The sequence below is a fragment of the Lottia gigantea genome (genome assembly GCF_000327385.1).
Source record: "Lottia gigantea unplaced genomic scaffold LOTGIsca_6, whole genome shotgun sequence".
In the NCBI taxonomy this organism is placed as follows: Eukaryota; Metazoa; Mollusca; class Gastropoda; family Lottiidae; genus Lottia; species Lottia gigantea.
In genome coordinates this window covers 2,551,314-2,695,492 of record NW_008710049.1, presented here as the reverse complement: position 1 = coordinate 2,695,492, position 144,179 = coordinate 2,551,314, and the positions used below count along the sequence as shown (strand labels likewise).

General features: G+C 33.8%; 14 protein-coding genes across 14 annotated transcripts; 7 read left to right on the top strand and 7 right to left on the bottom strand.

Moving 5' to 3' along the window:
* Window positions 1-9,279: 9,279 nt before the first annotated feature.
* Window positions 9,280-11,810, top strand: LOTGIDRAFT_106924 (hypothetical protein; the record flags this gene model as incomplete). Its single annotated transcript, XM_009063899.1, has 6 exons — window positions 9,280-9,327; window positions 9,647-9,729; window positions 10,148-10,413; window positions 10,828-10,976; window positions 11,326-11,380; window positions 11,668-11,810. Coding segments are annotated over 6 exons (744 nt in total), but the record flags the coding sequence as incomplete, so codon positions are not given.
* Window positions 11,811-13,776: 1,966 nt separating this feature from the next.
* LOTGIDRAFT_183637 (hypothetical protein) lies at window positions 13,777-17,898 on the bottom strand. The gene is made up of 8 exons (XM_009063898.1): window positions 17,766-17,898; window positions 17,032-17,096; window positions 16,535-16,615; window positions 16,096-16,223; window positions 15,405-15,555; window positions 15,065-15,165; window positions 14,304-14,385; window positions 13,777-14,053 (listed from the first exon to the last, which is right to left on the bottom strand). The coding sequence occupies exons 1-8, from the start codon at window positions 17,786-17,788 to the stop codon at window positions 13,956-13,958; spliced, it is 729 nt and encodes a 242-aa protein (XP_009062146.1). The 5' UTR covers window positions 17,789-17,898; the 3' UTR covers window positions 13,777-13,955.
* Window positions 17,899-19,061: 1,163 nt separating this feature from the next.
* Window positions 19,062-26,661, top strand: LOTGIDRAFT_229335 (hypothetical protein; the record flags this gene model as incomplete). Its single annotated transcript, XM_009063897.1, has 14 exons — window positions 19,062-19,151; window positions 19,472-19,663; window positions 20,182-20,363; window positions 20,905-21,031; window positions 21,434-21,533; window positions 21,772-21,930; window positions 22,217-22,308; window positions 23,267-23,307; window positions 23,549-23,687; window positions 24,024-24,121; window positions 24,430-24,518; window positions 24,824-24,988; window positions 25,464-25,654; window positions 26,052-26,661. 14 exons carry the CDS (start codon window positions 19,062-19,064, stop codon window positions 26,190-26,192), a joined length of 1,806 nt encoding a protein of 601 aa, XP_009062145.1. The 3' UTR covers window positions 26,193-26,661.
* A 3,405-nt stretch (window positions 26,662-30,066) lies between these two features.
* On the bottom strand, window positions 30,067-32,801 carry LOTGIDRAFT_210596 (hypothetical protein; the record flags this gene model as incomplete). The annotated part of the gene is made up of 5 exons (XM_009063896.1): window positions 32,571-32,801; window positions 32,199-32,328; window positions 31,755-31,851; window positions 30,612-30,887; window positions 30,067-30,269 (listed from the first exon to the last, which is right to left on the bottom strand). The coding sequence occupies exons 1-5, from the start codon at window positions 32,678-32,680 to the stop codon at window positions 30,067-30,069; spliced, it is 816 nt and encodes a 271-aa protein (XP_009062144.1). The 5' UTR covers window positions 32,681-32,801.
* Window positions 32,802-33,980: 1,179 nt separating this feature from the next.
* On the top strand, window positions 33,981-38,599 carry LOTGIDRAFT_229333 (hypothetical protein; the record flags this gene model as incomplete). The annotated part of the gene is made up of 8 exons (XM_009063895.1): window positions 33,981-34,074; window positions 34,698-34,834; window positions 35,120-35,257; window positions 35,776-35,899; window positions 36,850-36,947; window positions 37,442-37,591; window positions 37,775-37,823; window positions 38,135-38,599. The coding sequence occupies 8 exons, from the start codon at window positions 33,981-33,983 to the stop codon at window positions 38,218-38,220; spliced, it is 876 nt and encodes a 291-aa protein (XP_009062143.1). The 3' UTR covers window positions 38,221-38,599.
* On the bottom strand, window positions 38,453-42,414 carry LOTGIDRAFT_154698 (hypothetical protein). Its single transcript, XM_009063894.1, has 7 exons — window positions 42,328-42,414; window positions 41,709-41,908; window positions 41,142-41,351; window positions 40,495-40,663; window positions 39,604-40,098; window positions 39,173-39,224; window positions 38,453-38,565 (listed from the first exon to the last, which is right to left on the bottom strand). Exons 2-7 carry the CDS (start codon window positions 41,895-41,897, stop codon window positions 38,484-38,486), a joined length of 1,197 nt encoding a protein of 398 aa, XP_009062142.1. The 5' UTR covers window positions 41,898-41,908; window positions 42,328-42,414; the 3' UTR covers window positions 38,453-38,483.
* A 3,442-nt stretch (window positions 42,415-45,856) lies between these two features.
* LOTGIDRAFT_229331 (hypothetical protein) lies at window positions 45,857-55,151 on the bottom strand (the record flags this gene model as incomplete). Its single annotated transcript, XM_009063893.1, has 16 exons — window positions 45,857-46,351; window positions 46,986-47,169; window positions 47,502-47,584; window positions 47,937-48,132; window positions 48,664-48,880; window positions 49,143-49,318; window positions 49,731-49,934; window positions 50,320-50,466; window positions 50,764-50,975; window positions 51,232-51,460; window positions 51,720-51,881; window positions 52,184-52,416; window positions 52,898-53,012; window positions 53,366-53,543; window positions 53,925-54,139; window positions 54,840-55,151. The coding sequence occupies 16 exons, from the start codon at window positions 55,149-55,151 to the stop codon at window positions 46,026-46,028; spliced, it is 3,189 nt and encodes a 1,062-aa protein (XP_009062141.1). The 3' UTR covers window positions 45,857-46,025.
* A 2,167-nt stretch (window positions 55,152-57,318) lies between these two features.
* Window positions 57,319-58,554, top strand: LOTGIDRAFT_154696 (hypothetical protein; the record flags this gene model as incomplete). Its single annotated transcript, XM_009063892.1, has 1 exon — window positions 57,319-58,554. One exon carries the CDS (start codon window positions 57,319-57,321, stop codon window positions 58,552-58,554), a length of 1,236 nt encoding a protein of 411 aa, XP_009062140.1.
* Window positions 58,555-62,997: 4,443 nt separating this feature from the next.
* LOTGIDRAFT_95070 (hypothetical protein) lies at window positions 62,998-77,250 on the bottom strand (the record flags this gene model as incomplete). The annotated part of the gene is made up of 4 exons (XM_009063891.1): window positions 62,998-63,164; window positions 65,632-65,756; window positions 66,562-66,696; window positions 77,138-77,250. Coding segments are annotated over 4 exons (540 nt in total), but the record flags the coding sequence as incomplete, so codon positions are not given.
* Window positions 77,251-86,010: 8,760 nt separating this feature from the next.
* On the top strand, window positions 86,011-97,779 carry LOTGIDRAFT_229329 (hypothetical protein; the record flags this gene model as incomplete). Its single annotated transcript, XM_009063890.1, has 10 exons — window positions 86,011-86,091; window positions 89,040-89,188; window positions 89,439-91,113; window positions 93,546-93,679; window positions 94,356-94,487; window positions 94,715-94,908; window positions 95,970-96,155; window positions 96,465-96,584; window positions 97,207-97,380; window positions 97,697-97,779. 10 exons carry the CDS (start codon window positions 86,011-86,013, stop codon window positions 97,777-97,779), a joined length of 2,928 nt encoding a protein of 975 aa, XP_009062138.1.
* Window positions 97,780-100,711: 2,932 nt separating this feature from the next.
* On the bottom strand, window positions 100,712-105,746 carry LOTGIDRAFT_154693 (hypothetical protein; the record flags this gene model as incomplete). Its single annotated transcript, XM_009063889.1, has 2 exons — window positions 100,712-102,372; window positions 105,548-105,746. The coding sequence occupies 2 exons, from the start codon at window positions 105,744-105,746 to the stop codon at window positions 100,712-100,714; spliced, it is 1,860 nt and encodes a 619-aa protein (XP_009062137.1).
* Window positions 105,747-106,455: 709 nt separating this feature from the next.
* On the bottom strand, window positions 106,456-108,312 carry LOTGIDRAFT_154692 (hypothetical protein; the record flags this gene model as incomplete). Its single annotated transcript, XM_009063888.1, has 2 exons — window positions 106,456-106,496; window positions 107,757-108,312. 2 exons carry the CDS (start codon window positions 108,310-108,312, stop codon window positions 106,456-106,458), a joined length of 597 nt encoding a protein of 198 aa, XP_009062136.1.
* A 19,618-nt stretch (window positions 108,313-127,930) lies between these two features.
* Window positions 127,931-128,521, top strand: LOTGIDRAFT_106929 (hypothetical protein; the record flags this gene model as incomplete). The annotated part of the gene is made up of 2 exons (XM_009063887.1): window positions 127,931-128,267; window positions 128,310-128,521. The coding sequence occupies 2 exons, from the start codon at window positions 127,931-127,933 to the stop codon at window positions 128,519-128,521; spliced, it is 549 nt and encodes a 182-aa protein (XP_009062135.1).
* Window positions 128,522-134,039: 5,518 nt separating this feature from the next.
* Window positions 134,040-134,432, top strand: LOTGIDRAFT_99568 (hypothetical protein; the record flags this gene model as incomplete). Its single annotated transcript, XM_009063886.1, has 2 exons — window positions 134,040-134,132; window positions 134,307-134,432. Coding segments are annotated over 2 exons (219 nt in total), but the record flags the coding sequence as incomplete, so codon positions are not given.
* Window positions 134,433-144,179: the final 9,747 nt, after the last annotated feature.

Below are 144,179 nucleotides of genomic sequence, written 5' to 3'. Positions count from 1 at the left end.
TGCTGATTCTGTAGAATGGTGTCCATTTGAACCATATCAATCCACCTTGCTCTGTGGTACCTACCAGTTACAGGAGTCACAGGTAATCGCTTCTCTCTCACAGATTTCACACAACACAAATAACAATTTTTCAAACAAACGAAAACATATTGTAATTTAGACTTCTTGCTTGATCAGATTCAGATCAGATCGACAAGAAAACAATTCTTCCGACTAGGTTACTAGTAATCTTCCCTTTGACGAAGGTTATGTCAGTCGTTTATGGCCATTTCCCATTTTACACGATTTTTGCTTTTAGAAAGAAACCTCACTCGAAACGACAAAAGAAACACAAAATGCTCCTCAAGTGAGAAAAGGCCATTTAAGACAATATAAATTAGATTTGTCAAGTTCAGAACCCAGGTTAAAACTAGTAAATCAACAATATATGGACGGTATATTGGATATCAAATGGTGTCCCAATAATCACAATGATGAGATGCACTTCGGACTGGTGAATTCCACTGGGCAGCTTCAAATCTGGAAGTTTCTCGATGGTGATAGTGAGCCACAGAAATTCAGCGAGGTTGATTTAGATGACACTTGCCTGGGTCTGTCATTAGACTGGTCAAATAAAGAAGAAAGGTTTGTTATACTTCAGAATTTGTCTCTAAAAGTGGACTGGACTGAAATCGTCGAACGATTTCTATCATCTCATCAGATATCTCGGAACTCCCGTACATGAGCTAAACGCTATCAACGGTCGTGGTAAATCTAATTGTTTTCAGATTTTTCCCGTTGCAAGGTCGACCTATAAGGGCCCAAAGTTTCTGGACTTTTGGATGGTAGATCTGTAAAATTGTTTCAGTTATAGATATTTTCTGTAAAGCTAAACCAAATCTGCATATTTTCGTATTTATTTTTATACGCCCACATGAAATGGGGGGCGTATATTGCCGTCACCCATGTCAGTCCGTCGGTCCGTCCACAATTGCTCGTAAACACTCTACAAGACACAATTCTTGATGGATTTTGACAAAACTTGGTATGAGTGTTCGTAATCACCCTAGGATGAACCCGATTGAAAATCAGAAGAATCGAAAAATATTTAGTATATGAGTTATTGCCCTTGTTCTTGAAAACGCGTTCAATTTTTAGCTCGTAAACACTCTAGAAGGCACAATTCTTGATGGATTTTGACGAAACTTGACATAAGTGTTTGCTATCAACCAAGGATAAACCCTATTGAAAATCAGAAAAATCGAAAAATATTTAGTATGAGTTATTGCCGTTGTTCTTGAACACTCTAGAAGTCACAATTCTTGATGGATTTTGATGAAACCTGGTGTGAATGTTCGTAATCACCCAAGAAGGAACCCTATTGAGAATCAGAAGAATTGAAAAATATTTAGTATGAGTTATTGCCAATGTTCTTGAAAATGCTTTCAAATTTAGCTCGTAAACACTAAAATGCATGATTCTTGATGAATATTCAGTCACGAGCTGAAGATTGAATATTTGCCTTCTAGAGTGTTCACGAGCTAAAAATTTAACACGTTTTCAAGAACAAGGGCAATAACATGGAAAAAGGGTGTAGTCGTTTGGATGGGACAATAAATCGAGGCCCCGTGTGCAAGAGGATATGCATGTTAAAGATCCCTCGACGATTGGAAATCGATAAAAAGTCAGGCAAATCTGGTGTCCTCGCAAAATTTCCCTCATTGCACCCTGCATTGGACTCTGCATTTATTAGCCAACGTGCAGAAAAGTAGGATGTAAAACTCAATTCATTTCATTTCAGTTGTTTTTGACAAACCTTTGATGTTTTCGGTTTGGGTCATGAAACCACTATATCACGACTCTTTCGTTTATAACCTTCGTATCCCTTGAGTGCAACAGTCAACGATTTCATGACAATTCCGAAATTCCGTAAATTGTTTCGATTTATAGTGAATATCTGATCACTGATGGTCATATTTTTTGGGTAATGTTTCTCGTTCTTTTTTGTACATTATGGTGTATTTATTTACAGGTGGAGATGACTGTAAGTTTAAATGTTGGGATACAAGAGTAGGATTTGATTGTTCAGTTTTCTCTAAAAGGTATATTTTCAAAAACAATTGTTCTGCTGGGAAACATTTTCATGAACGAAACAACGATTTGGATAATATATAGCTAATGCGTTAATTTTTGTTCATCGCAGATTTGATATGGGTGTTTGTAGTTTACAGTGTAATAAAATACAAACAGAACAGAATATGATCGCCATTGGTGGGTAAGTAAAAACAATTTTTCAGAAGAGGGGCCCCACTCATCTTGTTGAGCCAATTTTGTTTGTTATTTCTAGGTCCACTTCAGGATGAGGTTTCACAAAGTGTGCAGGTGTATCAGGTGTAGAATTCCTTGATATCAAGTCGTAAACGTCAAATGAGAAAAAATACTCATCTGGTATAGGCCTTCTCTATCAGCCCTCATGGTGCAGAAAAGTAGGACGTAAAACTCCATTCATTTCCTCTGTTATAGAACCATACCGTTCTTACATATAAATATTCTGCGTAGTTTCATATGGTTTAGTACTGATTCGGTTCAAACTTTTAAGTTTTTTTTCTAGATATGATGAACACCTGCGACTATATGATGTTCGGAACTGGAAGAGATCACTGAGTGATACAAAATTAGATGGTGGTATTTGGAGAATAAAGTGGCATCCTTACACAGGGAAACAGATTCTTACAGCTACTATGTATAATGGTTTTCATGTTCTTGATGCTTCAAATATAGGTACGTCTTCACTGTTTGGCAGTTTACGTATTCCTAGCTTTTTATGTTTTAATATTTCAAATGTATCTTCACCACATTTATATCACCTTGAAGGTCGGAATACAGTAGTGCAAATACAAACTAGTGTCCGTGATACACATTCAAGGCTAAAAGCCTTTCTTATATTTTATTATTTTATCTCAAATTTCGATTACAGACGAAGAACTGGATATAACTTTAAACTATAAAGATGGCGACCATGGTGGTTTAGGGTATGGTGCTGATTGGTGTTATTTAGATACTACAGAATCTCTGATAGCCACTGGATCTTTTTATGATCATTCTTTACACTTGTGGTCTTCACAAATAAAATAGCATTCAACCAAATGTTTTTATTTTTTAACATTTAACACATCTTTCATTTCAATTCATGCATAATTATTTTTATAGTCACTCTGTCGATGGTTCAGACTGGCTGTATTCACCAGCGTACAATCCAGTCAAAGTGGGCCATTGCATATAAAAAAATGTGTCATTAGAATGAGACACAGTATTCTAGACGATGTACTGTGATTTCCAGAGTAAATTGCCCACACGCCAGAAGTTTAAAAAGCTTTCTATGAGAGGTGGTTTAGCAGGATACGATGCACATGTAGTCGCTTGTCTGAGATAGCAGTCTGAAAATTCTGTTGACGCTCTGAACTCCGTCGTCAGCAAAAACTAACAAGAACATAAAATGTATCCACATTAATTTTGAGAAAGAAATTGCGACACCTAGCTTGGAACTCAAACACCGAAATTCTTACATTCCTTCAGCAGATTCTGAAACAAAGGAAATTATATTCCGAAATATATAAATAAACAGGTAAGAACAGAAATCTGCTTTTGTTGTTGTTATTACTTTTTGATATCTATATGTGTAATTTTTTTTTTTTTGTCATAAATATAAATTGGACTTGAAAAGTATTTATTATTGCGAGATAACGGCTATAAATTATTTTATTTAAAAAAAAAAACAGTTATAAAAAGTATATGGAAATATACTTGATATCGGGGTTATATTCCTCACTTGTTGACCTCTGGTAGATCAAGAAAGTGTCAAGCTTTGAAATAGTTAAAGAGACAACTGCGCCAATCTAACCTTAGTCTCAAAAACGGGAATTTTGTTTGGCTAAGCCAATCATTAATAGTGTTCACAGCCCACCGTCGAAATTGAGCTATATGTGTCCAAAATTATCTCTTAATATGACTAAGACATTTGAATCATGGCCCAAATGAGTTTATTCATCAGTGGACGTACCTGGTGCCATAACTATACATAACTATACAACAGAGTTCCGTATAATCCGATAAATCCATGAAACTTAGTGATTATCCATAAATGACAAGTAATTATTGAAAAAGATTGATGATTTTAGGTGTTTTTCAATAAATACTTAGGATAATGGATTGATACATGGGTTGTGTTGTTTAGTTATGACACCAGGTAAGTCCATTGATAAATATACTCATATTGGTCAAGTTTGAGACTTTCATTTACATGTTCATTCTAAGAGATGGTATTCCTTTAAAAATATTATCAGTAGGTAAACTTTACAACTTGTGTTGGGTCAAAGTCTGATGGGCTTTGACGTAACCAAAACACAAATATTTTGTGTTACTGACCGGCAAGGACGTTCAAAAGTACACATAAATCATTCTTTATCGCATTTTTTCTTCTTTCAATTAATTATTTATAGCTATAGAGGTTTCAATTAATTATTTCATCATAGCTATAGAGGTTTCTCTCAACTAATTCTTTATAGCTATAGAGGTTTCTCTCAACTAATTCCTTTTAGCTATAGAGGTTTCTCTCAACTAATTCTTTATAGCTATAGAGGTTTCTATCAACTAGTTCCTTATAGCTATAGAGGTTTCTCTCAACTAATTCTTTATAGCTATAGAGGTTTCTATCAACTAGTTCCTTATAGCTATAGAGGTTTCTCTCAACTAATTCTTTATAGCTATAGAGGTTTCTATCAACTAATTCTTTATAGCTATAGAGGTTTCCATCAATTAATTCCTTATAGCTATAGAGCTTTCTCTCAATTGATGATTTGTTTATAGCTATATATTATTAATTATATCATTATAGCTATATTGTCAATTATACCATGATAGCTATAAATTACTTCTTTATATCTATAGATGTTTCTATCAATTATTTCTTTATAGCCATGGAGGTTAGTAAACTATAGATGTTTCTATCAATTAATTCCTTATAGCTATAGAGGTTTCTATCAATTAATTCCTTATAGCCATGGAGGTTTCTATCAATTAATTCTTTATAGCTATAGAAGTTTCTATCAATTAATTCTTTATATCTATAGAGGTTTCTATCAATTAATTCCTTATAGCCATGGAGGTTTCTATCAATTGATTCTTTATAGCTATAGAGGTTTCTATCAATTAATTCTTTATAGCCATAGAGGTTTCTATCAATTAATTCTACAAGCCATGGAGGTTTCTATCAATTATTTCTTTATAGCCATGGAGGTTTCTATCAATTAATTCTTAATAGCTATAGAGGTTTCTATCAATTAATTCTTTATAGCCATAGAGGTTTCTATCAATTAATTCTACAAGCCATGGAGGTTTCTATCAATTATTTCTTTATAGCCATAGAGATTTCTATCAATCAATTCTTTATATCTATAGAGGTTTCTATCAATTAATTCTTTATAGCCATAGAGGTTTCTATCAATCAATTCTTTATAGCTATAGAGGTTTCTATCATTTATTTCTGTATAACCATAGAGGTTTCTATCAATTGATTCTTTATAGCCATGGAGGTTTCTATCAATTATTTCTTTATAGCCATGGAGGTTTCTATCAATTAATTCTTTATAACTGTGGAGGTTTCTATCAATTAATTCTTTATAGCTATAGAGGTTTCTAGAGGTTTCTATCAATTAATTCTTTACAGCTATATTGTCAAATATTTCTTTATAGCCATAGAGGTTTCTATCAATTAATTCTTTATAGCTATAGAGGTTTCTATCAATTATTTCTTTATATCCATAGAGGTTTCTATTAATTAATTCTTTATATCTATAGAGGTTTCTATTAATTATTCTTTATAGCCATGGAGGTTTCTATCAATTATTTCTTTATATCTATAGAGGTTTCTATTAATTATTTCTTTATATCTATATAGGTTTCTATTAATTATTTCTTTATATCTATAGAGGTTTCTATCAATTAATTCTTTATAGCCATGGAGGTTTCTATCAATTATTTCTTTATATCTATAGAGGTTTCTATTAATTATTTCTTTATATCTATAGAGGTTTCTATTAATTATTTCTTTATGGCCATGGAGGTTTCTATCAATTATTTCTTTATATCTATAGAGGTTTCTATCAATTATTTCTATATAACCATAGAAGTTTCTATCAATTATTTCTATATAACCATTGAGGTTTCTATCAATTAATTCTTTATATCTATAGAGGTTTCTATCAACTATTTCTGTATAACCATAGAGGTTTCTATTAATTATTTCTTTATAGCCATGGAGGTTTCTATCAATTATTTCTTTATAGCCATGGAGGTTTCTATCAATTATCTCTTTATATAGCCATTGAGGTTTCTATCAATTATTTCTTTATAGCCATGGATGTTTCTATCAATTATTTCTTTATATAGCCATTGAGGTTTCTATCAATTATTTCTTTATAGCCATTGAGGTTTCTATTAATTATTTCTTTATAGCCATGGAGGTTTCTATCAATTATTTCTTTATAGCCATGGAGGTTTCTATTAATTATTTCTTTATAGGCATGGAGGTTTCTATCAATTATTTCTTTATAGCTATGGAGGTTTCTATCAATTATTTCTTTATATAGCCATTGAGGTTTCTATCAATTATTTCTTTATAGCCATGGAGGTTAGTAAACTATAGATGTTTCTATCAATTAATTCTATATAGCTATAATATAGAGGTTTCTATCACATTTTACTTCAATTAATAAGTTTTCCTATATTTGTAGTATCAAATTCAATGAATATTCTAATTCCGTTTGATAATTCGATTATGAAGTTTTTCTACTGTGAAATGTGAATACTACAAAATATTTGTACAATTTGAATATTTATGAAAAACAATATTTCTTCTGTTAGATATTGCTCCTATTAAATATTTCTTATATTTATATTACTTCTTTTGAATATTTATGAAAAAAAAACAATATTTCTTTTGTGATATTTATTCAAGATGAGATAAAGAATTATTATTATTAGGCTTAAGTGTTGTCATTTTTGTTCTGCTAAATTCTGATATAGTCTGGATAATGTATAGTAGTTAGTATTTATTATATTGTAGCCCTGGGGTTTTCATCCGAGGGTTGAAATTTTGGGGGGTTAATGAAGTTCTTTGTAGTCTTTTTGTCAATTGTAATTGATGTCGTTCTTTTGACTATATTCTTTATGTAGACTAATATTTTGTGAATGTGATCCCTTGAATTTCACATATTTCGTCAGCCCTTCAAAATGGGCGTAATGGTAAAGGTGTGTCAACCTTATCAGACGGTTCAAATATCGTGTCTTTTTTTAGGCGGTAATGCCTTCCATTAAAATTACACCCAGTTTCTGACCATTGGCAAATAAATTTATTTTAGACGATTTGTCAGTTTAAAGGGATACTGGCTAAGAATTCCATATATATTTCCTTATTGAATGATTAGCAAAACATAAAAATTCTTCAAGTTTTCAAGTTACGATCATTCGTATTTGTTAGATAGTGATGAGAACATAGTCCCAAAAAGCACTGGCTTAGGTCACAATTGACAAGTATAGATTTATGCTTAAACAAGATGCCTGAACTAATCATTGATCATATCATCTAGTACCAAATCCAGGTGTTGTGAAATGGTTGAATTGTCAAATTAGAAATAAAAGAAAACAAGAATAGGGGATATGGAATAAAATATCAATCTCAAAATTGGCACATAATTAAATCCCTAAAAGATCAGAAATAACATCAAATCGAATGGACAGCCCTTTAAAAACAGAAGTTAAAAGTTACTTTGATTAAATTGTGGTTGACAACGTACTGATGTTAGGAATTTGGACATCAGACTTTTCATATAAATATCAATACAACCATAGATCATTATAATCTTCATAAATCATAGCAGATATCTTTTCCAGTATATTTACGACGTAAATCTTTCAATTTTTTTATGCTCAACTTATATAAGGATGCATTTTAATTGGATATTCTGTGCTACTGTTGTATTGTGTTTTGAACTAGTCGGTAAGCGGTTTAACTTATTCTTTTAAAATTGTAATTTAAGTGTTCGTAAATTAAGTGTGCTGATAAATTCTTTGATGTTTTTTATATAATGTGTAAGATTCTATTTTGTCTGATTACAAAAAATCGTAATTTTATTTATTGTTTTCAAACAGTCATCAAGAATAGAATTGCAGACATATGCAATATGCAAATATGTATGCATAATAGAATATCTTTATGATTAAAGATGTTAGCTAGCTATGATAGTTAGTTTTCAACCTTAAATATGTTAACAGTGATTACTATTATATTGCTTAACAAATCTTTTATTATGATTTCTGCAGGAACTGCGGTGCTTCAGAATTCCAGATCAAAAGAGAAACATCACAGTAAGTTCATTTAAGGAATAATTTGCTTTACTAGTCGATGGAACCAAATTTGAGAACATCATTTATAATAATATTCTGATGTATAGTTGTATGCCACAATTGATTAAAATGATCTGATATACACAAATGTATCCCAGTATAATAAAGACTACAATTTTGAGTAGTGTAGCTAGAAATTACAGACAACTTTATCTCTTGGTCCCCATTGTTAGATCTTCACAATCTAGTAATTTTATCTCCAGTTTCAACAAGAGTAAGAATTACCTTCATTCTTGAGAATTAGGTGCATTTTTTCATAATAACTATCATAATCATTAAGGGTTAAAAGAAATTGAATGATTACTATCATTTTTCACAAAATTTCTATAAAAAGAATAACTTTTTTAGTTTAAGAATACTATAATGTTTCGGAATATTTCAATATCGGTAATTTTTCTGATTTTGCTATGTTCGTAGCTTAATCAAAAAATAAAATCAAAGGTTAAAACGTTAACTTCAGATCCTTCCAAAAAGCCGGACGCAAGAGAAAAAACATCAGAAAATAGAGATACAAAGTCACAGGAAGACTTCAGGTGGTACTATTACCCGAGACATAGCTCCGGGAGAAGTTACGAGGAAGTCCGTAATTATTTCAACAAATACAGAAAAATACAAGAGTATCTGAGACGATGGCAGCACGCACAACCTTTTAATTCCTGGAATTCGAGGTTTTGGACGCCAAGACCAACAATCAGAGAAGTGACAGCATCAACAGCCAGACCAACGACAACTCGAATACCAAAACTCTCCTTTGAAGAGTGGTTGGACGGATGGGAAGAGGAGCAAGAGCAATTAGAATGTGGTTTACAAGAAATTGAACCTAGACTTATCGATCTAAGGATTGTTGGCGGTACGACTGCCATCAGAGGCAGCTGGCCATGGATGGTAAGTAAATAGTATATTGACGTGTGGTGTTATTAAATAGTATCATTATGTAATGGTAATATTATTATGAGTGGCTCACATATAATCATATAATATAATATATGGCCCAATGCAATATAATTTTGTGGGTTATCAATGTTTATATGTGTAAAAATGAAGGCTGTCCTATTATAGGACTCTTATACTCACAATACAGGGGAAAAGGCAATTGAATTGAATGTACTAGGGCGAGCTCACTGGGTACCATCCACATAAAAAATATTTTGTTGAAGTCGTTGTACGATCTTTCTGTTGACCATTATCCCTTGATCTGCTTTAGGTTTCCATGAAACTAGCTGGACAACATTGGTGTGGTGGAGTTCTCATATCCAAACAATGGATAGTCTCATCAGCTCATTGTATGTTGTAAGTATTAAAACTGTCTATGTGCAGGTTTACTGGTGTTCAATATGTGACTCTTTCCAAATCTTTCTAGTGGTCACGAAAAAACAAGGTTGTTTTCTGTCCAGTTCCCTATATTCTCCTTCACCCTATTAATTGTAAATGAACTGGATCGCATAGGACTCACAAAATAAAAAAATAGCTTTCGGGGGTCATTAATTTCAAAGCGTGCGATGAAATGATATAATTTCGTGTATATTAAATCACAAACATTCCTGTAAAGGTTTAATGTTTTATTCATTCAAACCAATGCATCTACCATGTCATAATGGCGTCTTTAGCCAAAAAGCAGTAGGAAGGACTGACTCTTTGATTTAATTTATCATTTTCTTTTCAGATTTATGCCAGGATATGATAATCCACAGTTGTGGGAGATCAGATTGGGTAGATTTAATCCTGGATTCAATATAACAGAACCTGAAAGTGAACAGAGATTCAATATATCTGGTGCACCGATATTTTATGACAATATTAATATCAAACAAATTTATTCTGGAAAACCGTTTGACAATGATTTAGTTCTCTTAAAACTGGACAAACCAGTTGAAATCACCAAATATGTGAAACCGATCTGTTTACCCAAGAAGAGAGAAGATTCAGAGAGTGGCACTCGATGTGTTATCACGGGGTATGGACAAATTGCTCGTAAGTTTCTTTTCCCTAAGAATTAATGCTGCACTGGCTTCTTGGGGAGATATTATTCAGCTTCCAAGCTAGCGACATATCTATTAACCATACAAGATAATTTTTTGTTTTGCTGATCAGGATATTAATCTGTGGAGTGTGGACTCTCGCGGTCATAGTTTCCCATACTATCATGCAGAACCAGTCCTCCTGTAACTGACACAATATTTGCCTCTGAGGATTGATGCTCGAGTTTGGACGAATCTCACAATGGTGAAACGAGATTCCACCTTTTGGCATTGCCTTTTCGTGCGATTGTTTCTTGAAATTTTAGAAGCGAACTTCAAAATATTAACCATGTCCATTGCAAGATTTTTGACGCTGGAATTCTCTTATAAATCTTATCACACATGTTTAATCTTTATACCATGACAGCTAATGTTGGGATACCAGTGAAGCTGAAACAAGCTATAGTACCTATAGTGGACTATGATAAATGCCATAAGTTACAAGGTTATGATGAGTTTTTAACACCCAGAATGCTCTGTGCTGGATATGAATATGGTGGAGTTGATGCCTGTAAGGTACGTAGTTTAAAAGACCCCTAGATTCCTAGACTATAATGTTAGAACTGGAAGCAGTTTATCAGTTTCTCCGATCTCTGGTATCTAAACCAATGCAGGGTTGGTACACCTGTCTTCCTACCTGAGTCATCGCTGCAGGCAACGTATGGTGATCGGAGGAATTGCGAAGTGCGAATACACGAGATACACGTCCGGACCAGCTGCGGACATCAACGATTTCGTCAATTTTCTATTGTAATCCCACGACGGACTTCACCTCGTCTATTCTGAAAACATTATTGTAAATTGTTACTGTAGTGTAGATGGCGACGTTGATGTAAATCTTGATGATTAATGTTTTATTTTACAGCTGGACAGTGGTGGTCCATTACAATGTTTCAGTAGAGATCGGTGGATATTAACTGGTAAGGTCTATTTTGTTCTTTGAAAATGCTGATCTATTCGTGACTGCGAAAGCTGCAGCGCTCTTTAATTTGACCTACTTGTGAAGAATAGTCAAATAAAACAATAACAAAAATGCGTATTTAACAGATAAACAAAATAAACATATTTTGGGCAGGATCCAAAAAATACATGTGTTTGCTTCCACTAAAGACTAAAAACGTACGAATATGACTCTTCCATATTTAATAAACCTTCAAGAATAATTAGAATCGAAGCTGTTGAAGTGACACTGTCATTATTTTTTCAGGAATAACATCTTGGGGTGATGGAGGTGGAGAAAGCTGTGCTGAACCTTTAAAACCAGGTGTATATACAAGAATTACCAGCTATGTACACTGGATACAAACTATGTTATATAAAGACTATGTTCACTACAATAGAATACCCTGAACATTTTAATAACGTGAATAAATATTTCCCGGTTTGAGATCCAACAATATTTCTGTTGGTTGATAAGCTAAGAAAAAGTACAACAAATTTTCTCAAAAAATAGATATTTTAATATTTTACTTTCGATATAAAACATTTAAGGATTGTTTACGATGTATTATTCTCAAATGTTAGCAGATTGAGAACTCCACACTATAAGTCATCTTGAGCATATAATTTCCACCTTGAGACAGTTGCAAATCTATAATCCTCAAATCTACTTTGTGCCAGAAATGTCATTATTCGGTAACAGAACGTGTGATATACTGATTCAGTATGTAGGGTTCAGAATGCAGAATCATTTTCCTACAATATTTGTTCCTCCAAGTGTAGTGACTAGCTATTGTTTTACATTAAAGGCAAGATAACCGGATTGACTCATGACCCTTGTGATCTCAAGATGGCTCTCACTATTTGGGCATTTAGCTTTATTATCATGGCTCAAAATAGTTCGCTTTATAAGTCTTAAATATAAGTTACTTTACCCATAGAATGATACGACATTATCTTTCTTCAAAACAACTTGTGGTGTAATAAATTAGTAAACCCAACAACACAATTTAAAATGCTCAATAATTAGAATACAGATGTTTGTGAATTTGAAACCACATCTTCCTAATAACCGTTCAGAGCATCGTATTTGTGGGGTTACTTACAGCAAATATATATAACACTAAAAATTAAGAACTATATAGTGTACATTTACAAATTTGATCAAGAATGTGAATCTGTTTTGCCTTTTTTACTCTGTACCTGAATATGTGGATGTGGATGAATGTAAAAACACTTGTATATTTAATCTGAAAGGAATCTCTATCGTAAATTCACACAAATGTACTTTTCTCTATATATCTTTGCTTATCAAGCTGATGATAAGCGTTGATTTCAGTTAACCATAGCAATTTTACTTATGGTAGTAAGGATCTGATAACATACCATCATGAAAATCATATGTTAGGTCAATTTACGGCGATATCATATGGTACATGTCTATTGAAACATTCAGTGTCAAATTCGTCCCTTATGAATATTCAATGAAGTTGACAGTTTACTAGAGTTCTGATTTTCCCATTGGAAAAAGCTACAGTCTGGTCTGGTGCCACAGGAAAAGAAAAATCTTCCTATATTTGGACCAGGTTTTTGAACCATTCTACGCTTAGATCGTTTTCCACAGTTACACAATGGTGCTGTAGCCTTCAGCTCTGGCAAGCTTCGACTTCTAGAATGACCTGAAGAACCAAACTTTAATGTTGATTGATGACTTGTGGTACTAGAGTTGAATTTAGCACACGTGACACTTGAGTTAGTCTTATAATCTACAGATTTCGATTTTTGTAAATAGGCATTGCACTTAAAATTTCGTTTCTGGAATGATGCAGTATTAGATTTCAATTCAGGATTACTAGTTTGTTTTTGTAATATGACACTTTTGGAAGTTGATAGTTCATAAGGAAAACCTTGTGTAAGTGGTTTGTTTGACAATTGATTAGAGTTTATTAATCTTGCTGGATTAACTGTTTTGGTTTCAGCTCTTGTGCTATGAATTTTTGAAGTAGATTTATTTGTCGTTCCATTTCTTACACTATTAGTCATTGGAAATATATTTTCAATATCAATCTTGCCTAAGTTACTTCCTTTGTTCACACTGGATAAAGCATTGAAAGTTTGGGGATTATTCAATGAAGTAAATGATTGTCCTTTGCTTTTTAGATTCATATTCATCACATTTGACATATTTGTGTGACTAGTCAAAGACTTCTGAAAGTTTGATATGTCTTGGAGCTTTGCTGACTTTTCTGGAATATCAGACAAATTTGGCATTTGTTCATGTTTCCTCTTAACTGTCTCTGTGCACACTTGGAAATATCTATTAAGGTTTGTATTGCTAGATCCATCATTCTGTAATATAAATAACAACAATAAATTTAAAACTTGAAAATAATTTTATCATATCAAAAAATTTGGTTTTTAATATACATATTATTATCACAATTTTAGCAGCACTTTAATCACAATTATTTTACAGTACTTTTGACAATTTGAAAGACATGTAGGACCACAAAACCAGGTGCACCAGCTCCACTCCTGATAAGAACTCTAGTTAAATCATCTCACCGGATTTAAAGATCTAGTAATATTCATTATACAACCATCTTGTACCATTCTCCAAGCCAGATGAGCAGTATTTCTTGAGTCATGCAAACCTGAAATAATATTGTAAGCACATGACACATGCCAACATTTAGATGGACTTTGTTCCCATTACTTATCAAAGTTTATGGTTCTTTATGCAAGGCGTTAAATAACAAAAAAAGTTTTTAATTGAAAATAAGTCAAATTTCAAGAAATGTTGAAAAACAAAGAATTTTATAGGTAGATGTATTCAAATTATGTTGGTGTTTTCTGAACACAAATAAAATAGCTATAAATAGCAAGCACATGAAAAAAACAAACCTGAATGTTCTCTGCCTTCAAATTGAATTCCAACATCTTGTAAGGCTCCATTTAATCCATTTGGTTTTCTCTTGTAAAATTTCTAAAAAAAAAACAATTCTTATAAAAAAAAATAGCATATATAAAAAATATGACCCTCTTGTATTAATAACATATTCAATAATTTTTAAAGGCACACAGAGAGAATTTGGTGCACGCTAATAGCGCATGCTGCTTTCTCACCACACTACTCCCCGTACACTACGAGCCTTTCCCTCAGCTATATCTGATCAATCAAAATGGCGGACTACCACAGTGATAGTTCAAGCGATGACGAAGAGGAGGGAATGCAGTTGTTATTATTGTTATTATTATGTTGTAGAAGATCCGATATTATAAAGACAAGAGGTAATCTTGCCATAATTCAACAAATTTATCCTCAAGGATTGCTTCTGTCACTACTTCACTTGGCGCTGCCATCTTTGATTACCAATAACGCATGCACATTGTGTCCTTCGTCTAAGAAAGTTGCTCACGGTTACCCGCAGTCCACACAAGGTGTGCCATCGGCCACGAGTGGTCAAAAAAATAAAACACGATAGATATTTCCCACATGACCTACAGTGGCCAAATGCACACTAAAAATTTCCCGCGCACGAAGCGCACGAAGCGCACGAAGCGCTACTAGTCGAGCGTAATTGGCGCTGCGCCATTTTCTCTCTATGTGCGGGCGCTTTTAATAACATTATAAGTTCTACAATAATTATAGAAATAAAACCTACCCTGTATGTAGATCTAAGATCAATCCAATTATTCAATTGATAAGGTGTTCGAATCTGTTTCCTTCTGGCTTCGTATAGTAAACATACACTCAAATCCCAATCTACAATATCATTACCACTTAATTCAATTACATTTATTTTGAATTTTATTATCTACTTAATCGTTAAAGCAATTTGGATTGGTGATGAATTTTTTTGGGGGATTAAGTGAACCAGTGTCCCATCTATTTAGGGGGTATGGTTTTATGGATGATAAGCAAAGACCATGGAACAGACAAAACCATGTGTACCAAGTGGATGAAATGGCACTGAACAAAATTGTACTACCTATATTGCATACCTGACCAAGTGACTACAGTAGCAGCTTTGACTCCTGGTGGTACAAAATCAGCATTATTAAACATAATATTCTTCTCTCTTTCTATCTTCTCTAACCAATGGTTGAACTTCTTAATACATAGAGCTAGAGGTATTCCTTCATCTACTTGTTGCTAAAAATAACAATATTACAATCACTCAAAACTACAAGTACATGTTATTGAAGAGCCTACAAACCATCAATCTGGGTACTCATAATCATGATAAATTATGCGTTGTTATAAATCAGAATATTTTAACAACATTTAATATTCTTTGTATTTAATATTATAGAACAATAGAATACAAATCCATATTTCATTTCATTCAGTCTTTGACTAAATAAATAAGGTGAAATAAAGTAATGCCATTTATTTTCAACCATTAAAGTGTGAATATCAACAATTATTTCATTATCTTCAACTGGCTTGTATGAATCGAGGGAAGCTTTTGAGTATAGATGTTGCAGAGGAAATCCAATATTGTTCCAAACAGAATGATCTTTGCCATGGTAAGATTATATTGTTTTCAAGATTTCTGGATCTAAAAGTCTGAATAGGGTAAATACAATATATAGGAAACCCTACACCTACAAAGGTTAAATCAATCCCTTTCTAATTTGTTAATTTTCAGATCACTATTCATATGACTTAGTCAAAACTTAAATAACAAACCTGAGAAATACCAGTGAGCTCCTTACAAAACATACTCAATACAGGTTCTTCTTGTGGCTGTATATAAAACTGAAATTCATCTTCTATTTCACCATTAGACAGATTTAATAATACTGCAGGAAATTCAACTAAAAATAGGAAATTGGTTGTCGATTCTTAGAGAAGAGAAAATCCCTTCAAAGATTTTTCACAGTTATTTTGTTTTTTGTAGGGTTCAAATTACAGTAAAATGTTTCATACGTCCTAGTAGCTGACACTGTTAAATGTTGGATCTAGTACTAGTTTACTTGTGAAATCTATTATATTAAAATACAATCCTTATCTTTCATTATAAACTCATAAAAAATGAGACATTCATTTTAATAGCAATACATCAACATTATCTGAAACATGTCTAGTACCAGTACTAGCTAAGGGATATAAGCTTATATAAACTTACTGATTTCTTGTGTTCTATACTTATCATTTTGCCAACAAGTTGATTCAAAATCCATGATCAATAAATAACTATACTTCTGATCTAGAACAGATGAAAAATACAAATTTATTAATAACCATGAACAAATTCTATGGCTGTTTACATCAAGATTCAATAATTTATTTTAAGCTTTCACAGTGGCACAACTAGATGAGTGGGGCCTGTCCCCCAGGAAATTATTTTTATATATGATCTGCATTCTAAGACCCATCTGTAAGTCAATTTAATGCCTGTTAATGGAAGTTTAAAGTTTTTTATTCTGTAGCTAATGCTATTTCACTCCTTAGATATTTTTTTTCTCCTGGTTGGGGTCTCCTTAGAGGTGGGGACCAGTGGACTTTAATTTGTTCAACCAGTCCCAAACGTAGTTGAGCCACTGAGTTTTCAGCATGGGCCCTACTTAGAAAATTCAAATTAGTAAAGAAGGTTATAAAATATTCTACAATTTGTTGGTTTACCTTCTTTTGGAGATCTCTTTGCAAAATTGTTAACAACTGCCCTGCGCTTAATCAAACCCATTTTTCTAAGGAAAGGAATAAGTAGACATTGTGATATAGTGATGAGAGAATTACATTTTAATAGTTGTATAGTCTTAGTCTATCTCTGTATAAGCATAGTCCAATATCATACTCTAAAAGCTCAAGCTTTTATATCATTTTTTATGTGTCAATAATAAGTAGACACAGGCACATATTTTCTCAATAGTAAGTAAAGATTAATAGAGGCTTACACATGAGCAAAGCGCCATTACACTGCAGTCCAGCACAAAAAATTTGCATAAGTGTAATGGCGTTTTGCTCATGAAAGTTGACTATTTTCCAAAACAAGACAAAAGTGGTTTTTGTCAAGTACTAATTGATTGATTTCTAAAAAAAGTACACCAGAGTCATAAGTAAGCTGTCCTTCATATACACAACTGGTCTGATATCACAGGGATGACAGCAATTTACATACACAACACATTTTTATGTGGATTTGTAACATTCACTTTGTTACTAACAATCAATCTTGATGGTACCCAAGAAGGCCTCTGCTACTGTAGACAAAAATGAAATGTCCTACTTATCTACTCTTTCAGTTTCAATTCAAGCTAGGTAAGTCAAAAGAATCAAGATGAGAGACGGACCAGTCAGAAGAATGAAGAATAACAATAAGCTGATCAGTGCTATACTATATAAAGAGTAAGGATTACTTTGCTAATTGTTTGGTTGCCATTTTGTGTCATTTCACTTTGACGTAGTAAGTTTCAGATATGTTCTTTGTATTTGCTTCTTGAATCTCCGTCTTTATTTTGAAATTCTTAATTTTCCCTCACCGGAAGTAACGCGAGTAGTTTGATTAAAAACAATTTTGAGCCAAGTAACTTGGTCCAATAGACTCTGAAACATTTTGTTATCAGATAACATAATGGCCCACACAGCCTTTTTCTACAAAGACCACTCCTCTGTTACTGAGAGAGCTTGATAGAAAATTACTTCAGAATTGAAGTTTTTTTCGGCTGTTTAAAGACGTCTTACTCGCCACACTTCCGTTTTACTTTTCTACTTCCAATTTATCACAACAACAACACGTGAGTGCACTGTAAATATTCATTATCAAACCACACACATATATTTTAGCATTTTTGACCCATTGTTTTTTTCACCACAATTTCATTTCAGATGCACTACGTTGATATTCATTTTTTGGGGGTTTACCTGCGGATCGGGATAGTTTATTATTCATCTTTCCAGAATTTACTTCGACAGGTTCATCTCATCACGTGTAAGGACATTATCGTATCCAGGTCATTTATGTCATAATGCACAAATATTACTAGCAGTTCTCTTGAAGTACAGTTTAATCTTTGACAATCGTTAGGGACTACTAATGGACATTTGAATTGCAAGGGAATTGGACAATATATATGAAAAGTACAAGTGTAACAATTAGCTGAAACGATTCTTTAAGTTGCGATTCGATACACTATACGATACTCATCCAACGATACGATTTATTGCGATTATTATCGCGATGCATTTATTAGAGAAGGAAAGTTAAAAAAATAGTAGAAATTTGTAAAATTACTAACAAGTTTGTCACTATTAAGCACTTGAGAACATTTAGAAGTAAGGAATTGTGAAAAAAATCTCATGTTTTAAAGTCAGAAATGAATTTTTGCAAATTTTGATGTGAAAATCATACTTGGAAAATGAAAACATGACACACAGGATTCTGTGTCATTTGTTATTAAAGGGGACTAGGAATTAATCGTGCCGATACATCACGATTATTTTTATCCAACGCAATGCATCGATAAGAAGGGAAGAATTAGGATTCATCTGTGAATCGTTGCAGCCCTAGCTGAAATCAATGCCTACCAGCTGGCTCTGATAATCAAGTCTGTGACTTGGTTCAAAAATTATATTTATAACTATTTTCAGAGAAATTATTAAACAAGCCTTATTAAACATATTGAAAAATATGATTCAGTTAAACTAATTGAAGCATGTCCACAAATAAAGAAAAAAGAATATTATCTAAAGTGAAGAAGGTCAGAGCATTTTTGAATGTGGCCAGGTTGAATGAAGAAGATAAGGTATGCTCTCAAGACAAACTATTATGGTAGATGAATGAATTTCCTGTTAAACACTATCATAGAAAAACCATTCATTTGTGTACATCTTTTTGAACAATAATTTGCTTAATGTATTAAACTTATAACGAGTAAAAGTAACGACTGTCAGATATCTGCAAGTTTCCTTAATGTTTAAAGTTGAAGTATGGAATTTTTATTAATGGAAACATTGCTAATTATATGAGATTTCTGATATATGCTTTCTACTTCTTTGTATCTACTTGAATAACCTTTAAGGATGCCATTTAAAAACTATTTAGGTTTGATTTTTTTCCTTTTAGAAAATGAATCTTACAACAAAGAAAAGACCTGCTGATGGAGATGTATTTGAAGAATCACCAAAGAAACAGAAAAACAGTGAAAATGTAATAGACATGAAGAGAGATATAACTGAATTACCATTTCAAATGTTGACTGATGAAGAAAGAATTCAATTGATTGAACTGAAGAAAGCATCTAAAATGGCAGCCATGGTATAAATTTTTTAAAAACATCTTGTAAAATTTGTTATAAATCTTGTTAATTTGCACTTGTGATTTTTGGGTAATGGACAAATTGAATTGTCTGAGGCATTCCACCAGAAACCTTGTTTGTAACAGATATGATTCGTTTTTCAAGCAGTATCAAAAGGTTATTTCATAATAATTGTCATTGATGTCTGCATAACTATCAACAAACTGATTTTAATATAGAGCAGGAAACATCAACTCTTCAACAATGTTTGAAATTTGTTTCTACCGTTCTAGTATGTTAACCTTGTAGTGGGTCCTGAGGTAATAGATATTGCCAATCAACTTGCTACTGCATGTGGTTTGTTTTGTAAACATGAACACATGCCAAAAACTATATGAACAACCCATATTAAAATTTATTGCTTCATACAAATCTATTTAGATAAAGTGAATCATGATCCAATCTATTTATTGATAAGGGGGCATGGTTTAAATGACCATGAGTATGAGAAAGTAACGATTGATTGTTCTATTTGTAGGAAAGATCCAAGATTTATTTAACATTGAAAGAATTAGGTGATGAACTGAAGAAGAGATTATCTAAAATGTCTGCTAACCCTGATGAATGTGAAGTAGAGAAGTTACCAACATTGTATGCTCAGGATCTTCAGTCTCTGATATTATATGCTATAGAGGGAGCTAACTCTAGCTATTACCCAAGGTAACTATATTTCATGTTTATCCTGTTTGCAATGGGTACATGCTTTGCACCCTAGAAATTGAGTAAATCCCAATTTCAAGCAATTATTTTAAAAGTGTTGAATTGTATTACTGGGCTGATGTAAATGTATGATATTCAAATGTCATTATTGATTTGCAAAAGAAAAGAAAGATGCATATTTAAAGTTCTTTTAATTCATGCTCTTTCTGCTATTATTATTTCTGGAGGTGACTCCTGTCGCATCCATGATCTGACAAAATGTTTGTGGATCTCCTGTTCTTGGTTGTGCTCTGTTTAATGAAAGAATTCCTTACTATAATTGAGCAATACTAGGGTATGCATTTTTGAAATTGATTTATATTGTCTAACCACTTTTTACAGAGTTTTTGAATGCCAAAATTATGACAACTCTGAGTAAAAATTCAGCATGAGTGATTCATGAACGATTTTGTCAGATTATTGTAGTAACCCTTAGAAACACAAAATGTTACAGATCTTGAATTCTAATCAGATAAATAATTACATGTTTGTTTCTTATAAGATGGTGTAGGCTACTACGACCTAATAAAATATCTAGTATTGTTGTCATGGTGATAGATGGTGTATCGTTATCAGATGTAAATAAAAATACAGATTGCTTCGATTATTTAACATCTCATATACCACAGGTAAATACATATATCAATACTTTGTAAGAATAACAAATTACTGTTGTTGAAATGGATACAGACAAGTTGCTACAATTGGTGTAAAAAACTGCGCATTATATTCGGAAATATACGGTATTTGACTTATTTGTAATAATTAGTTAGGTTTCAAGGTTTTTGTCACATTTTGACTGTGATTTATCAAATTTACAAACATATTGAAAAAAAATCAAAACATTAGGTTATATTGTGCCTATGAAAGCATTTTCTCTTGGCCCTTTTCAACGAATTGTCATAACAATATACAATGTATTACACTCTTCATGAAAGTATAAAGAAACTAATTACATGTATTTTTATGTCTTTCTTCATTTGTGTCCAATATACTTCTAATTTATTCCAATCTTTTTCCATCTCTTTCAGTATGTTGAAATGAAAAGTCCCTGTAGTTATAATAGTACTGTAGAAAATGAAGTATTTAAAGTTAGACTATCAGAATCTCAGTGGCATCATAAAGTTAGATGTAAGGGTTTAGTCATAACAAGTCATATATACAGTATTGTCAAAATTTCATATCCCACTCATTACATGGCCATTTAGCAGTGAATGTATTGGACACATTTTTGTTAGTGAAAATTTAAAATTGGCTGGACTCTTAGAAGATAGTCCAGATGATTGAAAAGTAACATCTCAAAAGCAGCAACATGTATGACGATTTTTCAAAAGAAATGTTTGTATTTCAATCTGTATCCATATTTTAGCTGGTAGTGTAAATGAAATTCAAACTAATGGTGAACAAGAAAGGTTATTATCTGATGTTGTACCAACTGATACTACTGATAAATTTGATAGAAGATTATTATTGTTAAATCTTAAAGATATGTTACATGATGGCTTCCCCCTACCTATCGTTAAAAATGGTAAATATTTAATTTCCTATTAATTCATACTTTGAACAGCCAACAAGCTGAGAAAAATCAAGATAGCAATCATGAAATTAATCCAAAAGCTGAAAATTAAGGGATGCGCACTATATGCTAATCCTCAAATATTATATTTTAAATATTATGCTCATCAAAACAAATTGATATAGAGGAAATTTTAATAATTTGTTAAATTGGAACAAAGGAATTTAACCAATTAAAAAGAAGGTCCTTTCAAAGTTGTTCTATAATATCATGTTCATTAATTATAGTTTAATTTTAGGTCAGTGTGTTTATCCCAATTTTAAATTTACTAAAGAAAGATATACACCTGTTACAGCTAATAGCCCCATATTTTCTGTTGACTGTGAAATGGTAGGTTTTTATCTGATTAAAATGCTTAACTGGATAAATTGTTTAGTGATTTTTCTGCAGATCCATGATCTAACAAGATTCTTTTTTACATCATGTTCTGTGGAATTTTGACTAGCTTCAAAAGTTGTCATGATTTATGCCAGTAAATTAGACACTGTAGAAAATACGTTATATTTGATGATGCTTAAACATTTAATGTTTCTTATCATATAGTAAGGATATCATTAGTTGATCAGAGCATTTGATTGGTTGAATATTATTAATAAACCCAGAACAGGAGATGGTTAACAATTATTGATTGCAAGTGGAGTTACATACTGGAAAAGCTTGTAACAAAACATTGTATTTTTATCAGTTTGTATTTTTATGGCACCAAATAATATCCCCCTTTTGTAATTGTTTTAGGATATTAATTGATAACTGCGAAGAACAAAAATTGTTTTAATCTACCAAAATAAATATATTTGTTTGTTTAAAAACTTTATGCACCTTTTAAAGTTTTTGATTGTATTGATTATGAAAGAGTAATTTGTAATTTGTAATTTGTAATCATTGAATTCAGCATCTTATTTACTGCCTTTCATTGTTAAATAACATGTTTTCAGTGTAGAAGTAAAGTTGGTAGAGAGTTATCTAGGATATCTGTAGTCAATGAAAAATGTGAAGTACTAATGGATAGATTAGTTAAACCAGCATATGCTGTCATAGACTATGCTACAAGGTAATGCTATAAAAGACTATGCTACAAGATAATGCTATTATAGACTATGCTACAGGGTAATGTTAATATAGACTATGCTACAAGGTAATGCTATTGTAGACTGTGTTACAAGGTAATGCTATTGTAGACTGTGCTACAAGGTAATGTTATTATAGACTGTGCTACAGGGTAATGCTATAATAGACTGTGCTACAAGGTAATGCTATAATAGACTGCTAAAAAGTAATGTTATAATAGACTATACTACAAGGTAATGCTATAATAGACTATGCTACAAGGTAATGTTATTGTAGACTATGCTACAAGGTAATGCTATTATAGACTATGCTACAAGGTAATGCTATTGTAGACTGTGCTACAAGGTAATGCTGTAATAGACTTGCTACAAGGTAATGCTATTATAGACTATGCTACAAGGTAATACTATAATAGACTATGCTACAAGGTATAGTTATTATAGACTATGCTACAAGGTAATGCTATTATTGATTATGCTTATTTCCCAAATGTTTATGTCAGATTTAGTGGTATAACAGAGGAAATGTTACGGAATGTAAAAACAAGACTAGTTGATGTACAACGTGAATTTAGTAACCTTCTCCCTCCAGATGCTATATTAGTTGGTCATTCTCTAGATAATGATTTAATTGTATTAAAGGTAGGTGCAATTCCTGAACTTAAGGTGCTATATAATAGCCTTCATCCTTGTCTTTTAGACCACATTTCTTGAACACAATTTTTGTCCTTGTAATTCATTCTAGAAAAGAGGTAAAACATCGCACAAATATCAAATGCTCCATTTTGTTTTTATTTGAGATCCCAGTTATTTGATGTTGGAATAACCATTAAAACTGGGTTGTGATTGATTTGTCAGATACTCACTTTTAAACTACTGTAAAATTTTAATAATATAGACACATGGCCCAGAAAGCAGTATGTCTGGTTAGGCTCTTTTAATCTTTCCTTTTATTCTATGTCTGATTTCTATTTTCAGATGTTTCATCCCTACTGTATAGATACTAGTGTTATATATAATCTGGGTAAAAAAGATTATAAATCAGGATTAAGTACATTAACAAGATGTTTTCTCAAGTAAGTTTCACTTTGTTTATACAAGGCTGATAATCATAATGGAATGGAAAATTGTCTTTATAGAGCTTTATCTAACTCTTTGATTGATGCCTTATAGGAGAAGGATAATATTTGATTATACAGTCATAAACTGCACTAAAATATTGTGATGTCTCATGAAAAGACAACTAGTCAATGTAACCTTAATTCTGTATGACTATGGATACAAATGGATATCATGAGTGTGTGTCAATGAAATGATCAATGATGATCTATAAAGAACTGGGCACTTTGGATTCATTTAAACTTAATAATCCTGATAATTTTAGGAAGAATATACAGTTAGATGTATCTGGTCATTCACCTATAGAAGATTCTATAGCTACCATGGAGTTAACACTTTTAAAACTCAGAACAGGTAAGTATTCATTACTTATAGTATAAACTTTCTTAATATTCATTAATAATTTTACAATGTTTTTCAAGAAATATACAACCACATCTATATATTCAAATTCTCTATCCATTTGATGTTCATTCTTCTCACATCTAAATAAACGTTCTAAAAACAGTTTGTATCTGATTTTGATTGCATTTTGATTATTGATCCCTTCATCTGATAATATGTAAGATTGTACATGACTTTGCAATGTTAGTTAAAGCAGTAAGAAAAATCTCCTGACATTGTAAAAACTGTAATTGGTGTTACTTTATTTCATATAGGTGTAGAATTTGGTGATATGTTATCAGGCTGTGCCATGACAACCAATAATATAACTCAACCTTCTTTACCTCCAAACTCTTCATCATCATCAGCATCACTACCATCTACAGATACAACACACTTTCAGTCCTTATTTCAGATATCAACTAAAGCTAAAAAACAAAGTAAGACAACTCTATTCTCTTGTGTTTTTTTTTTATCATACTAATCTTTATGAAAAGATTTGAAGATGACCCCTCATATCAGATATTGGTTGACAAGATGATTCAGCGAGGTTCTTCTCTTCCAATAAGGAATGAGTTGAAGTTAAAGTGCCTAGCAGCCTAGTTGATAGTAAGATATGTGGATGAACTATTTCAGACTTTAATTCACTCATACAAGCAGTGTATACAAATAAATAACTTAGTAACTACAATCAGATTTCATTTGTCTTAATTATTGTCCTGAAGGCAAGTAAATGCCATGAAACCCTGAGATCAATCAGTCATGGAAGAATATACATATATTTGAAAGATGTATTAGACTATACAAGGCTGTTGGTAAATCATATATCTTAAACAAGCTAGCAACATGTTTCAATGCATTTAAAGTGTATAGTGTATGACACGAAATTCCAATAGTATTTTCGGTTTATTGTAGGTGTTGTCATCAGTAGTGGAGAAATAGTCAAAATGCCAGTGGTTACTAAAACAACAATATTAGCACAGTCTGATCAGGATTGTGTCAAACAAGCTGTGAAAGAATTTAATTCTGATAAACAATTTATCTGGTTAAATCTTCAAGATTGTTTACAAAATAAAGCCAAGCTGAAGTCAGTTGCTTATAGAAAGGTAGGTCATGATGACGTTCTGTATTTCCCTTGTCCATTTAAAAAGATTTTTGATTATGAATTTAAACCGCACACTTTTTAAACCTCTTACTTTTGCTACATCCATTTCCTATCAAAGAAATTTTACCACACCATTGCAGAGGTGGAATTATATCTGGACATATGTCTTGGATTTCTGAAAGCATTTTTTTTAAACATGAAACATCAGATAGGAAAGTGGAACGGGAGAAATAAAGGTTAAAAATGTCCTAAATTAAACATAAATAGGCTGGAATACCTGTTTACTTTGTGTAATTTGTCTCAAATCTTTTTGAAAGGCATTTAGAACCTCAAAGAGTACAGCAAATACATACTGGTATTTAAATTGTAAAATATTCTCTTATTCTGTATGATACTAGGAGAAGTTTGAAGAATTAGATGCCTCAATAAAAGAGATAAAAGAATCCTGTCGTCCTGGAAGCCTGTTTATAACGGTATTCAGTGGTAAAGTGAGAAAGAAGAAATCTGAATCAGCTGGTGTTTATGTCTGTATTACTTGATCACTCAGTGTGGTTTAAAACTGTTGAAGACCGTGTGATTTTGATAAATCTGGTGTAATTTTAAGATCTTAATGCAAATATATGACCACTCTTATTTTATAAATGTGAAAAATTTTGATTAACATGTTGTTTGAGTCATGGCCAAGCAGAAACCAATCTGAAACACTGGAACTAGAATAAATACTGGATAATACCATTGCATCTGTATGACCATTTTGTGAGTGGGAACTATCTTAAACAAGTAGTTGATCCATGGACAAGCAGTTAACCCTCATAAACACTGTAATGTGATACAATATGAATGAGTGGGTATAGGTTATAGTGATGGTAGACATGGTAAGATTTTATCAGCCACAGTCTAGTGAGAATTCCTGATAAATCTCTAGATCTGAAGAGGATATTGTGGAGTTACAGCCATTAAAAGTTGTAATGAAATGAATGTAATGAAAGAGTGACATCTATATTATTGAATAAAAAGCTGTCATAATATTTTTCAATACAGTTATTTTTTCAATCTTATTGAGAAACTTTTGCTGACCATATTTATTGCAGTCTTTCAATCACCAATGCACATGAATGTGGTATCAAAGCATGTGGTTCCAATTTGCTATTTAATCAGAGTTCTCAAAATCTTCCAACAAGGTTTCCTTCAGATCACAATACACATGACCAAATAACAAATAATGACAGTTGATTAAGAAAAGAGAGCTTGCAAGTCAAAGAGCCATATACTCATGACAGCAGTTAAGACACAAATTATGTTCTTCGTGGTTCAAAACTCATAAATTTTTAACTTTTAACTCTTCCAGATCAAAAGGAAATCAAGCTGATTTTAATGTTTTTTGGAATAATAAAGAACAATAACTCTAGTTGTCCATTGTACCAGTTCCAATCAGATGAAAACTGATGTTTCTTCTCCTACAAAAAGTTAAATGGACAGAAGGACAAACATTTTTAAGTGGGCACATAAAAATAAACAACTGGCATTTCATAATTTATTTTCTTTTTCATATGGACTGTACATGATAACAAATAATAATAATGTGTTTATAGATGAGGAATATTACTGACTTTCCTTGTAACTGATTAAATCAATTCAAGCGATTATTAAAAAAATATTTTAGAGCAATTTTGGTAATGAAAAAAAAAATCCCACATATAAAACTTGGTTATGTTTCAAACTTCTTATGAAGCAACTATCAAATTAATGTTGCAAGCTGACATGAAGGGCCAGTTGTCTTAAGATACATGGAAAGTCAGTATTAAGATGAGGGAAATCTCTGGAACAGGTTATAGACCAGCAGCAGGAGTGAATAAATAAACAAACTAAATATTACTTTCTGAATATAAATATACAACTACATAATATAAGGTTGAACTATTAGATGTTATATTAGTATATGTCCAGCTGTTTGAAATACTCAGTCTGGTTGTTAAATGATCTGTAGTGTTAACTGAGTCACAATATAACAGTCCAATTGTATGAGGATCTAATAACATGAAAGCAATTTCATCATTCCACACAATATAAGTCTCTATGTAGTGTTAAATTCCGATTCATCTACCTACAAAAACTCAACTTCTATTTATGCTCACATGTTACTGTTTGACTATGATAATTTCAATCATTCCATATTATATTTAAGTAGATAAAGTGGTTCTGAACACAATATAAGTCTCTATGTAAATTCTGATTCATCTACCTACAAAAACTCAACTTCTATTTATGCTCACAGCTTACTGTTTGACTACAATAACAAGTTTCAAGATGTGTTTTAATATTTTCTTACAACTACAATATATACAGGTGAACAGTTGTAGAGTTTTGAATAGTTTAATAAAAATTTGCTTTTAATGATAGTCTTTTTATGAAAATTAAGAACAACATTGTATGAAAACTTCAGAACAAAGTTTAACAATCTTTAAACAATTAAAACACATGATGTGATGATAAGAAACAATAGAGTTTTTGAAAAAAAGACACTGAGCTCAAAATACTCAGATGTGATGTGTTGGAGCTCTGTTATATTTGGTGTTAAATCATGTAGAAATCAGATTTAATATTTCATATATGCATCAAAACCAACAGCCAGATATTTTTGTGGCAGACAGATTTGTTTCAATGGACCTTGTATTAACCTTATTATATATTACTTTTTATATTTTGTAATATGGTCAACAGATAAGTGCATAATTCTACATAACAAAGACACTATGAAATGTACACTCATTAAAATCACAAATGATGCTATAGTTTAACTACTGGAATAACAATTATAAATACAACAAAATATACAGCGTGTTAATTTTCTCATACTTAGCTAATTTTCATCATTTTCTCAATTATGTGTTATTTTTGGTCTATCTCTTTTCCCTTGTCTTTTAGCTGTAGGTGCAAGGGGATTAAAATATTTGATAGCTGTATGTGTCAACAGTCTATATTAAACTTAATCTATTACAAATTTTCATTATCTCTTGTAACAATCGAATAAATATTGTAGTAATAAAATTTCCCTTTTTCTTGGACATTGAATGTGGTCGTCTGATTTCATTGAGAGCATTCTTATAGAATTGTGAAAGCAAGTAGTGTGTTATATTATGTATTTATATGATGTATTTCACTATTATACAATACATATATTTTCAACAATTCTAAAAAGGTTTTGCTGTTTTAAAATGGGAGTTTTGATAAATAAAAAAGCAAGAAACCTGCAAATGGTTTTGAATAAAGTCAAATGGTTTTTACTGTCCCTAATTCTTCACATTCTTAAAAATAATTTCATCACAAAACAGTGATTTACCTGAATTTTCTACTTGTAATTTACATTATAATTGTTGTAAAGAGTTAAAATGAATCAATGTTAAATGAAAACTGGCTTTTTAAAACTTTTCTTGAATTAGAACAAGGTGACTTATGAGGACTAAAATAATATTAATATACAAAACATATAACAAATACTAGTAATGATAAAAAACAATTCTAGTTTTGATTGAAAATATATTAAAATAAATACAAAGATATTTATAACTAATTGAATATATTAAAATTTATACACATTATAAATTAAGATTATTTTTTTACAAATTAAATTATGTTTGTCTACTTTGGCAATGAAAAATTTCTCTGTGTGCTAAAGTGTCAATTATTTTCTCACAATGAAATATATTCGTATGAAATTTATACACAGTCAGTTCAGGACACTGGCTTCATTTCAAGACAGAAACTCATTTTAACCAATATCATATAAAATACATATTTCTTTTATGATGATTGGCACTTGATTTGATATTTGACCTAGTTCAATCTTTTTCTTTTTGTACTGTAACTGTTTTATTCTGATTGTTTATTTATAGAATCTACAAAATATGTAAACAAATATATGGATTTCCTTGATTATTGTTGGTTATTGCAGTAAAAAATCTTCCTCAAAAAATTATGCATAACTCAAATAGTATTTTCTGTCAAAATTGAAACAAATTTCAAGATATTTTTCAATCTTGCTTGAAACATATTATGTTTTGATTGGAACAGATTTTTAAAATTGATTGAAAAACATTTCTATTTTGATTAAAAAACATTTCTATTTTGATTGAAAAAATTTTCTATATTGATATGCAATCAAACATTCCTTTCTCAGACAGAATTTTTCAATCCAAATCGAAACCAATTTAATATATCACTCAATTGATGTTTCTATCCGAATTAGAACAGATTTTCCATATTTTTTCATTTTGAATCTTGTCAGGTCAAATAATCAATGATCAGATAAGTTTTATCTGGTTAAAGAATGTTAACAGTATTATATTTTGGCTGATTAGTCTGCTATATAAAACATTTCAATTTTCATCCAATAAACCACAATATATAAAGAGTTTATCTGCTATGTTGTTCCTGAGTTGCTGGTTTTGATACTACCACAAACTTCTGCATTAAACTTCTCAACGCCTGGTAAACTTGACGTGGAAATGCACATGGTTGTAATTTGGCTAAAACTGAACCACAATGTGATATATAGTCAGTAAGATTGGTTAAGGATTTTAAGATAAAATTGGAGATATTGACACAAGCATAATGATCTATGAAATCCAACACATCCACCATATCATCCTTCTAATTAACATAAAATAGCAATTTCATTTCTTCTTTGTTTTTTATGTTAGATTACAATGGAGACTTTGATTGCCCAATCCTGAACTGTAATGAAACTAAACCTTTAGATTTGCAACAGATTGAACTATTCTTACAATTTTAACTGAGGTGCAAGACAAATATCAAAGTGCTGTATTCATATATATATTTAATAGTCCACATTGTAAATTTGTAAAGCATCAGAACAGGATAAGTTCTGACATGTTTCCTAAATTTTACACTTACCTTTACATAATATAGAAGCAAATGAAATGTTGTTTAAAACAAACAATTATGTAAAATAAAAACAATAACTTTATTAAAAGGATATGTAAAAGACCACGGTGGTTGGCCTCCATTGGTGTATAAAACATAGGAATATCCATGACGAGATTTGCCTTGTATAAAATAATAATATGGAAGGAAACTATGAGGTCTAAAATTTCGTCGTTCATAAAATCTTAAAGCATCACCATTGGACTCTAGGACATGTAAATATACAGCTTTACAGTTGTAGAATTCTTTAGTTGTAAGATGGGATAACAAACTATCTAACAACAGAGAGGCTGAAATAAACAAGATATAAAGTAAAAGCAATATACCATTTGTATTTTTTTTTTACATTCAGTGGTTCATTTAAATAAAATGTTCTTTCAAACAGGGAATTAACTATGATGTGTGACCCTACAACAGACCAAAATAAAAATCAGAGATATTGACAAGGGTAGATAACTTCATAATATCTTTTCAAAAGTTTAACAAAAATTAAAAAAACATTACTAATGAATGTTTAATGACTATTTTGACTGTATTTTTTTTTATCAAGATATTAATATATATACTAGACAGACTTTGAGTTAACTTTTTGTTTTGACTATGTTATTAATTCAAAGCTTTATCAAGGTAACCTTTTTACTTTACTTGCAAAAATATACAAGAGTCAAAATTTCTGAGATAAAAATTGAAATCTGACACACCAGATATGAACAGATATCAATATTCTAGACAATGTTCATGAGGTATGGGACGAGATATCTTAGCTATCTAAATACCAGCTGCAGTAAAATATGTGACTTAATACAAGGGTACATTAAAAGAAAGTCCAAAGAACTGCTGTTTTGAAGAGCAGATCAAAAAGAGTATTGGTTGATCAATTCAGATCAATATATAGAAGACAATTGACATTTGATTGTATTGTACTAATCAGATTATTTGAGAGGATTGTTAGGTTTTATTTGTTTAGGTCTCTATGATCAATAATAGACAACAATATTACTTTCTTTTTATTTTTTGTTTGAATTATAAGAATATAAATATTAATTGAAACTATTTATCTACCTTCAATAGAGCCAAGTGATATTTTTTTATAAAAAATCAAAATGTTACTAGATTGTTATTTTAAGAAAGACTGATTAAATAAAGAATAAATTTACCTATCCCATTTCTACGAAATTCTTCTACAACGCCTAGACTTAAAATATAAGCCACCTGGACAGTTGGTGGAAAACATGTTGCTAAAATATCTGAGTCCTGAAACAAATAAAATATTTTTTTTAAGTCCAGTGCCATAAGCAGTCAAATGATAGCAAATGACAGAACAAAATACCTTCAACAGATCTTTGGCAAACTTTTTTGTTGGAGAATGAATCTGATAAAGCTGGGTTCTTAACAAAAAACATATTGAAAAACAGAAGGATGCTTTTTGGAACAATCTTTACCTCCAAGTTATGAAACAGCTATAGCACAGTAAAAAGACTACTGTCTGTTTTAATGTCATCAGACATTCAGTGATATAACATGATTCTGTTCAGGCATGTTATATCTACTTATATACTACAGTACCTATTAAGCTAGATATTTATGTGCCTAGCTCGTACCTCTTTATTCAGTTTGACTTTTGGTTTGATTTCTGCTACTATGAGACCAATAATTCGGGAATGATAGGTTGCTGCCAGAGAAAAAAATCTGGAACTGGAAGTGATGTCATCATACCAGGAATCTGGGTAACTAAAAAATAAGTGGTTTTTATATTCATATAATTAACAATGTTGAATTTTTGGATCAAATCATACAGTAATTCTTAGATTTATAATAACTATAGAGTTTGAAAATAAATTGTCTGTAATACCTTCTTTTGTACACTTAGTGTGATGTGATTTTAAAATATATAGTGCACCGAAACAGTATCATGTTAATTCCTTTCGTTTGTTTCCTTATACATTATGTTATAAGATACAAATTCTACTTACTCAATCGGAAACCATTCAGCACATAGTCTCTTGACTTCTCCTAAATCACCAGGACAAAGAAAACGTAACTGTACTTCTTGTTGAAAGTGTAGTGACAAAGTTTGGCTCATGAAGACATATCACATAGAACCTTCACATCATCTCGGAACTGAATACAAGATGAATACCCCACAAGTTTGCCTACAACATTAGTTTGGTTGATAGAGATAATTTCTCAGGTTCTCTAATCACCTGTTAATATAAACAAAACATCTTAATTACTAGAGCTTATATAATTGATTAGCCTGGCAGTATCACAAACTGGACAGTATCCAACATTCTCTCCTAAAAGACATCTTAATTACCTTATTATATTTATATAATATAATGTACATTAATTTCAGCTATTTGGATATTTCATAAGTGTATAAAACTGTTTGTCACAAAAGTTAAACAAAAAAGATATACAGTATTTTAAAATTAATCCACTTTGAAATTTGTTTTTACATTGGAATAAGGGGGTGAGAGCCGACACCAGGCCGATTCTCGAAAGCACTGGCACAGGCAAAAGATCTTTTCTTACCATGAGGAGGTTTTAAACCATGGCACCTGATTGCCTAGAAGACAATAATCCAACTCGCAAACCGACTGACTGAGCTATTCCAATGCCACAAAAAAGACAGTAAGCTTATTCCAACTCAGCATTTGAGGAAAGTATTGACGTTTACACAGTTTGAATGTTGTTTGTCTCTACAGGAGATATTCATATAGCCTGGCACAGGCAAGGATAGGTGATAAGGGGGTGAGAGCTAACTCTATGCCAGTTTCAGCCAAAATTTTGGTAATAGGAATAGTTGAAATTTCTTGGAGGGAGGTTAGTTTCTGTTAATGTAAACTTTTTTACATAGCCTAACCTTATATATTTTCCAAAGTAGTCATTCTGAGACAATCAGTATGATTTTGAAACTGATATTCAACTAAACTAGTAGCCTATCAATAAATGGTTACAGCTGAATTAAAAAAAAGGACAAAATAAATTAATTAGGACATAGCAAAAACGGGCTATTATTTACCAATTCACCAGTAAGACTTCAACCAAAAGAACGGAAAATTGTAATTATCTAATTCATTGTCAAAACACCAATCAAACATGATATTTACCTGTCTGGATATGGAAAAGCTGATTATTATTAGAAAATTATAATCTTACTTATTATGACCGGAAGTACACAAAAAACATCATAACATTGCAGTGAAACGTACCCAAGCTGATTTTTCATTACAAAACGTAACGGGATCAATGTGAGCTGTATTCACTTTTATGAATATGAAATTGAGTTCATATGACACAAAAACAAATCAAAGTTAGAATTTTTATAAAACCGACAAAGACTTATTTAACAAATTAGCTAATTTTTATGAAGGTACAGGATGGAATGTCTAATATCAGTGAAACGAACTCATACCAGAAAAATGGAAACATCCGGCAAAACACGTGAAGCTGTTCTTGTTAAAGATTTCACAGGTAAAAAGTCAACATACATAACACACCATAATCACGATGTTAGAAGGACTCAGAATAATGAAATAACCTTTACATACATAGTAAATGATCCACGTGGACCGACTAAATTAAGTATGAATAAAGGAAATATTATACGGGCGCAGTTCGTTTTGTATAACCAGGTGTTTGCAGTCATAATAGTGGAAAATCCAAGTCAGTGGCTTTGGGCAAAATTTTTGCAGATTAACTATTTGATTCCTTTCCCTCCTTCAGATCTTAGGGTGCAGGCCCCCGTCTCACTATTGTATGATTGGTTTAGCGGATGGTGAATCTGTCCCTTTACTAATCATACGTCCATAGCCTCAGAAAGCGCATTTTTTTTAGGTAAGCCAATCAGACATAGTGATCACAGCTCAATGTCAAAATTTGAACCTTCAAATCCATGGGTGTCCAGAATTATTGGCGTTTGAAAGTGAAAAGGATGAGTTGTCATATTATAAAAAGATATCTACTGAAATGGGAAAAGAAATTTAAATACTTATTATTTAATTACGTAATATATAAGACTCAAAAAAGCACATGTCCCTTTAAAGAAAAAGGTCGTCCAAGTTCAATTAATTTTTATTGTGTGTATTCTGTTTTAGTTGTACCGATAAAATTTGAAGAATCCAGTTGTGCCTGTCATAATATCTACTTTAAAGAACATTCACTACATAGAGAGGATACCAAACCTAAAGGAAGGACATTATTTATAACTAATATACCCCCTTACTGCACTACGGTAGGTGACATTTTAAACAGTTTGCTTATCTCATAAAATATTGCTTGAGGTTGTTTTTACCTTTTTTTTTTTGGAGACAGTGCAATGGAATTTGTGAAAATTTTGTTGGTATGAATAACTTTAACTACTAAAATAACTAATTGGATTTGCTTGTAGAATGATAATTCAGATGTAGATTAGATCTATGACTAAGGAGCATCTGAGTAGAAACAGTTGGAATTTACTTGATATACCATGCACACAGTGATATAAATTTGTAAAAGTTAGTTTGTCAATTTCTTTCAGGAAGTACTCCATAGATTGTTTTCCCAATTTGGAAATATTCAAGCAGCATTCTTCAGTGAGGATGAAAAACCTCAAAATAAGTCAAGAAGAAACAAAATTCAGCTTAAAAATTCTTTCATTGAAAATATATCAACTAAGGTATGAAATTTGAGACTTTTTAAAAAACAATGCTTGAGTATAGAACTGCATTATCCATGTATAGATTGATTATTATAAAGACTAGTAAAAGTCAGTTAAACGGATTGTTAAGAGGTTCTACTGTTCTCCCATTTGATAGCATCAATTTGCACCTTTCCACTTTTCAGTCAGATGTCTGTGCTTCCTGCGATTCCGCTAATGATGACTTCCCTAATCGCAAAATATGTTTAGCATAAGGTGACATTATCAAACACTTAGCTTTAGTGCAAATTAGAATGATGCAAATTGATGCTAAATACCCATGAAAAATTTAGAAAAGCTCTTAACAATCCCTCAAAATTATGATAATTTCCCAATTTTTCAAATTCAAAAATTAAATTATGTTGTTAATTGCCTTACAAGGCATATAAATTACATAATCAGTATGGAAGAAAAAAAGCAGCACTCTGACTGCTATACTGTTAAATATATATAGTTGAAGATGAAGTGGCAGTAGTATTTTGTTTTATCTATTGCAGGGTTTTAAAACAGCATATGTCCTTTATAGAGATAAAAACAGTATAGTTCGAGCTTTAAAAGCCTCATATGATAAACCATTTATTATATCAACACCAACACAACCTGTTTTAACAGGTCTCAGAAGTAAGTGGTTTCATTAACCAATGTAAATTGATGTTCTCTAAACTAAGTGGACTCTCCCAAACAGATGTTTTGACATATTCAGTGCCAGAGTGGCATCATGTTCTGTCTTAAAGGGACATCAAGGATTGTCATTATTCAGTGGAGCTCAAATTTGATTAAAGCTTTTAAACTTAAGACTCAACAAATAGCCCATTGCAAAATCTACTTTACAATATAAGGCTTTTTGCAATTAGAGACGTCATAAAACACTTAGTTTTAGTGGAATTGCTGGAACCACAGACGTCTGAATGAAATTTGGAATGATGCAAATTGATGCTATCAGTGTCCCAGATACATGTACAAAATTTAGAAATTTTTTTTTAAGGATGGCCTTGTCCATTGGCCTAATTGTGTATACAATATTTACTATGTATATACTCTGTTATCTTATAATATGGACATTTATAAAGCGCTAGTATCCATATCACTGAGGGACATGCTCCTGTGACACATTGGGTTGTTGCATTGACTCATTGGACACATTGGGTTGTTGCATTGACTCATTGGACACCTTTGGTTGTTGAATTGGCTCATTGGACCCACTGGGTTGTTGCATTGGCTCATTGGACACCTTTGATTGTTGCATTGGACACATTGGGTTGTTGCATTGACTCATTGTTGCATTGAGTTCTTGGACACATTGGGTTGTTGCATTGAGTCCTTTGACATATTGGGTTGTTGCATTGACTCATCTGGCACACTGGGTTGTTGCATTGACTCATTGGACCCCTTTGGTTGTTGCATTGACTCATTGGACACCTTTGGTTGTTGCCTAGACCCATTGAACACATTGGGTTGTTGCATTGACTCCTTGGACACATAGGGTTTATGCATTGACTCCTTGGACATATTGGGTTGTTGAATTGATACAAGGGTCATGATACATTAAAATTAATTTTGTTTCTCTGTAGAATGGCAAAAAGAATATGAAGTAAAGCATACAGATTGGAATGAACTTCAAGAAGAAATAGATGAGTACATGAAAGGATATGATTCTAGTCTAAGCAAAGTAAGTTAATAATGGACATTGATTGTATTGTATTTGCAATAGTGAGGTTATAATCTAGCAAGTTATTTTCTGGAAGCACAGGCATCAAATCAGAAATGGAATAGTGCAATTTGAATTTAAAATGGCTAGATTTACAGATAAGTGAGAAATTCCTTTATTGCACATTTCATTCAATTGACATATATATCTGAATTACATTGATATCTGCTTACTCTATGCTTACCATCCCCCAATTCAATGGTCAACATGTGTGTGGCATTTTCTGTTTTCAATCAGATGTCTGTAGTTCCTGCAATTCCACTAGAACTAAGTGTTTAATGACATCACTAATCGCAATATATGCTTTATCACATAAGACCCTTTGCAATTAGTGACGTCATCAAACACTTAATTTGAGTGCAATTGCAGAACTACATATGTCTGATTGAAAATTGGAATGGTGCAAATTGATGCTATCAGTGTGAAAGTGTTTATGGAATATGTTTTTATTGTAGAAAATAGAAGAAGAGAAAGAAAAAGAAGGTGTAGCTGATGAAGAAGGCTGGGTTACAGTAACAAAACATGGTAAATTAAAACCTACATCTCGTACAGAGGTAAACCAGAGAAAATTAACTAAAAAGGATCGAAAGAAGAAAAAAGAAAGGGTATGTTTTTATTTAATTAAGTCATTTATAGCCAAATTTAAATGGATAAATCAACAAATTCAAATGAAACTCAAAAAAGTTCGAAAATGTCAAGTAAAATAATTTGAAAAGAATTTTTAATGTGAAAAATGTGTGAAATTTTATATTTTTTCTGGTTTTTTCTTTTCACATTTTTGATTGCAGGAGCTATTAAATTTTTATACTTTCCAAATAAAACAAGAGAAGCAAGATAGTAAGTATCAAGATTTTCAGTCTAGATAAAAATTCAGATATTGACACAGAAATAGTAGCCTAGTAATATTGCAAGTTTTTCCTTTATGGCATCGAACATCTAGATATCAATTAAATTTTGGGAGGATTTTACCAGGTTAGAATTGACTTGTTTTAAATATCAGGCAACCAATTTTTCTGTATTTTGATTTGAAACAAACAATTGAATTGTATATAACTTATTTGAAGACTGTACCGTGTAAAACTCTGAGTAACATCATGTTTTAAATTCTGTTTAAATATTTCCATAACTTATGTTCATATATTTTATAGGAATTGCAGCTTTAAGGCAGAAATTTGAAGAAGATAAAGTCAAGATTGCTCAAATGAAATCAGCTAGAAAATTTAAACCATATTGAGATGATGGGAATTATAGAACTTGGTTCCTTGTCAGTAGGGACCAATGATGTTTTGACTATGGGTATTATGTTGAATACCTCTAAAATGATGTCAGATGAAATATTCTAAAACAATTATGCCCTATTTCCAGCATTGATCGATTTATTTAAGTTGATAGCAGGACATATTATTCTATTGTGTTTATTCTATCATCAAAGTATCCTCCACTCAAGTACTGAAGAAAAGACAAATGAAATTGAGAATTTATTGTACAAAATATCAGTTATGGTCGAAATGGTGGTTGTTGAGTTATTCTGTTTGGTTGTTGACCCCCAGAAAGAAATGCTAGCACCATTTGTAATAATCTGAAATTGAAATAAAATTACTATGTTAAACTACAACTGATTTTATCTGTACATATGAATATATCATGTTCTAAAGATTAAGTTAGTTTAAGGTCTCATTCTAGAAACTAGAAAAATAGAAGACAAATACCAATAATTGGTCTTTGATTAATTAGCATTGCATTGCCCATCATAAGACCACATCATTTAGGTACTCATTGAAGCTAGAAATATTCATGTGGCTAGATGTTTTGGCATCTTCACAATTGTCAAGGTATTATGTCTTCATCTTATACCCTGACTGCAATGGCCCAATTTCTTGTTTTACGGTCAGCAATTTGATCGGGTTGTACAGCGTATACAGCCAAAGTCTTTCTATTGAGAGCTCGGTTGGGTGTATTTGCTGCCTTCACAGACTTTCACAAGAAATTTGGCCATTACGGTCAAGGTATAAGATGAAGACGTAATTCTTTGAAACTTGTGTAGGTGTTAAATGGGCTACTACCAGACATAGATCATTGTTTGAGTTACAACTATCTCATAAAACTTTACAACAACCTGTAATTGTTTTTATCTATTACCTCTTCATAAAAGAAAAGAGATGAACTAGTCATTAACCGTAACTTACCTGTTATGTGGAAAACTGTTGAAAACTATACTCTGAAACTCTCTCAGTTTTCCTACAGAAATAAAGAATAAGAACTGATAAATATTTTTCGGGGTTAAGTAGGGTCTTAAATATATATAAATAGACTTCAAGACCACTATAATTGCACAGAAATCGCATAATTTCTTCAAATATACTTTAAACTAGAAATTTCACTTTCTTTTATGTATACAGTGAATCCTGCTCATGCAATCACCTTCAATATGAAACCACAATAAAATCTCCCATACAACTTTTCAATATAATTAATGACTGATAAGCAACCATCTTCATAACACAACCAGCGACCATGTATTTACACTCCTAGTACTGGTATATATGAATTTCCTATTCTGAATATTTTGAAGCTAGTGCATGCTACCTCTTTAACAGAAAAATTCATAAGCATTTACCTGTTTCAACACCAAGACAACCACTAACTGCAGACACCTGTATAACTTGTGAAAATCGTTCTAATGAATTATGTAAACATTCGTCTTCTGGTTTGACACCACAGTTTCGACACACCGTAATTAAGGAATGAATAATGTCTAACATATTCATAACAGTTATCAAATACTGAGACATGTTATTAATGTTAGTCTGACAGAACTGTAAACTTTGTAATAATCCTAGATGTAACTTGGACAACAAACCAGTTAATTTAAGAGCCTTTTCTAACTCTATGGTCTGTATTTTATTGTCACTAGTAGGTTGTGAAGCCATATTTTGAAGGTATTTTGTGATTATGGTACCACGTACACACCATGCTGTTAATCCAGGAATTGGTGAGGAGTAATTATTATGTATTCTAGCTTGGCGGACTGATTCACAACATAGTGTACAATCTGTATTGATCCAGTCTGTGACATGTTGTAATAGTCCTATAGGAGGTATGCTTCTTGTGTCTAAAAAAGTAACATTTACAGTAAAATTCGACTCGTGTTGTCTTAAAAAATTTAATTTTATGTTCTTTGTACATGTCGGGCAGAACTACACAGACAACCCAAACATCTCAACCATAAAACATAAAATCATAAAATACACACCTTACAAATAAAAACCAAGAAAATTACATTAATGAAATTACTTTTCATATGTTGGTAAAGGACAAAAGTGTTCAGATCTTATACTATCAAAATATGTTTCATTCCAGCACTAGTTACGAACGGTGTCTTACTCTTAGAAGACTTATTCAAAGTCACCAAACTTAGAATTTGTGACCCTCATTTGACAATCAAATGACATCAATATTCCAACACTCTTACCGATTGTGTTACTGTCGTCTTCAAATGTTAACTTACCGTGCAAAGGGTACAGCATGGTGACTGATGTTATGAAATTACATACAAATAATGGTGATATTGAAGGTAATTTGTGAAACACTACTGATGGTTCTATGAATAATAAGCAATAATCTTCTACTAGTCGTAAAGTTAACTGCTGAACTGGGCGCTTTCCACAACTTCTCTCCTGTAAAACCACAAAATATACAAATGTATTTGATCAAGTTTCACGTTTGATGACAAACTATTTAAGGTTGACATTTTGTTCAATGATTTCATTGTAGTCTGTTGTAGAATCCAAAACCAACAATGGTTTTGAAAATTTTGTCCCAAATCAGTGCTCAAACAAGTTAATTTTAGTATTAAGATTGAGGAAGTTCATAGAAACTCCTATGTAAAGCACTGGCCGAGGTCACTCATAAAGAGATCTGCTATACTATAGGGTGGATTTAACATAGTTAGTACTTAGTAAAATAATAAAAAATAAACTGAAAGGCAAGTGAAGATAATCTCACAGATACTGAAAAATGTGTCAAACATGGTTAATCAGAGATATCTGATAGATGAAGGTTATTGCTGTACTAAATAGAACTGTTTGGGCACTGTCCTTAATTTTCATGAAATGGAGGTAAAGACTACATTTCTTAGATACGAGAATCACTAACCTGTGCCCAGATAGCTACACAGTCTAACACTGAACTACAACTGATTGATAAAGCCATAGAAACTAATTTCGTTAACAGTGCACTGCTGTAATTATCTGCCCTTGGTCCAAAAATGGCAATAAATAGCTGGTATTTACTCTTCTGTTGTGCTTCATTAAAACATGTACACAACATCTGTAGTAGCTGTAATTCTTCTATTGGTGGTAATGTCTGCGAAAACAAATAATGGTCAACATATTTATTTCAGTAACACACTTCTTTGGGATCCTTCTACCTGGCCCAATCATTTTAATATTTTTTGTTCTATTTACTAGGATACCAAATTAGATTCTCAGAAATACTAAGCTGGTACATGTCCCAGCCTCCTGGCAATGATCCTTCCCAGATCTTCTGCACACATTTATTAGAACACCTGATTCCTGAGCTTAAAGAGACAAGTTCGCGATCCGGTTGACAAATCGTACCGTAGTCTCCAACACACCCCAAAATGGTGCATCTATCCTTTTAAAAAGACATATCTATTATGCAGTACTACCTATACATTAGATCAACATGATTCTTTCCTACCTTTTGTGGCTTTCCTTTTGTTTTAAATAGAATAAATTCTTGACATATTTCTAGAGCTAGGGCCTCAGATGAATTTGGTTGTCCTGGCAATGAATCTTGATTAAATATTGCTATCAATTGTTGTAAGGCTTCTCTTGTGCAGTCAGGGAATTCCATGTGGCGTAACCTTTTCATTAAATTTGCAGCCATCTTAAATATATCTGTAATATTGAAATACATGAAAACATAAAGGCCTATTCAATAATATAATGATCTGAACCAAGAAACTGAAAATATTTTTTGATGAACTCTGAAAATTTGACCCTATTTTCTCCACATTAACATCAAGGGCCTGTAACTAGGCCTACTTAGATAAGAGTGCCTGTGGATGGAAACTTTATAACTATAAGGCTACAACAATAAAATATTTTCACTGTTAAATATTGCTTAATACGTTAATTGTAGAGCGATATATAAATTGAAATATTAAAAAAAATGTAAGGCTAATTTATTTGTGGTCTGAATCATTTCCATGGTTGTTTGTTGTTTATTCTCATGTTTGTTCTGCGGCAAGAATGAATTAAAAACAAATTTTCGTGAGATCCTCATACATCCTCTGTAATGATTATTGGAAACTTACCAAGAGAGTTATACTTTATAATAAAACTTTATGGAACATTTTTTTTTCTTTTCAGTATATTCAGCGAGTCATTCTCATGAATTATCTCCCCGTTGTGCCTTCGGTTTACCCTCTTTACTGACTTTCAAAAATGTTCGACCCTCTTCGTTTTATTGCTTGTAGTAAATTACTAGCATATTCAGGTGTTCATTGCAATTAACATTATTTGATTAATTATAGATTTATATATTGAAACTATAAATAATTCTATGGCATACACTCACATAGATGACAATCGTGTAATCCCCTTCATCACAGGTCATACAGCTATTTAAAAAAAAAAACAAAAAAAAGGTCGCTACGTTCAAAGAACGCAATAGAAATAGGATAAAATAACTCTTTATTACCCTTTGGAGAATTTTTCGGGGCTGCCCGATTGGTGAGTTCTGCGCGTTTTCAGGATAAATGAACTAGTTAGACCAAAGCTCAGAATGCGCTCTACGTGTGCCGAAAAAATGGATTGCAGTTGGTCTAAGAGATAATTTGGTAAATTGTAAAGTAAAGAATTACAATAATCTACGCGGGACATAGAATAATCAAATATAATTTTTTTCAAAAATAAATGTAGTTTTATGCTATCCGCTTATTTAGTCACAAATCAAATCCACATTTAATTAAACTCTATTGCGCCCGAATAACATTAACCTTTAATTTAATTTTGTCTGTATCACGCAAAATTTTCTCAATTGTATTTGAAAATTAGCTTTCTATTTTGTAAATCCTAAGAAATTTCTAAATTTACCCATGATACATTCTATTATCTATCATTATCTCATTTTGCAAAGTGTGTGTTTTTATTGACTTTTTAATAGCACTGAACTTGTGTTTGAACTATTAGAATTACTTGATCACATGGCAATCTGGGCATAATTCCGTTATATTATGACTGCTATTCATTACTGTGAGATGTTGCAGAGCGCTAGCAGAACTTTCTCGGTAGACCGTTTTGTTATGGATCTTTACCCGTGTAGGCTATTCGCTTCTTCTATTTACTATTCGATCGATAATTGCGCTTCGCACATCTCACCATTACAACAAAGGTTATGTCAAACGCCACGCAATTAATAGCCTTTTTTTTATTATAACAGATATACAATTTGATCGAAATTTCCTTTTTCATTGAAAGGTTTTCAGGTTTTCTCATACTCTCATACTAGTCCCCATACCAAATCACCAAGTTTTGCTAATTTTCGCCTCTATAGTAAATGCCTCTGCTTTTTTAAGTCATAACGTTATCTATACTTCCAGTGACCTTCATACATAAAATAACGAAGTGGGTCAACCGAAAGTTAGTACCTTGATTTCGTGAAAATATTTGATTGTTCCAATTTGTTTTCTGTTGTGATCTGTTTTGGCACCAGAAATTTCAAATCAATCGAACGCATAGCTGAGAAAATAGAAAAATTTGGCCAAAATTTGCAAAATTCGGCTAAAAAATATGTGCTATGAATTTTCAAAATTCGAATTTCTTTGACTGCTATCACATACGATATTCTTGCAAGATTCTAAAATCCGAGCAAAATCGCTCCAAAATTGCGCCTTCTAGAGTCAATTATCTACATTAGCACACAATGTGCCACTATTAGTTTTGCAAAAAATAATGTTCCAATGTATATTTATTAGTTAAAAAACCAAATATGCAGATCTAATGCATTGCCAATGTTGCTGCAACTATTACAGTTTCTACAGAGTACTCAAGCACGAAAGTACGAAAACAAAGCAGGAGAACGCCCTGCAATTCTGGAGATATCTATTTTAAGATTTAAATGTACACAATAATTGTTCAGCTAGATTTGTTTTTTTAAATTTTGACACTTCACACTTGTTTGTAGTAATTTATTATTATGGAATTGCTATTAAAGAAATGTCTTTAAGAATAGAAGACACATTAATTTGACGAGCAAGTGTTAAATTTTTGACACACAAATGTTCAGTTTGGCCTACGAGTGAAGAAATACAAATTTACAAATAGGAATTAGGAATTAAGAATTAAGAACGTTGTATTTTGAGCTGATCGGTCTTGCATACTATTCTCATCTCACTCTATCACCTATATCTCATTACCGGTAAATCAATATTATGATTTAATTAGAAATTTAAAAAATTTGAATTATTTCGTCCCACGTTCTCCAATCTTCTATTTAAACTGATACTGTATATCGTTATTCAAAACAACTCTATCAGTGTGTCAGAATACTGTTCAAGTTCAGTATGATGTTGATAATATTGTTTCTGTGTGTTGGGTCATCATTGGCTCAGAGTAAGTTTAAATACAACCATTTTTATTGCTAATTTAACTGTTATTAATATTCCATTATATATTTCCTCTTGACCACAGATTTACGTTGAATCCACTATTTGATCTTGGTCTCAGAAACGGGAATTTAATTTTTCCTAAGCCAGTTGATAATAGTGTTCACTAAAACACACGCAATCATTTCAGTGACAATGGTAGCAGGGTTTTAGACATAATGATTTGAGGAAAACCTTGACACATTTTTAACAGTTAGCCTACTTGTTGGGCATATCATCATATCATGAATAATAAAACATATTTTCCTATACGAAAAGTATGCAAAAATACCCCCATACCATACGCACGCCTTTGTAAATTATTGTATACTGTAATCCAACGTATTTTTCTAAATCCCCTCCTCTTTTCCCTCTTTCACGAGTTTCTAGAATCCGCAGACCCCAACTAGAATCTGCAGATCTACTTCAAAAGTTGTGTTTTTTTTTAATTTTCACACTTTTTTCATTTACATATAGTGTCTGAATGGTATACATGTAATAGAATTTTGCAAGGCCGCTGTAATTTGACTTATCTTATGATGTCCAAAGCTATGAATCAGATTGATCTTAGATTTCAAAGGACTTGCTCAGCATTACTGTAATGAGAGTTTTCCCGACTGGTTCATATATTGTCCTTGTGCACTGGGCCATATAAAATATTTCCCTCTTCTCACTCTCTGCCTAAGTACCTTACAGTCCTGTGTTATTATTCCCAAAATTGTTCTAACTTATCAGTTATTTCATCATGTTTAGAATATCTTCAAGAATGTCTGTGAACAAAGATAAAATGCTGTGTAAATTTGCAAAATACTACCCCATTCCTGTGGCCCAATTATAGGAAGCTCCAACCTTTCGTTTCCATTTAGGCACAAATATTTCCAGTGCCAGGTATGGTACAGACCCCCTGTCAAGATAACCGGGGCGTGTTGTATGGATAAGAGAGTTTGTTGGACGATATATGATCTACTTTCATCCAGGTCAGTTAGTCAGTAACTTTGCACACTATTAGCCAATTTATGAAATGTTCTGTCCCCCACACTCCCTCCCTCCCTACCACCCCAGAAATATAGTTTGTACCCTCATCTATATTCTCACTACATTCCTTGGAAACTTCAAAGAATGATACTAGTATGTTTGTGCCCGGGAGTGCTAGAGATCGCCAAATCAAAGCTTCAGTATTCGGAATCACAACCCCGTTAGTTTTCTTGTTTTTATTGGTATCAACTCTCTGAGAGAACTCGCAAAAAATTACACTTAAATGAAAAGGGCACCGACAGTTCTCTTCCATTTAGGCATAGGAATCCGAGGAAGTGAACTGCGTGCAAAGATAAAAAGAAGAAAAGCAATATTTCAAAATTTTATATATATTATACAGAATCATTGTGTTCAGGTTGTAATATTTTATATTTATAAGCTTCACTTTTTCGACCCTGACTATCTAGAATAATTATAACATCTTCACGCGAGCGTACCACGTTAGGGTGATGTGCTCCCAATATTTCCTCCAAAATTTCTACCTCATTTATGTAAAATCCAAGACATTTTTGTAAATATTCATTTTTGTGGTTACTTGCCCAACGATTCCAAAATAATTGTCCATACAGTTGATAACTTCTCGCTGTATTTAAGTGAATACGACCAAATGAAGATAAACACAATTGCAAAGACTTCTGGAAATAACTTATTGGAACTTCTGAAAATTGAAAAGAATTGAGTGAGTATTTCATAACTAAAATTTAACCATAGCTGAATAAAACACGAAACAGCAATTTGTTGTAAATATTTTTTCTAGGTACAAGGTAGAGTCAAACTTTCAGAGCTTTCAAATGGACAATCTGTAAACTCCCAATTTAAACTCAGACCCAATAAAAAAAAACGGACAAAACCAAATCTTTAGCAAATTCAAAGTACACCTCAAGTGTGTTTTGATCAAGATTGTTTACTGCAGGCTTATTGCAAAGAATTCAAAGAGTCAGAGACTTGTTTACCCATATAGTTTTGAAGCTTTTGACTTTTGACCTAAATTGTTTTCAGGTTTGTCGGCTCAAATAGTCGAAACCTTTAATATATTCGTAATATTTCGAAAACTAATGATTGTGTGCACTCAACACCCCCGTAAGCGCAACAGATGGATCAGTGAGGGGAATCCGTTTAAAACGTCACTCCTTTGCTCCCCGACCCAATACATTATGTATATATTGGCTATAATTTGCCAGGAGAATTATTGTTTAAACCATATCTAAATCGATAGTTGGGATAAGGTAAAGAAAGTAATAACCTTTCATTCACTACCTATTTAATAGTAATTGGAAAGTTATAATACCTACCCATATCGTCATGATACTGGTTTCTTTCCCCTAACATGTAGTACACCTGAGCCAATCCACCATTGTTCTTATTCTTTTCAAATAGTTTCTTTGCTTTGTCTAAATATGTACTTTGAAAATACCCGACCATAATGTAAACATCTCCAAGTTTTGGATCGTTCTCTGGGTAATTAGCTTCAAAAGACTGGAAAATTTCAATAAAAAATTAGATTTCATAGAAATTATGGTAATAAGAGCATTATCGTCAAAATGTCGTTAACTGTGATTCATTTAGTTACTTATCAATCAGAATTGTTTTCATTCCTGTAATTTGTAGTATTAGGTTTTGGCACGCAATATGTTTTAAATTAAACGTGATTCAAGAGAAAAATTATCAATGTTAGTTATCAAAATGTATGTATTTGTTTGTATAAATATTAGCTTTAGTCCAATGTTGTACAATCATGTTTAATATCATCTATGATCATATTGTGTAGGTTAGTTTAACTTCATGCATAATAAATATGAAATGCTTACATTCACAACTACTGATGCCAGAGCACTGCCTTTCTGTCTATTTGTTTTGTAGCCTTTACTACTACCATAAACAAATTTCAAACCTGAATTAACAATTAAACATATGTTTAAGAATAATGATTTGTCCCGGTGTATATCCGCTGATAATAGTTATGTTACAGAAGAAAATAACAGACTACGATTGGTATAACTTTTTATAAATTTTGCAGTTTACATAGGGAAAGAATGGCCTGTGGCTCCCCTGGAATATTTTGTGGCCTGCTCGGTCCCCTCACCTGATGTTTCCCAGAAACACCACTGTTTCTATGTTTCGTATACTAACAAACCACTGACGACTCACCTTATTGGTATTGTGAATCGGTTCGTTATTCAGGATTACAGATTCACTAATAAGATGTCGAATACGTGAGCCCTAATCACCTCATTTCAACTCACCTGCCCTGTAGTACAGAGTCAATAATGCTAATAACGGTTCACACAGTTGTGGCGTTGTCGACCCAAAAGAAGATTCAAGCTCTTTGATAAATGGTTTGAGCAATTCTTCAGCTTTGTCATATTCTCCAATATCAACCAAAAACCAGCAAACTCTAGTCTTCAGCTTGATTGCATGATCTTTATCCTTCGCCTCCAACTGAAAATATTATGTAAGTATTGATGGTAGGAAAATTTAATTCTGAAGTAAAATTTATTGTAGAATCTTACAGTAAGATTCATTTGAAATTCATAAGAGTATAAATTAATTTGGCCTTTTAGTCGATGGACCATTTCAAAGACAAAACGCCCTAGACCCCAAGGAAGCCCCAAAAGATCAAGATTTCAACCCATTTTATTACTTCTGACATTTTTAAAAAATTTCATCGTCTTGTTTCAATAATTCCATAGGATTGCGCAGAGAAGCTTAAAGGACCTATTTTACATACAGTGTGAAACCCAATGATGGACGCTCTCGTCGATTTCAATATATACTTTTGACTTCTAGTTTCATCTGTATCATAATAGAGATAAAATTCAAGCAGGTCTTTGTACCGAAAGCTAATAGTTTTGAAGAGTGACCCCGGAACAATCTTGTCGACCTTTAATTGATAAAATTATGGTATATTACTCCAGGATTAGCTTATGAATTATTCACTAATTATAGACCCGTTGGTGTGAAATACCTTACCTGTTTATATTGTTCTTGTAACAATTGAGAATACTGTTTGGAAGCTTTATCATAACCTCCGACAAATATCCAATATTTCATTAATTGCTGTTTAGTGGAATCCTCTGATAAACATAAAAATATTTCGGGAGTAACGAGACATTTCGTCAATTCATCCTTGTTATTCAGGTGATACAAATGGAATGGAAGTTCTTCTGACGATCTTGAACAATCCTTACTGAAATTCCAAAGCACAGTTAAAATTATCTGACGGAAAAATGCATATCTAAACGACAAACATTCAAAAACAACATTAGAAAATGGTATTCACAAAAACTGCTGAGGTATCAGAAATCTGTTTAATCAGTTACTTTAATCAAGATACCCCTGTCTAAATGAACATAACATTTTCAATAGGTTAATATATTTACAATGTTAAAAACACGTAAAACTTATAACAAATTAGGCCTATATGTTGAATTGGCAGGATTGTTACTTACCATCGTCTGAAATAGTCCGCTAGTCTTTGATGCCACCATTTCTTGACTTCGGGTTTATCAAGATACACCTGACGGACAACTTTACTAGTTGAACGATGGTAAAAATCTAATCGACCTTCTCCGGAACCACCGAATGGTCGTAAGAACGGTTTCAGTCCAAGATAAACTAAAGCCCACTATAAAGTAAAATAAAAGAATTCACAAACCAAAACCAACGAACCTCAAAGAGTGTATACATTATATTTATGTACTAAAGATAAAGCAATACTTCCGCTTTCAATTAGAACAGAACTCATCGAGCCGTTAAAATAAATCCCCCATGTAACACTTCAGGAAATAGAACAATATTCTTGTAGCATAAACATAATACCTATGTATTTTCTCATAATATTTGTTTTGATGTGTATACTTGATCGAGAGATGTGGTAAATGAGTTAAAACAGTGGTTATAGTTATATCAAGATTTTAGAAAATAGTTATTTTAGTCATTGGCCAATAAGATAAGAAGAAAGCTCCATTAGTCCTATTTAGATTTTTTTTTATGATAGATTTATTCTAAAACTAATGAAGCAATCAAGAGTTACAAACCTGTGCCATCAATAATTTTCCATTATAGCTATTATCCACTGCTTGAGTACAATACGTTATAGGTTTCAATGTTAATAACTCTAATAATTCTGACTCCATCAAACCAAACCTGGACGTTTCCAATAAACACAATGTGGCTTCGACCAGATGCTGTCCATAGTCTTGTATTACTCGCTTTAAAACCTGTTGGCGATAAATCAAAATCTAGAAATATAATCACTTGATTACTAAACGTGACGTTATAGTCATGAGGAAATATGCACATCAGATGGAAAACTGTTTAGGTTTCTTTATCAAATGATATCGTTTTTTTAGTTCGTACAATTTGCTTGTAAAATAATGTGCCATGGCATCGGACTCAAAAGGATATCCACTCAACGATAATTAAACATCACGTTGATGTGATGTGATACCTAGTGTACTGACACGGTGCAATCATGTCAAATGTTCCGATTCCTCATACATAATAATGATGTTGACTATTATTGGTAGAATATTAATACTGTACAATTGATCGTCAATCTGAAAAAGGATATTGTATCTAAATGACCATTACAGCAAATTAAACTGAGTAACGAATCATACTTACTATCTCAGTTAAGCCAAGCAAATCGCCAGGTAGTTGGTGTATTTTATCGGTTAATCCTCTAAAATCACCATAAACTCTTAGATCTTCACATGCTATAGATAACCACAATGGTCTTCCAGCGTCATCTTTAGATATAAGTAATGACATCTAAAAAAAATATTTATTACTAAGAACTCATGGACGATCAATCGTGTTACATTTCCATAGCTAAAATCAATAATGTTATTTGTCAATTTAGGTTGGTCTCTCTTACATTGGTTGGTCTCTCTTACATTGGTTGGTCTCCGGATTCTGCTTGATATAAATTCGCACAGGCAAGACAATTCTATCAATCAATCTCGTCCAAAGAATGACAAAATCGGGAGTATAAGTTGTATAGTTGTGGATCAACGTTACAGACTCGTGAGAATTGATGAGATTTCACAGTTTAAGAATAGAATATACCTGTTCTTGATCAAGTTGTTTATTATATTCCTGTAGAACTTTTCTAACGATATCTCTTCTAGTATCGAGGTTCAATGGTTCCACTGCTATCTCCTGTGGTTTTATTTTATGAGATCGCAAAGAATCTAGTATTGATCCGGCCAAGGTACTGACTATCATCTTCAAATTAGATGTTAGTTGTCGAGGTAACCAATCCAGCTTACACGAATGTCCTAAAAAGGAAATTGTCAACGTACTTTTATCCAGATGTATTTCATGTGTTTTTTCGCACCGACAGTTGAAGAACCTTCGAGAGGTGCTAAATATCGTAATCTCTTGAAATTCTTGGAATAGATTTATATATATTATTTTCTTTCTCGTTTTGATTCATTTTGATCATCAATATTAACTCCTCTCCGATAAAAGCCGAAACCCTTCGTAATGAAACCAGTTGTAGGAAGCAGTAAGATACACCTAAGAAATACTTACCATCTTCTTCCATCTGATTCAGGGCATCAAAATAAACCACAAGACGAGAGTAACCCTCCGATACAGCTTGTTCAGCAGCTTTCTGGAACATCGTTGGGGCATAACGTAACATATTTTCTAAATCAGCCGGCATGTTGTCATCATTGGGTAAACATTCCTTATAGAATCTTGTCAATATACTGTAAGGATCAGTGGAATCTGGTGTCGCACCCACAAAATGGTAGAACACCTTAAATAAAAGAGTAAAGAGTTGAACAATAAATCTATGGAATCGAAATTATAACTATAATAACACTCAGTCAAGGCAGTCACCTTGGTTTGTGAGACCTTATCCTGGCGTTTCATGACACTAAACTTGTCTAGGTAATACAGCCTTAGACATCAACAACCCTAAAAAACAACAGTGGTATTAAAATCTACTTTAGTGTACCGATATATCAATGTGTGAGCGAGGGAGTAGAAATTCAACGAACAATCGTGTGACCTACCTTGTAGGAAGTATTAGAGAGGGTGTTTTTAGCAGAGTAGGCCATTAAGGAACTCTTACCAGCACCGGGATAGCCAACTAATGACAAGATGCCAGGCTGGGCGTGGTCTGTATTTATATAATCTATCATAGTAGACATCCCTTCATCTCTTCCCAGTAAAAACTTAAAAAAAAGTTTAATAATAAATTATTCAGGTTATCTATGTTGTCACAATAACAGGGACACGCCACTGTGAAGTCGATCTTGTTTCTTGGATGTTTCTTGACTTGATTTGTCTTACACGCTCAGGATCCCCATGTTAACTGAAACAAGCTAATGCAATTTACCCTAAATAATTTAAATCTTGTAGACAAGTAGTTTAAACATTTTATAATTTCTTGCACTCGCAAAATAATCAGTTGATTTACTCGATGAAGTGTTTTCATCTTGTCATGATCCATAAGTTTCGAAAAATTAAACAATACCTGTGATCTCTGTAGGAGGAAGTCCATCTGTTGTAACTTTTGGATCTCAACGTCAGTCAGTTCTCTACCAAGTGATGTCGGTGGATATTGTTCTTCAATCTGTTCTTTAAAATGGTTTATTATATCCTCTCCGAATTGTTTAAATCCTGATAAAATTAACTGACCATCTTTCTCTTCTGTAAGTTCACACTTATATTCCCTTATTTGATCTCGATAATGTTCTCGAAGTTTACCTAGAAGGTAGATCAAACGCGTAAATTTATAATCCAATCCCCTCAAAATACAAATATTAATGTTAATTTTATATCAATATGGGCATTGTCAAGGTATTCTTGATGTTAACAGTGATATTAACTTCTGTATATCGAAAGACTACAACAAGAATAATACAACCAAAGGTCGACATTCGACTTGACCTAGGACTTCAACTTTATATTATCAACATAGTTTGATGAAATATTTGTATTTTTTTTTAACTTTTACGAACTTATACCTTGAATGCAATGGCCACTTTCTTGAATCGTGGTAGTAAGAATAGAGACTATTGTAGTACAAGTATAAGTACGAAGTTCATAATAAACTGACATTGTGAAGATGGTAGGACTAATAGTAATACTAATTATGTTAAACAGATCTGTGGGATGTGAGACTTCATTCAATATATATATAGGAGATCTAATCTGATACTCATAAAGATATCATTGTGCGGCCTACCTTTTAAAATGTCTAAAGATTCTATTTTCTCTGGTAACGTCTCACGATAACCTTCCAGAATCCTTTTATCTTTAACTTGTGACAGAAAACTACCATCCCGTAACATATATAATGCCTGAAAAAAAAACTTGTATGTTTATATGCCCTATGCTGTTGGCATGCAGTCTGATTAAAATTACACCAAACTTTCGTTACATTTTTCTATTTTTTATTTAGCCCCTTCAGTAAGGATCTAACAACACCCGTCTTGAACGTTCGTCAAATTAACCTTTTGACCTAACTCAATGACGTCTGCCTTAACCAATCAAATTTCTACCTTCTACAGCGCTGGCATTTTGTGACGCGGTGTTTATCAAGTAAGGTCAAAATACATAGTTACAATGTGACTGAAAAGGTTAATATGATTCTTAGGTGATCAGCAAAATATCTTGACAACTTAAAGCATGATTTCAGAAAAGGATTGCTTACGTGCTTATTGCGATCCCAGTAGGCACCAGTAAAGATTTCAAGGGCGGTAACTGACATGCCTGGTATCCATTTATATCTAATTTTTATATCTTCTGGTACATCAAGAGGGTCACAGACATAGCCATATCTTTCTGATAACATACATAGAAAATAGGGGAACTCATCCTCTTCTCGGCATCTGGAAAAGAAGGTTGCAAAGTTTAGAGATAGGATAGTTTAGTAGCTTTACATATAGTATTTGTGAAAAGTTTGGTTATTTGTGTAGGGTTGAGAACCCCAACACTCGAGAAGAACATTTTCGCCTTTCTCTACATATAAATCTTACTCACTATGGGCCGATCTGATTTCTAGAAAATACTTTTTGCAAGATACGTCATGTGGAAATGTTTTATATCAATATTTCTAAAATATTCTATTGTCGCTGTCCTTTTTAAATCTTCATCCTTTCACACGAATGACATTACCCATCTTCATTAGCTCACTCTGGTGCAGAAATCCCAAATTCAAATCCCCAAATCAATTTATATCATGTTTTTTTCAAACTGTTTTAACTACCAACCTGTCAATTTCAGATAAACAAGCCATTAAAGTTTCTCTGGTGTCAGAATCTTTAGGTACGCCCCATCTTAAATCACACTCTACCAGTTTAATCTTTCTTTCTTCACACCATAGTCTTAATGTAGGAATAATAGTCTTGATCAGGTATTCGCGTTCATTATTCATGTCTTTAAATGTACTACTGATAAATAATCGAACTGTCTTCCATCCCTTTCGCTGAAAACATCAATAAGGCCACTTATTAGGTTACAATAATAATACTTATCAGTGAGTCTTGGAGGGACAAACAACCAGTGTTACAAGGCTGACTCATTAGGTTCACAGGGTCTGGTCTTCAACCAAACCTCTTGACAATGATCTTTCCCTGATTATCCGTACCCATTTCCATCTGGGTTGACCGAAATTAAAAACCCACGACGGAAGCAAGTATAGAAAACGTCATGTGAGGATTTTGACGCTTTAACCGACTGTGGTACAGCCCGTCCTCCAAATGCTATGAAACTGTTTGTTAACTTACTGGGTGTTATAAATATATATATCATTGTCGTTAGAATTCAGAAAAATGATAGTTTGAAAGAGTTATAAACAAAGGCAGTTACAAGTATTAAACCTCTATTGGTAATAATGGTAAGAATTTAATTTCACATATATGGACATATCATATTATTGGTTATTAGGAAACAAGATAATCTTCCAATAATGAATAAAATTTTAGAATTTACAGGACGTGTGCAAGATGTCATCGTACCATTTTTGAAATGTTTTACACTGTATTATCGGCGGGTGTGCAAAAAGAGGTTAAAATTCAAATATTTGTCCCTTTCATTTTTTTCTTCTCTCAAAACAAAATGATTTCTTCGAGTATATACATGTTATGAATTCATAATAGTGTCATTATGTAAATAGGCTACTTTACCTGTGTTTGGGGGACAATTTTCATTGGTTTAGTGGCTATCAGATTATCTACGACCTCCCACCATTTTACATTATCCTCTCGTATTCCCAGGTTACACATCAATTCATGAAGATTCTTTACTTTCCATTCCTGAGTTGCAATTGTCTTTGGTGACTCGACATTTAAGGCGGATTCTGCTATCTGAGACGGTTTGTTGAGACTATTCATGTTTCGTTGTTTGTTGGTGGACGGTTGAGGTTTGGTTGGTATTGGTGAAGACTTTATTGCTGGTAAGGTTTCGCACTGAGGCTTTTTAGACGATCCACTTCCCATAACCTCGTAATGACTTTAGGCAAAACTAGGAAGGTAATGTCGTTGAATGTTTTACCTATGTTCTAAAATATCAGAAGTCGTTTATTATATGTTCATCGCCATCGTAGACGGGTACCAAATGTGTTAGACTTCGGAGGTTTGGGACTTATTATAGACATGTAGTGGAATTGGTTCAGATTTAATACAGGATATTATTTTCGTTTGAATGGATTTAAGATGGGGTTTAGACTCTGCTATCACATTGGCCTTAATGTAGTGTTTCAACTCAACTTTGATGTTTCAGACAACTTTGTTGTTTACACATTTAAGGCAAGCTTAGTATCCGACGGACATTGTGTGACTGCATTATACGTCCTTCTATATACTCAATCAATTTATAATGTACATTACTGTGTAGGCCATATACAACGTCAGTCAGCTGTGTCCAATAACCTGTATGGTATACGATATGGTAACGAATAACCTATTGTAATAGCTACTAACATATCGTATAGTAGTTCATTTGAAAACGCAAATAAAATCTTACATACCGTATTTTTAAAATGTCCTTCGCAAAAGGTGTTGTCAGCTCCCGATACAAATAAGTAAGCAACCGAAGACATACAAAATTAAAGTAAGAGTTAAATGTATACCGTGTTTATGGATCAATGGATAACATAGGTAACTATGGTAAACAATTACAAATACTAATATCATAATAATAATATACGGTATATTAGTCACGTGACTAATTAACTACCTTATAGTATTGTTAGTTAACTGTATTCATATAGTGGATCAAATTCTATTGTTTTTCTTTCAATGTATTGTTAAATATATCAACAGTTCTATTATATTAGTAATCATTAATGTTATGACTAGTAGCGGTATCGTGTACGGCGTCATACAACTTTGAGGTTACTTTTAAACCGTTTCTTCTCGTGTCCTCAATCTATCCTATTCGGTGACATGTGGGTTCTGAGTTGGATTCCGGCAAAAAACGGGATACATGTTATATTTTCGAAATTTGTCCTCAGTGGCCTACAGTATAGTTGCTTGCAACATTTCACTCGTTTGAACCCTCGACAGTTGTAGATCGACAAACAGTACGCTAACGCCAAAGGGCATACTGTAGCTCAATGCACATTGCATGGTGTTGTCTCTAACTCACTCAAGCAAAGTATGGCAAAATATGACGTTTAACTCTTGATCTCATAAGATATAAGCATTTTAAAACAAAGCACTAAATATTGTTCCATCTCATGGCAAAATAAGTCAGGTCGAAATATCATCAGTATGCAGCATAGCTCTTTGCAATTTTGTCATACGATAACCTAACCTAAGCGTTCAATGGCAGAGAATCAGCGATATTGCCGGCACACGTTACATATTATCAAGAAACAAAACAATCCCCGAAAATGGCGAATCTGCCCTTTAAGATATTTTATATTTGTAAACAAATTTTCGAAAAACGAAAATAGTCTTCTTAATGTTTAGTCACTTACAAAAGAGGGTATATCATGATGGAACACATATTATATATCCATACGGATTTTGATCTGTTTTCTATTCACTCTAGGAAATTTCATTTTACAATTTGTAAGGTGTAGCCAAAAGTAAAAAGGGGGATACATACCCATGACACAACTTTAAGATAAAATCTTGTATGTTTAAAGTAAATATAGCTTTACTTATTTGTATTTTAGTTTCTAGCACAATTTTCCTAATATTTGCCCTCTAATCTAATGAGTTTTGTTATTAAAATTACATGGTGACATAATCAACGTCAAAATTAATTGCAATATTTGATTGATATGTCTTTTAAGTACGTTCCGATGAAATTAACCTTAAGTACGCCTATTTATATAAAGATGCACCCATACATATTTATACATTCATTAAACTCTCAAGAGAAAGTGGATATGAAATTTCTGTTTAAAACTCATTACCTTAAAGGGGCTGTGGTGTAATGTGGATGTTACATACCTACATACAGTTTATGATGAATAATTGGAATTGTAATGTCTGATGAGAGTTATTTTATGCATGTTTTCTTATGAATGGAAGTGTATACAATAAGGGAATTTGTGAACATTTCTATTAGAAATGATGTAAGTACAGTTGAGAAGACACTGTTACGCAGACTCCAGAACACAATAATTCACCTTCCATTTCTATTCTACTGAAAATGGATTTAAAAGAAGACAATATAAAATACAAAGTGTTCTTTTTTATGTTTGTGCTTTTCTCAAATCTATGTGATATTGCGGTTGATTGGTTATTTTATGTGGATTTAAAGGAACTAGAGAAAGGTTTGGTGTTCGGACCAGTCGATTCCTCGCTCCTGTACGCCGTTGTCGCATTTGCAATCTTATCAACGTTCTTGAATATTATTGAAATTAGTATTAAAGGCTTACAGCTGTGGAATAGTGACTTTGGTAGAGGTATTAATGACATGTTGAGTTTGATTGTAATTTTCCTGGGAGAAATGCCTCTAGTTATAATGAATATTATCACTGCAGGTTGTCGAGAAGAGTCTCTGAGTATATTTCAACTTGCTAAAGCGTGTGTTATCCTGTCTGGAAATTTAATTCGGATTGTATTTTTCTTTGTCACAAATTGCAAGCATTGCATACAAAAGCTTGTAAATAGGAAATTATTTTGTTTATGTTTGATAGGATTGATTTTAAATTGCCTTGGATCCATTTCTATTTTTATTTTAACCCAAACACGACCGAGCTCAACACTTCTTCCACAATTAGAAACACCCACAAAACTGTTTGCAGAAATTGAAGAAAACCAAAAGTATTTCGGAGGAGTTAGTATATATTTTCAACATAGCGTTTTTCAAGATTTAGCTCCAAATCGAGACAATTTTATCCGACTCGTAAGAATAGACGACATCAGAAATAAATACAAAAAGAAGATTTTCATTAATTTTCAATTTAAAGATTCAAAACAACAACTTCAGATGGTTCTTAGTCGAAGAGTTGAACTTGGAACATGGGAAACTCCAGAACGTTTCGCGTTGAACAAAACGTCAAAAATCATTCATGTTGTAAATGGAAAATCCCAATTCAACTCTTATGATCAGTCTCTTACTTTTGCTTTTGATTTTATTCCACCAGAGGGGCTATTTCTGAAGCAATATGTGTTTGGAGAAATTGAATATAACGTAATGGTAGCAGATGGCCAATCTTGTTCCAGAGTTTCAGTTCCATTGTTCTACTTTCGTTCTGAAATGAGTGAAAAATCACACCTTGTAACAGAAATGAACAAGACCCCACGGTTTTATACCAATGGTGACCTGACTGATATATCTAAAGTATGGAAAACTGGATGGATGGAGTGTGATAGTACGGGATCTTTAAATCCCTCTTTAAACAGAACTTTGGACACTCCTTGTGTGAATTGGACTCATTAATCAAAACTGAGCTGCCGAGTGGAAGGAAAAGACAAAATGTCACTAATCAGTAAAATTCTATGTATACTGAGATTTTATATATTTATGCTTTTCTAAAACTAAGTTGTAGTATTTCATAATGCAAGCAATTGGCTCCATTATTTATTAAGATGTTTGCCAGCAAAAACTTAATTTTATTTTACGAATATCCCGTATCAAGGGTCAGGGTCAATGTAATATCAAAGTAGGTTATTCGGATCACAATAAATCTATATTTAAAACGTTTATTAATGCATCTCTATGTCCTACATGACTTGTTGGTCTGCATTTTACATATACAACATCTTGGCGTGAATTGCCTGTTGATGGTTTTATATCATTATAACCAACTTCAGAGCATGTTTTGCCATCCATGGTCAGTCCGGCATCGGACAAGGGCGAACAGGTTTCAGGGGGAACGGACCCGGATTTCTTAACTTTCAATCACCGATCTAGGAAATAGATTTATAGAATCAATGATAGCTTTTCTTGAACAACAGAACATTTCTTTATCACATTCTTTTCTTTCCGATTCAGATGATCTTTGTTGAAGCCGTTTTCATATTCTCTTTTGAGAAGATATATTCACTGCATTCAAGTTTCGTTCCCTGGGTGGTCTATTTTGTCAAGAATTTGGGACAGGATTTTCGAGGAGACGAAATAAAAGAAAAATGTTTATAAATCAGTTTTATTTAAGGACGACTAGATAGTTTTCAGATTGAAAGATATATCTGTGGTAAAATAGAATGTACAAAGTGAAAGTGGTTTATCACTGGGTGCAGGTCAATTTTGTTCTTCTCTTGTGTCCTCCAGATAGTATAATATTTGCAGTCATGGTAGATATTCTGTGAATAACAATTCATGCCGCTCTGCTAGGATTTCAAGACAATGAATGGCTGTTAAGCGCCCAATGATGAAACACAATCATGATAAATAATATATCACACAATATCCAATCACAAGAAACTTTATATATCTTATTTGATAATAAGTAACAAGGATCTAGGTTAAAAACACTCCAAACTTCGACGAAAAATAAATAAACTACTAAATAACAAACAGGAATTTGATACAACCTGCTATTTCCACTAAATACTAGACATCAATAGGTGTTCAAAATAATAAATAATACTAAAATTCAACAACATTATTCATATTGTACTGTTCAGTTAACTCTTGCTTCCGCATCGCGACCTCGTCTTCTAGCCCCTACTGCCCCGACTTATCTTAACTTTTATACCCTTTATTCATCGTTAGACAAAACATTCATACATAGCGGCTTGTACAGTCTAATAACTAAATAAGGGTACACATTCTAAGAAGGCTTACTTGGAATAAGTTTACAATTTTATCCAATCATGCCAGCTACCTTGACGTACCGAGTTATAGGAATTTATGTTCAAATATGTCACATGATTGAATAAATCGTTCACCATTAGAAAGGGACCATGAGCCATAGATTTCAGATCTGTCCTTCCTTAACCGAAAACCTTATTTGTCATTTCAAAGAGAATGTAACAAAAAAAGAATTCAACCCGGTTTTTCAGAATTATTTCAAAATTTGTATACATGCATATATATACAGAACTCTCTTTTTGATATATCGCATCGGAAGAAATACAACTTAAAATTAAAAACAGTGGAGAAATGAGATTATTACATAAAAAACTATTGCACTTTGCTCGTTACTCGAAATGATGCAAAATTCATCGAGATTTCGTTCAGAATCTTCCCTAACCAAAGCGAAAATTAAAAAAAACTATTTTAAACATGCTAAATATAGTAACACAGCAATAGCTTATAATCTTGTCAAAATATTCTAAAACGAAATTAAAACTTTGTATGATTATTGCCTTTTTAAAATTTACATCAGAAATCTCATTACTGAATCTTCTTCTTGAAGTGGAAGCAGCAAAAGCTCTTTTAGAATTAAACAAATTTTGATGTCATCGTCGATACTTAAAAGTCGGACACGCCCACTTCATCATCATAGGGTGTCTGAAACTGGTGTTGGTGGAACTGCGCTGGCTGCATGGATGGTTTCGGAGCAGGTGGTGGTGGGCCACCTCTCTGTCCACCACGATGAGGAGGCCCACTTTCCTCTTGGGCTACCATTCGAAATACAGCAGACTGGGTCCAATCTCGTTCACCAGAGATCGTTGGAGCTTTCTGGGAACCAGGCGATTTCTGGGTGACTTTAGCTGGCTTCATAGGCTTCATTGTTGGTTGTTTTCTGAAATATTGTTTAAAAGTTAGAATTAGTTAAAGACCCATGAAGAAATGTTTAAACATTAAACTTGTATATCAACTAAGACAGGCAGGTGGTTAAATATATATATATATGATATTATATACAATATCAACTATCTAATATAGAAATCTAGAAAAACATAATGCCAAAGCTTGATTCTGCTCCAGAAACTTAAAGTAGGTAACAAAATGTTTTGGTAGATGATTTCCAATGTATTCCAAAAGGTTTATATTGCGATCATTCTAGTCATTAAATTTCAAGATGCTTTCAATTCAAGATTTTAAGAAATGTTTGGCAATATGCATAGAATAAACGTCTTTGTCACGTTACTTTACAACATCAAGACATCAAGCAGTCAGGCAATAAGAAATTATATCTTAAATATTATTTTAAAATATTCGTCTCAAGTCTCAAGATGAGAAACTACAGTAGACAGCAAGAGGAAAGAGTCGACAGAGTATGCAAAGAAATACAGATACATCCTAATATATAACCCGAAACATGCTATGTTGTTGTAGCCATTAATGGCAGTGTGGAATAATCAAAGTCAGAAATAGCTATTTTGGTAAAATTTTCTCATTTCTGATTAAGAATCCATTTTGATTTATAGGTGAGCAAGGAACGAGGTTAGCATGTTTCGAGCTTTCGGAAAAGCCAGTATTAAGTTACAAGTATTGCAGAAAGAAAAGCTACAGCTTTAAGAAGTGTAACTACAAACCCTCTCCAATTTACGACAGCTAAGCAAAAATAGAAATGTTAAAATTGTTTTGAAATCAAATTTCCAAGATAAATTGTTCAATCTTCACGCCCAAAGAATTCTAAAGAATTACAACAAAAAGCAATGCTTAACATACCGTTAACAAACACCTTTAAAATAGGAACGTCCCGAGAAACAACTTCTTTTCTGACTAATCAGTTTGTGAAGCTGTTGTTGAATATTAAATGTAACGATAACTTAAAGAATTACACCAATATTTAGATGGCTAATATAGAACACATGAGTATTGCGATGAGCTTAGAGATCACATAGCTAATAGGTGGGAAAGAAAAGCGCATCTTAAGTACTTCAAAGCAACATTCTCGAAAAGCCTCAAATTTGAAATAACTGAAATAAAACACTCATGCTAAATATATTTCTTGTAATTTCTAGACAACATTATGTGTCAACTATTTATCTGGAAACTCATGTGTTCTAAACCCGCCATTAAATATATTAATGTTAAAGATTCTATAAGAGTTAGAAGGAAAAAAAGGGAGGGACGGAAGATTGAAAACAGTAAAATTTAAAAATTGGTTCTCACAACTTGATTTGTATGGTTTTGATATGCCTGGAAGAAAAGGGTAGACTTGTGAGATGGGTCAATTCTATCTACTGCTAAACATTCCATGCAACTAGCATGATAGCAAATGTATGTGGCACAAATCTCATTTGCAACTGGGATACTGAATCAACCAATCATTGATCCCTATTCCAATTTCAGTGGTATCTAGGATCTGGTGTAACGTATGCGCATTAAATCGCGCAATATTATAATAGTCGCTGCATTGCGTCTGTAATGCCACTTTTAATGCAATTATGAATAAATAAATCCTGACCATTACGAACCCCTACTACTTATAATAATATAATATAATCTATGACTCATTTTCTTTAAAATCAAGATGCTTTCAGCTTTTGTCTAATTTTAATAAGTTGTATAGCGTAAGCATAATCGATGGCTTTTGGTGAAAATTCCTAAGAACAACTCAATGATCAAGCCTTTTTTCCCACTGTGGATACATTGGCCTGAAGTCGTATGACTACAAATCGCCTTGTTTGTGTATTTTGATGATAAAAGATTAGTGACAATTTATTTTGATGGTGTTGCGAAATTTCCAAACTGAAAATGATGATAACTGAAAGCTCATAAGAATACTGAAGGGAATATGCGATGTACGCACAAGGGATATTTATACTGCACTATGGAGAAAGGAATAGGGAATGGTTGATTGGGGGAAGATTCACTGATGGATATATGAATATCTCTACCTAACCAACTATGCCTATATCTATACAACTTATTAACAATCAAGGTTGGCTAAGTGGCGGTCAAATTTTCTAACTACAAGCTAGTTCAACACGACTGCTCTAGATTATTGCCAACTTACGAGACCATTTGCGCTGCTTTAAGTCTTGATTGGCTGTCTATTGTTTCTTGCACTTTATCATTCGAATATAAACCCATTGGCGAATTATACTGTAAATGAACAACATTAGGATCGGTGCCCTCATTATAAGTATTGTTTGAAGTAGCGTGGGGTTGTGCCGATGTTGGTGGATCATAAGGAACCAACCTTGGCGCTTCATGAACTTCAGGTGCTGGTTGACGAGAACCATAATCCAAATCTTCTTCCCATGGCTTAACTCCAGAAGTTTTCAAGGTATTTCTCCAGACTGGAACTGTGGGCTCCCCATCTTCGTAAGGTGAAGGTGTATAGCTTGTGGCATCAGGTTGACTAGAAGTTCGTTGATGGTGGTGGTGTGGTTGAGAATGTGGTTGAGGCTTCCAAACACCACTATGTGGACGCTCCTGTCTATAATCAATACCAACTTTAGAATAATCTGTACCAACAACAGGACCAGTTGGTTTTCTAAATTTCGGTGGTGGTCTCTTTGGCTTAATAGGTCTTGCCTCTTGAAAAAATAAAGCATTAAAATCATTAATATTGTAATGAGACAAAATATCACAGAATTGTTATTAAAATGAAAATACGACAGATTTGAACACGTTAATTGAGAGTCACAGATACAGTAAAGTTTGCCGAGAAAAAATAAAATAAAAGCTCTTGAGATAAGAAAGATTCAAATGAAATGAAAAATAACAATAAAGATATAAACGAAGAACAGAACCAGGAGTTGTGAAGGGAGGTAATTCAAACTAAACACACGGCACACAATAATATCAGAAACAGTTGACAATACAAGAATTCATTATAAATATCAATATTATGATCATATTGTATATTATAACAGGATATTTCTGTCCCTATGTCGCTAAAACTTTTACAAGACGGAAATCAATGATTGAAAACACTATCGAATCAGAGAGGGATTGTAATCGTGTCGCAGTATCATTGGAAATGAAATGAAATGCATGGAGTTTTACGTCCTACCAGTATCATTGGAGATGATGGGTAAAATGTTAGTTGGAAAACTATATGCAGAATGGAATTGTCAAAGGTAAGAGGTTTATTTATTTCACATATTCTTAATATGTATATTCTCCGACACAAGCAAGATAGGTCTGGTTAAGATGTAATATAAATATCGGAGTAAATATTGGTTGAAATTTGTAAGTGTGAAATGCTTTAAGCATGGAATAGGTTGTGACAGGTAAATCAACTACAGTGTGTTTGGATGAAGAGACTATACCGTCAGTAGCCCCTGATGAGCTCGTTGCATCTGAAAGCAAGTTAAGTGGAATATTGTCGTTAATAATTTTAACTGCTTAATAGGATTAATGATTGAACCGTTTATTAATAGAACAAATTTTAAATTCTACCTAGATCTAAATTAATAATATTAGAAAATCGTAATTGTGAACGAATTAAAAGTCTATTATTTTTTCAAAGAATAATCTACGTTTTGTTATTTTTGTGCAGATATGGAATGATACTGACCACCTAAATAGGACAATATAAAATATAATAAGACAAGAGTTATGGCGACCAACATACAGATTGTGAAATATATACATACAATATATACATATACTAATAGAAGGTCCATATGTTCGCAAGGAGAAGACAATGGTTTGTGTCATTGTGAGAGTGCAAAGGAATAGAACTGGATACCTATAAATATGGAAATTCACGGCGGCGAGCAATATTCATCTACGAGTATATAACTAAGGTGACAGGGCGGAAGGTCCACTAGCTAAAGTTCAAGAAGCACCCAAGTATTACCTGTGTTCAGCGAAAATTATAGAAAACAACACACACAGTGTATAAGAACATACATAACATATAATCTAAAATAAATTCTAATATCTTCATGTTTTGTAGCAAGAAAAATATTCAGTATACAAAAAGAGTAAGACAGATCATGTTGATATCTTTTTGGAAAGCAGTCGAACTGTTAAACATTATCATTATTCTCGAAAGGTTTTGAATTTAGTATTTAGTGGCTAATCATAAAATCGTACAACCTCATTTAAACACTTTAGATGACACCAAAAGATCACAAGCAGATAACAGTGGAGGAGACTAAGCGCATGTAAAGGGGTCATTCATCATAAATTAATTCATTGTTATTTTGTTTTCTTTTTTTATATGATACTTTTCCAGTTATTTATTTCGAGAATAAAGATACATATAACGACTTGAACTTTTTCTATAATTTCAGATAATTGGCAATAATGTTTTCGATTAAAATAGAATTATAACATATAGAATAAAACATGAAGATACCTAAAGGAACTAAAGCCTACCATGCGCATAAGAGGATGGTCCCGTGAATGCCTGTCTTCTCTCCCACACAGGGATTTTATTTTCTTCATCTTCCGGATCTACTTGTTCCAGTCTCTCGGCAGTAGATTGGTAACCATATTTATGACGAGGGGGTTGTATTGGATCATAGGCGGGGGCTGACTGATCAGCATATTCACCTTGTAATTCTTTCATTCTGTCCAATCTCTCACCTGTCGACATGTATTGTTGTTGGGGCTCTTGATATTGGGGTGGGTTGTAGGGATCGTATGCCTGATAGAAAGGAGCTTGAGACGGTGAAGCTTCTGGTGTACGTGGAGAAAGAATGATATTATCCAAACTTCCCTGTACTTTATTTAGCATATTATATTGTTCGACTGGTCTATAATTTCCACTTTGTGTTGGCATTGATGCTGGAGTACCGCCAAACTCAGCTCCGAAAGTAGGACCTCCGCCTCCATATTTACTCACAGTAACTTTCTTTGGTTGGTGTCCATATGGTCGTGGTTGCGGCATCTGTGGTTTCTGTTCCGGAGAAGGATCAAAATTCTATATAAATAAGGATACAGAAAAGGATCGTTATGAGGGGGTTAGTGAGGTTATATTGTATTAGTAATGGAAGGTAAGGCAGGTACTCTTACAATGAAGCTATGATGTATGAGTTTATGTGTGCTATTATAATTGCTTAAGCGGAGGCAGCAAGGTATCTTTTTAAATGCAGGAATTGGTAAAACGGTAGGACGGATATGATATAGTATATAAATAATATTTGGTGGAAGGAGATTAAAATTAAACATTATATTTTATTCATTAATAAATAAAATTTTATTCTCAGAGCAATTAAAGTTTTAAAAAAAAGATGCTTAATTAAGTTAAAGAAATCAATTTACTGCCTGATGAATTGAAACTAAGATATTCTAGCGTACCTGTTGTGGCGCTCGTGTACTAACTGGAGTGATATTCTGTGGTACAATACCAATGTTCACGTTACCCGATGGTCTGAAATAGAGTCATACATACATTTCACACACAATATGTCCAATCTTAAATAAGGGTGAACAAGAAAATAATTATTTCATCACAAAAAAATCGTTTTTGATTCCCAAAAACGTCCTGCATGAAATCGCGTTAGAAATCAACTGTCAACCTTAAATACATGTAGTCCTCAAAAACTGTTAAAAAACTTGTGACATAAAATAAAAGGCAATCTAACAAAATGGTACTGCTTAAAGCGTTAAGGGAGATGGAATGAATGTTTAAAATTATAGTACCTGGTTACAGCTAGTTCGATCTGTCCCCCGCCGTGCTTAAGTGAGTCCTGGGCTTGTTTATGACTTAGGTCTACCCCTCTCTTTATACCAATGGAATCGATAATGTCACCTCTCTGGAGTTGACCTTCTGCTGGACTGTTACAAAACACCTGGAATGATAAACAATGACCATTTATTTAATCATCTTTGTATTGGCCAACTGATTGGACTACGGCGATCAGTTTAATATCTTAACAATGAAAATCTCACAGCTGGCTAGTCTACAATCTAAACTCAGCATATTGTTGACAGAGAAGGGTTCAGAGCATTTTAACAACATATAGGGGACATATTTGCATGATAAATAATTGATGTGTAACACTGAGTTATCATCAGATGAGTCAACATTTTGACCAAACTAAACTTTCGCCACCACTCATGTTAGGCATCAATATGAATAAACACGAATCCACCACTCAGAAAGAAACAACCCAAGAAACATCTGATATGATAACGGAAACAAGAGATCAACTATGAGTCTATTTTCACTATAGATTCTATCTTAGAATAAACAGCTCTCTCTACATCTTCTATTAATGACTTGAAAACAATTCAACAGTTTTGACAAGTTTCCAACTTATCAATGTGGAATATATGTTCTCCTACCGGTATATCAACATATATTCGTTTCTTTTCCCAATAATCTGAGTTAGTGATTTTGATGGAATTTAACAAACCTTGGCTTAATTAGACGATTTCAAACTTCGCAAAATTCTTATAATAGAACTCGACTCCAAAAATAAACCATTAAATGATAAAGCTGAGAAATCGAAAATAGCACAATCATCAATAATGTTCTTTTACTAACAATTCTTAATCTTTAAGACTTTATCTGTAGAGTTAACCGCCTGGATGTGGCATTCGATTACATGACAACTTATTGAGTGGAAGCAAATGAATGTCACACAAGAAAGACACCAACAAGTTTTAGAGTTTTGTTTATCTTTTTGGAACTGAATTTTGGTTGTGTCAGAATCTCTCATTTAAGACTTTTCAACTGCTCGCCTTATGATTTGGCCTACAAAGGCTTCCATAAATCAGTAGAATGTTCAATGTTTATGGTCAGTGCTGAAAGTGATATTATCTGTTTATGACTTCAATCTGTTGATACTGTAATTCCACATGAATTCCACCCATACTAATAATCATTAATATCAAACAAACTACTTTCAGTTCGACGCTTGATTGCAAATTCCAGACATTAAGAAAACATGAATGGTTCCTGGGGCTTCTGATTAAGATATGCCTCTGGTAATGTTGTTTCAGAAATCTAATGGGTTTGGTTTAGTACACTGAATCGGGGTAAAAGAACACCGGATTTGTCAGTATGACCACATTGACATAGACCGGCTCTGAAAATTACATCATGTTAATATGGCTTGGCTATCGACCAGATCACATAATGTATACAGTGCTATATGAACTTGGCAAAGGCGTTTCTTGAACAATAAACATTAAGTCAGCTATTTTTGCTTTAAGTCAAAGATGATCCGTTTATCCCAGTGAAAATGATTGAGGAATTCTTACAAACATGATTTAAAGAAAAAAGAAAGCGTTATCTACATTATCTTTATTGTGTCATTCATTTGTTAGAATTCTGCTTCAGATAATTAACTTCTCTTGATTGAGAAACAAAAGGTGTCCAACTGTTCTAATGACGAAGCAATACACTAAGAACATTTGTACAATAGTTGAAAGAAACAAGACGGTCTGTGGAATTTGAATGGCACCCTAAAACAAATTGTTAATCACATTACTAAACTAATGCTGATAAAGTCCATGAATCAATACACGAGATATTCTACAAAAACTTACATTTCAACATGACAATAAAAAAATAAGGGATAGCGCCCTTATACAAAAATTTTAGAAGTTTGTGCACCATGTCTCTCTCTATAAATACATGTATTCCAATTACAAATAAATGATACATGGAGTTTAAATTAGACGATAGCCATAGAAAATGATGCACTAGAAATAACCTATACACTAAACAATAAAAAGTCATGACACTTACCTTGAAACGAAATTTTTTATCAGTAGTATTATATATAGAGCTATGTAATTATATACATTGTACTTACCTTACGCCAGCTATAAATATTTTCAAGACCCACCTTTCTTACAGAAATATATTCCTTTACCCACTGATAAATCACATTATCTCAATAATAAATCCTAATTGATACACACTTAAAATTCTAATGTTATCACCTGAAATTCCAAAGAGTTCCAAAATCTGTCAGGTTACCGGTACTTGCAGTTACCAATTCTCTTGTGCACAAGGTAGAAAATAAACACGTCACTATGGCAACTGTATATTTGTGGTATAAGTATGAAGATTTGTTGAGGTACTGATAAGTTGTTAACATTAACAATGACAGTACTTGTGCTACTTTTACTTCATTATTATATTACATAGACCTATTGGTCTGTTTAACCTTTCATCACTAAATTGCAAACAAATTCTTAAAGCAAGTTAATTGATAAATTTACATAGAAGTCAAGTCTAAACTGCTTGAATCCTGTAAATTAACTAATAATAAGTAATGATAAGAACCTTTACTGCCACTTTCTGTTTCAGATTTTATAAATTAGCAAATGGATTACTATGTACTATGTATTGATAACCGTGTCTTTTCCCAACGAGAGTAACCTGCTATCAAAAAGAAAACGTTGATAATTCAGATAATTTGGATACATTTTTTAACTCTCAATAATTATTTTGATCAATTAATTAATTATGAACTTTGTAATTACATTATTAAGTAATAAATAATAAAAGATTTATAAAATATTACAAGAGATATTATATAAAGATTGTTTACCTATTACTACCTGACGAGATGAGTGGGTGAAACATTTGGCAGCGGAGTAAGGCAGGGAGATCATATTTCACCCTTCCTTTTCAGTTAACACGCTACTGACTTTCACTTTCTATAAACAACTCGTACCAGCTCTTAACTTTACATTCAATTTATCTCAAATATTGATTAGATATGTCTTAATGAACTTAATCAGCAATTTTAAACTTCCTAGGGATGATGCATATTTGGATGGTATCCAGGATTTGAGAAATGCATGAAAGACATTTTCAGTTTCTAATTAAACAAAATTATAAACTGAAACTTTGAGACAAATGTCCTCTTTATACAATTCTAAACAAGATTTTCATGGAATGCTAAAATGAAAGGGAAGCATAAATTGTAGGAAGATACGCTAAACATGTTAATCTTAACATCACGATTGGCTAACTTCCAACTCTGAAACCATATCTCATCTTATTCAAGGTCAGACGAAGGTAAGGGTGAGAACAAAATATCAGTAATCAGGCTGATTGATCGAGCGTGAAACATCCAATTACTTTAATTAATAATAACCCTTCAACTCAATTTCCGGATTTGAAAGTGATCCAACATCCAGACAGGCAATACTGGATATGGATTGAAAAATGCAAATAGTAAGAAAACTACTTCCGGTCAAAGAAAACAAACTCCTATGACCTAGAAAAAACATTTCAATCAAAAGTTCACCACGTGTTTTATGTTAGATGTTAGCCAGAATAAGCCAGTCAGTATATATAGTAAGAATAGATAATAAATATCAGACGGACTGTTTGATCGTGATGCCATAATATCTCAATAACTTCAACCATATCTAGTCATCATATTGTGGATAATATATTATATGAATATATTGAATACGTTGAAGTACATTATTCAGATGACGGATGCAATTATAGCTGACACATTTCCATTCCACACAATTTCAACTGGCATGACGGCATGACGTAATAATGACGTATATCACATACACGCTGATTTTATCAGAAACACAAAACATACAATGATGATATCTTAACAAAACATTCAAAGATAAAAGGAAAAAGCTTACGATTGGTTTATCGAGTCCTAGAAAATGTCTCATAGTCACAGCATTTGGTATCGCCATTGTATCGAAAGTGATACCTTTGTATTTCACAGTTGCCCACGAGTAACTTCCCTTTGAAGAATCTCTGCACCCTTCACCTTAGTTTGTACACGTTTTGTAGATATCCCATGTCGAATATAGTAACACTATGCGTAAAGAGCATGCTAGATCTAGGTAGACTAGGCCTATAGCTTTGTTACTATAACACTCAAAGTAACCGATGCCATCTGTATTCTGTTTATTAACACTAACACCAAAACACTAACACTATCAAAATTACTTAATGATGCTTTCTGTATATCCCATTAACTCGTTCTGCTCTATGTTACATCAATAATTTGGCAGATTCAACGAAACATCATTATTTTTCATAAACGTATCTTGAAATTATCTGAGAGACCACTTCATGCTGAATTTAATCGTCAATTTACGAGAAATATAAATCTATCTACAGTTGAAGATAGCAAAGATAACGAGTACCACAGCAAGAAAGAAGTAGAAATGTTCAGAACGAACAGTTTCATATGGTTTTCATTATGAAAAAACGGAAACTTCATAATCAAAAGGATTACTTCTCATTTTTAACAAATTTTTTACTTCTAATGGCGTAAGTCTTTTGTGACTTTGTATTCGAACTTTCTTTAGATCAGCTGGTATTTTGTAAAAATGCAAATAGTTACATTCAGAGTCAAAGTAACAAGTGATGGGGGTATCGCCAAACAGTGTGCTTACTAATAATGCTATCGTTGAAATGTGGCTGTGTTCTTGACAGTCTAGATGTAGGTTGTTGTTCTGATTGTATCGAAAGTGATTAAAGAGAAGTTTTCTATAGTCTATGTATGTGCATCGCAGAAGTTTAAGGTTTCCATTTGTATCATTCTAATTATCTTTGGATGTGATCCTGTATCAATAACAATGACGAGATTAGAACGGTGTGAATAGTTCGCCATGTAAAAGAAATGATTATTTATTCTTGAATTGTAAGAAATTCATTAAAACAGGGAATAGGAATGGTTCCAACAAAAACTTTAATCAAAGATTTATATTACCGACACAAGACTTCACTGAAAACAATATCAATATCATATCGATACACTTCATGGTAGTATTTGTGTCACATTCAGATGGTAGGGTCTTTATAAGTAACAAATTAAAAACAACTTATCATACTTTAGAACAATTAGCCCAATGAACTATAGGGTATTATTGATTCATTTTCCCAAATGTAGACACGCTGCTTAAAAAAAGTAAACATCAATGTATAATGAACGGACCATGTAAATAAATGATAAGTCCGTATTTCAGTAGACTAGTTAATAATATTGCATACCAATTAACTAGTGTAATAGGGTAAATGGATACAAGGTTTATTTTACTATTGATGCCAACACATTCTATTATGCTTACTGGCAACTATTCAAGGTTTTCATCACAAGAGATTCGCTGAGCTACAGGAAACATGATCGAGTTATTCAATGCTTAATGTATGTAAATCTAAACACTGATTTCGAAATGTCAAAATGTGTACTTATTGTACACCAAATGTATCAAAACAGAAAAATAGTATACATAAAAAGATACTAAAAAGTTTCTATTGCATCATTGTAAAAAAATACTTCGGTAGATAAAAACTAAAATGTAATTACATAAATCGAAAATGTAAACATATTAATGTCAGAGCTAGGCTCGTAACCAAAAAAAAGGGGGTGGGCTGGAGCAATGGAACTTTACTGCAAAATTCGACTTTATTGAAGCTGAAATGAGTCTCTATCAGCTATTGCAACCCATGCAAACGAGCCTGGTTATAGCTCAAGTTGAATTTACGTGATAATACATCATACATATTGTAATGAGAAGGAAATATCTACTTTATAGTATAAATCCTGAGAACTTCAGAACTGTACCAACACAATAAAAATATATCACTAGGATGTAGTTATTTCCCTTGATTAATAAAGTTGAAAAATATCCAAGCAATTTCTACTCAGGATACTCAATCTCAGTATGAAATTTGTAAATTACCAGCTGCAGGTTATGGTACCAAAGTATTTACAGAATAAAATCGATATAACTGAAGTTACATGTTCATTGTTTACTAATAGCACATCAAAACCTATACAAACATATAATCTCGAATTAGAATACGATGAGTGAGTTACAAACGATCTGTCCATTATTATAATACATACCTAGGTACTAACGATTCGAAGAGCAAAACAAATTCAAATTCAAATCAACCTGGCAAAACATTGGTAGCAGCTAATGAACTGTTCATATGCGGAAGTATTTCATAAAAAGTAAAGTATATGGAAGAGTAAGCATACCCTACATGGCGCCACCCAGCAATTGCTGTTCAACAAATACGACATACAGAATTGTAAAAAGAAGAAAAAACACGACTTGACTGACCGATTCAAATATATCAAGGGAGGTAACTGTTGAAAATATTATTACGAAATTTTAACAGTTCAGGGGAGGTAACTGATGGAAATATTACCGTCCAATTTCAACAGTTCAAGGGAGGTAACTGATAACAATAATAATGTTATTATATACATCTATGATTATGACAAGATAAATGTTACAAACACCCGATACAATGGGGAATATGATATTTTTAGGGGTATTAACCCACCAGAATAGCACACGACAACAGATTGCTGTTGTGGCAATGTCCACCGGTGAGAAAAATCTTGATGGTACTTTTCTAGATATAGAACATTGATCCGTTTCGGAACACATTTCTTTATTTATGATTAAATAATATAAAATTTACGTTGTGAGTGGTTTATTAATATTTTATAGTCATTTATTGCTCTTGTATGACGGAATACCGTTTGTAGACATACGCTTCAAAGAGATAGACAAACTACAATGAATCCAAGAACATTAAATACCATAATATATTGTTCTTTCAAAGGTTACATTATCATGGAATGCCTTTATAGACCTTCTGATCTCAATATTACTTTGATGATGTCAAAGTGACCAGCTGATAAAACTTATAAGACAAAGATGTTCAATATCTCACGTGATACCAACAAAACAGACTTTGAAAGAAGAGCCTTCAAATTACTTCCAGTAAACGTCACAGAATCACATATTCCCGATATTTTCCACAAAAAATGATGATTTGCAAAAGTGATTTGAATACTCAATTTGAGATTATATGCTTTGACCAACTAAAATTGCGATCTAAGAGTGGATAAAAGTGATTGATTGAAGAAAAATGGAATATAGTACAAGACATCAACACAAACATAAAATCAAAGGTGATCGAACCATCTTACCTACCACATTGCACTTAGTTATATTTATTTATAAAACATGAAATAACTACCTAGGTTATCCTGACATTGTTTTAATAACTGGAACCATTTCAAAAACTTCTAAAACATCTTATCTATTTCAACATGTTACAAACCGTATAGTTGTAATTTACACAGGTTTTATTATCATTTATTATCAATTTGAAAAATTACGACACATTTTAATATATGTATACAACTGTTGTGAAAACATTGCTAGAGTATGGAGATCCGATTTGGCAGCAATCCCAAATATTAAAAGCCAGTGAAAATCTATCTTCAGACCGATTTGCTATATTTTATTGTTTATCTTAAAAATAATTTATACTCCCTCTACAGGTCGTCTAGGCTTCAATGACGCAGATTGATGAGGTTGACATGAAATAAACGTCTGATCGCCTGGTAATGTGCATGTACTATAAACCAAAGGCAAAGTCAATGTTGCTGTTTTGCAAAAAATTGAAATTCACAGAAGATTGAAAAAATTCATTTCATTTTCTTTTCTTTATGTGTTTATTATATTCAAAATTTAGATTTGAAAGTCTGAAAGTATATTTTCATTTACTATTTGAGGTTGTCTAACAACAGAGCTCCTTTGAGTCCAGGCGTTTTTAACTGAATTTCTCTTAATAATATAACATGTTTATGCAATGTATAACAACTTTAATTTCGAAAGGAATTTTTACCTTTCTCGGGAAAAACCTGTTTTGTCTTAATTATCGGTAGAATTTCCGACCACAACAGTCTGCTTGGTACTTATAGTATTTAATTTTAAAGGATTATGCGTAATGGAATTAGTGAAATAACTCGTAACATGTAACTGCAATGTATTTTTTGTAAAATTAACTATTGTATATGCGATGTTGTATCAACGGATCTTCAAACAAGTTAAAATCTTCAGTCAAAGGAAATATCAAATATATACCACCACTGAGGAATGTAATATATCCTTTAGTTCAGGAACTACTGACGTAATAATATATAGAGTATGTTTATCTTTCGACCGATGTATTATTAAGATAGGTAAAGGCCAAAGGGATATTACATTGGTTTAATAGATATTCCTAAGCGCCAGCCAGCTGCAGCTACGTATCTATCTTCGAGATAGTACATAAGCTACCAATTGTTAGTCCGTGCACACAAATATGAAAGATGAAAGTGGAAGATCAGTCTAGATGCACGTCTGATAGGAGAATGGGTGCCAAGAATTAAATGCCATTTCATTGGCAAAATAGATCTGACGGGGGCCTTTCACGTTCATCTGCGTTTACCAAAGTCATAGAATGACAATATCCATTATAGGCTGGCCATAAACTGGTAGAGTTCGGTTGGTTGGCAATTGGTAAATCTAACACACCTACAGTAACTGTAGTAAGGTTTGAACATGTGGTACTAAGAGATTATTGTAAATACCATCGACAGAACATAATATTGTACAACTATTATTAGTCTGAAATCATGCTTAAACACTTACAATATACCTGTTTCAATCATACTATATGTGCAATTGCTATGATACATTTAATAGAACACTAATAATAAAGCGACAAGGTTCTGCCATATTACAAACTTCATATTTATTCCTAAGATCAACCACTATTACTGTAGTCCTAAACTCTGTCCAATACAACCACTAATATGGTTTGTGTCTGATTATGACATTGAACAACTAGTCCGAAACCCTACTCGACACAACCTCATAGTATTTGTGCAACACTTCCAATTTCAACTGTTCAAATACAAAATAATTTATCACCTCTTCAAATCAAATACTTGGTGTACAGACCATGTTATCTTTGCAGAGAAAACTTTTGTCAGGTTAGTCAAACTATTTTGTTGTGTAGGTGAATTGAATGTATTAAACAATAATATGTACTCGAAAATCTGGTTTATCAAGAGTTACTTTATATCTATGACGTATATTACTTCCAAAAAACAGTGAAGGTTGAGTAATATTGTCCATTCTTTACTATATCTATATAAGAACTATAAAGCTGATGTGATTTAAACCCATCACAAAATATTACAATTTGAAGGATGGAGCATCATACTACTAGATAGTTATGAGGTAAGTCAGTACGCTCAAAACTGAACCGAACGTCAATTTCTTTAAAAACCTAAGTACTAGGATTAAGATAATGTCATAAAACGGCGTCTACAACGAAGCCATTAATGACGGAAACTGAAGAGACGAAGGTTGATTCCGAAACCAATTTACAGGTTAATTACAATCGTACATGCGTTTAGGCATTAATCAATTCGCAGAATGAATGCACCTGTTGAAAACGTCTGTCAGTTATTGACTTCCGGTTTAAGTTTATATCAAATAAATCATTATGATTGCTATTGTACCCATTTCTGAAACTCCGTTTTCCTGTTCCAAACGTTTTCATTTTATCCGATATTTAACGAACTACCGCTTTAAGAATAAAAATGTTTCATATAAATTACGATATGGTAATCATTATTTGCCGTTTACTAAGAAAATATTTGTAGATGAAGTAGATAAGTCAAAAGGTTTAGAAATGTTAGACAGGATGAATTTCATTATTTACTGGTATACTTTTTCTTCACAAAACTAGATGTAGGCCAATCTTTTTTTCATAAGAGCTTATAAACAAGAATAGATTCACATTTATAGTTATCATCATTATCCCAGTAACTACACGAATATATTTGCTTGGTTTGTGATTCGGATTAACAATTATTCTATGTAAAATGCTAAAATAAACACAATTCCCTCGATACCGTTTCCTCCTACTTCCATAGTTTTTGTAAGAATCATTTCAACGAATCACCTTGACCTACACAACCAATCTGGAAGGTCAAGCAATGAAATATAACCAGGATGATATCTGGCACGGATTTACACCTTTCTGGTTTTTATTATATAGCCACTTAATAACGAGCCAGCTTTTATGCTGTATTAATGATATAGGCATTATAACTATAATAAATTTTACTTTTTGCCTCTAAGAAGTTTCAAATAAACCCTATACTTCCCTCTTCTCAGCTCAATATAAAGTGTTAATTAAATCCAGATAGCCAGATTACTTTAACAGCAGTTAATTAACAGTTAAGAAAATGGCTTAAATTGCAATGAGAGTAGCCTATTGAAATTACTGAAATAACGGAAGAAGAAACAATGTGTGTGACTTACCTTCGAAAAACAGGAGAGTTGTTAGGAAAGGTGGAAAAGAGGCTGAAACTTGGCACTAACCTCTAGAACGTCTGTTGACGTTGTTACTTTTTCTGTCACTCATTATCCTTCAACTCATCTCTATAAAAGGTAAAGCCACAACATAATGACACTTACCCGTTGCACGACGAGGGGCTGTTTCAGATCCTTGCCACCCTGAAGTCGGAATCCCCAGGGTGTGGCGAACGAATCGCGATACAATCGCACCTGAAGCTTTGTTCCAGTCATTTTGTTTTACGCCATAATGCAGACGACACACGTTAGCAGGGAAACAGATCTAGCTTGGATGAAAACGAGGCACACGAGCGCCAGTTCGGTAAGAAGGAATGCCACCTATGCTATTCGGTTTGAGGGAAAGTTAGAGAGGTAAAGTACACGTACAACCAGACTGTAAGCCTAGCATCTATTTATATCTATAGTGACGTGAACACATGGCATTCTCAAATATCTACAAGAACACCATTCTACCAGTAAACCAATCTCACGGCAGCTTGCCCAATTTAGAATACCTGTTATATATTAGTTAAATATTGTTGAAGAGGACTGCTGGTAGTTTCAACATTAATTTATTTTTGTCAGTTTATTTTGACAGTCGTATTGTAGATCATATTATACAGGTTTCCATTTGTAAAACAAACGGTAGCTAGATGTGTCTTTTCTATTTACCTTAATATGCATTTATTCTATCGAGTACATGTAACTTTTCAGGTAGATGACGTATCTGTCTAAATAGAAACGACAAGGCCATGTCCTGACATTATTTTGTCCCGACCAATAACAAGATCTGCTATGAGGCTAATTGCATCACAGCCATCGTTGATAATGACTGCGACCTTTGATATTCGCATTGGCATATTAACTATGTTTTGAGACTAAATGACAAAAAATGCCGAGATATTCATTCCTACGACCTTAAATCATCATGCTTGCCGATACAGTGACCGTTATTTAATACCCGGACAGTATTCTTAGTTCAGCATGTTTAACCTATTCAAGAAGCAAACCTGCAATTTAAAAGGCTTTGACCAGTAGAACAGGTAACTGCAATTGATCGATCATTTAAATAGAAGTGACAAAGCATTATAACGTACTTATTATGTAAATAAATGATGACACAGCATTTGTGCTTTTTCTGGCTCAAGTTTTACCTCTAACTTTTCTACGACCACTTTGATTAATGAAGACGTGCAACGTTATTCAAAATGTTTTGAGAAATTATTTGTTAGCACAGTGGTAATTAGCCTATTCTTTTTTCGATTTTCGGGAGACGATTGTTCCTTATCTTCATTGAAGTAGTACAAAATACCTTAAAAGAGGAATATAGAATATTATACATAATTATGAAGATATTTCTGTTATGATGGGAATAACAGAGTTTAACGAAGGATGGTAGCAACGTCCACGTGTATAAAGGGAGGCAATCATCTTGAAGTGAACTGTCTACATTTATAACACACAACTTTTTTATCAGCGCGTATTGACCGAACCTTTATAAATAGGTCCAGGGAATCAATGAACCCCACCGAACAAGTTGGTCTTGCTTCCATAATGACCAGTACTTTGTATTTTTGTATTTTCGCAATTTCGGAAATTGATAAAGTTTGCGACACGAAAACAATACAGGATTTACAATGTCTTAGATCAGAAAAATAAAAGTGTTCTTTGGAGAAAAAATAATAAGGTTCATTCTCCCTATTGAATAATAAATAGAAGTGCAATCATGCCCTTATTTCTTTGCTTGGTATTGGCTAGTGTTTCTTGTCTCATCGATTAATGGAATGGCTTTTAAAAGTCCTTTGATTTGACCCTTGCTAGGTAAGAGATTGGAGTTTTAACGTCAACTTTGCCTGTAATTACTGAGCAATGAAACAGTTATTGAATGCAGCCTTTTCTGAAACGCAGATTAAGGTATTATATCTGCTGTTGATAACTATAGAACCTACAATTTTCATTTTATTTTGATTTGTGTATTGTTTTGGATCGATAAAATATGGAATTAAACAACTTTTGAATTATTGACCATAATTTAGAAAATGTTCCATTTTACTGAAAACATTAAATCCATAACAAAAATCCCTCCCAAAAAGTAACATGATGTATTATATTGTGAAATGATTAAAAGTAGCTAGATCTATAAGGGTGTATGGTTACCTGGTCTGGTAAGTCATTTTTCTTGGCAGTGGCGGAACCAAACAGGGGGCGGGGCGTGTGAGGGGGGCAGAGGGGGCAGCCCCGAAGGCATGTTTTTCGGGCAAAAACCTCATAACTAGGTTAGAAATTCAGGAAACTTCTGGTTTCACTGGATGAAAGTATAACCTTCTCCCTTGGTGGATCAATAGAACCCCGATCTTCTTTATTTGAGGTCATTGGAATAGAGTGTTATCTATCCCTTCTGTGACCCATTTCATCAACTACATATCATTTTATACTATATACATGCTAAATGTCATTACTGAAATATAGAATCAACACTATGTCTAAAATATATATTATATAATGCACGGTATTTGGTTTATATTATAAATGATAGTGTGGGAAAAATGCAACAGACCTTAACAATTAAATTGTTTATAGAATTATAAATAAATCATACATATTAATCTAATCAGCCATCCATTTACTTACAAGTGTATAGTGATAAATCTGTAGTAATTCCTTTCCCATCGTTATTCATAGTGATAAGTGATTGAAGATGCATTTTGCGCCTCCTACGAGTTTTGGGGATTTGATTTGATTTGAATCAGTGATCGAATGTGAAGGAGATATTATAAGTTACGTGACTTTAAACTTTAGAAACAGGTTCGTAAAATAGTTTATATAATATGAAGTGAAGCTTTAATTTTACTGTACGACACCCTATACAATATACAGTGGTAGATATTAGGAAAATAATTAAATGCAAAATAAGTTTTCTTCCAGGTTAAAGGTGCGCCATAACGTAAATTCTAGACTAATATAATATTGCCTTCTGACTGACTGTAATACCTACATCTACCTACTTTAACTCATCTACCCCCACGCACGCTATAATACCGGTATGTAAAGTTTTGGCACAAGGTGAGAAGTTACTATGGTAACCAGAAGCTCTAAATTTAGACAGAAGATCATCTTTTCCCAACCCTAAAGTGATTCGTCTGCCATCTTTTATTTGTAGGGGACGGAAATTACACAGGGGCACCGTTTGACCATGGAGACCCTTTGGCTGCAACGGTCATCCCACGACATACCCTGGGGATTTCGACTTCAAGGGGGTCGGGAATATGGAACTCTTCTACAAGTTCAAAGGGTAAGAAAGTTTTGATATTTTCTATGTTGTATGTAATAGAGGTAGAAAGAGATGCTAAACATGTCTACTATCGTATCAAGTATCACTTCTCTTTCTATTTTTAATGTCCGCTTCTTGAGAAATATTATCAACTTTACCTTCGATATTTTCGTTATTCGAGAAAAATATTTTGTATTTATCAAACAATTGGCTCCACTGTGTCTATTTTGTATCAAATCATTTGTAAAGTTTATTGCATACCTTGGGCTAATTACCTGTGTCTACCTTGCAACTTTTTCTCATTAGTTACAACAGGTATAGCTGCCACGAACATATTTCTTCAAATTATATTCAATTAGTTTGTTGATATAATTACAAATAATGAAAATTAGGCAGTTATTAATAGCATATAATTGATTTTGAATCATAAAGGGTGTCGCCCACATTGATGGAATGATAAAAAAAAATATTCAGCTGATTTTTCGATTTCTGTTTGAATTTCAAATCCTATAAAAGTATAGAAGATTAAGCTGTCTCGATGTCTCTTTTTATTCTATTATTCAATAATTTTTACAATCTTTAATTCAATTTAATTGGACTTAGTTGTATCAAACTGCAACAGCTCAACCTTATTGAAATCAACTAAACATTGAGAGCTTCTACTGAAAAGGGAGTCAATTCCAAACTCAAATTAATAGTGTTCTTTCTGAGTTTTCCATCTTGCATTTTCGTTTGAAAGTTTGTAATTATTACCATAAAGCTCTAATTAGGTTTTATAATGTGAAATATTGAAAGTTAAATCTAGTTGATTGATACTGAACAGGTAACATAATGAGATGGTAGACAGGTAAATTAACCACGTGATAGTAATCAGTTGAAATTAAATTAGACATAGTATTATCATAGATGATAAATCTCATCTAAATCTTGTATTTATTATACAGGTTAAACTAACCTCGTCGTTCATTTTATACATTTCTCTACATCTATTTTCCTAGTATACTTTCAAGGTCAAAACAGCAAATTTAATGCTATTTATGTCTTTATTGGAATACATTACAGTTTTAAGACATTCTGTGTGTTGATTTTGAGATGACTGCAATGGCCACCTCAGCTCCTAAGGATTGATTTATTGTAATACTTCTAAATGTCGCATTTGATACATCCATTGATATTGTGTTAGGTACGAGTAGTCCTATATAAACTGTTTTATCTTATTGATCCTTCTGTGACTGTATAGTTGATTTCCGACAAAGTTTCAGACCGTTATATGTCCATTCTTATATTATGGACTTGCAGGGATTCACCCACTTTGATATGTATCCACATGCATTTTCACTTGCGTCGAGCTTTGTACTTGGTTAATGAGTATTTTTTATGAACCATTGTTAATTATGACAGCAGGAGAAAGTGTTTCTGAATCTGGTTGTTTCGTTACATTATTATACACAGTCTCTATAACCTATTTTACTACCAGAATCAAAGACGCTATCTACACAAAGACAGAAGCTCACTGTACTCTACCTCATTTTGTAGCGATTCCAGAATCAGGGATTAATATTAATATCATTCATATTCATACATCTGTCAGTCATTTTGCACTAACCCAATACTAACCATATCGTAAAAAGTAAATCATATTTGAAACGTATCTTCTCACCGCCATCTAAAAATACCCCCTGCATCTCTTTACAGCTTTAACTCTTATCTTCAACTTTCCTTCAAGAATTTCAGTTTTCGGTATGGCCGATTAAAGTAGCTGATAAGTTGAACATATGTGGCTTCGATTTCAACATAAATATATCAATGAAGCCTGCACTGTTTAATATACAGTAAAGATGATTTGTGTTTAGAATTGAAGCATACAATACAAGATTTGTGTTTAATTACACGGATATTGGAATGTGAGGTTTTGGAGAGACACTGACTAGAAAGGACGTTTGCTGATGTGGTCGTTTCTTAATAGTATGGCTTGTCCTATGTTGTGATATGATACTGACTGACATGGTCATGACTTTCCCATGTTGTCTGACAATCCCAACTTTCTATAATAACTGAAAATCTAGATTCTCAAAGTTGGTTTCCATGTTGATTGAGTTATCTAACTTGATGATGATTGTTTACAATCTAGGCTTTTCATGTACTATCTAGAGTTTCTATGTTGGCTGACAATCTAGATTTTATATTACAACGTAATATCTAGAGTTTCTATGTTGGCTGACAATCTAGATTTTATATTACAACGTACTGTCTAGAGTTTCTATGTTGGCTGACAATCTAGATTTTATATTACACCGAACTATCTAGAATTTCTGTGTTGGCTGACAATCTAGATATTATATTACAACGTACCATCTAGAATTTCTGTGTTGGCTGACAATCTAGATATTATATTGAAACGTACTATCTAGAATTTCTATGTCGGCTGACAATCTGGACAATTATACACTTTCGATGTTCACACTTCACAGTAATCATGATTTTATTCTGCCGGACAAACTAGACTATCAATTTCAATAACGAGTTGAACCCATTTATTATAAATACATGAAAAGTATCCGACACGTGTTATTCCGCATTGTTGTAGCTTTAGTCAAGTTGCCTGGAGAAATAATTTCAAAAGTTGTGCAATATTGTGATATTTCTTCTTAGAATTTGAAGGAATTCTACTTCAACATACAGTAGATATTTCTCTAATTATGTTACAAAATACAATTGTTACTATTAATAGACCACAGTACATAGTACATTATCTTGTCAAAATAATGGAAAATTTATTACAAGTGTAATTAAAAACACTACAGATACTTCTATATCACTAGTTGATAAATCAACTTCTGTTGCTGACTACCTTGAAGGGTGGGAAGTAGATTTAGAAATCGCAGAACGTAGACATTTCTTTAATTTATGATGAATAACAAATACCGTTAATAATCTTGGGAACGATATTGTGCATAATACACTGTTATTATTAAAACTCTACTTATAAAAATGGTAACGTTTATTTCATAGTTTGATCAAAATCGTTACTGCAAAATTGTATCAAAAATGTCAGAATTCATTAATATTATTGTGATAATAAATTAAGGAATGGCTGGAGTAAACAAATATTCTAAATACACTGGTATTGAGTCATAATCACGTGTTATTAATTCTGTTAGAGATGGAACACATGCTGGATAAAATGTCAGGTGAATATCGGGGTATTCACAGAATAATACCAGATGGTTAGATAGGTAGTAATTAAGGTATAGCTCATTAGGCATCTTACATTAGGCCGAATGTAATAACTTATTCCGATATGACAACCTAAGGCCACCTGAAGCCCAATGGCATGTTTTCGTCTTGGCTTATGGTGGAAATATCTTCTGAACAGAATATATTATGGTCCAAGGTCGTCCAGTCGGTAAAAGAGTCAAATGGCTTACAGCATCGGCACAAGTGTCTCTACATATCTACATGTATTTGAAAAAGGACATTGTAACATACATATCTAGATAATATGTAGAGACTGATACAGGTGTAATCATTAGTCCTCTACTACATTTGAACTTGTGGTAGTGGGAATCCGTCCACCATTAAACGCTCTCGTTATTGCATTTGTTCATGTTCGCATAGTCTATTCGATTGCGGCAATTCCCACAAACAGACCAATGATGAGATTATATTAATTAAATTTACTAGTAACTGAATTAAACAATATCAGGTTGAAATATTCATAAAGCTTTTTAGAGGGATTGGAACCAGCAGATGATAAAGGTCGGACAACTCGGTTCGCTGATACAGGGTCACTGCTGATGCAGGGTCACAGTAGTATAGAAGTTCATGAATTATCAGCTGGATCGAGTTAATGCCAAAGATGTAACTATATTTGTATCGGTAAATAACATTTCGTCGGACTGAAAAATCTCTAAAAACCATATTGTTATCACCATACCCCGGTGACGGTGGTCTATTATTCTGCGTATGACATGGAAATATAATTTGATAGTTTCAACATTAAGTGGAACACCAGGGGAAGTTGACCTTTACATGTTAGGTACTATGATATGATAATATTACTGGTATGTGACCTACTTTTAGACTGGAAGCTGTGGTGATTGCTTACAGATTAATAACACTGTTTCTGAATACATATTTACGTAATTATATCAGGGAAAGGAAGTATCATGTCAGTGGGACTTGTAATTTATCATAATCACGTCCAACGCACGTTCTTAAAGGAGCAAGACCCTGAGTCTCATATCGGTGCATCTGGTAGCTGCAATTATCTAAATATTAACGAAAAAAAATATTGAGTAAAAAATAATCGCTTGCCATTGATTGAGCAGTCATAATTTCTCATATTCTGTTTAAGACAGGAAGCTTCGAATTACATGTTAGATTACAGATTCCTTTTGCTACGGAGCGTTGGTGATTTAGGGTATATAGAAGGTCATTTTACCCGGTAGTTTAACGTTTAACTTTGTTGATATACAGTCAGTGCATAAAGTTCATTTTCGTTACCTCCTACTGATTGGAATTTATTAATTAGCCACAAATAGAAAATGTTTTTCAGACTAATTTGAATATTAGGTCTAGCTTTTCTACGAACCATTAATGTTACCAAACCAGATTCTAAAAGAAATGATCCCATATATATGAAAGTGGTAAATCTTATAAAAATAAACACGCATCATTGTTCTTTTTGAGGACTGTTATCACTGTTGCATTATTATCAAAATCCAGAACTGATCTTAACAAGTTGAAATAGATTGATGACGAAAAAAGACAATCCAAATATGAACCAATTTTTACAAAATAATAAATACATAAAACATATAACAGTTTTTTTACGGATCTTTTGTTTCAATCTGACTAATTTCGTTTATTTTAAATATATTTTGGCAAGTGCTGTGATTCTATTTTGTTTTATCCTAAAGCTCAAAATAGAAAGTTAAATATAAAAAATATACAGATTTTTAATTTGATTATGTTAACTGCGTATAAACCTTCTGTGGACATTTGTGGTTGGTAACATTATCTTACAATTTCGCTCTTGGTTGGTATATGATAATTTTAAAGGATTTGGTGTCGGATAACTATATCTAAAACTACACTGAACTAGTCTCAAAATATCTTTTTGGCTTTTGGTATTGAAAACATAAAACTGAGATAAGATACAGAAGATACTTGGAAAAATTAACTTATGTGGGTTAGCTATGGTATTATTTGAGAATGGCAGTAAAGCAATAAAGTGAACATGATTCAACTGATGTGGTCTTTGTTGGTAGTAGACCATTTCCGGTTTATATATACTTGGAGTAAAACTTTATAAAGATACAAAAACGTAACCACAATACTTGATTTATTGTTACAGTAAAGTTCAATACTGATATTTAGATAGTTATATAGATTCTAGTTACACATACAGCTGGCCACATATCTTCTATACACAACAATTCCTTTCAATACCTCTTTATATCAAATATAACCAGGTGGCAGAGTTACACGCCCTTACTACCAGACCATACCCCCTAGACAGTATATTGTAATCATTTTCAAACCAGATTTTAACCTACACTGAAGTGCATTGTAATCTGACGTATAACCTCATTCGTTTATATATCTGGTTTTATCGCAGAGATCATAATGTGTTTCTAAGAGTAATCGTTGTTCAATAACTGGTGAAGCTTTAAATTGTGCCCTGTGGAATTTGTATGAAAATCATGGATGATTTATCCGATGCAGAAGAAAAATCTCACATTCGTGTGGAACATTTTAACCATGAGAAACAGGAATTTGAAGAAGTAAGTGTTTATTAGTCGTGTAATAGTCAAGTGGTATACAATTATTGTTAACGCATCAAGGTCATTCATTTTTAGCATCACGAACAACGTCGATGCAATCTAGATATGGCTTGTATTCGTATAGTCTATTGGGGAATCTTTTGCAATAGCAGAGGCGGATTAACCTAAGCAAACTAGGCAGCTGCCTTTCGGCCCATGACAAATTTTGTAACAGTAAAAATTATCAAACAGTTAATAAATTTCCACAGGTCCATCGAAAATTGTGATGTGTGAGAATCGACTAAATTGTTTGAGCCTAATGATGATGAATGCCGATATCGTGCATACGATTGATGCTGATGAGCTGATTGATCTGTTCCTGAAAAAGAAAGATCGCAAATTTCCTGCCATAAAATTGTAATCACACCACGCCCCCTCCCTAAAATGAGAAATTAGGCCCTCTACCGTTCGTTTGCCTACGGCCCAACAAGTTCAAAATCCTCCACTGAGCCTTAACATTGACGAATATATAGTGGCATAATTGTTTTGAGTAAAAAATATTTCTGTAACATTTTCAAATTCAGCCAAATCTGTGTCAATTGAACAGATAGATCCTTGCTCTGATTTGCATTTTTTATGAAGGGATATTGTTACATATGATTTTTGTAATATTTTTCGTTACGTTGTCATTGACGATCCGAAATTTTACTGAGGTTGGGGTTGATTTTCAATCTAAAATTTCTCACAAAAGTATGGGAACTTGACTTAAAAAACACAATGCGTGCTTCATTGTAACATTTCATTATTCAAGATATTTAACAAACCTCATGACAAATGTGCAGAACAGGTTTATAATGTTAAGGATTTTTTTATTCAAATTGCATTGTTTTTTAAGCCTGTAAAAATAAATAGGTCACAAGTTTGAAGTAGGTCAGTGAAGTTGTCGTTTGGTTTCCTGTCAATCAGGATATTAAGTCTTGGTAGTCAGAGGAAAGTGTTGCCATGTGTGTTTTTAAAACAATCAAGTTTAACATGTAGGTAATATCTTATGTATAGACGGAAACTATCAAGACAGTGTCTGGTTATTAATTGCCTTCAAGGAAAGAAATTCGTCCATTTCTACCATCAGCATGTTTATTGACTATCCCTTTCAACGAATTATACCTTAACCGGAAGTAACAGTGAAGCAATCTAGAAGTATAAAAAAGTTTGAAAATGTCAAAAAGTCATTTTTTACCTTAGATTTCGGTTCATTAATTACGACTAAAAGTAATGACGAGAGTAATTCCATGAATCTCAATGCTCTCAAGGCATCGGAATATGCTTTAAGGTCCCATTCGATAACTTTGTTTACTTTAAGTCTTCTCCTGATCCATCGTCATCAAGTACTTTTGAATTGGCATCAAATATGTATTTTCTATGTTCTACCGCAAAGGCAGTCGCTCCACGTGATTCAAATTGAAGTATATTGATTAATTTGCCTGTTAAAGTAAATTTATTTGCCTTTTTGAAACATGATTTTAAAATATATGTCAGAGAAGACAAGTTGTCTATCGCTGGTATATTTGGACGGAGGTTGTTGGTTATTGTTGCAATGTATGCTTATCTTGTTCAGTTTCACCATCAGTAAATCAGTCATAACAGAACAAAACGATACTTATTTCAAGAGGCGTCCAATATATATGTCTCTGTTCCCACTACAACGACATTCGCTCTATGTGGTTCAAATTTTAGGATATTGTTAATTTGCCTCTTTGAATCATCAATTTGAGAGAAATGTATCTCTTATTCAGTTTCACGTATTCTAGTAATAGAACTATGCATCACGTTAACTTTCGGTCGAATAATGCCAATTTTCAAAATGCAAATTCATGGGTGAAAAACATTCCCACCATCAAGAAAAGAACTCGGCGTCTACATGTTAGAATTTTGTGTAATTTCATATCATAACAGCTATTCTAATGATTGTAACATATTTTAAATAGCGATAAATATAATACACAAGTCTAAGTGAAATCATATCATGACCTTCATCAGTATTACACCAAAATATCTTAACATACTCTTGTTTTTATCTTCTGGTAGCATGCCAGCATCACCATAGAAACAAAATGGCGGCTTGTTCCCGGTGAAAGTGGTGCCAGAAATAACCTTCAAAATATTGACTATTGTTTTCTCTTGTCTGGTACATGTCAGATTCTCTTTTCAATCTCTTTTTCCGTATATACTAAAAGGATGTACATAGATACTAATAAATTGTTACTGCAAATCTGAGAAAAAATCTGAATAAATAGGCGAATTGATTTGTCACATATAATAGAAAACAATCCGCCTTCAAGAAAAATTCTTTGAGTTAAAGCTACATGAAGATGTTATTTATTTGTTAACACCTAGTCCCAATTCTGGACAATAAGACGTTGCCCATTGCAATCATACGCCGACATATCGATACCTGAATGTATCATTTTGACAATGTATTGTCCAGTTTAAAGATCTACGTCTCGTTTTAACTGAGGACTCGGTGAGCTACACGCCTGCATATTGACCTGTAGTCTTACACTTCTTTCCCTGCAGCGGTCGACATGAATAATACAGATAACCGTTTGTGCGACCGTAGGTCTAATGTTGACTTTTATGGTCCCACTATTGTTGAAAATCACAAACGAGTTGGGTAATGCCCAAATGCTGACGAAATTTCCCTTAAACCACACTGTAGGCTGTATCCATTTGCTCAATTCGATTCGATTCAGTAAAGTGAAAGATCAAAATTAGCGTTTCAAGTAACCGATAAAAATAGTTCATGAGAGATTATATAAGGGGGCATAACCCATATCATTGGTAATGATTCAATAACATGAAATATCTGTACTCGCTGGTTTTCATAGATGGAAAATTTGGTTTTTATATCAAAATTGAAATGTGCATGATAAAGAGACCTTCGATGAAAGATATGTGTTCTGTATTTACAGGTTACCCCTGGTAGTGTAGCGTCTAGTGGACTAGGACCTGGTGACACCATTATGAAAATAGGCAATGCCAATGCCACTGGTTTATCACATAATGAAGGACAAGAAATTATTCGAAATTCTGGAAATATTTTACAGTTAACTATTAAAAAGTAAGTAATCGGGCGAATAAATAAATCTGGACTTCAATTTCATAACATTGCCTTTTATTGAACCTGTCTAAAATTGTTTAATTGTTAACCAACATAGAACAGACACAAACGTATACTTTTTATACCCATCCAAAACTAAAGGTCTTACTTGTATATTTGAGTACAATGCACTGTGCTGTTCTAAATCTGGCTAATCGTCATAAATGTTTATAACAGTGCGTTTACATATGTGTATATTTTTCCATTGTAGACTGAGTGCTTCATGTCAACCAGGACCTATGTCTCCTAACCGTCATAATTATGATAGTCAAGTTTCGGCACAGCTTTACGAACAGCAACAGCAGCAACATCAACAACAGCAACATCAAGCTAGTCCTAGAGTTCAACAGCAACAGCAACCCGTCTCGTATGGCCACAGTCTTTCTCATGATCAGTCAGATCAACCTTATAGAATTCAGATACAGCACACAAAAACTCCGTCCTATTCTGACACTAATTCTTACAACAGTCGGAGCTACGTGGATAGTTCTTCTCAACAAGCTCAAAGCTACGGTAGTCCCGGTTATCAACAGGACTATCCAACTTATGGACGACAGACGTCACAACATAACAGATCTCAGTCGGATAATTACCAGTCTTCTACTCCACAATACAATACCCCACAGTACACAACGCAGACATCAACTCCACAGTACAGTTCTCAGACGTCTAGAGACTATTCTTATGGTTCCCAACAGCAGTCAACACCTATAAAAATACAGTTTCAGCCAAATCCACAGCAATCTTTTAGTCCTCGGTCAACACAACCATCGTTTTCTGATGGTTATTATGGAGCTAATCAAACACATTATGGTTCAAGCCAGCCCAAGAGTCCACAAACTTCGTTTCAGCCAAAGTCTCCTTTCAGCCCGGGTGGTACCCCTTACTATCAAGAAGAAGTGCAATCACCTTCTTACAAAAGTCCAATCTTGCCAGGTGGGGGAACTTTGAACAGAAGTCTCAGCCAGGAGCAACAGAATCAAAGTAGTCCATACTCAACTGGTCAGTATAGTACGTTATCTCCGACGGGTACATATAGTCGCAACGCAAGTTCGGATTACAATCAAACGGATTATTCACAAACGTTTCCAAGAACTTACAGTAGACAATCATCACAACCTCAACAATCATCGTCTTATGTGAGTGAACAGCCACAGTACGGCTCACCAGCTAAACCAACATTCTCACCGTCCGGTCCATCTAGTTATAACAGGAGTACCTCTCAAACAGGCCAGACTTATGCTGATGTGCTTCAACAAGAACAGCCAAGTGCGACAACTACAGCTACATTTAGCCCAACAAGACAACAAATGAATCCTTTAAGTCCGTCAAGCCCATCTTATGGTGGTCACAAGCAACCATCATTTTTACAACAACAACCTGCTTATGCAACTCAAAGTCAAAAACCAGCTTACGGAACTCAGAGTCATCAGCCAGCTTACGGAATTCAGAGTCAACAACCAGCTTACGGAAGCCAGCAACCAAGTTACGGTGTTCAGCCACAACCAAGCTATGGATCTCAACCAACCACACCACAAGCAGTACCTGCTGCACCCCAATATATACCACCGGCTCCGGCGGCTCCAGTTGCTCCTGCTGCTCCCCCTGTCGCAGATTTCACTGCTTTCAATAACTCATACTCTCCATCACGACCTAGTTATGGAGTAAGTCCAGACCTATCCTCATTGTCTTTGGACTCATATTCTACCGATCAAGATCATTACTTACAAAGCCAACTAACAGAACCTATATCTGTTGCCCCTCCTGCCCCACCTGCCCCTGATTTTTCTATGCCCCCTCCTCCTCCTCCCCCTCCTGCAGGACCCCCTCCCCCACCTCCACCACCTATACCAGGTTCGTTAGCTGACTGGCGTCCGGACGATCAGGTAAGATATCTTTATCAGCTATATACAGTATAGCTTTCAGTATTTCATTTGGTGACAGAATTTTACTTCCAAATCTGAAAAATGGAGCTGTAAAATAAAAATATTCAACATTTTTATAACCAAATGAACAGAAAGCATGAAAGTAGAAGGCCACCTTGCTATTTTTGTAGACTGTAGTGTAGCATGTCTAGTAAGTATAATCATTTAGCACCGCTTTTAACTGCACTAGTACCCGCAATAGATACACTTGGACTAATATAAAGACGTCTGAAAGAAGGCACCGAACACAAAAATACCATGCCTCTATCTAAAGTACAACTGAAACTGGATTTTTTAGAAGTTTCATCACATTGTATAAACTATACTGTTTTTATATTTTATCGCCTTCTACCATTTTTGTTAGGTGTTCCTTTTCCCTTGCGTTTATATGCTCTACAGAATCGTTTTCTTAGGCAATCTTGATCATTGGTTCTTATAAAAATAATTCGAATAGTCTCCACTGTTTCATATTCAGAACTGGCCGCATCAACCTTTCCCTGTTGTTAGCTAAGTGTTGGTGAAGTGCGGCTTGTTTAGGTTTTTAATATCTTGGATATCAATGTTCAACGAGGTAGATTATCTCACATTAAATCAACTGTCACGAGTCTTGGTTTTCAGTGTCTACTTGACATTTTATTTACCTTTGATTTGTAATGCAAGTCATTGCGCATGGCGGTATTTAGACAGTAGAATCTGTAAACTAAACATGTAATGTACACAGAATATTTTATCTCCTTGACAACAAGCCTGTGGGACGGTAGGTGAAATTCTTCCCGTGTCCCGTGGTATGTGATTACCATTGAATAATTATTAGTAACCTTCATTACTATGATATCCAGAGGCATCAATAATTCCATTTATCCTGCCGAAATCACGTACGTAAGTGACACACCTTACTGGATATTGAAGTAATCAACAGAAATTGCTTTTTGCTCTGTGATAATAACTACATTTTCATTTCTGAAATAGAATATATTTTTTTAAAAGAACCAGTTTAGACCCGATGGCAGAATAACATATCTTATAAATATGCAAAATATTGATGTTCTATAACGCATCAATTGGGTCAACTACAGACAAACGGCATTTCACACCGATTGTGGCTGGACATACACTACGAATTTTGTGTTTTTGGACTAGGTCCTATTTGTGTAAGTAGATATTGCTATAATATAAATCTAGATAATTAACTATCCCAGCTAGTATTGTAGGTATGTTATCAATTTATTAGATATTTTCTCCTATTTCTATAGCATGCTTTTTATGTTAGGTGATTGTTATATGTGAAATTTATAATACCTATTACTGAGCACCAAAGCAAGCACTGACTGAAATTCGTCATTGTTCCTTTTCCAATCTATTGACTACAATATGACATTAACTTAACTGACAGGAAATGTTGATAAAATTAAAGAATTCTAAAATACGACAAAATGTTGATTTTAATTGGAGATTATAGTATAGTTTTAAATAATAATTTTCAAAGATTGCCGTACTTGATACATTTAAAAAGATTAGTCTTCAAGAATACTCAAGAGGACACGGTTAACTGGTCATTGGATTTTCTTGCATTATATTATCTTAATAGCACGGATTTACACATACATGTATTAAAGTTTTCAACATAAGGTATTTCCATGCGAATGATACCGTTATGAATGATTGGAATCCTTCATAATAAAGATTAATAAATATTTATACGTGGAGAGTAAGGCACTGAGAAACGTAAAAAGAAAAGTATTGGTCGGAATTTTCGCTGCGAATTTACTTCGACCGTAATTTTAGTTTTTCAAAAATAAAGGTGAAATTGTGGAAACAAGATACCAAAGAATATACATGGTATTTAAAAAAAAGTATGTTGTAAGAGTGGTATTGCTATATTTATTTACTTCAAATACCACCGTGTTATTTTATTCTAATTAAGAACTCAAACCTGACAGAGAAATCAAGGTGATAAATACAATAGCAAAGTGTTGCCAGGAATGATAGGTAAATTAACGAATCTGCATAGAATGTATGCAATCCATATTATGTGGATTTTCAAAAGGAATGATTCGAGAAAGCTCATCGTGTAAATTTCACATAAAATATCCATACTTACTGCATGGTAAATTACTATTATTTGATTAATAACATCCAGCGGAAGTCCTTGAAGGAAATTGTCATATACTGGTATGTCCCCCCTGCATACTTGAGTAGTAAATCGTGCTAATGAAATAATATTTGAAACAGATTGTAATTGCGTATCTTCCATGTATTCCATAACATTTTAATTCAGTATGTGAAAGTATAATAAGTATCATTTATAATTTAAGTTAGACATTATCTTCTTCTGTGTACATCGATTGACTTCACTATATTTTATGTACATATGACTTGACATATTATTGCAGAAATCTGGAAGCGGTAGTACTAATAAACAGGATGGACCCAAAGTACCAGATGGACTAATAAGCGCCATGAATAAACCGGGTAAAAAACCGTTTTCGTATGGAATTGATCTGGAGGAGTTGAAACAGAGGACAAGGTAATATAACATTCTCTTATTAAAATCTAATATCTAGACAGTTTTCTAAAGAAACTAAAAGTTAGGTTATTCCACTTGCCGGTTTGGGCAGCCTACATTCGGAAAAACGATTTGTTGTATTGCTACAATTTGATGTGTAATCGTGATATCAAGATGTTATCAAAGTACTTCACTAAATACTATTTATTGTCTTAAACTTTGAATTGAGTTCTTTATATGATTTAAAAATTATATAAGTTAGATATAAGCCAGTATATACATGTATTGAACATTTAAAAATCATTTAAATGTCATTTTACCACTTAAAACATTAAACAAGGCGTTGACTGCATGTTTGATATTAGTTTAACCTGATTTCCGCCAATATTAATATAAATACTACCACTGTAAGAAATCTATTAGAGAGTGGAATTTAATTTGATTTGAAGCAAGGAGAGTATTGTGATTTTCAAAAACGTTCCTTTCATTTCAACGTAAGAAATTGACATATCTAAAATATAAGACTGTGGTGCTCAAGTATTATGGACGCAGCAGTTGTTGGAATTAAAATCTGGATTCAGCAATAGAGTTATTAAGGTGTAATTCCAATTTTGGTATTCCAAGGCAGCAATCTAACCTGCAAACTGAATTGGATTCGTAAGTAAACAGTAAATTATGTTCCCTTATATACTTACAGTCGCCAAGCACCTTCTGTGGCACAGAAAACCAAGAAGCCTGTAGCAGCACCAGCAGTAGGACCACCCAGTACAGCACCTAAACCAGGTATGGCTAAAACAAATGTAATGCCAGGTGGTCCACCAGGATCAGGGTAAGTTCTATTTTGATTATCAAATTTGTTACACGTGTTGTTTTTATTCAAAATACTTATGCTACCTGACAGTTTAAACGTGAGTTTTACAATAACCATGAAACTATAGCTATAGCTTATTTGATCACCAATCATCGCTATTTAAGTCTTGCCTTTAAAAAAAACTGTCCGATAATTCAAAGCGGACAAAAGCTGACGTCTCTGATAAAGCCGTTTCCTAATTTCAGTCAGACCTACAAGAATCAGTCAGAGACTTTACGAATGGTTCAAGAACGAGATGCTAGTAAGTACCAGCCTCAGTCCGAAATTGATGAAAGTCATATACACGTGAATCCACACGGTTCTAAAGGGAAACAATCACTGTCATTTAAAGTGCTGCAATGGATGACAGATACAGATGCAAATGAGAAAGCTGATGAGGGTAAGAAATCATAGTCCACACTCTTGCTTTTAAAACTCCGCCCTATCCTGTCTGTATAATCTAGACTACTAGATATATTATATATTATACTAGTGGGTGGAGCCTAGTTGTTCTATGAGGTATTATTTTACTTTTTCTGCATGCTCTAGATGTTGATTTAGTTCTGGCTTGATTTTTTTTCTGAAACTATATAACCTTAGTCCATATGATCATTCATTTATCTGGGTTTCAATTATCTTGCATATCCTATAAACCTGAATACAAAATTTGAACAACATTAAAGAACTAGCGACAAAATCAAATTCTTTTATAACTTTTAATTATCTACAGTTTAACGACAGGTTTGATAATATTCAAAATATGCCAATCTTTCTTGTGTACCGGTACTTAATCTTTGACTGGTCAGTATTTAGAATTTGAACGCCATATAAAATGTATGATTATGTGAACTCTCCTGAATTCTGGTATACATAGGTAAACTGTTTCCTTTTTCACTTTTAACACTTTGTATTTTTTGATGATTCATTTATATACTGAAACGATTTTCTTTCTATTTACCTTAACTATTCCTCTTTGGTAATGGGAAACGATCTTTACTTCCAATTTCACCCTCTTACAAATAATACCTGACAGATTGCCAGAAAAAGCAAGACAACATTCTTTTGAAACTCTAACAGTTATCGCCACTGATGCTCTATAACACTCTGTGCATATGACTACCCTCTTCTAAGTATGAAATTTAAATATATTTTATAACATGTACTACTTCCATTAGGTTATCGTTTTTGGAATTGTTTTATTAAATATTTTTTGTAAGTTACGTTGTGGGTTTTTCTTTAATTGTTGATGAAAAATACTAATTGCAGTTTTTTAATTGATTGGATTCTCGTCTCTCTTTAATTGATTGGATTCTCGTCTCTCTAACATGATAACTTGTCACCCGCGGTTATTCTAATACCACGGTCAGAACTGTCGAATTGACCTGGTGTAGGTTCTTACCGCCATCAGCATTATGAAAACAGAATGCATACTTATGATTATGTTTTACCTTCACAATGTAGTACCAGTCCAACAAGAACGACCAAAGAAACAACGAAATCCACTGTTAAGACATAATTCAGAAGACGATGAAATGAGGTTTTCTGGTTTACACAGTAAAGCTGATATACCATCTAAAGCCTTTGGTAGATTGAATAGTATGACGGCTCATGTTGATTCTCCACCCCAGAATACTCAGAATGATAATGGTAAGTAACATTTGAATGTGTCTAGATCTCGGTTAAAGCCTCAAAATCCCACAGATAACATATATAATATATTAATCCCAATTAAGGCGATTTAGGGCAAAAAATAGTTTGTTAGTTTTATAGCTCCCTTCAAACAAAACGATGGTGTACTGTTTAACCTATAACCAATAATCAATAACCTACCATTAGCCTTTCTCTTAAATTTGGAATACTTTTAATTCAAGAAACAAAGAGGAAAGAAGGACACAAGGACACAATTAGCAAGTCTATTATATTTAACTTAACGAACACCAATGTTTTATATTTCAGATGGTGTAGAAGAAGTAGGTAACTACGATCAAACCTCCATCAGATATAAGGGAAAATTCATACCTTCACCATCATTTAGAGTTTTACAGAATTGGGCTGCCCTTGATACAGATGTTGAAAGTAGGTGTAAGATATATTTCACAAGAGTTACCTCCCTGAATGTTTTTTTATGTAAAGAAAAATTACCAATGCAATTAATAATTGTCCTTAAAATCGGCTACATGTATTAGCCTTATTCATTATGAAATCTTGTCATTCAATTCTATCTTTATGATTCTTGTATCAAAGAAGGGAACCGCGGTGGCTCAATGAGTTAGAAGTTTGCTCGCTAACCTAAATGTCCAGGGTTCAATCACGGCATAGGTCGAGGTGATACCTTTGGACTTTTCAAATCGGTTTCCCCCTGTCAGTGATGCAGGTACGAGGGGCTGAAATGGAAAAAGCGTCTAGTCGTTCGGATGGGACAAAACACCGAGGCCCCGTGTGCCATAGGCTGAGTTTGTTAAAGATCCCTCGACAGTTGGAAATCGAAAAAGAGCTGGTTGTCCTAGCAAAATTTCCCTCATTGTATCCTGCATTGCGTTGCCCGTCTTCATTAGCCCACATGGTGCAGAAAAGTAGGACGTAAAACTCCATTCATTTCATTTCATTTTCTTGAAGCAAAGATGATAGATATTCCATTTTAGTTGGGTTTTCAAAGACGCCTATATCAATTTTATACCAACGAATTTCCTTGTTTCAGCACCAGCTCAGAGACGAGCTAATAAAGGGGACGATGAAGACGATGGACTACCAGATACTTTATCTAATGAAGAAATAGTAGACGTGAGATATAAAGGTGGACATATACCATCTAAAGTATTTAGATCATTACAGAAAGCTGTTGGTGATGACACACCCGAAGAAGCACAACCAGGTCAGCTGCAAATTCGACTTTATTATAACTAAAAGGAGAATGAATAATGGATTATTTTAGTGGGATTCACATTCTCATCAAAGATTTTTAAAAAATTTAATTTTTGTAGTTTTAATATTTGAGAATTAATGGAATTTTGAAAAAGAATCTGATCGAAGACTCACATGTGAGTAAGTTCTTGCACCATAAGACTATCAGAAAAGCAATTTTTGACAAAGAATGTAATCTTAAAGAGTCATGGAAAACGTCGTTTAATAATATGCCAATTTCTTTACTTTGAATATCTTGCTTAATCAATCCTTTTATATTATTACAGTTTCTCAGAATGGTATCAAAGTAATTACTAAGGCTGCTCCACCAACTACTGTTACTAAAGATAATGCCGGGACGGATTTTTAATACTTTGTTAATAATATAAGATAATTATTATTTATTGTTAATATCATTAATATTTTAATAGAATTATTATTTATTTATTTATTATAAACTGCATGTTTTAAGTCATAGTATTGATTAATTGTGAGATTGCATGAAATATTATAGCAAGTTACCTGCTGCTCCTATTCTTTTTCTTTATAATTGTAGGTAACTAAATAAATATGTCAGTTTGATTCAGTATTTTTGTGGATTATAATAATGAATACATAGATTGGATAGTCTCCCTTGAGCATTAAATTGACCTAATAACTGACTGGATAACTCTATCTCTCTTCCTTTTGTTGATAAACCTACCTTTTCTTTTACTATATCCATCTGTAAATATGTAAATATATGTAAATTATCTAATCTAAATAAGGAATGAATTGATTATAATAATTGTAGTAGATAATAACCAGCTCGGACAAGGGAGATAACTACATTATTTGTGTGTGATTGTGAGAGCTTCTTTCCAGTAAACTATTCCCTGATACTATGTGTAGTAGATACGATAATAATCCATCTTTCAGCTTTGAACCAATCATGAAGTAATTTATTAGTCCATTGCGTGTCCTTATATAGCCTTTGTTCCATTTAATCTAAATATTTGTGTTATAGGCGGATAGAGTCACACTGTTTCGAATTAAAATTCGTTTATCGCAGCAAGAAAATAATCTGGCAAAAATATTGAAATAGTTGAGACCTCGGAGAGAGAATTACACTATTTGCTAGTAGGAATATGACTATGCATGGTTTATAGTTTTTGAATTAAATGTAAAACCGATGATCTATTGAGCAATATGTATTTACATGTATTACATTTAAAATACAATGGTTATAATTATACATATGATTTAAAGTGCAATTTTCTCATGGTTCTGTTCGAGTTTATCAGATTTACAATTTTTGGATATGCATACACATGATGTACGAAGGACACAACAAGAAATGCTATGTGGTTATGATCTATTTGTACACTCTGTTGATATAACATATTTATATTTGCGTATTGATCTAATATGTTGTTGCTTTTTGGACAGTTTGCTGTGTCCTTGATGTGTATTGTACCCTTAGAGTAAAATAAATAAAACATGTTGTTGTTAGATAGTTTAGTTTTATTTCCATCGTAAGTAGTTAGTTGGTACCAAGTCGAAAAATGCAATGTTGAACAATTGCTTGTATGTATTCCTGAGGAATATATAGCCCAAAAGGCTCAAATAAACACATAAAGGTCTTCCTATTGTCATTATAGGTTCACTGACTCCAACAACTGTTATGAAGTCTTGCAAAGTGCATCCCGGTGAAATTTGTGTTCGTATGTTCAGTTTTACCAATCAGAGGATACTGAGAAATGTCCACACTTTGAGATTTAACAGTTTGACTGTCATATGTATTTGATCAGAAGTCTCCGATCCACTATCAAACGAAATCAACGAGTCATCGTCCACTTGGTCCAAGGCAAACTACCATATAATATTTGTCACTAATTTGTTTTCAAAGAGACTTCAAAACTAATTTTAGTCGTCTGCTTAGATTGTTTATATGCATATGGGAATATCTCACGAAACGTACTCATTCTTTCCACAGCGAATTTATATTCAATATCTGCTAGATTCTAGATCGTTGCCAAGTTATCATTCATAGCTATCTATTATCTCTAATTTCACTGATTCGATTCCAACAAGAGGTGGATGATCTGCGACAGTGTCTGAAGATTCGCATTCACTTTTCAACGCTTTCTCATGGTCATTATTACTAGATGCACTTTCTTCATTATCATTGGTTATGTTTACTGGAAAAAATAGCAAAAAAAAAACGTGATATTTAGTGCTTGTTTGAAACACAAATCCATACAATAGATACGTGCTCAACCTCAGAGCATCCAAAAGCATAATAGGGAGTATCTAGTAGTTGGGCAATATCCAGTGTGCTAAAACTTTGAGGTAGAGGTTTAGAGTACGAAATGGTTGGACTTTTGGACGTTGGAGATTAAACCCAAAAGCGTATCCAATGATAGGTGTTCATGCTTTAATTTTGAAAGAAATATATTTGGCACTACGGTAACAATCACCAGAATAGAATATTCAATCTTCAGTCATACACTAGGGTTCACCTTCAAAATAAATTTTAAAAATTCGATTTTCGATAGGTTTTTCGTCCTTGGGTGATTATATACAATTAAACCAAGTTAATCCGTCAAGGAATTGAGCCTTCCAGAGTGTTTACAAGCAATGATGGACGGACGGGCCGAAATGGGTGACGGCAGTATTTGCTTCACATTTCATGTGGGCGTATAAAATGTAGTAAGATTGACTAACAAAACTGATGGAAAGAAAAAGAAGTTTAGAATAGAATATGATGTGTTAAGTTGTTAATATAAATTCCATCTATCAAAGCTTGAATCCTAGATTCTTTTTGCTACGATGTACGATGCCCGGTGCTGAATGATCGATACAATAGAAAATAGAAGATGTGAACACACGAGGTACGGATCCGGACACGATTCGTTTCTTTTATTTTCTACTGTATCGATACTTCCGCACTGTACATCACACCGGGCAACGTACCTCGTCTATTCGCAGCTTTAGTGTTGGACAAACCGATGCATTTTTGAGTTTTATATTTGAATGGGTCAAAACGTATTAATCCCCGGAGGGCAGCACAAAGAGATATAGACAATGCATGAAGGGTGTTAAAATAAATTTATTAAGAATACATAAAAGCCGTGATTCTAAGAGGAAATCTGTTTGAATCACTACATCCAACAATCTATATAGAATTAACAAGACTGCGATTGACGTCTCCAAATTAGGAGATGTAGAAATATCAAAAGAAAAGTAGGATCAATGCAAGTGAGTAGAAAGTCCTTTAGCAAACCTCATTACAATAGGGCTCAGTTTGAAAAGTATAAAGGTTACAATTCCTCATTATGATCACTATCTTTGTCTTGAATTTGTTTCAAGCGCTTTTTCCAATAAACCTTTTGTAGTCCCACAACCTCTAATTCTGCTGCTACCAGTTTAATTTTGGCTGCGTGTTCAGCTTCACCACAAGCTTTATCAGATTCAATAAGAGACATTTTGGACGAATGAGACATCTCTTCGTGATACATCACCTTCCTGGGGTAGTCTTGGTCAGTAACTGGACGGTCTGTGCTAGAACCATGCTGAAATTGAACTTGTTGGGGTAGGTTATGGTTGTAGCCATTTGAGATATAAAATGGCGGAGGCAATACATGGTCTGGAATCATATACCGAAAATGACTGTGTCCCTCGTTAAATCTAAAATGATCTCTTCTGAAAGAAAAGCCACTGTGCATTTTGCCATGAATATGTGGAATGGCCCTTGTTTGATCTAGCCAATGGGGATATTCATGCAGAGGACGTTCATTGTCCATCAGAGAACGTGGAGTTTGTTGCGCCTCGGACACTTTCATGGGCATCGTTTTGTTCTTGTTTATTTCCTTGGACTCAACCGGTAAATGTTCAGGCGAAATGTCTGGAATCATCAATTCGTCTGTTATATAGTTCTTATTATCAGTGGGGTCATCTTGTTCGCACATACGAGTCAACCTATCCAAGCTTGAACAGTTCCGCTTTTCCAGGGAATGTTTGGAGGGCTCTCCTTTCCTCTTTATTTGTCTGCTGTCACTGTCCCGCTTTGCATCGTCCAAACGTTTATCTAATAATTTCCTTAAATTTTGGTTTGTTGAAATAGAAGTACTTATAGGATCATTTGCGATGCCTGCAAAAGGCTTGTTAATTTCTTCGTGATCGCTGTCAGAAGCCGATTTTGAGCTGCTAGATGGTAGATATTCCGTTTGAATTGCACCTGTATATTTGGTAAGTGACGAGGAATCAGTATGTCTAACACCGGTATCTACACTACTATTTGAAGATTCGGCTTTACCGTTTACAGAATACTGAGAAATGTCAACACATTTTATATCTGTTTTACTGTCATTTGTCTCTGCGCCCCTAGCTTTGAGATTTTCATCATGGCTACCATTTTTACTATCCAATGGATCAGTGTTGGAGTTCTTACGTTTAAATGAGTTAACATTTGATTTAAGAATGTCGTTATACAGTGCTTGGTCTTTTTTAGCATTGATGTTTTCAACCACATTCCCGTTAGATTCCAGATCTTTGAGCGGTGGATTTATAAACCCAATACAATCTGTCATCACTTCAGTTCCAGTTTTGGCTGAAAATGTTATGTTATCTGACGACGTTGAATCACTTTTGCACGAAAGCAATTTAACATCATTCTTGTTGACAACTTTGCTTCGATTGTTTTCCTTGTCCCTCGATTTGGGGATGTCTCTTCGCGGATTTCTCATGGTATTTTCCAATAGATTAGTGTTCGATTCTAGATCTACTGCCTCTATTTTCACTGATTCGATTCGTACAAGAGGTGGATGATCTGTGACAGTGTGTAAAGATTTGCATCCATTATTCAATTCGGCCTCATGGTCTTCAACATTAATCTGCTTCATTTCATTGGTTTTGTCTCTAGGTCTTAGATCATCAGTATCATCAACAGGGGCACCTTTTTCCTTATCACTGTTATTATTTACTGGAAAACAAAGTAAAATGACATTAATCGTAGGTACTTCTTTTTTTCTGTTGAGTTTGTCAAAATCCAAGAAGCACAAAATTCGTGGGAGAGGGGCTATAGTCAATTGGAAAATCCGACCCCCCTAAATCAAAAGATTTGATTGGTTGATTATAAATACTAATAGACATATATTACCCTAAATTGTATTCATATGAATCAAACAACCAAACGTAGGAAAGATAGATAAATATTTGATCAAAAAAGACAAATTGCTTGATGGTTCCGATACTACTACGACTGACAATGGTATCAAAACCACAGCGGGCAACACAGCGGATGCAGTACCAAGATGCTCTGAAAAGACAGGAGTACCAGGTGACATTGGAAAAGAAGACGTTCCAAAGCAACCGAGAATAAAATTTCCAGCAATGTCTGGTCGCCATTTTAGTAACAGCTGGTATGATCGATTTCCATTGCTGGAGTATTCAGTGTCAAGGGACGCCCCTTTTTGATTTCCATGTCGAGTGTTTCACCATACATCTGCGGGTGCATAAAAATTCATCACTGAAGGCTACACAGATTGGAAGCATGCTGTAGGTGATACTGGAAAGGGCCTCGAGAAGCATAACAATTGAGGTGTCAAAACAATTTCTCCAAGATAACCTTGCCAAGACAGAAAATCAGGACTCCAATCTTGTTCTTCAAAAACTATACGAGCAGAAATTGGCTTTCCCTAAATCATATGCACTAGCTGCAAGCGTTGCCACATTCGGTTCTAGTACCGCTGTGTGTGAAAGCACCTTTTCAACTCTTAATCGCGTTGACTCACCACAACGACGATCTATGACTCAGCTTCGCCAGTGCAATCTTGTTCTTCTTGCCTTCAACAGGAAGCGTACCCAGAAAATTAACTTGGACGTATTTGTTCAACGTTTTGCCATAAAACATACCCGACTATGTTTAAACTAAAACGACAATAAAAATGTAACGCATTATAACTTGTGTGTTTTAACAAAAATAATCTCGAATCTAAAATACTCCATGAAAGTCTGTTTCCCGACGTTTAATCGTCTGTTATGGTGCTTTGCTAAATTGCCCCCCTCGATTGCACGTAAAATATTAGATTTTTTCAGTGGTCTCTCTGTGCGTAAATGATTGGCTTTAAGAACAATATAAAAATAAAGAAAAGATATCCAAGCTACAGAATTGTCAATAAATGAATGTTTTAGGTCTCTGAATCCCGAAATATTAAATACCATTTTGAAATCCAACTTACACAGTGTCATGGTAGACATATAACACACCATTTACTCCAGTCCACAGCAAATTCCACATACACTCACACAAACACATACACTGGTAATCAATCATTATAACATTATAAACACAAGCACAATATCCATTAGTTTCCACAATCTATACTTCAACAATGCAGTCCCACATCTTACTGTAGAAATTTAGCGTTTGTCGACCTCACACTATTTTCAGGGTTCAGAACATTTAATTACCAGGAATGGTCTGTGTAAACAATATTTCAACAATGTTCTTAACACCTTATAAATCATCTCATTATAATCTAGAAAGTATTATCTTGGTAAGCCATGGTGAGAACATGATGTCAAGCTTAGAAAGAAACAGTTATTTTATAAATTTAGGGTATATTTGACATTCATTGATTTAATCTCATGTCTTGATACTTTTTGTAGAAAAAGAATATTTTGTTCTATTTTGCCTATGATAATTATATGTATTTATTGACTTAAAGAAATTCTACCTGTTAGAATGAACATAAATTTATCTCAAACTTGGCCAATAAGAGTATATATTCTGCAATGGACTAACCTGGTGTCATCATTATTAAATACTTAATATGTACGTAATTATAATTAAAGTACTTATTATGTTTTAAGTTTAAAGAGAATAGTACAAGATGAGTGTTACTTTCAACGAGAACAGGATATTATATTAAGTAACATATCGTAAACATCTTTATAAGTTTACACTCTTTGAGTACAAGAGCTCCACTGCAATACAGTCTGTTGTGGATACTTCCGCAGAGTCCATGTATCTATATTGTATTAAGACATGTTATATTGTTAGCTATATTACCGGGGACGTAAATATGACAAGAACGTCATGTATAGAAAACAAAACATACCAGATATAAATTCTAAACTATCCGGAGAAGAAGAAGCTTTTTTCGAGTTCCAACTAACTATATTTTCCTCGTTTAAAATTATACTCTGAATTTCTGTTGCCACCTCGTAGCAAAACTTCATGGTGTCACAATTGTGAAATATAAATTTAAGGATTGCTAGACTGCTCACATGTTGTTTATCATCAATAGTCTTTGAATATGGTTTATTATTACTAAAGAAACGTGACATATTCCATTTTCTCAACTTTCTCTCCGTGCTCAAATTCTTAGATGTAATAAAAGTACGAAAATCGTCAAAAGATATCCAAACACCGGATTCATCTTTGAAAGAATGTTTAAAGACTTTAAATCCAGAAATATTAAATACCATTTTTGATTCGTAAAGTTCCAAAACGTCACAGAAAAAAAAAATCCAACACGTGCACACTGAGCAAGTACATGTAGTCAAAATATAACATAAACTAAGACTAAGACCTATCTATAAAAGACCGCCTTACACTTCATCCATTTTAGCATGAACAAAGATGAACAAAGATGAACAAAGAGCATCAGGTCATGTAAAATTAAACGTAACCTGGCATACTTTATCAGATATTACGTACTGATCTAACGCACAGGACAACCGTTATCTAACCTTTACGGTCCATAGCCTCTAAATGAACCATCTGTTTGGGAAGACTGCTTAGTATCGTATTACTGATTTTAGCACATTAGTTTATATATCTATTGAACAAACGCCCCTCTATTTCACGTCCAACTTTAAATGTCTAATATTACATGTGTACACTCGTCGCATCAAGGAATTTGATGAAAATTCATCTTAAGTCATCTTCATCTTTAAGTCACAGTTCCAGGGTTCCAGTTAACGTTTTTCTTTCATTTCCCTTCCTTAGTTCAAATTAAAAGTCACTTTAATTACGGATCAAGAGTCGGCAGTCAGCTGGGAAATTAAAACAAATGTCTTTGCTACACTACATTTAGGTATAAGGTTTATTATCAAAATGCAAAAAAAAAAAAAGAAATACGTAAACTTACCTGGGTTATTGGATAATTTTCTGTCACTTAAATAGTTTTTACAAACTTGCTTCCATTTCCTAGCTCTGTAATCTAGGTACCGTTTTCTAGTGTTTGTAACTGCATCATCTTTATGAGTTCTGTAATCTGGACTTTGTTGATCACTGTCTCTGTAATCCGGATCTTGCACCATGCAAGAAATATCCGATTCTGCGTCCATACAGGGAACTACCAGTGCCACACGTCTTTAAAGGATGAGTGACCTAGTTCTCAAGCTGGCCAGGGATGTAGGTTTATGTTATTATATTTAGAGTGTCAGGAATGGGCCATTATTTTATCACCACATTTTTTCTGTAACCTGATACTTTTATTATCAATTGTAAATCAGTCATTGTAAAGTCTTTAAGTAACATTTAGCAATTGTAAGAACGAAATATGGATACAGCTTTTTGTAACAACAATCACTGGTTTATGCAACGTTTCGACATGTTTCCTTGTCGTTTTCAGCCACATAATGATAGAAAAGAAACTACAAATACATAACAATATGATACACTTATCGACCTGTCGTTATCTATACATATTATGTATGCTATATATTTTACTTAATATCTACAACTAAATCATATATGGATATTTTTATAGGTTCACTTGAAATGTCCGTCCGTCCATAATTGCTCGTTATCACTCTAAAATTCATGATTCTTCACCGATTTTGACCAAACCTATCATCCAGGGATGAACCCCAAAATCAATAAAATCTGGAAAAACTTTGATACGACTTATCATTTGCTCTTGTTCTTGAAAATGCGTTCAATTTTTAGCACGTAAACAATGCAGACAGCACAATACTTGACACATTTTGACAAAACTTGCTGCAAGTTTTTATTGAAACTGAGGACGACGGAGGAAAACATGTACAGACATGATCAATGTTCATAATTCCTTTGGGTTATAGTTAACACGCCTCCTAACCATAAAAATGAAATTGGTTTACAAAAATGGTCCTGTTTAGGTCATAATGGAACCAAAAATTTCAAAATGATTTCAACAAAATCTTAAGACAAAATGGCCCCATGAGATAAAAATGGCCCAAGTTAAGAATGTTGTTTGTATCTTTATAAGATAGATGTGATGATTTGTGGGTTATATTATAATACATGAAAGAATAACAATAATAGCTTATATGATGATTAATCCACGGATTATGATTGATGAGTGATTCCATCCCGGTGGTTTACACCCATTATTTTTTACAATTTGTTATATAATAAGACAGGCAAAGTAATATACGCCCACTGACACGATTTTAAATAAATACATTTGGCAGTGCAGTAACAATTACCATCATGAAATATTCAACCTTCAGTCATATACTTCTTTTGAACTTTTTAGTCAAAATCTGTCAATAATTGAGCCTTCTAGAGTGTTTACAGGCTAAAACTTGAACGCGTTTTTAAGAACAAGGGCAATAACTCAAACTAAATATTTTTCGATTCTTCTGATTTTCGATAGGGTTCATCCTTGGTTGATACTTAACACTCACACCATGTTTCGTCAAAATTCATCAAGAATTGTGCCTTCTAGAGTGTTTACAAGCTAAAACTTGAACGCATTAACAAGAACCAGGGCAATAACTCATACTTAATATTTTTCGATTTTTCTGATTTTCAATAAGGTTCATCCTTGGGAGATCACAATCAATCATACTAAGTTTCGTCAAAATCAGTCAAGAACTGTGCCTTCTAGAATGTTTACGAACAATTGTGGACGGACGGATGGACATGGGGGACGACAATATACACCCCCCATTTCATATGGGCGTAAAGAAATTTGTTTTTTTTTTTACTTTTTCATGGTATCATTTTAATTTTTACCAAAGGCTATATTAATCTTTTTCGGGACAATCTTAATCCCTCTGGGTGTTGATCATTGAACATTCATCTAAATAACCTTTACACTTAAACTGATGACCTCTGCGTTAACTGATCACATTTAACTGGGTCAAATTGGAACAACCTTTAAAAAGACGTTTCAATAATGCTTGAAACAGTATTCAAAACAGCTGCTATTGACTTCTCGATGAAAAGATACCTACAAACTGTCGGAATATCTTCAGGAGGGCAGGAACATTTTGAGATGTTTATGGAGAAAAAAGACTTTATCGCTGTTTTACCAACTGGCTATAAAAATATAATCAATTTTAGCATTTACAAAAATATATACTTACTAGAATCTTCTTTCAATGACTTCTTGTCTTTTTTAGATTCATCAAACATGACAGGCTTTGGTCTTATAGCTTGATATTTTATCTTTGCTGGGGGGAACTGTGGAGATCTTAACAAACGTTTTCGTCGAATTTCTACTGGTCTTGCATCTGTAGAACTAGAACTAGAACTAGTAGCAGTAAATTGAGAATTGCCTTTTGGTGACTCGTCTTTTAAACTCCTTTCCTTCGTGGCTTTCCTCAGTGATTCCAGTTCATTTGTTAACCGTTCACTTTCCTTTCTCATTCTCAACACACTGTCAATTTTTACCATACATTTCGTGCATATTCCATTCCTTGCAGCTCTCTCCTTTTTAATATCTAACCTTTCTTGCAAAACTTCAAAATATTTTTGAGAGTTTTCGTCGGTAACGCGTAGTTTACGTTTCAATCCTTGTTTATTTAAAATGGTTTCGCCACTTGAATTTATTTCCATGAAGATGAAAGACTTTCCACATATCAAACACAAACTTCCACTCGAATATAAGTTATTCGGTGTCGATACAGCGCTTGATTCCATGATGTATACGTCGATTAGACAATAGTTGATCAAGTCCACCAAAATTGAATTTGGAGCACGCCTTCGTTCACGACGTTCCAAATTGACCCAGTTAGACAAGTAGTTTATTTACTGAATACACCTTTTGTTCGCTTCACAAAAACCCAGCGTTTGAGAGGGAAGACATTTTATTGGCTGGCGCTGTCATCAAATGGATAAATATTCAAGAGTGGCGCCTTTACAATTGAAGTGGCTAAAATTATAAATAAAAAGTTATGAAAACTAAACGAATAGTTGGTGTAATTTTAGAAACGTTCCTGGAATGGACAATTTAGTGCAAATGATTTTAGTCTTGAATATATGTAAATTGTCTGCAGAAGTACTACTCTTGTCTGGTATGATGCCATGGAATCCCTCCGCTCAAATTTGCAAAGTTTTAAAACGTAGACATTTTTATCTTCAAATGTTAAACTAGAAATTTGGAAATGTAACATTAACGCAAATTTAGCAACGCAATAGTGTTAACGTCAGTAAGTTTACATCATGGATTTTTCGTCTAAAAAAATCAAAAATTAGTAATTATTTGTAGTCAAAGCAAAATGCCACAAAACTGTTATTCACATGAGGAAGTATATCTATAAGTGAGTCTGTATTTCATAATGACAAATGGTATCAGGTGTCTAGAAGAGTACGCACACACTGTCAGCTGCCACACCCGTCATAGCTGCTTAACATCCACAACATACCTAAGACCAACGTACAGACTAACAAAATATTGACTGTGAGATGTTTTTAAAATTTCAAGGGACGTAACTCATGAAAACATATTTGATAGAATTCAATAGTTCAACTTACCTACTTTACAACAACAGACATCAAAAAGCTTTCATAATGTTGTAATTTTACACTTCGGTCATATATCTAGTAGATCTAGCGTTCATAAAAAAACGAATAGACAATGAATGTGAATGTCAGTTCAACAGTTCTCTCTAATAAAACTATGAAATCAATAAATCTAGCTTACCTGTTAGTAGCCAAGCCATGTGATCTAGTTGTGCAGCTTTCTTTAATGCAGCCAGTTTCATTGACAACAAGCCCATCGCTTTAAACCTTTTCTTTTTCGCTAGCGTGGACAGTTTTGTCTTACGTTTTCTCTTGATGTTACTTTTAGACTCCATATTTGCAAATGGCGGACACGGGGACGCTGTCAACATGGGGAATTCCTACAAGTCACATGACGTAATGGGTATAAATATGTCGAATAAAACTAGGCATGAGATAGTAAACAATATGAATTTTTGCATATTTTCGACTCCATGCTTGCAAATGGCGGACACAGGGACGCTGTTAACAAAGGGGAATTCCTACAAGTCACGTGACGTAATGGTTAAAAATATATCGAATAAAAAAAGGCACGAGGCAGTAAACGGTATGAATTTTTGCATAATACGTAAGTTAATATTCAATCTCGCAAATTACGTTTGGGATCAGAATGCAGATAATTGTTATCAAAACAGTATATTAGAAAAATATCACACGAAAATGTTAGCTTCCGCTTATATTTTAATTGGGTAGATGTATGTGACATAACATTAATTATCTAATTGTCAAGTTAAGGGCGTCGACTGGTCTATGTTATGTTAAAAAAAAGTATGGAATTATTATATGAAAACCTGATTTCTTGAGAATGGTTGTGCATTTTATGAAGATTTGGGGTCCTTCTCCTCAGTTTAAAGTTGATTTCATTAATTAGTGTTTTGACAGCCCTTCAAACATGTCATGAAAATTGGATATTTCAAACTTTCAACATAAGATTTAAAAAAGATGAATGGATCAATCTCCACCAAACTTAACAAATCAGAAGACAATTATAATGCGAAAAATGTAATGTTTTGTTTTTTCATTTTTGTGTATTCCTTAGGGTTGTATCTTTGGAAATGTAAAAAATTAATTGTAATAACAATTATCATGCATTCTTGACCCGAAAGTAATTAATTAATTAACCGTTGTGTTGAGCAACAGTTCAAACTTTCACACTCGCATTTTCTCCTTGTGAATACAACAGAGCAAGAGGCCTGTTCATGACAGACACCGCCCCTAAATCGACGATCTCGGTCTTGTAAGAAAGTTTATTTAATAACGAAAAGAAATGTGTTGACCGCGTTAGATTTTTATTCCTCCCAAATTCATATTTTTTCACATTTAATTTAACATTCCCGTGGTTACGACTAAAATTAAGAAAAAAATCATTGCAGGGATCAATACACCCTTCTTATATCTTGTATCGAAGGTTTGAAATGTCAATTTCCATGACACTGTCCAAAGGGCTGTCAAAATATTAAAAATTCTGAATGACATACAGTCAACTTCAAACTTGGGTAGGACCAATACTCTCCATAAGATACTAAATTTTTCAGTTTCAGGAAATCATTATTTCATTAGCCCATGAATTCATAACATGAAACACATCGGCCACACCCTTAATGATAAAACATTTAAATGAATTGCACGATTTTAACTATGTCACAATGAATTTACGAAAGCTGTTGGCTATTTACTTTAGCTTGGCGTGCTTTACGTGTATTTTTCAAATAAATATAATATGATGGGGCATTATTAGTTAATTAGAAAAATATTTCTAGTTTTTATGATGAGCCTGGGTTGCGTGACTGTGCCTCGTGACAATAAAATAAACCAACTAACAACGAAACCATACTAAATCCAACATTGGGTACAAAATATAAAGGGAGGCAAATCTTCCAATCTTGTTTCTTACGGACGGATTTTCTTTGTTCATTGCCGACATACAACACATACTGGCTGTAAAAGTCGGAAATAATATATACATGTACTTACGGAATATGTTTCTTTCCCTAACCCTAGAATGTATATTAATCGAGCATAACAAAAGTAGGGATAAAGTTAAGGTAGGAAATTTAAGTAGAATATAAGTAATCCAACTGCTCAAGGGATTCCGTGTGGATAATTTGGAATATGTTAATCCAATCATGATAACAATTACCCCTATTCCGAATGAAAGTCATTCCATCGTAAAAGTAACAAAAACTAAAAGAGGGTCGGATCTTGGGGAGCTGTACAAAATGTACAACTTGTAATGTAGTATTCCCAAAACAACACACACATTTATATGTAAGAAACGCATCAATTCCGTATAATATAATATTATTTTTCATAAACGTAACATTTTAGACCGAATATCGAATATCAGCCATTATCCACTGCATCATTTATAAATAAACAAAAGAAGCATCTGATATTAAAGGAAAGCTCTATAAATATATAGAATGATCCAATGTTTATTCGTTTGTAGATGGTTGTACGTGAGTCGACTACTGTTTTATCATCAGCCTACTGTACATTGGTCTAATCAGTATTATAACTTGCAGAAAGCTACCAACTCACACGTCCAGTCGAGGTATCGCCAAGTTTTATCGCGGTGAAGAAGAGATAAGCGAGACGAGAGCTCGATTGAAATGTGATTATGTGAGATCAGTAACAGCGGGTGGGAATACTCCACACCACAGTAATGTCAGACACATCCGGCAATTTACGATATGAGCGTGCTCTTCAACACGTCACGCTAATCTAGCATAATCCTCTTTGTTTCATTGCACGGCGCCGAATCCCCTCGCTAAGACGAAACCGTTAAAACCAGCAAATAGAGATAATGAGCACAAACTACGGTAGTTTGAAGTCGACCGGCGATATTTTTTACGGTCATTACTAACGGCATTAACATTAACGTCAACTGCAAACCTATTTATCATATCTGATATCATTCTAACCTAAAAACAGTCTGGCGGGAGGGTTTTTAATAATCTATCGACATTCTTGACTGTTAAATATTTTAGAAATATAATATATTTGGGTTAAAGATGTATAGCTGTGATACTGTGGTCGCTGAGCAGCAGAATATAATATTGTAAAGTGGATATTATATATATATATATCGGTGAAGTCGTAATAAAAGAATCCAACCCTTCCCTGAAACTTAAAAATGAAAGTTGCTGGGTAAGAGATAAAGTGAAACCATATCATATACATCTATGCGTGGAATCCAGCTGTCGGTAATACAACAGGCAGGACCCATTCAATTATTTTAAATTATTTCCAATAAATATTTTATGAAAATATATTATATTATATATTGCATGAAAAAACTCCCTTCCAACTATAACCCAGTAAGGTAGGTGTCACCCACTTCGGTAGAAAGCAAAGGCCAGTAAACGCGGTACGGGTTGACATGACTTCTTATTTTCTACTGTTTCGACACGTCACATTACGACTCTATTGGTCCTCTTTATACTATGTCATTTTACAACTTTGTTGTCGTATGTCATACAGTTATAATTCTACGCAATCCGTATGTTTTAAGTTATAAATGCATTTGCATTAAAAGCAAAGAGGTAGCCATCTTTAAGTAAATTGTCGCCGATATTCCACACATGTGAGAGTAATTATCACGAGCGTGAATTACGATATCTAAGCTGGTAATTATTTTCACTTTCCACTGTAGTTCAACCCAGTTTTTCCGTCTGACTTCCCGACCGATTAATTATTCTAACGTAAATCTATACAAACAAAAACTCAGATGGTTTTGTTCAGCTAGTCACTCTTTCTTTTGGCCCATTTCAATAACTAGATTCACAGTATTCCATTCTGCTCGTGACGTCATATAATATTGTGGCATTTACACAAAGCAAGCAGATATGAATTATATATCGTATATATCATTATTTTAAACTGCTCGTTTATTCGAAATGATCGATGAATCGCGCTTTTAGTATAATGGTATATACAAGTTTCTTTTCGTTTGTTTTCTGTGTTTCATACACTCATCATCCATGATCGGACAAAAATATTCTGCAATCGCGTTCAATTAGATTTTGAACCAATCGTTCGAATTTATGTATGTTTTAGTTGAAAACTAAAAAGGAGTATCTGGTGAATCCCATTATAGCCAGTGCAATGCAAATATTGTTTCCTTATATTTTGAAAGATCATTGATTCCAAATTGGATTTAAAATGAAGTTGTTGTTAAATATCATTGACAAACTTCTGAAGACATATACATACGTGTTATTTACACATTCAAGAGTCAACCCCCAAAAATGGCATCTGCCCCTTTAAGTAAAGTTTTTACTTCTCAGTTACTGCACACATTGACGATAACTTTTAAATGGCTGGAAAGACCATGGTCTGCATAATACATGAACACTATACTATATGGTGTCAACAATGAGAGCAATATTGAATTAGTACAATGGGTTAAGGGATCAAATGTCCCATTGTATTATCTTCACTTTACGACAGTCTGCCACCAATTTTCTGACTAGGAAACGATATTGCCAAAATATGATAAAATATATAGGATGCAATTGATGTAATACACTTTTCAAAGATCAAAAGACTCATTCATTAGAAAAGTTAGGTGTTTTTGTTTGAGCCACACACTGTATCATTTCAAGGCCGGTGAGAAGGGGGTTGGTGCGTATTGGCATAGGAGTTAGATTTGTTTCCACCTTTCCTTCATAATGAACCAAATTTGCAACTTTACCTTACTTTCAAGCACGAAATTAATTTAATGGGCATTTTCACCCCAATTGTCTAATGGAGATGGGGAAAGAAAATACAACAATAACTTCTGTTTTTTCTGTAGTCGAGGGATCTTGTTTTTTTCCATGTTAGCCACAGAGAATGTTAAGTGAGATCCATCGATATGGTAGATCCTAAAATGTCCACAGATTGAAAACATAGTCTTAAATTTTTTAAATCTGAAAAGGCTCCAACATGCGAAAATAAAAACGTCGCCTACGCCGTGCTATAACTTCCACTGTAGAAAGTTTCATCAGTAGAAACTATAGAAATTAATGAAAAAGTAATAAATTTGATGGTTCTGTCGTTATGTTTAAAATAACAGAAACGAAACGCTCCATTTTATTCAATATTATAAACTATATTAAAACGGGGAAATCTACTGTAAAACGATGTGTAATATTAACGTACAAGCTTCACGAAATTATCTTCCTCTAGGGCAATTTATATTTAATCGACGGAAATGGATTTTGCAGCCTCGGATATTCATTATACATTTTAAGCACGCACTGTGATATAAATCTAGAACTTGGCTTTGTTCGTCAAATCGTAGTTTCCTATAGTCAGACGTTTTTCTTCTCCTATCTGCCTCGCGCTTTCCACTAACCAACTTCCTGTTTTTTACAGATAAACATTGTCTCCATCGTGGAAACTAATGTTCAATTCCAGAGATGTCTGGGTGATCGTGACGTATCTCATTTACAGCTTCACAGAGTTTAGAAAATCCATACTTCGACTGGGCCCCAGGGGTCAACGGAAGTGACATCGGACCTAATCAATATCTACGCTCATGATCTTTAACCTGTTCAGGTCGATTTGAGATCTCGGAGATACTCAAATTAAGACCAGTGCACACTATATCAATAAATACCCCAAAATATTTTGCTGTTATTTGTTGACTTTGCGACATCGTAACACCAACTCGTGTGAAGACACAATATTAAAGGCAAACTTGAGTAAATGAATATTGATTATCATATCATTTTTATTGATAATCGCTTCTAATTTTTGAACACTGGACTGTTAGATATATAGCTCTAAATTTTTAACAATGAGTGCACAATACAAAAAATACAAAAATGGTATATAACTTAGCAATGGTGTTGCTTGGCAGGATTGTGGTGGTGATGAAAAGGCGCAATACCCATGAAAAATGCTGTATTACATAAAAGTAAAATAACGGTAAAGACGGCAAAAGGGTACAGTCCTAAAGAAGCTCGAGAAAAATCAATTTTCTTGGCTTTGTCTTCGCTACGTCGTAGGTTCTGCGTGGTTTTAGATAAGGATACCGATCAGGGTACAAGGGGTAATGATGACAAGAATATGACGAAGTAAAGGGATGGAAACTCAGTGTATTGAACTGAAAATGAAAGCAAATCGATGTAATCCCGTTGAGTAAATGAACATATGGATTGTTGGCTTGACAGATATATCCGGCTGAAGTTGAAAAACGTGATTTTAGCACGGAAACTGCCGGTTACATTTCTAGCAGCTGGCTATCACATGTACTTATTCTGCAATCTTAGCTATCGTATATAAGCGGCTGTTAGGTAGATGTCCATTGATACCACGCATATTTAACAAGCTGTTGTATAGTTCCAGACCGGTCGTATGGTGGAAATAAAGCACATTGTATTATCATTAAACAACATCAAAATCATGACATATACCACTAATAACACGACGACACAATAAAAGTTAACATTCCATTTACAAAGAGTGATTAAAAAATATAACGAAATATTTTGTATATTTTCTACACCTAAAGCTTCTGCTACTTCCAGTTACTTTAAAACCTCCACGCTAGTCTAGAGCCGTCACCATAATCTAGATGGTAAACCGCATTGGTGTATAGCACCACGTACGTCATCAGACCCGGTTTGTTGCAGTCTACTAGGCTTTTGACAAGCTTATGCAAGACTTTCGTAGCTCTGTGTTCAGGATCCTTCGCCCCATCTCTCTTCCTCGCTCCTTGATGGTTCCAGTCCAAGGAATGAAATTGGATCGGTCCTTTCGAAGCATGTGTCCAATCCACGCTCTTTTCCGTTTCCATATTTCATAGGTAATGGGAATTTGTTTGCTTTGCTTGGTTAGATATTCATTCCGGCCGTCTTTTGAGTAGAGTACGCTTTAAGCAGGTTGGTGAAGACATGTATTTTGATGCCCTTGTTCTATGTGTGTCTCCAGGTTTCCAATCCCTATAGACGCACTCATAATTATCAGATATGAATATTTACCATGCCATGTGTTGTTATACATTTTTTGTATTATGTTGATAACCTTTTCTGGTATTCTATAGGAAGCAGTCGCCTCCTCTGCTTCTGCTGAATATACTGCCCTGATCTACCCGTAAATATAAGTATATTTTGGACCATCCTCTATTTCCGAAAACCAAAGAGCGTGACTTGTCTGTTAAAAAGTAATACGGATTCTAAAAATTGGCAATCTAGAACTATAATCTTGACTTTTGCGAAAACCCGGCTTTTTTCTCAAATGTGGAATCAATTTTACGAAACGGGTTCCATCTTAAATTGCCTGTAAACCAATCTATGGTAGTCATCGGCCTCAATCGGTGATTATTGTTCGGAAGATGGCGATGTCGTACAAGTTAAATTGCAACATTTACTATAGAATGTGAAGGACTAAATGTTATCTGTATATTGGTATGAGATATGAAGATGAAAGGCTTTATAGAGTAAAAAGATGCTTGATAAAGATCATTGATTCTCTTTACCGTAATATGATAAAAATAAATCTATTTTTGATAACAGTATTTTATTCCAACTTGATGTCTACTGTTCTTCACAAATTTACATATATATTATAACCTACAAACTCCTCTTTTATATTTCACACAGACATATAACCCTCCGTCTCCTGACTTCGTGTTACGTATGTAAAAATTCACATAAAAGAAGTCGTAATAACGTTTGGCCCGCCAGTCTCGATTTCGTTGTTAACAAGCTGTATAAAAGATCCTTTCTTAACCCGTTAACCGTGAAATACGAGCCTGGATGGCCGTCTATTGCTCTATTTTGTTTAGTAATGGATAACAAATAGGCAATCCTGCCACTTTTAATCAAGATCAGTGGTGCAGACTACCACTATTCAGACGTTCAGTTATTGCCATGATTTACGGGCGAGAGAAAGCAAGCAGTGTAGCGTTACCGTTGTGAGGAAAATCGACACCACGTGTTCAACGACGCGATAACTGACAGTCGTCAAGGGCTTATCGACTAGAATCTCCGCAAAAATTAACAAACATTTGAAAATGGCGACATGCGGCGAGAATCAAAAAGATGTTAACGCATGGCTAACGTCAGTAAATTTTAAATTTTAACAATTTAACCCTAGATGTCCAAACAACATGGTGTAATAATTTAGCTAGGTTACCGTCACAAAGGGTAGTTAGATATATAGCGAGCAAATATTTCAACAATGTTCATTATGTTCTCGTAAAATTTAATTGAAAATCCAATTAAAAACATCTGTAATGTCAGTAACATGAGGTGACACGCTCGTACTATCCACGAGTTGCTTTCACCATTATCTATTGCAATTATGATTACTTCAGCTTTATATTCAACTCGATGGACCGATATCGATCTACGATTTTTTGTTACGACTAAGGAGATGTATTCCGTCTGACGCGATTGTCTAAAATATGAATAAAGTGAAAATAAAAAGTACCTTTTCGTATGTTGAACGATGTTGAGTTTTCACTTTGGCTTGTACAGTTAAAACAAATTGTTTGTAATCATTTCAACCTAATATGTTCATTAGGGCGTATTTAGCATGGAATTTGGACTAATTATGCTGGTCTTGTTCGAGTCTCTTTTCTCCCACCTGCAGAAAAGTGCCTCAAAATTATGACATTTTTAAAGAAAAATACCGTCTTCCCAATATCGATTTGGAGAGTAAAATTTTGGGGGAGAACACACACCAAGAAGTCTTGCATCATGAACAAAGTGTTGATCAGAAATTCTAAAATCGTTTATGGCCTCATATTCTAAATAGTCGGACAGCAAATTACACCTCATCTCAGCTTCAAACGTAAACAATGAAGGTAAATAAAAAGATTTGCGTCCTTTTGTTGGCCTCCTTGGCATTCCTTGAGCCGCTAGAAGTATGCAAGTCACGTGTTATGAGTGAAATTCGGAAAGGAAATCATTAGTTGAATGACAGTGTGACTCGTTAGTTGTTGATCTAACCAAGTGAATTCAATAATATCTCTCAACTTCTAGGTCGCCGAGTTTACACCTGGGATTGATGACTTAATGAAGAAGCTAAGGAAGGCTGTTCACAATTGTAGAGGCTTGGGGCATATTTCACGGTACATCAATCCATGCCAAAAACAGTTGATTGCAATTGTTCATATCATCTACCATCTCAAAGATAGAAATAAATAGAAAGAAGGTCTCACCTCTCATTGTAACTTTACTGTCATCAGGCTTTACAAACCTAGTCTCTAAGACACATCGGTTGTTTTAGATGAACATATCCTACCATAACGAACAAATTTAGTTTTCAAATAGATTTGCCAATACATAATAACGCCATATTTAATTTTGAACAACACAATACAAATAACAATAAACTAAACAGAATTTAATCATTAAATATAAACAGCAATAAGGTTCTTTATTACAAATGTGGATATTATAGTTAACTCGCATGTGATTTGGAATATATGAACTTCTAGATTCCTATAATTTCTATAATTCTTTATCCTATGAGCATGATAGAACTTTTTTTATAACGAGAAGGGGATTCGAACCCATGACAGTTATTCATTGGTCTGAAATTGGTTACTTGGATTAGATGTATTTTTTACTTCCGAATATCAGTGTTTCCTCTTTTGTATGACAATTAAAAATCGAAGCCGTGACAATGACAACAGCGAGCGAATCTCATATTAGATTGCCTTGTGTGTGGCGAAGATAATATGGAAATATCACCTCTTGATCTCCATCCAATTTTGGCTTCCTATCGAGGATTTAATTTCGTCGTACTTTATTAAATTCTCAAAATATTAAAAGAGAGGGAATTAAATTTTGAGAACTAATTGAAAGTTGTAGATAGAGCCGGATGTATTTAGAGTCGGTTCACTTCGTCTTTAATGTAGCGTCAAACCGACAGTTGCACAATTAGCATACAAATTGCTCAGCTCGTCATGTTATCGTCGACAAACCTTCACCATATTGGACCAGATTTTATTTCGAGAAGCAGAGAGAAACGATTAGATTGTATTTTGACAGACAGTGTAATGGTAATATCAGACCAAGGTTATTGTATAAACAATTTACGCTGGCAAATGAAATTCTAGCAATTAGGCGAAAGCACTTGTGCGTGAAGTGACTGGAGAGGAAAATGCATAAGTTCTGTCGTGAACAGCTATAAAAACGAAATTATCAAACTTGAATAAACCCGAGCTAGCGGATCGAATTCTGTAGCCCAGAGACGATTTATTTTCGCTCGCAGATGTTACCTCACCATGATGCCGTTCTAGCCACGTCAATTCTGTCTTATTAAACTAGTTTGTCTTTGTTCGTCTCGGACGCTGTCGTGGTTATTTCACGATTGAAGAATACCAGGCCCGAACCAGTAATTCTCTCCAGCATTTATTGATAAGCTGTTGGCTGCCGACTTTATTATAGAAATTAAGCTGCTTAATAGAGCGAATTATTCAGGCTTTGGATTCTCTGTTCTCCTGTAAAGAGATTCCCAAGACTTCTGGTGTCGTGTAGGTTATATAGTTGTTTTCATCTTTTTGTAAAACTTATTTTGATGAGCGGTATTCATAATTTGTAAGTAAAGTATTGACTGGTCATCAAATATACAGTATGAAAACTGGGGAAATGGTGTCGTCAACCCTTCAAAGATTCTTGGGAGCACATTTAACCATTCAGCCTTGATATTTCATATTGTAATATGTGCTTTTAAAGTACGCAATAAGCAACTACATATACCTTGAACTAGTTACCCTTTAGTTTCCTATAGTTGCTTGAAGTACTAATTGGCCTTGATACAATAAAATGAACGCAATTTACTCTTAGTACCCTAAGGTTTATGACTTGTATGGTACATGGTGAAATGTCACAGAATGACATGTCCGGTCACAGAGTGAGCCGTACATATTCTAAATCTTTAGATATATTGCGTTTAACTTGTTGCTGCGGTGAAAATTCCAAGACGCAGAAACATTTACCCTTATTACTGGGGTAACACTTCCTCTAAAAATAGAGTTTTGTTTTACAGATAAGCATAAATCAGTATTGAAACAGTAGAGCGGATTGGGTTTAAGGGTATTTATATGACAGGGGTTATGTATGTGCTATATGTAGTCCGAAACATCTGCCTCTATTCTAGCCTGTGATAGATATTTTGACAGTAAGTTGTCTGGAATATCTATCTTTCCGAATATATCTGGTTTTGGCTGATCCTATATAAATAAATAGGTTTAGCATCACCCGCACCTTCATACGAAGGGAACATTTCCACAAAACAGGGCCTAGCTTTTCCTATACACCCACCGACCAAGTTTATAAATAGCGATCAAGATGTTTCGGCCTATGCTACATATAGAAAATAATGAACGAAAGATGCGTGAAGTACATATTTCACATGAACTGAATGTTGGTAAATAAGTAAGTGAAGCTTTTGCGTATGCATTTGCGTTTTAAACGACTACAGCAGAAATTTGTAGTAGTAGACTGGCGATCATATTCTCTTTCTTTGAGCTGAGATAAACAGATTGTTAAGATCAATCGATAGATTTTAATAACAATCGCCATTTTCAAAGATTGCTTCTGTTCTTCTGTTAACAATAATGAGACGTGAGCGGAAATACTAGTTGATCTTTAATGCGCCAGCAGGCACAATTTCAAAACCCTGTTAAGCTGGATTTAGGAAGTGAACTATCTTTATCTGTCGGTCGAATTCAAATAGCGACTAATTTAATTGGGATGTTAGTAAGTAAAATCCCTACTTGTTAGTTCAAACTTTTCTATAGCTACTAAGTAACACATATTTAGGTGATCAGCATAGACGATCCAACGTCAAATACGCTTATTATAATGTCTCGTTTGATGTTTGCCGCACCATTGATAAGTATTTGTTATTGGGTTTAAAGCATAAAATATGACGTACTTGATGGGGTGTGTTCGTTTCGTCACGTAGAAGAATTGAAATCTGTTGGCGGTAAACGATTTCTGATGGCTGAATAAGTAGAAAGTATACATTGATTACTAATTATCTGATAAAATGTGCGATAAGAGCTCAACTTATCATATTTATACCATTGACGTTCGTTTACAATTTTTTAACCTCATTTTTATCTCCTACGTTAAATTTTAATTTCATAAATTGTTCACCAGAATTCCATCAGGAATCTTTAGTGGGGTACAACTTTTATGACATTGGTCTCAAGTTCTTCGCTGAATCCTTTCCTTGCTAGCCATTCCAGTTCACTATATCTGATCATTATTGACGGAAAACAATTTAGAAAAAGAATGGAAATGTCTCTCATTGCAGCTCCTGATGTGGCAAATGAAGACTTGCAACGTCGTGCAGTATTTAATGTTAGCCATTTGAAATGTTTCTTGCATTTTGGCACCAAAGCCATGGTAGAAAGGAGAAACTGCAAACTTTTTAAAAACTGAACAAACGTTGGAATGTTAGCTGATAGATTGTCGATATGTGTTATATCCCAGGTCATTTAAATTCTGGCTTTAATTTCCAAGAAACGTGATCTTGACTGCTTTGGTAATTCATTTTCAGAGGAAAATCGTGTTCAATTGCAGACAATTAGTCATTGTAAAATGCGAGTAAAAATATTTTCTTTCCCGCTATTGTTATCAGTTTGTTTGAAATGGCTTTGAAATACAATGCTACAGTCACATAAATATTAGTAAAAACATCATAGATTCTACGTTATCGACGGTAACTATCTCGTATGTAAGATAGAAAATTCAACCTATGATATTTTGTTGGAGAAAAGAAACTATTTGAAATTCCAAACTGAACTTGACTAGAAGTGTGTGGTAAATTCCTGACGCCTTGCCACCGTATGTCGTGCAAATGTTCGTGTTACTACACAGTAAATGATATCGTGGCTCATATGCTACGAATTTCGTCAAAAGTATTTGATTTCTGCACGTGCTATATGAACCATGCGACTCGCACGCCGAGACCAGGTCGTACGAACTTTGAATCTTAGCAGCCGTAGAACATAAATAATCTACGGAGGTAATTGGCATCTGGGAGTTATTATACGGCTTGTACAGTTGTTCGCCCAGGCACTGCCTACAGATATTTTATATCACATAAACCGGATGTCGGGATTTATAATGATCATCCTATGCACCTTCCAGATTTGTTATATTAAAGCCGTATTCAAGTTTGACTGTGTTGAATCGCTACACGGAGTGTATGGCTTCTATTGAAGTTGGACCTTTTGGTACATTTTTTGCTGCGTTGATACAGAAATATAAAGTTTAATCGTTTCAGATTTAACTCGTTTCTCATTGAAGCCAAACTTTGATTTCGTTTTATTCGGTTACGTTTTGAATGGTACATGGTGCCGGAAAAACTTCCCTCCCCTACATTCAATGCCTTTTCATTTCTATTTCTATTTAATAGTGTTGTTCCAGGTTTAGAACTTTCCACACAACTTATACTGAGTGTTTCGTCCCAAGACTACAGTCGGTGTGATTATCAGCAGTTTCGTCATCTGACCATCTATTTTTATTATTAAACTAAATATGACTTTAATTTTGACACCGCATGATGATGATGTACATGATATATATGTATGATATTCAACAATGTGGTCATTAGCCATTCTTCTGTATCATCATAATATGCATTCCATTCTACGAGTCAAATCAATTGATTGGGGGAAATATTGGAAGAGTTTCCTTCAATAAACTAAAACAATATAAACATAGCGTCACCAATCGAGATCAGAAACATCTTCAGTCATGATTTGTGTACAATGAAACGGTAGTTGGTTCCACTTTGCGAATGGCTTGTCCCGTTTGTTTGGAGTCGAGATAGCTCTGCTTTTGTTATATCTGTTATAATTCAGATCACGCCATACATTGAGTTCACCAGAACAGTATGTAGGTCTCCGTCTTGGCAAGCCATAATGGATCATATTCACTATTGCTAGGGCTTTGATTCTTGCTCATATCCGAGGCTTCACATTGCAGCCTTCAATGGGAAATTGGGAGGTAGATTAAGTGACGTCTTTGAACGACTAATTTCCGGTGAAGACGATCTCCTGCTGTGAAGTCCAACGGTTTATTTACCATAGTAGGAGAGTGAATTTAAAAGTTATAAAATATTTAGTTTTATGTCGGGAAAGTGTTTTATTATCAATACTTCAAAACACTGAATACGTTGCACAGTAAATATAAATCGGCCACTACATGATATGAAATGTAAATACCACGAATGAATTTGAGGCGTACCCAAGGTTTAATCTGCTTTATTATCTACCATTAACACTTACTTATCAATAAAAGTGCGTAATACCTCCTTATTTCATCGGTAGTCGAGGTGATCTTAAATCGAAAGATAAAACTCGTTAAATTCTTCGATATATAGTCGGTTGTCGCCTGGTATTTTAACATATCCGACGAATGTCGATATTTAAGGTTGTCGAGTACAGAATGGATTTAATTGTGGTGTGCTGATGCTGAAAACGCCTTTCACGGTCATAAATTTCATTTAATCATCCGCTGTCTTCCCTTCGCAGCCACGACCGTAATATTTAAACTCTTTCCACCGACCTATTATCGTTTTCAAACAGGTTTACCTCACGTATAACTGCTACCTTTAATCTTGATAAGTGAAGAGGGAGTGTTGAGGTTTGTCAGAGATATTCGCCACCAAAAGATAGCTAGATCACGTAAAATTGTTTTATATTCACGCCAAATGACAAAATTTTCAATAAGGCGTCTCTCGTTAATTCAGTGTGTCGGAGATACGTCTCGCTTGTAAACGTGCTTTCTATCTAAAGAATTTTTCGAGTCGGCGTCTTTTAGATGATTAGAGCGCGACCTAGCTCAATATTGATCGCGTACAAGCGGAAAATAGATGGCCTAACAAAGTGATAGCGCCTTAGGGTGGATTGTTTCTCATTCGGTAACCTTTTAGTCCGATTGTCAATTTCCTTCCATTCGCTTGAATGGAGTAGAAGAATATGGTAGGGGTATTACGTGAACTCACTTTTCTACTGTTCTATTAACAAACTGTACTACAATATCCCCGGTCTTCAAGTGCTCTGTCGGATTTCAACTCATTTCACCAAAGTTCCGTATAAGTGGTAAGACGAGACACGCACGCAACCAGTTCATTACCGTCGTCAGGCTATTGCCGATTACTACCGTATTAAGTTTCAGTATAAGTCGTGCATACCACGCTCAGCTCGAATATTTTCTTTATTGGCGATAAGTATTGAACTTCAGCCGTGTGGAATTAGTGTTTCCGTGACGAGCCCTAAGCTACGTGAAGTATGATAAGGGCGGGCCACGGCGGAATTATTTGTATTGATTGATCAGTGAATAGCTGTTCACGCCACGATCTTGCCGCTCGGACGCTCTCATTTCATAGTTTTGTCTCTCGTTTAATCACCGTCTATCAGCATAAATCCAAGCTGTGGCGAACGAGTGTGTCTAATAGCCCCTCTAACAGCTATCGTTAGTCGACGTTTGTATTCCTCATTGACAAGTTGAACGCGTGCTACGACTATTGAAAATACCCAACGAGCTTTCAACGGATATATCAATGAGTGAGTTTTATTCGCTCTCATTACACTATAGATGCACGTTCACGCTTTGACTTTGTTGCACAAAAACTGTTTTTGATTTCAAGAAGGCGTGGTTTTGTATGATTTAACAGTGAAGATAGTTTGAAAAAGTTATGGGGAAGTTAGCGGCGGGTGAAAGCTCGGAGGAAAAGGAAGACCACCCACAGAAAGAACCAGTACGGAATAATGAGGGACCTTCAGAAACTTCTGTGAACTCCGTTAGTGAGGAGCGATCTAAAACAACGGGAACTGTGACAGTGCCTCCCCAGCCTACGATGGCGGAGGACGCCGAGGAATATATTAAACCTATTATTAAGGATGGTGAAGTGATTTTAGAAGTGGAATGTGGACAAAATAAAGCTCTACTATACTTATCTAAACTCTGTCAAGGCAGTAAAGGGCCGTGTATATACTTTCAAGGGTCGTGGCTATCGCCCAATGAATTCCAGTATGTGTCCGGCAGAGAAACTGCCAAGGATTGGAAGAGGTCTATCAGGCATCATGGAAAAAGTTTGAAATTATTGTTAGCTAAAGGAATATTGTCAGTACATCCAACTGTTTGTGATTGTGAGGGCTGTCGTACTAGTTCAACTTTGGTAAGTCATGTCCTGTATCTCAATAGTTGAAACGTGTTATTTATCGTAAAACTATGAATTGAACCAGGTTACGTCCTTAAACTCGTAGAAATTGGACTGAAATTCTCCTCGGTTCTAAATATCCGTGTTCAAATATCCATGAAGACTTGAATATCGTTCAATCTAGAACATAAAAGGTAACATAAAATTATTTTGATTGTCAGTTGTGATCAAAAGACACCACATTTCAGGAACCCATTCAACGTAATCATGAATATTCTGAGCAATTTTAGATGAAAAATATAAAATATATTACATATTGCCAATTAACATTGTTGACCATGTAATTACTATAAACCCGTTATTTTGAATATATTTGTTCGATACTGGCAGTACCTTTTTTTTTTAAAGATCTATACATATTACTTTTTAAACGGACATAGTAGCTTAATAGTCTTAACTCTCATTAGATCCAAGCAAATTGCATCAACACCCTTGCATAAATAACAATTATAACAGTTTATCTCCGTCGATGTTCGTCAATCAGGATCTCCCCATTTCTTTAGATTTACTAAGCATTATTGTTATTATTTATTGCTAAAGAAACAGTGAAGTAAATCTCCATGTCATAAGATTTATGTTTTAACTTTTCGTCATGCGAAATAGCGAGAAAATCTTTCGTAGTTGGTGATTACGAGTTGTACAGTTCTGTGGTGCATTAAGAGTTAATATTAGCTAATTTAGCGGCGATGCGTGAAGATTAACACGAGCTGCGAAACTTAATCCAGTTAAAACGGAAATGACATCCTTTTAACACCTTTAATTGACATATTGTTTGGCCAAGTTTGACAATTTTAGGAGATATTTACAGCCTTATTTTAACTATTGATTTTTAGACTTTAAAGTGTTTGAATTATAAAAAAACGTTTTATAAAGAATAATATCATACTTTATGATAACGTTATCCAAGTTATTTCACATATTGGGTTGACAAAGCGTTATTAATGTTCTAGTATAGTATACACAATATTTCACTGAGCCATGCTCTTTACTATTTCATCAATTATTCATGACCTAGCGACAATTATCAGGGCGTACATCATATAAATTGAAATTCTATTGTATCCGTCGCTTCCTGAATAATCATTAAACTAGGGCGAATATAATCATGCACAATTTCATGTTACATTTCAAAGTAACCTTTTTAAATCCAATCTGTCTGAACATTCGAATTCTAATTGCACAATTTATTCCGTCGTAGATCGGATAAATTCGTGCTATGTGTTCAGAATTTTTTTTTTTCAGTTTCAATCACGCAACAAAAAAGTAATTCTTAACATGAACATCCAAAAATTATTGTCTTTACGATTTATTGTGTATCATACGAATTACTGACAACACTTGAAAATTTTCAGACAATTATGGTACATACATAAAGTAATGAAATTCGGAGTCGACGCAAACAATAGCATCTTTTTAATTTTACAAACAAGCTTTCTAACATTCATTCCCTGGCTGCCGAGTGTCAAAAGTAGCTATCATGAGTTTGATAAGAGATTGTGTAAGCTTCGAACTAATTACTTTTCATCAATCAATCGTAATCAATGCAAGAAATTAAATTTCGGTACACCGATAGAACCATTTCAAGTGTGAAACATAAGGAAAAGCTTGTCACTTTATAAAGGGAATCAAAAATATAAACTATTAGTTGGTTTAACTGATGAGTTTATTTGGAAGTGATAGCCTTAGTCATTAAAAATATCCGCTCTGAGAACAATTCTAAAAGTAGATCTGATTATGCTTCTAACATTAACAAGTAACCGCATTATTTTGCCTTTTGCGACCATCCTTTTGGTAGGTTACGTGATTTCATAATACTAACAAACAAAACCTAATAAAGTTTGAGTTCTGCACCTGTCTATTACCTCAATGCTGTGCACGCCCAATCAAAAATATTACAATTAATATTTGCAATAAAAAAAAACATACCATCACCAAACTATACTTTTATTAAAACAAATCAGTTCGAAACATCGATTATCCAGATGAATTAAAAGGCTTTGACCATAAAAGTCACATTTTGACGGATATTAAACAATTTCAAGCGAGTTTAATACAGGTATGATCGTGGTAAAATGGACACGTGTTTTATTAATTCATCAATTAATCGATTATTAATACAGAAATCATTTTGTCTCTGTAATCATTTTATTATTCTATTATTGAACCGTTTCCAGCACTCCCAGAAGAATTGATCTGTTCAAATGAACGATGGTATCAAACAAAAGAAATGCCAATCGTAGTTCAGTGCACTGAATTCTATAAGCTATATAGCATGTCCGCCGACACAAAGGTCATAATATCTTCGTCAGTACTTTTGCATGGTGATTAGAATTGTTTCTTCTTAGATGGTATCGCTAGCGAGAAATATCACACATTTTCGGCTCCAATACTTGTGGCCTCTTCACAATTCCAATAATTCTTGGTTGTTTGGTAGATGATATGTTAATGGATGCTGACTGATATCGCAAACTAGGTAGTTGTTTGTAGCCGTAGTAGTTGGTGAATGGATTGGTTGAAATGGATGATTCTGTGTTGTGGGTTTGGTAGTTACAATGTCAAGCTATTATATCGTATGAACAGTTCAAACCTAGGCAGTATACATGATAACAGTTTAAACCTAGACAGTATTCAGACTAACAGTTCTAACTTTGACAGTACTCAGGCTAACAGTTCTAACTTAGACAGTATTCAGACTAACAGTTCCTATCCAGACAGTATCCAGACTCAGAATTTTAATCTAGACAATATACAGACTAACAGTTCTAACCTGGACAATATTCAGACTAACAGTTATAACCTGGACAATATTCATACTAACAGTTCTAACCTAGACAGTATTCAGACTAACGGTTCTAAACTAGACAATGTTCAGACTGCCAGTTCTAACTTAAACAATATTCAGACTAACAGTTCTAACCTAGACAATATTTAGACTAACAGTTCTAACCTAGACAGTATGTGGACTAACAGTTCTAACCTAGACAGTATCCGGACTAATAGTTCTAACCTAGACAATATTCAGACTAACAGTTATAATCTAGACAATATTCAGACTAACGGTTCTAACCTAGACAATATTCAGACTAACAGTTCTAACCTTGATAGTATTCATACCCAGGAATTATCCAGGTTAACAGGGGAAAAACTCGACTATGAAATTTGAGGAACGATTCAATAAAGTTTTTCCTGACAGCTAAAGCGAATAATTAGTCAACTTGCATTTTGAAGAAAAACTTAATCATTATGATTCTTGGTTCAAGGGAGTTTGCAGATTTGTGTCTATTCGTTTCGTTAATTGGTATGTAAAAACATATTTCACATGTTTTGCTCTAGGGTGGATGTAGAGTGTTTGAATTTCTTAAAATTATGACACATTTAGTTCGCACATGTTGCAGCATACGCCTTGCCGAGACCACTCGCTATTGATATGCAATCAATTGTTGGGATTGTGTTTGTGTAAAGTGGGTTGAGAACGTGTGAGGCCAGCTTACACTCGCGTTGTTAGAATTGATTGACAGTCGAGAGGTTTGCCAATATCCTCTTGTGTGCCGCCATCCGTAGCCCGGTTTCGACCGTGTGTAAAGATGAGATTACGATAAGATAAATAAAGACAGCCATGCGTCACTTACTGACAATAATAGTGTCGCCAGTTTTCACTCACTTATTAAAACTTCACAAATTCGTAGTGAAAACGCATCACAAATACTGCGTTTTTTGTTTACGATTTTATCTTTAGGCGAAAGAAGCCGCAAAGTAATTACGTTGTAAAAATTACAACTGCTTCGTACTGGAAGCAATGCTTAGCGCTAAGAAAAATAAATAAATAATCCAGATCAGGATGTTCAGTCATAGAAATAAACTTGAAACCAAATGAAGATTCCTATCATGTATGCATTTCTAAAGTCGTTTTTTACGAGCGATTACAATTTATATGCTAGATAATGCACGATCGATTTTTAATGTGAACAGCGAGCGATAAAATAAGGTTGAAAGTATCGTGTATAAAAAGCCAATAGGTTTATAGCGAGATTTTACAGTTAACGATAATGCCTTTAATCCCAGTAGTCGTTATGCCCTAAGCGAGATCACGCCGTGCTAGTTAAATGCCAGCAAACTACGGAGAATACGATAGGTTGGAGGTAATTACGGAAGAGCCTCGGGTTATTAGAAGCCGTAGTTAGTCGAACTGAGTGTTATTATGTGGCGAGACGGGCGCCTCCAGATAAACTGGTTCACAGCAATCAATTCCAACACGTCGTTTAACAATCGATTTATATATTTCATTATCCGATATATTCCCGAGAATTTTATTTGTATGTCTACGTACCATACGCTTTATGGATCCATAAAAATGTATCTCAAAAACACCGAAGATGTATTTCAATTTTTCTTGTAGACAGTCGATTGATCAACTTCTTTATTTAAATTGAAAATGAAACAATTCAATACAATATATATGCTTTCTTGCTAAGATGGTATGCATTTAAGACTGGGAAATAGACTTCTCGATTCGACAGCGCGTGACTTGATAAAATCGCCGTGAATATACGATAAGGACTACAGGGCGCCTTCTACATGCCTTACCAAATTACCAAGTCGTTTTATTAGACAGTTTTTAATTTGAAATACGAGTCGCTCACTTGGAACGTGGTAGGAAGAATAGGAGCAGAAATCCGGTCACGTGACACTTTTTGTAAATAGAAATTGAAATGGATTGAATGAATGAGGCATAGTCTGACTAACTAGGACTACCCTGAAAAAATTAATTACTTTACTTCTAGTCGACAGTCTAGAAAGATCGCTGTGAAAATTGGATGCTTGAAGTGGTAATCGAAGAAACTACACAAGCTCTCGGGGTTAAAATGACAAGCGAGCTGTCGAAAGGCGTCAATTCTCTACGGAAATTTGCGCCTCGCTGCTACAGAACCACGTAACACAATTTAATCGCTTTAGCGTGGCGTGCACGTGCCCTCTGGGAATGCATTAATCGAAAGGCCTTCATTAACTATTTCGCGTGATTAGACGTACGTGGCTGTCGTGCCTCGTGCATTATTAATCCCAAGCTAAAGTACCAATCGACTACGGAAAATGTGATTTACTTGGTTAGAATAAGAATACTACAATGCCGGTACTCATAAATTCCAATTTTTAGCCGGGAGAAAGAGAAGCAATTTATATTCGCTTGAAATACTCTGTTATTAAAAGTCCGAACTGAAAACACAACGCAGGATGATTGTGGAAAGGAAATGACAATGACGGGAGCGTTGGTAATTTGAATACAGGATATCGCTAGCGGAAGTTCTGGTCATATTTCCTGTGGCATATTTCACGCGACAAACTATTGAATTAAAGCAGTGATAAATTGCCGGTAGGAAAGAAATAAACCAAGCAAGTTAGGCCCTAAAACTATTTCAAACAATCGAGTATAACGAGGTGATAATTACCCAAACTGTATCTGGAGTCTTTGTCTTGGATTTATGTGCGGGAGAAATTTTCTCATAGCAATTAACACAATAAAAGAATAAAAACACAAGAGAAACGTATTATACTAAAGATATGACATTTTTACTTGTGTCGTTTCACAAGCTTAAATCTATTTGTCATTTATCTATGGTCAACTATTGCACACTGGAAAACGTTGCGTAGATGAAACTCACGTAGGCCCTGGGTGTGTCTGTTCTCCCATCTTTGCCTGTGAAATTCCATTTTGGTTTTCGTAATGTTTAGGAACTTATTGGTTGAATTATTTCATTAAACGAACATTAACTTGAAATATCATGATACAAATACTCATATTTTAAGCATATAAAAAAAAAATATCAAAATTTCAACAACAAAAACATAACATTACAATTACAATTACTTCTTTGTATTTTCTAAAGACTTATGAACTGTAAGACCTCTAGCCTAAGCCACCAATATTTCAGCTTTAGATATCTTGTAAATAAATTAGATAAATATAAAATTAAAAAGTCTATAATATTCATTATATAAAATATATTTAACACATGTTTCAGTGTAAAATATTATTTTTTTCACACTATTGCATGGAAATTAGTGATCGCATTGTCGGCAGTGAAGCATTATAGCAATTTGCATGATGCAATTTTTAATAAATTTTTAATGAGCACTATTGTAGTTCTTAATTTGCATAATCCTTCTTAAATATTATGCGAAGTTTTAAGAGTTTTTAGAAACTAACACATTTCAGCCGTAGATATTATTTCTGGTCTGAAATCTATTAAAATTGAAAGATGGACTATTTAAACCTATTAAATGTTCAGTGAACAAACACAGTTAATTTTAGATCTCAAAAATGAAACATTGGCAGTTAATCAGTGTATATTCAAAACTACATAAATTTGAGATGTTTATTTATTACGTCACGTTTTCGGTTTCCATCTCGTATACCAGTTCACATAAACATGACTTTTACAGAGACTACAAAAGTGATATATGTTTCGTTATTAATTTATACATTTTATTTTTGCAGAATCGTAACCGAAATGGAACCAAGAAGAAACATCCAGTCAATAAAGATGGGAAAGTTAAACCGGAAGTTGGTGATGTATCTATTTCCGGTGATGCGATCTGTGGTACTGATGAGGTGGTTAAGAAAGAAAGTAAGAAATCCAGTAAAAAATCAGCAACAGACAAACCGATCAGGTTGGTACGATTTAAATGCAGACTTGACTTCCCAAGTCGAATATTTTATTGCTGTTCCAGCTGTTGATTAAAAGGGTCATTAGGTTATTGTATATGTGGAAGTAATTGTTCAACTTCTATACACATAACATTCTGTACTTGTACCTGATATTTGTACTATAGCTTTGATGCTTGATTGGGACTCAAGTATTAATTAGTAGATGAACCTCAGCCAATTGAATTTATCATAGATGGCGACACTTATAACACTCACAATCCATCCAGTTTCTTACATAGCTGAAAATTTAACTACCTAGAGTACAGCCATATTTCACGAATTGTGTTTCTTCTCTTTCAGTCCATTACGAGAATCCAAATCGACTAATATAATGAAGAGCCCCTTATCAGCTCCAGCTGAAGATCGGGCTCCTAAAGTACAAGTGGTAGTTCCTTGTCCTGTTATTCCAACTCCGTTTACTATACCTAAAGTTCCCGTCCTATCACCAGTCAAACCATCTCTATTTGATGGTACTTCTAAAACGCCTCTCATACAGAAAGAACAGACTATTCTTAGTCCTGAGAAAGGTACCTGTATGTTATGTTATCTGTTAGAATCACTAATGGAAAGAGCAAAGTTTGGTAATATTTATGCATTCTCCCATCAGAAGTAATTTGATGAAGTATCAGTCTGATACACACATCTATAACGAGAGGGTACTATAGGCAAATGATCGTCTAATCCTATTTTTTATGTAAAGGAATAAATGTATATGCAACAAAAATCTATAAGGAAACACAATTTCCTTTTCGTTCTCTTCTCTTCTCACTTTGATATTTTTCTTACAGTAAAAGTTGAAATTCCACCAAGTGTTATTGGTTCACCAGTTAAAGCCCCAGTAGAAAAACATCAACCCATAGAAGCAGCACAGTCTCAGTCTTCTCCTAAATCCGATGTTAAGAAATCTCCAGAAGTTTCATCTCCAATGGTCAAGCCTATAACAGATGCTGTGCTTTCGGAGCCCATCAAACAAGAGCCGAAGCAAGCCAAAGTGGAACCAAATAGACACTTTCCAGATCCCCCAAAGGCAGAAGCTTCAAGCTCTTCACCAGAAAAACACAGGAAGTCACCAGAAATTGAGAAAGAAAAGATGACCCCGAAATCCATTCCAGCTTTCATGCCCAGATTAGGAAGTGAAGTTCCAGCATTCCGTCCACCAGAGGCTTCTCCTGATTCTGCAATGTATTCTGATTACATCAGGATGTTTCCATCTGGCCATCATATAATGTAAGTACTAGAACCATAGATTTTCATTTGTTTCATCTTGTTGTCTAACTATCATTGATGAAGTATTAATCTTTGGGGATCTCAGTTTTAGCTGTTTTTAAAATTTCAAATTCCAGCTATTCATCAACGAGCATAGGCAATGTGGACTGTTTCCGGTGGTTTATGAACTATTGTATTTCTTTCTTCTTTCAGGCCACCATCACCTATAGATCAACTTTATAATCTGAGAGCAAGTGAACCATCATTGAATCCAACTCTTCATCCATACCACGGCTGTACCATGTTCAATCCATCACCGTTTTATCCAAAAGATTCAATGTTACTACAACCGTCTTCTGTGCCAATGACTCCAGCTATCTCTGCACCTTGTTTTTCACCCATGCATATGATCTCTCAAAGACTTCCATATCCTTCTCCAATTATGGATTATCCACGACCATTCGGTTATATTCCATCACCGTCTTCGTTACCGTATCCATGTTCAAGCCTTACCGGTTTAAAAAGACATCATTCAGAGTTTGAAACCTCAAGTGACATTGCATCTAAAAGACTTCGATTAGACTATCCAATTAGTGACTTCAGAATGGATTCATACCCAATGTGTTCCTCCTCATATCCATATTATTATGACCCGACGTTACTTCAAAATGAGGAATATCGTCGGAAAAGACTTGAGGAAAGTTTGAACTCTGGAAAAGATCTCGCAAATTATATGAACCCCTATCTGAACAAACCAGGTTATCACTGTACCTGTAGAAATAGAGCGGAAGATATTAGAAACTGGTCTGTTGAAGATGTGTGTTTGTTTATCAGTAGACTGGACGGTTGCAGTCTGTATTCTGAGGTTAGTACACTTTTTACCCTTCGCGAAAACACCTTTAATTTTTTACTACCCTTAATGCTAATTCTTGCAATGCGGGTTTTTAGTATGCGCAGTAAGGACCACAACTGGCAGTGCTTTGAACTGTAGGTATTCATATTTCTCCTTAATAAAAATATCAATGTATTTTTTTTTCAGACATTCCGAGAACAGCGAGTAGATGGTAGAATATTAGTTTTATTGACCACAGATCACATGATCAAAAGTCTGGGCCTTAAACTTGGCCCAGCTGTACTCATCTCTGAAGCTGTTACCAAGAAGCTACAGGAAGCCAGATTAAGTGGATGTGAAGCTTGTAGAAAACTGACTATGGTACCTTCATTAGAACTAAGGTCATAAACAGACATCTGTCTGTGCTGCAATGAGTTTTTGCAAACATGGCCATTTTGAACGAAAGCATGAATTACTCTTTAGCTCTTTTCAAGCTATGCTGAGAGGTAAAAGTGGGATCATGTTTTAGACACGGATATGGAGATCATCTAGTAGTGCTCAAACAAATAATGTATGTGATAAATAATATAATATAATGAACATTTATAATAATAATAAGTTATTTAATAGTGCTCTGTGTTCCGAGAAGCTTTGTAATATTCTCGTAAGGTTGAGAATTATAGCATCATCACCTATGGATTGAAAAATTCGGGATTCGAAGGGTCGAGACAATAAGTACGTGTTTATACCTGTATGTGTTTCACATATTAATGTTGTCATTTTTGTGCTATAAATTTCATATTTTTAACTTTAAAATATCACGTTTTTTAAGTACATGTACAAGAAAATGTTGTTGGAGTTATGATTATTATTACGCAAAAAGATAAATCGTTTTGATGATCTTTTATTAAAATATAAAATTATATCGTGTTTATTTAATTGCATGCCCCGTCTCAAGAGATTGAAGAACATCAAGCCAAGAAAAAGCAAGCAAGTGCAATGATTGTCAAAAGATATTTCAATCTACAAAGTCACAATCTGTACACCTTATCATGCACACTGGCTGATTGCAGAATGTGACCCGAAAGTCATTTTGTATCTCTCTTATTGAGATCTATTGCAATAGAAGAATGCTTGGGTTTACGTAATATTTGAAAATAGTCCGTTATTAAAAATTGTTCAGGAAAAATAATTAAGCAGTAAAGTGCTTGTTGCATAATGGAATTTCACAATCGCCATTTTATGGTGGAATTCATAATAAAGATATACACTTCGTGAATTCAAGTAGACGCCTACATAGCTTATCTAAACATAGTGATCGACAACGTACATTATATAACACTCGTAATGTCATGAATCAAAAATCGAATTAACCGGAAGTTGGCGACCGCTTTTGTAAGTCCAGTTAATCAAGAAAATTAATGCATGTATGCACCGGCACCATAGAACCGAGTTCAACATTTCGTTAACCAAATTTCAAATTAAATTTGTTATAGAACGTGAATTGTCTGGTTTCCTCCACAAGCGAGCCAATCAATCGACCACAATAACTGCATCTGACCTAACGCCGAAAACAAATGCAAAACAGAGCAGAACAGAATAAGTTTTGGAAATATATATTTTCGGTACATGGGTATGATGTATAGAGACTTTATTTTTAGTCTACCTTCTTCACGTACTCTTTACACTATCCACGATCTTTAAAATAAAATTACTTCCTGGAAAGCCGGAAATGGTTTCATATTAATACACGTCTGGAACATACAGAGTTTAATAATATTTTCCTTGGTGCACTATATTTTCTCTACATATTGGTTACATTTAAATTGCCATTGGCACCCAAATATTTCAAAAGATGAAACTGTTTGGTAAAAAAATAATTTTGAAGCTGCATGCATCATGTCGAAAATGCTTAATAGCTCTCTACTAGTACTCTGACGGGAGTAGCTAGAAAAACAGACCATCCTCTGGAGAATCCACAAGTAATACTCTTTACTTGGTATTCAAAAAATTAAACCGAAAGAGACGACAAAAACACATCTTCAGGCCACGAATTTGGTAATCTACAATTTTTTTACACACAACACTTCACAATCAGCGTTCTTTATATAAGTTTATTGCTACAGCTAGGCAATAATGATATGCATGTGGGATTAACCGCGTGTTAAAACTGATGACCCTTATGTTCAATTCAGACGATAATATAACAAGCGTGCCAAGTCTCACGTATAAACAGGCACCAGGAACTGGCCGTAAATGACATTAAGTCTGCTTCCACGACTCATAATTTATTACATTACGGATCGCTTGAAATGGAATATTTCTAATTTAGAAAGATAGCGATACTATAGAGTTATGGGTTAACAGCTGAAGACGTCGACTTGAGTTTAACAATACCCCAACCTCAACTCTTTGTCCAAAACCTTCATTCAAATTCTAGTAATCAGCTATTCGTCAGGATTATAATGAAAGCTCAGCTTAAGAAAATTGAAAATCGAAGTAAAAGTGATTTTCTTCTCTCGAATGAAGTAATAACCCCTTCAACCATTCACCAGGTCCACGAACTGGTATTTTCTAAAAATTTCCCCGAAAGAAATAAACACCGAGTGTCTTGTAACTTAGCACGTTTCAGGAAAGAGCTCAATAAAGGGATTTACCATAGTGTGGATAATGTCAACACAAAAGCACAACGTGGAAGAAATGCGGTCGATTAGGAGAAACTTGCCTTGTTTCGATCTCGCGTGTAAAACCAGTTTGTTAAAACGATTTCCGTATAAATGAGCGTGCCCTGTGGTATTATCGGCGTCTCTGGAGCGTGCATTGATAAAATAAAACTCGGCAAGGCAGAAAACATTTTTAAATTATTGTTGACTTCTTTGTAGGGTGGATTTAGCACATTGACAATATTCATCACGTTTATAGTTTCTTTTACCATTTTCAACAGCTGAATTTTTACATTGAAATTGCACTGAAACGCGCGTTATCTTTGTCTTATTAAAGGGGTCAGTCTATTATTTTCTTTAGACCAATGATGTCAAAACTTGAGCATAGGTTGCTATGTTTTCCGAAGAATCCCTGTTATATTTTAAATTTGCAGCTAAGCAGAATATTAATCAAAACGATTGTGACTGACTTTTGAATCAAATGAACTTTATTGCAAGATACAAATGTAGCGTGCGTCAGTGAAGGTTACATGTTTTTGTATAAAGAGATTGTAAAATATAATATAAATATAATCAACGGGTGAAGGTTAAATGTTGCAAGTGAACGCTGATGCATAATTCTGCCGATAATTTATAGCAAATTTCACCAGGCCAATATAAACCTGACAGTGACGTTTTTCTATTCCTTTGAAAATAGAAAGAAGGGCCGTAGCCAGGGTGATTCGTTTCTAAAAAAGTGACGAACCAAGACAATGACAGACATTTTAAAATGCCTTAGAATACAAATACGAGTTTAAATTTTGAGCTTTGTAGCTTCTGTTTAAAAATCTAAAATTCAAAAAACAATAACGGTAAAAGCTGTTTTATGATTTCCAAAAATATTCGAACGGTTTCTGATAGACAAAAATGAATGTGTATATTGACTGACGTGAACAGTGTGTTCTCACTGCTTCCGAAGCACCATGTTAACCAAGTTGGATATGCCAGGAAAAGATACACTAGGTTTTATATAGAACTAGCAGCTTAAGCCATTAGAATCATTGTCTGTATGAATGTTGCTATATGTCCCCCTTTTCTAGATAAAGCATTTTGTTATGAATTCTAGCCGTCTTACTGCACATGGTTGTTAAAGGGAAACCCTGAATAATGCACTGACCACAATGAGACATCTTTAAAGAAGCCAGAGAAATTATAAGAAAGTGAACCGACGAGATGGAAGAAGACCGACAAATCATCATCATTAATGGAAGCTTCTGTCTTTTGTTAGAAAATATAATTTTGAGAAGACCCATGTCGATAATAGGACAGATGTGAGCTTTTTGGCGATCGAAAGTTACTTTGTCAAGGACAATGTAAATAGTAAACTGAAATCAATCAAGTAGGCTATGCAACCAATGCAAACCCGAAATAATATCAACGTGTTCAAACAGCCATTTTGTCCCTTCCCAGATGCAGTTTTCTGAATGCTAAAATGCTGTAATAACCGCTTCAATTTATTTCCGAATTAACCGTTACATATTTTTCAGATATACTTCAGAATGCATCATTTCAATTTTTCTTTGACACTGCCCTCCAAACAAAACTTGTACGAATGCTCTTGATGTTACCGATCTATTCTATACTGAGATAACAGACACTACTGCAGACAGTAATGTTCATTCATGTTCAAATGGTTCCATTTAACTGGTTCCATTTTCTGCACACCCCTAAGAGAGTTCAGAACATAAAAATATAACACATGATAATAGGCCTATTGTTGCAAAAAAGAACCTCATCGTAATTAATTTTGATAAAACTTTGACACCAACCCCCCCTTCCCAAATTTTTTTTGCCTAACTCAAAATATGTGTCAGAATGCACTAAATCAATTGTTTTTTTCAATAATTGCCCTGCAGTGACCAGATTGAGTCTGCCTGTACCCTATTTGTACCCACAGTAACGAAAGGTTAGCGCCGCCACAGATTTGCCTCGACAGGCGAAGAGGTGGCACATCACATGATCAGTAGTTACGGAAGCTTGACGAAGCAGGAAGTAAACCTCATCGCGCTTTGATACCGATTGATTTGAAAAGCCCCTTTAACTATCGCTATCTTACGGAGTATGCCGATAATGTGTTTAGTATGGCTATCGTCACTCGGTTGTGTGCGTGTATTTGTACTGTGTACTGATATTACTCGACCTAGCTCGATCTATAACGACTTGTGTTATCAGGCGACTGTAGACGATATTCATGTTGTCAAGTGCAGACTTCAAGGAGCATTTCCCGCCATTAGTCAGGTGTTATGTTTTGCGATGTACGATCCACGATTGACACTTCTCTACGCCCATTCGTCGCTAGCTCTCCGGGAGGTGAAAATGTCAGCTGTCAATCATTATGTGGTTGCTTAGAGACCACAATTAAAGTAGATAATGTGATATAAGGTACATGGTAAAAAGATTAGAATTACACAATTTAGAAGCCGTATGCCGCGAAAATTTGGAAAAAAAATGCCCGTCACAGACTATATGGTTTCACTTAAGACAAAACAAATACAGCTCATATATTTCCTCTTGTGAAATGTTCAGGTCAATCCGCTTCCGTTAACTAGAATGGAAACGATTTCTGTTATGATGAATTGCTTGACAAGATGACATACGTAAACATACCGTAGTATCCTGTTGGCAGCTCAGTTTATCAATAAGCCGGATACATCTCACCCTCCCGGAACTCTCAATTTTGCTATGGAACTGAGCATGTCAGCTTGATATTGCCTTGATACAAACCAAATTCTCTAGATGTAGATGTAATGGCACAATTCTAGAATTAAGACAAAGTGCGACAATTTTGGCCCTTGACCAACCTTTTTGAATTGGTCTTCCCAGGATTACTTGTAACTTATTTGAAGATTTTCATATCCCGCATGAGAACCAAGAATGCTGTTTGTTCGGCGTAACCATAAAAACAATATTACAATTTCTGCTTCCTGTTTAAAGTCTTTACCCTGCAATAGACATTCATGTAATTTAGCTTCGTACAACTATGTGGTTTACTCGAGACATTTGGGTATAATATCAGTTGAATTCTTCGTAGTTAGTTTTTCAGGAAATCTTCAAATTTCTGGTGGTGAGATAAAAGCTTAGATATCCTGTTCACCTGGTGAACTTCACATACTGTAATAATTGACGATCTCGGTATTTATGGCTACACAATATGTAATTGGTATATACGCGTACTAGTTATTCACAATAGTATCATGAATTATTTATCTCCGTTATTCACAATCTACATGAAATATTCGGCGCTCACACGTGAGCATAGACGTAGAAAATCTGTCCGATTTCATTCAAAATGCAATGCCCTAGATTATTCCGACAAGTGTTCGTAAACGTATTGTATGGGCCTACGTCTCTCTAATTTACATTGTAACAGTTCCTAAGTATTCTAATTTGGTTTGAATTTTATGCCATATTCAACTTTAATGCTGTGTTAAACCTTTCTCGTATCCTTATTGTTTACCCAGCGAAGCCCAGTTCGATTCGTGCAACAACTCGTTAAGAGGCCACACGTGAGAGATTACGATGAGTTGAATGTGCTTCGAGAGCTTGATAAAGACCGGATTAAATTATCCTAAATTTATTCAATAGATAAAATGCTTCAATAGGCCTGCTGACACTCGTGTTACTAAGGAATATCCAGTGGGACGTAAACTCTTTAGTCGAAGTAGAAAAAAAGGAGCGTCACTTCGTTCAGTTTGAAGTAGTTAATGTAATTTTCCTGGGGGTTTTGTAGAACGTGATCTGCATCTTGTATATGCAAGCCAGATGCTATAAAATAGCACACCTAGATTCCGAATATGGTACTGCAAGATAATGATTTAGCTGTTCGTTATATCATTCATCGAGATATTTAAAGGCAACGCCAAATCTAATTCCAAACTGTCAATGCCACGATTTTGAGTGTAAACCTTAAGCCTGGCAATTTTTGTCCATGAAATTCCTCGCAATTGGCCGTGAAAGGCTTGTTATTTCGGTGCTTCGAAATGGAGCGAAGCGGCGTTTGATGCCAGTTGACACACTGTCCACGAAAAAATCACTCTCGTCTGTTTACATGCTTTTCCATTTTTGCCGGAAAATGCATAAGGCATGCTGCTACCGCTTACCACGTAATATATGGAATCTTAACTTAATTTAAATTCATCTATCGAATGTAGAATTTGCGAATTAATCTCTTGTAATAAATTCTGTGAATCAAATCAGAAACTGACAATTCCCGTGAACCAAAATAAATTATTTTTGCCCGGAAATTGGAATTTCAGCTGTCAAATAGTACTTTTGAATTTGTTTTACTCTTTCGATGTTTCCCTTCATTTATTTATTTTCATGCAAAGAGATGCGATCAAACAATTTTAAATTTCTCGTTGTCCCTTACAAAGAACATAAAAATCGGCCTTTGGTCACAAATGATAGCAAGTTTTAAAGAGCCATTTTCCGTCTGAGGACATAAATTCATTTCTGTTTTAAATGTGTTTTTCACATTTCTAAGCGTCCTCTTGGGAGGTCTCAAATTGTCTTTCTTTTCTTCAGAGAAATACTTCTGACTTCTTGATAGACCCGATAGCTCTGTCTTTGTAAATAGAAAGAAAGAGCGTCTATTGCAAAATCGTGAATAGCGTGCTAAGCTTTTTTTGTCAAATTGGTGCGATCTGTCGTGACCTCGCCATGCCTTTCACAGATTAAGTAGAAAATGATCCTCGTACGATAAACGATTCATTCTCCCATTGATTTTCGGCTTGTTGAGATCTCCGTCGTTTCAATATCGATCGTTTTTAGATTGAATAGGCTTCTTAAGACTTTTGTTCGCACGACTGGCGGGATTACTTCGCGGTAGGTGAATAATGCTCTCAAGTATTCACATTGAAGAAGAATAAGTGTTTAACCGTTCATTTCACTGGTGTGCTATATTTACGAACAAGAGTCGAGGCTAGATTAGGTTCCGGTGTACAGACTCTCTTAAAAATCTTCATTCGAAAAACTGGATGTAAAAATCTTCGCAAGATCAAAGTATTTGGCAAATCTGATTTGGGGAAAATAGAAAATTATTGTCTTGGATTAATGAGTTTGTTTTTAATTCTTTGCAGTATTCCTAAGTATATAATACGTTACTCCAAACTCTTTACTTGTAATTTACTTTACTCATGTTGCATGAAAATATCATTATCTTAGATTCGTTTGTATACAACTTTAACAATATTTTGGTTTGATTCCTGAAATGAAATGAAAAAAAGGCTTTATGTTCTACTCTTTTCGATTTACAATAGTGCTTCACTCACCGAGCCACTTCGGTTTTGTTTTATTCATACGACGAGTAAACCTGTAAATATTTCCCAATCTTTGTAAGTTGAAAAATCTTTGTATATGAAAAGTTTAATTTCCAAGAGATGAGTATAATGCAGGTTTTCCACACCTTACTTTCTGAGGAACATTAAATAGTCAACTGATGATTTCAAAATAGCTTTAGCATCAGAAGCTTAGAAATAAAAAAAAACACAACCCACGTGATTAAACAGAAGCGAGTACATGCACATGCAACAATGGGGATAAAGTTCGGGTCCGTAGATACAGAGAGGTAAGGGAGCAATGCGAAAAAAAAGCCTGAAAAGTCTGGCTACAGGCCTGATGTAGTTCCAAATAAAATCTAGAATCTGATGTATCGGTAGAAATCAACCGAACCCCAGACAAGACTATATAAAAAGAACGAAGCTCTATAGGTTGATAGGAGAAAGCAAAATCCGGAAAATTGTTGAAAGGGTTTCTAGCTTACGACGATGGTGTTTATAAATTTCGATTAGCTTAATACGGTTTGTATGTCAACAAATGCTCCACAAGCCCACCATTAAAGTGACACCATTAAGTACACGTAAAAATCAACATTCTGTCTTCCTTTCTGTTCGTATCCCATCAATATAGACGTATAGAATATAGAGGTAATTAATGGCACGGAAATATTGTATCTAAAGGTAGAATCCCAATATTGTAAATTGAGTAACATATAATCTCTTAAAAAATTTTGAATCACGTGAATCAGAGAAAAGGGTATCTTCTTTCGTTTATCAAGATATCAATCAGGGGAGGAACATTGATTAACTGTGAATGTAGTCATGAAGAGGAAAATTTTTAAAAGGGTCGTAAAGTGGTTTTCTAGTCTTTTTATGTGTATTGGAAAGAGAATCCAAGAGAATTCGTAACCAACCTACTACCAGACCAATAATATATGTTATCTCCCCTTACAAGATGGCGACACTTCTAGCTATAAATTGCCGACTCATTCAAATTTTGCTTCAACCTTGCCTTTATTAGTCCTACGTCTTAAATTGCTTAGTTTTAATGGAAAGGTTGTATGATATTTGTGCCAATCAGAGCGGCCAAATAGTCGGTTTTGAATACGATGGGACGAACATTTATTTGGTAAATCAAGTTACTGGACTAACTGGATTTACCGAATGGTCTGACGAAGAATTGAAAGGTCCCAAATAGCAGTCAAATGTGTCACCGATACACATAGTCTTTACAATCCCTTTAAATGTTGAAGGTTTGAACTACGTGTATGGAAAGCTTATCCTAGACAGAACAAGGGCATAGTATTGGCTTGACTGTCTTTTTGCAAATGATTGAACAAATCGCCGTCTGAACTAAATGCAGTTGACAATTATTTTTATCATTTTACTCAGTGAAAGAATGGCCCGTGCCCCCCCCCCCCCCCCTCCTTCCCCCCTCCTCTACCCCCTGAAAAATGTTGTGGTCCTTGCCCCCCTCTCTTAACAGGTTTTCCAAGAAACGCCACTGTATTTGGGGCTGAGGCATGTAGGTTTTGTATTAGTGTGTGTTGCCTAAGTATGCAGTGGGGCGAAACATTGCTAAATTGTATGGGTAGGTACTCCCAGCAATTAAAACATTTGTGAGCCCTAAGGCCATACTCGTGGAAAGAGGATTAAATTTTCTATTTCAAGCTAGATTAAAAACAGTTGAGGTCTACAGGCAAGTATGTTAATTTCTAATGATTTCCCGGTAAGCGGCATAATACAAAGCGTTCAATCGTGTGCAGAACACATCCATATTTTTGTCTTCTCTCCTAATATCTTATGACGTAAAGGATACTATTAAAGAGTTTGTCATGGGTAAAATGGCCGATAATAGCAATGTAGAGTATCCTGTTCTAACTATAATAGCTGTTTGTAGTTGACACTCTTTCAAAATAATCGTTATTTCTAAATAATGCATAACGTCACGTAAACGTGCTTTATACGCTGTCTTCAATCATTATTGATAGGAAAGAAACCATAGAAAATCGACTTTCTACATTTTATGCACTTGGAGTTCTTTCACGATAAAAACAGATGGTTAATATTGCATGATTTACTCATGAGCGTCATTTCGTGAC

Excerpts from the sequence above, each read along its gene's own strand:
- LOTGIDRAFT_183637 (XM_009063898.1), bottom strand. The coding sequence starts at position 17,788 with ATGGCAACCAAACAATTAGCAAA. Across the intron at positions 16,616-17,031 it reads AAAGAGATCTCCAAAAGAAG|ATCAGAAGTATAGTTATTTA; the intron begins GTAAACCAACAA and ends CATCTGTTCTAG. Across the intron at positions 15,166-15,404 it reads TACTGTAGTCACTTGGTCAG|ATTGGGATTTGAGTGTATGT; the intron begins GTATGCAATATA and ends ATGATATTGTAG.
- LOTGIDRAFT_154698 (XM_009063894.1), bottom strand. The coding sequence starts at position 41,897 with ATGGCTGCAAATTTAATGAAAAGGTTACGCCACATGGAATTCCCTGAC. Across the intron at positions 41,352-41,708 it reads CAAAAGGAAAGCCACAAAAG|ACATTACCACCAATAGAAGA; the intron begins GTAGGAAAGAAT and ends TTGTTTTCGCAG. Across the intron at positions 40,664-41,141 it reads GTGTAGCTATCTGGGCACAG|GAGAGAAGTTGTGGAAAGCG; the intron begins GTTAGTGATTCT and ends GTGGTTTTACAG.